Below are 118,325 nucleotides of genomic sequence, written 5' to 3' on the forward strand. Positions count from 1 at the left end.
CTGGATGTTTTGTACCATGCACTACAGACAAGATGAAATCCTCTGTGGGTTGTTCTTTATATTGGTGATTGTTAAAACTTCTCACCATGCTCTCTTGGCATACATGGTGCCTGTGCTGGATGTTTTGTAACATGCACTACAGACAAGGAGAAATCCTCCGTGGGTTGTTCTTCATATTTGTGATGGTTGAAACTTCTCACCATGCTAACCGTGCACTACAGACAAGGAGAAATCTAAAGCGAAAATTTGTTATTATGATTCATATCATGTTGACGTGTTTGAGTCAACGTGATGAGTGCTATATTGATGCCGCCATGATTAATGGAGCAATCTAAGGCACCACTTATTTCGGTACGGATAATACGCACGCGAAGGTCGAAAGATTTTGTAATGTCACCGTAGAGTGGTTCTGGTTTTGACCGGAATCGCCATAGCGGCCAAATGGTAAGTGCAATAAATAGCCATTTTATATAACACATCAGCATTCTGGACTTTTACTACATTTTACTAGCTGACTTTCACCATGGACCAACTTTTGACACTGAGCGTTCATTGGTTTGGGTGCAGGTTGTGCAGACAAGGGCTCTGCCGGGATTACCTAAGCCATCTTCGTAGGTTTAAGTCCAACCGAAGTTTTTAACATGGTAGGCCTAAGCGTTGTTTCTTCTTTGGCCTCTCAGAACTCTTTAGGCCTGGGTTAGACAACCACGTGTCAGTATGTACGCTGCTGTTTTGGGCCCATTGGGGCTATGTGTCTTTTGTCTTTCTGAACCATACCTATATAGCTCGGCATCTCTCTATTTTCTTAAAGCACGCAGGTGTGAATAAAAACAACAAAGCGATATTTTACACGGAGTAAAATGTCCAGCGAGTGTTTTTCTGTGCCGCTGATCTCAGCCTGCCGGTTGCAACGGCTATGCTCTTCCATAGGCCGGTTTCATCCCACCACAATGCTGTCCGCCGTCCTTTAAGTGAAATTTCCTTGAGTATTGAAGTGAAATTTCTTTGAGTATTGAAAGCTATCCTTGCGTTTACGCTTAGTAAAGAGCCGGATCAGCGTGCAAGAAAGGTTCTCTGTGCACATGTCCTGGACTACATATACAACACCATATTCCTTACAGCGCATGCGTCGCTCCCTACGTTGCATGACTTTACATCATTGCCACCACTAGCAGGAACAATGCCAAGGTCATTGGGGTCACGGTGATGACAGAGAGCTCAGCATCTGCGTCAACTTCTATTAACACGTGCATTCTCTTTATCTAAAGTATGTTCAGCATGATTCTGACAATCAGCTAACACAGTTTTATTGTCGAATGTTGATTAATAATCCGCACAAGGACACCAGTGGTCATTGAGGCTAATCCTAAACCAGCCCACGCGTCGCACAGCCTGTCAAGGTCTATAGCGATGGCAGTGAGCTCAGAGAGTGGCACATGCGCTATACAACACAACAGATTATAAGTACACACGTGGTTGCGACAAATTACCTTATCAGTAAAGCCATTTGCCAGGAGGGTTTTCGTGTTTACAAGATGTATGTTGTTGTCTGGAAAAGTGTGAGTTGATACGATATATCCATGCAGACTTCTAAGTCCGTCTGATGTTAACTGTTAACGAGGTTAACTGATAATATATTTACCTTAGTGCTAAGAGTAAGGCTTCCTCGTCTGTTTACACATGGGTAAACATGTGTGCAAGTATATACGTGTGATACCGTTAATCATAAGTAATGCGTTCACGCTGGGGTATGTTAGAACTGTTTGTTTATCTGATACAAATCCTAGACACTCGGGTAATAAACATGGCCATGGTGCATCCCCGACCTTCATGTTAGCTTCCTACAAGCTTCCCCGTCCCTCATTCTGCTGAATTCCCTGTCCCTCTACTCTGTGAATATTCTTCTTCTTACATTCAGTCAGCTTTTCCTCTTCTTTTTTTATTCTTATTTCCCATCTCCACTTAACTTGCACTATTCCTTGTACTTATTAAGATTTTAGTTTTACGGTACGTAAGCCTTGAAGTTTTTATCTAGGTATAAGATACATTGTCCTTTTTCACTGAGGTATGGTAGCCCATAGCGTTCACTCGCCTTACCCTTATCTCCACCGTATAAAAATATCATAAACAGGTGAGCTTTTTACATGTGTATCCATCCAAACGGACACAACAACCGCACAGGGGCGAACTGCAAACAAAAATGACATGTGCCGAGCAATTGCAAGTGCACGCGAGAAAATAAAAAAATCCAAAGAGAGCGCGCGAACGGCACATACCTGTGCGAGTCTTTTTTTTTTTTTTTTTTGCGTTCAGCGGAAACTTCGGGACTTGTCGGAACAAGTTTTCTCGCGCGTAAGAAACTCGTGCGAGATAGCGAGTGGATGATATCGGCTTCCATAATGACCTATTACTTATTCACCCATCAGCAGAACAATGGCCGCCTGTATGCTCTCGCCACTTATTTTTTTTGCCACAGAAAGCCAGGGTTCTCGTTGAAAGCGTGTGACTAAAGGCTGTTGTCATAAACTAAAAGAAAATAGTTAACAACCTATTCATCGGGTGATCAATTATTAATAAAAGTCATGTACAAAACTATTCTGACTTCTCTAGTATTTGCCCGATTAAGCGTTTCGATTGTTTTATCAGTTTGTTTTCATTCATTATACATTCTGTGTCTGTAGTACGACGTGTGATTTATCATCAGTTCCCAGGGCTGTAAACTTAAGTGCAGACATCTTGTCAGAGACTCACTCTCGCTAATTAAAAACCTATATATATATATATAATTTTGGGTTCTTGTGGCATGGAAAGTATGTACCATCCTATCTAAATAGGCGAAGGGCCAGGGGTCTTCTAAGCCCCGGAAGTTTTGATCTTTCAGATGGCTGAAGACGCATTTTAGACGATTTTTGATAACTAAAATGGTTTAAAAGAAAAACGTTTTAAACGGGTCTTTCAGGTCATATAGTTTTGGAGTTTCGAGACAGCGAAACTATACCATCCCATCCAAATAGGCGAGGGTCATGGAAGCTCTGGCCTTACAGGTATTAGCCGGAGGTCGCCACGATATGGGTGAAATATTGCCGTTGTGGCGTTAAGCCATAATCATTCATCCATTCATTAGCCGGAGGCGCGTTTCAGACGATTTTTGGTAACCGAAACAGGGAATTTGGCTGCTCGCCATACGTGTAGCTGCATAGACGCGCGTTTTTAGGCCTTTTTTTTTTGGTTCCTAATGTATGCGTCTAAGCAGACACTCGTTTATCACTGGTCAGCCATAATTTACGTCCAGGTTTAATAATTTCCAACGAAACGTTCAACACAATCCACCAAAGAACTAACAATCAGATACTAACATATACGGCATGTTGCAAATGAGTCATGCTTCAACTTTGCTTCAACATTGCAACAACGCAGTAACAATATTTACTGAAGTTGTTTCAGGTTTCACAAATGCATGTCGGGATAAAACAGCTTATCTAGTCTTGATTGTTTGCTTTCTGAGCCTCAGTCACATTTTCGGTTTGCTTTGCGGACTTCCAGATGAAGAAAGAAAACGATGTCCGTATTTGAGGGGCCTTCTGCCTTGGACAACGCCCACCCAACGCCCTCCCCCCGCCGGGTACCGCCACCTGTGCATGAAATCATCTTGCTCAGACTGTTATAAACTAGGATTTACAAATTTCTCTCTATTTATCGTACACTGTCAACAATGATGGTGAAATTTTACAGCAAAAGACTACTGGCAATTTTGTGATCAAAACTTTTCTATTCAAATTTACTACTTTGCATATTTTTGTGCCATGCGAATTTTCTGTAATAATACAGGACGGAAGTACGTTAGGATGTGTGTCATTTACATCTATAGAATCAACTGAAACATCTGGTATCGCAGGCCTATCATACAAAGCTTGTTGTGTGCATGTGTGCTTTTTTTATAATGTATAACGTGAACATACGATGTGTCAGAACGATAACATTTTGTTAATCTATATACCGTTAGGATATCAGTAAATCACGAATGTTTTTCCGTTACGTCAGCATTTATAATCACTGACGTCAGTTTCATATCACCCTGTGCTGTGTAGGCCCTTATACGCATATATACAGCACAGAATTATACGTGCATTCATACATTGTTAATGTATATTCTACAACGCATGGCTACTACAAATTTAATGGTAACGAGCAGACCGATATATTTGTACTGTACATTTATATCTCTTCGGTTTTGATTCCTTTTTAATCCCCAGGTTTGGAAGCGATTTTCTAAAATGGTTACACACGCATAACGCATATATATGTTTTTTATTTATTTGTTTGGTTGATGTTTTACGCCAAGGAAACCGGACAGAGTCCTGGGATACCCACAATCATCCGCAGGTTACTGACAGACTTTCCCACGCATGACTGGAGAGGAAACCAGCATGAGGTGGACTTGAACTCATAGGGACCGCATTGGTAAAATACTGTATATACTATATAAAATATATCTATATATAGTAACCATGCCATTGTCCATATGGGCTTGTGGACATCTCCTCTCATTATTTGCCAGTATGGCAATTCACACCTGCCAACTAGTCCCCTCAGACACGACAAATGTGACTAACACTTGCGGCTATCTTCGATCTCTTACAAAAGCATTTCTTGGTCCAGTCCAATGCATTCAGTGACACTAAATGTCAAGTCCGGCATTCGTTTACCAATCGCGGACCACGAAGGTGGATTCCAAGATGATGGTCACAGATTCATCTCCAAAAGTCACATTCCATTAAAAAGCATGAAATTCTTTTGTTGGTGGTTCAATATGGCTGCGATAGCAAGTCACCAATAGCTTTATCAATGAGATTCTTTTGCACCTATGTTAAGTACGTACAACGTTGACGTATACATTGCTGTTGTAACAGTTTAACAACCTGCTTTGTTAGTATGTCACATATCTTATTACTTTATCTATGAACAAAACTATAAGTATGTACTGATCAGGTTTAGTGAGAGCTGGGACGAAGATAACTGTTATATAAGTCTCTGGTGAGAGACAGGATTTTCTGTGTTCACTTGAAAATCATGTGAAAAAAAGTCAAATTATAGCGTTAAGTATTTGGCAATGACGTGATATTTGTCTACTTGTTTGTCTTTCAAATTTAGTGGCGATCTGTATCTGGAGTCAGGAATTTCTTAAACGATTCGTTACCATTTTGCCCCATTGCCTGTAGTGAGGCATTTGTACCTATAGCAGTGGCGGACATTTTCTCCCTCTGAGTGGCAGTGTCATTTAACAGTGCACTTTAAGCACTATATAAATTCAGGTTTATACCAATGGCACAAAGTCTGTTATATACTGTACGGCCTAAAGTTTAAACAAAAAGCAACAAGCAGATATAATTTCCACTATTTGTGCTCTTGTCGAGCTTTACTGTGAGAGCGTGAATATTTACACGTCCGCCAAATGTCCAAATATAGCTGAAAAGAATAATAATAACCCGAAGTGTGCTCACAAGATCAAAATGAGGACGAAGAACTTTATCCCAACTGCGACATTTCAATATTAAAGAAGGGACCACTTTTTCTTTTTTGGTTTGTTGGTGAAATAAAGGCTTAATTATAAATGAGAAGGGTGTGTTGCTTGTCATTACGCTGGGTTTGCATGTTCAGATTCAAATATCTAGAAAACACGTACTCCCTGTTTGCCTTACTCCAATATACTGTGAAATCTTGTTTCATTATTAATGCATGTTATACAAGCCATGATCGCGAACATCATTAAAATTTGAATGATACGCTGAGCATAAGTAGTCATTTCTTCATCACTCCTAACTGAATCGCCACGATATGGCTGCAATCATACCGGCGTGGCATTGAGCCGTAATAATCCATGCTCTCATACTAATTTGCCTTTAGTGGCCCTCCGTGGTCGAGTGGTTTGCGTGCCAGCGCGGCACAATGACCCAGGAGGCTCTCGCCAATCCGGTCACTGTGAGTTCATGTCTAGCTCGTGCTGGCTGCCTCTGCGGCCGTAAGTGGGAAGGTCCATCAGCAACCTGCGAATGGTCGTGGGTTTCCCGCCATAATGCTGGCCGCCGGTAAAATGTTCTTGAGTGCGTCGTAATCAAATAAATAAATAGATCGTCACTACAGGGCTACGGTACACGGCCGGAGTGGCGTTATACACAGTCATCAACTCTCTCTCCTTACCACAGTTTATTCTCCTCAACCATCCATATGGCGGCAGCCAATGAGCGCTTAACCACTGAGGTCACGTGCTCGAGTCCATCTCGGAAAGGTTTGGCTGCGGCTTTCAGTAAGGATGTTTATCAGATATATGGCATTGTCCGGTCTTAAATCTGACTGCCTTTAAGTTACACATATTTGAGTACAGCGTTAAAAGCTATAAAACAAAAGACACAAATGTATACACCTCTCATGTTGACATTTGCAGGCATGCACTAGGTTTGCACGGAGGACGGTTTTCCCATGCAGCCGTACATTTGTCTGTATACATTCAAAGCAGAGCCTTTTTCAACAGGCCCATCAATAAAGGCTGTATACATATTCGTGAGTGCGTTATGCTAGCCTGAGATATATTGAAGTTTGACAGCCTCCCCTCTCTTTAGGGAATGTTTTGAAAACATCGTAGCAAACTTTCTCACGATAATTTTGAAGCATTCTTTGGTGTTTTGACAAATGATTACTTGCTATTTTTAGTGTATGCCATGTAGCGGAGCTAGCTAATATTTCCTAGTTTGCTTCCATGGAAAACTGCCATTCTCTTAACATGTCGATGAAGGTAACGGGCAAAATTTTTCAGAAGTCAATCTCACCAACCCAACAACAATACCAGTAAACATTTACAACAGATGAAATTGTTGTTTTGTTTTGTATCTGGAGAATTCTATTTTGAGTGGCTTTGAACAAATATACGTTACGCATGCGGTCTTGTTAATTGTGAAGTTGAGGGCGCGGATCAATGCATTAAGTCGTAACCAAAAATACCCACGTCCAGATGTAACTTAAGCCTGAACAAAAGAACACACTGATCTATTGTTATACTTACATGCTTTAATTAACATATTTAACATACTTTGGAGTGTACAGATGCAAAAGTTCGTGCTAACGTATTCGGGCATTACGGTTAATTGATTCTCCTACATGAAGATCGAGCACAACATAAATCAATGGCTGGATCTAAGAAAGGATACAATACCAAGTCATGAAAGCAAAGATACAGTGACGTTTTATCGAGTTTTGTCGCCGATCGATGCCCTTTACACTCATACCTGGATTGTCATAGATGTGGACGTAGGACTATTCTCTTTCCTGCTGAGAAAAAAAATCAATTTTGCCACAGGTTTCTGAATTGCGGATATTTATTTGACATGCGACGTCCCCTCTTCTGGAGCCACCTCAGCTTAACCACAAAACGAAAACAGTGCTGTTCAAAGGTGTAGGAGATTTGCGCCCACTGATTTGCCCCGAAGTCGTGCACATCTACTCGACTACCTGTACACCCACTGATGTATATCAAAAGCTCGTTAGGGCGTCTGCAAGATGTTAATGTTGTCTTATAGCGGAGAGAGATACCTGTGCGGCACCAGACCACAGTAGTCGCTATAAATAGCCCTGATTTGCTTTTGATTCGTCCGCCGCGATATATCTCCATTACAAGTCGCACTTCGGAGTTTACCTGAGAGACAGCTGGACCGGGCAATCTTTCTGGGTGTACATCTGTTCTTTAGGAGAGGAGAATCGAGGCGTTTGCACCTGTAAACAGGTAATATATTTTACATTGATGGTCTACATAAAAGCGTGTGAATTCACCTGTGTTATAGGAGATCCCCGGATTTACACGTAACCGGTTTCTTGCCTATACATTATTATCTGATCGAGACCCTCAGTGGCCAGCGAGCGGAACGTTGACGCGAAATCTTCATATATTCAACCAGGTACCCACTATACAATAAAGACGTGCACCTCTGTGCGTAATGGCCCAGTCGAACACCTTGGCTTCTCGAGCGGACAATGCAGTGTTGTTGCCTGTTAGTTCTTTGTCCATGGAATATGAGGGTCTCAGATTTTAACATTGTGAATTATGACTTGAACAACAGTGAAGACTCGAGTATGAGCCTGAAACAAGTCAATCGGTGTGTAGAGTTGAAGATCTAGTTGTAAACACATCAGCGAAAACACCACGTTTTAACTAAGATGAACGAGGCATATTTTACATTCGTGTGCAGAGGACATCTCATGACCACACAACCTGAACATTGCGTTGTATTATCTGCAAAAGTCGTTGCTAGGCGTGTATACTCAGGTATGAACATTTAAACTAAAGAAAGAAAGAGGCCATGGAAACGGAAGACATTTCGGGAGACATTTTAATAGATTAAATGACCCAGAAGAAATAAATCTTCATATATTTATAAACAAGTACAAATACATACTGGTGTGTAATTATATAGGCGCCTACAGGATTGCACTGACACAATGCGGCTAACAGACGGTGTTAAGTAAAACCGTGAGAACATTTATGGTGACCTCACAGCAACATTTTTTTTCGCACTATATATTCTTATGTAGTTGCTTGGAGTTGTCGTCTGAACCACATTGCAAAAACATCCTAAACGATGGCTAAATTTCAGCGATTTTAACGTGCAGAAATAGTAAAGGAAACGTAACAAAAACTGCGCAAACATATTGGGACGCCAAAGTTTTGGAATAAATAAGGCTATAAATAGGTCCCTCTGCACAGTTGTTTATAATTGGTTGAATTTTGTGCGACTTAAGGGCTATCAGGATAAATGTTTACGTGTTATTTGAGGAAAGAGAAATATCGACGTTGAAAGGGTACGAGTTAGTTTAAGACATGGGGAAATTGAGACTGAATGCGTCCGATGCGCCATTTAACGTCTGAAATGAAAAGGTATTGGTACGTACTAGTTACAAATTTTGTGGATATCTCCACACATGGATTGATTTCAACGCTGCATTGCCCAAATACCAATACATCTGTCTATATTAAAAGAGTAGGTTAAGCATGGTTGAGATTCATGTGTGCCCATGGCTCAGGGGTCAGCGGTACTGAAGGATGCAGCCTGAAATAAGTAAGGTTAAAACATGCCAGTGGTGCGTGATTAGGCATAATTATAAAACGTTATGTATATAACTGCATATATAGAACGGTAATAGTGACATACAACAAGACATGCAACAAATGAACGATAAAAAAATGTCGCTTTGTGAAACTCGTCCCTGGCTTCCATACCTGCATATGACATGGGGATATCCGTCACAAGATGACAATATACTTCATAATATTCATAATATGTAAGGCGATGTTCATTGGGTGCTCAATGACAGTAAAGGAGCCTACTAGCTAATGGAAACTCCTGACCCCTACACTGAGTTTAACCATAATGGACAGCTGAGTGATAACAGTTTTATATATCAATTACATGTATGTGTTTTGTGGTCATCACACATTCTGATACTAGAGCCGCTTTCAAAATTAAAATCTGTCGCCATTCACAATTTTTTGATCAGCAATCAGCACAATGCCTATTAGCTATATACTTTTATTCTGTTCTTAATTATGTCATTGGTTCGCATCAACAGCTGTATATATATACATGAAATTACTCAATTATTACCATAAGCAATATCCTGTATATATATATCTCCCATTTCTGCCTATATACTATCAAGCCATCTCGTCGCAATTTGGGCCGATGTTTCGCAGGTAAAATCACTTTCCTCCGTAAAATCGATGCATCACGATTTCTCATTGTTCCGTTTGTAATATGAATATGTATTTATTATTAATAAATGCTTATATTATATACGGCTTTATTCCATGCCATCTGGTATTGATGCTGTTAATTATATGCTCAGTTCACACAATCTCGGAAATATGTGAACAGAATGACGTTCAGTTAGATAATTATAAATGGCCGTGTGACACTCCACACATGTTATTATTAAGAGAGATTAGACAGGTTATAGCCGCGCTATGAATGCTGGGATACACTGGGTGTTAACAGGTTGACGGTCATCACGTGCTGTCGATTCGCGCGCTACCAGACATTCAGATTAAATACATTTTCCAGGTCATTTGTTGCCGAAAGGTTGTCATGGCAACTTGACATTTACGGCTTCTTTATATACTCAAGATTTATTTCACTGTTCAGCTTGACGTCACCATGCACGTCAGGTCTTGATTCAGATAGGTTCTTTTTAGATGCAGACATTCCAACACGTTCGTGGACGGTACTGATGTTTAATACATGTACTAGCATTACTCCATACATACGCTGAAACACTTGGAAAACGCGCACATGACAAATAACCTGTGGAACGGAATGGTGTTTATTATGAAAGAAATATGGGTTTATCAGCCGAAAGCCACAGACGAATATTGCCCAGACAAGAGTACGTCTTTATCAGTCGAACGTTAAGTATGTCTTAATATTTTGACAATGGTCTGAAGTATATAAAAATTTCCACAACTTCCGTATTATGCGTTTTCAAGGTGCGACGGTATACATAATATCAGTAACGAATGGATCTTATGAAAACCATTCAGACGACATGCGCTGTATTATGTAATGCGTGATTGGTACGTGTTTCTTTCAGTCGTAGAATACAAACTTAGCATCATTCAGTCAGAGAAGTTCGTGAAGCAGTTCCTGTGTTTCGTTTTATGGCCAGCACGATGACCGGGGCTAAAGACCTCTGTATGTAGATATAGAAACCAAGGGCTGTTTACATACATATGCACAGCTTTTAAGACTTATCCCCTTGTCCAGGTGCACGTTTTTGGCGGAGCTCAATATTTCATATGTGTTGAAATTAGCATGTTATATCAGAGATGGAATCCTTTTCTAGCGGTATGTTGATAAGTGCTTTTGGTGAATAAAACAAATGGTATATACAAGATTGTTCAGGGAGTAAATGCATGTGGTGTAACACAAACGTGCTTTGGTGGATAAAATTGTGCAATAACTGGACAACATCATGCAGATGTTGGATAGACATATGCACTCCAGTTTCAATATTTAACGTTTGCTCGACTCGGTAGTGTTTATCCACGCTAGTACGAGGCTAGCGCAAACATTTGGTGCGTTTAGGTTTTGTTTCCATCAATTGTACCTATAAAACCCCATGACTGTTCAGAAAAATGTAGCTGAAAAGTGCCGAACGATCCAATGACTTCAGCCTAAAAAATACGTTTGACCTTAAATGTCCCGTGCTCCAGATGGCCCGTCATTGTTGACGCTTATCCGCTAACAAAGCGCCCCGGCCTCATCAACAATAGTGCGGGAAAATGGGCAGTGGGCCATGACAAGTAGCACGTGGCTGAGAATAGAGCTACTGATGACTCAAGGACAACATCAGGTCAACATCAAAAGGCATACAGTCCCACTGTAAATCCTGCTGTTTGCCGTTTTACAGTGCCCGAGCAACCGTGCAGTGTGTCACCATGTACCATGAGGACAACTAATTTAAAAATAAAAACACGACAGCCCGTTAGTTCCTATAACCAATGAGGCCCCAATAACCAGAGCTCCCTGTAACCAGTGATGATGGGCATGTAAACCACGAGGTCCATATAATAAATGAAGTCCCTATAACCAGTGATGATGGGCATATAAACCATGAGGTCCATATAATAAATGAGGTCCCTATAACTAGTGATGATAGGCATATAAACCATGAGGTCCATATAATAAATGAGGTCCCTATAACCAGTGATGATGGGCATATAAACCATGAGGTCCATATAATAAATGAGGTCCCCATAACCAGTGATGATGGGCATATAAACCATGAGGTCCATATAATAAATGAGGTCCCTATAACCAGTGATGATGGGCATATAAACCATGAGGTCCATATAATAAATGAGGTCCCCATAACCAGTGATGATGGGCATATAAACCATGAGGTCCATATAATAAATGAGGTCCCTATAACCAGTGATGATGGGCATATAAACCATGAGGTCCATATAATAAATGAGGTCCCTATAACTAGTGATGATGGGCATATAAACCATGAGGTCCATATAATAAATGAGGTCCCTATAACTAGTGATGATGGGCATATAAACCATGAGGTCCATATAATAAATGAGGTCCCTATAACCAGTGATGGTGGGCATATAAACCATGAGGTCCATATAATAAATGAGGCCCCTATAACTAGTGATGATGGGCATATAAACAGTGAGGTCCATATAATAAATGAGGTCCCCAGTGAGGTCCCCAGTGAGGTCCCTAGATCGAAACCAGATCTCACTGGTTCACTTACGGCTTTGAGTCGTGAGGTTTGTTAACTCCCTGCCAAGGGGCGGTGGTTCACTTCGCCCAGCTATTCGTGTAATTGACGCCAGTGTAGCTTTATGACGTCTGAATGTATACACATACGTTCCCTCTGGTTGATGTATTTGGTATACAAGTCTAGTCTATTTCAAGTCTTATCTTATTGTTTTTTAACATCCATCGGTGCGTGTTTATTTTCTGCTGCATTTGCCCGCTGGACACGCTGTTGTACATCCCCTATACTAGTATCTCACCACATTGCCTTGTTTCACCTCGCAACTTTACATCAAACTGATTTTAGTTAAATGTGCTTACATCATAATACACATAATTTGTGCATGCATCCTGCCCAACGTAGGATTTTGATTTTATGCTTAATGATCTTATGTTTTTGTTAAATATACCACGCACTGGATTATATTTTTCTGTTTCTTGATGCAAGAAAACAAATATTTAAATTTACAAAAAAGCATCAGGACACAAAAAGTAATTCCGTGTCAGCTGAGTTGACGGTTAGGCACTAAGCCGTGTTTTGGAGAAATATATCCTTACATTCAAGTATTGTTTTGGAATTTAGAGTGTTGGGTAAAGACAGGCAGACACTACCGATAGATAAGATAAGATAAAGTTTCTGGATGAGGTTAGGTACATATACTCCCACAGCGCTTTGTGTTCCCCTTTGCATCATGTGTGCATGATGGCAAATGCCATCCACTGTTTTAGATGACCATTGGACTCCATGTCACCTGGAAGTACCACTAACGCCCTTTCTTCCAGTGATTTATGCCTTTCATGTTTGCGTATTCAATAGAATCTGTCAGTGACTGGCCCTTAATGTTATTTGTTCTGCAAGCAGAGTTGATGTTGGAAGTGTGCGGGTTGTGAGAGCATCAAGCCCTCTCAGCAGGAATGGAGTGCCATAATACCCGAGTTTCTCTAGGAATGTCTGCTTGGCGGCTCCCTCCTAGTGTCCATAACGCTGTACAAATACACAAGAATCCAGAATTACCTCTGTGGCAGTTGTCTCTGTTAACGTGTCGATTTTGTGCTTGTATTATTGTACCTTATATGGCCTTCATCGATCTGGGGATTTCGAATAAATGAATGATTAGGGCTTAACCCTCAACCACATTGGCAGTACTTCATTCTTATGGATCTTGACAGAATATCGATGTATACATGCTGAATACCTTTACCTTCACTGAACCGTTTATATCAGACATATGTTTGTAAGGGCTTTTTTTAAGCCGTGTATAAGTGTAGAATCAGAGTTGGCACGTGTATCATGATTGATCTAGGCCCCTTTGCATTAAATATATAGAATTCCACTCCTAGATTGATTGCAGCAGAATTATCATTATTCGAGATGTCACTTTCAGAATTACTTTCTTAAGTGTGTCCGGAAGAGGATTTCTTCATTGTACATTTAAGAATATCTTCATTTTGTTTGGAAGAAGAATTTTTTAACCATGTCTGGCGTGAGTGAGTGCTTGGAGTTTAACGTCGTAAGTAATTTTTCAGTCAAATGACGACGAAGGAATCCTTAGCGTGCATGTAATGTGCCTTCCTGTCGCAGGACGCATTTCCACCTCTCTTGTATCTTGTACTCCTTCACTGAGACGCCTTACCGAAAGCAAGTAAGTTGCCCCACCCGAGCCACTATACTGATACGGGTCAACCAGTCGTTACACTATCCCCTTCAAGCTGAACGCTAAGAGAGGAAGTTACAACTTCCTATACCCTTATAGCTTTCCGTGGAAAAACAAGTTTTTAACTGTCTGAAAGAAGAACCTCTTCACTGTGCTACATGTATACAAACGACGAACCCATTCACTCTATCTGCAAGGGGACGTCTGCTTTTTTCAAAAAGTCCACATCATCACTGTGTCTAGGAGAAGGCATTTCCACTATTTCTACGATCTTTTTTCGAGTTCTACTCGCAAGCCTTCCTGGTCATGTTGAGAACAGGTGTTTGACTCTATACCACTCTATACTAGGAATAGAACACCACCCAGTGCACTAGAAAGGGCACTTCTAAGCTGTCTTTATATCTTCAGTTGGTGTGAAATCGTGCCACTGTTCTTAGAATCAAAAGTCTTTTTTATGGTAGACTTGGAATCTCGTCGTTTTATTCTGCATGCATATCGGCATGGAATAAAATTCTTTTTGCATTTGAAAAACAATTTTTTACATGAGCTGGATTTATTACTGACTAAAATTTTCACATCAGTTTTGTCTTTGGTTGATCAGAGAATTATTGCCATCGAACAGGTTGTATATATATTTACATTTTGGTGCGTTATCTGTAGAATTACCCTTACTGTATAGAGATCGGTCTCAATGCATTGGGTGGCCATAACATTGCGTAAGTCAGAACAACAATTCTATATTTAGGGACATTATATTTGACAATACCATGAATTAACTCCAACTATATGCCATTCTCATATGTCATTTAACCTCGTCAGCTCTTCCACCACCACTTAGCCACACCCAGTCACCCATGTCCCCCGAGGAATCATGCTGATAATTGAACTATTCGTAACACAAACATATACTTATACCATCCCTTGAAAACTGGGCTGAACAAACGTGTAGATACAGAAATGTATATATTTGCTCAATATCCTTTTTGAGGGGATCTCTATTGTTGCAAAGTCCTTACACTGGTGTGTTTACCTATGTTCATACTATCCCCTCACCCACCTATCCTGTCTCTTCCTTTCTCTTTTTCTCTGTCTATATATCCAGCTAGGGGTCCGGGTGACCTGGACTCGCCCAATCCTGGCTATACAGACGTGTACCAATACCAGTGGACGTCGTATTTATTTTTTCTCTAACATGAAACCGCATTTTTTCGCACCATTAGTCCGCCCACGGCGAAGTCTTGCTGAGAGCCTGGATGGCGAACTTTAGGGTCACACTAAACTATATAATCAAACAGACATGGCTGAGGTTGCTTACATTGGGGACGCGGTCTACAACTCATTGTGTAGACACCCGTGGGGCCTTTAGGCGTGAAAAGAATACATAGTATCTCAATTCTCTTGTCAAACTTGGAGTATTAGCTGGAGTAAACTATATGTAATGCGACTTTAGAATTTTAAATGATTGAGTGAAGGTTTTAAAAGCGTCTTTTCTTTGTTTGTTTCTGACGGTTTTTCATTTTCATGTAGAAATCTAGAACGTTTTCCTTGTTTTAGCATGGTGTCTCCATGCATAATATGGCCGAAGTGAAGCCAGTCTGGCGTTAAACCTTAACCATTCTTTCATCCATTATTTATTCATTCTTTTTCATATATAAAAGTGGGTTTAGTGCCTGTAGACTACTAGTTTCTAGTTGATGAAATCAAACTGCCTAGAGTAAACCACCGCTCTTTGCCAGGTACAAAATGCCTAATGACGTCATGCCTCATCTGAACCAGCGAGGACTGAATTCGAGCATGTGGCCTTATTATAGTGAGGCCATCCGAGCTATCGGCAGTGACGAGGCCAACGCTTTAGCGAATGGGCCATCGAGGACAAGACTCTGATGCCATGCTGCATATACAGGTGGTGAAGATGGAGGTTATTATATATATATATATATATATATATATATATATATATATATATATATATATATATATATATATATACAGTCAAGAAGACACATTCGTGCATTTCTATATAATGGTACATAGAATGCTGTCATGCGTTTAAAAATCCATGCACTCAAACTGTTACACTATAGACTTACGGGTTTGTGTGAAGAGTTATTGCATATGGAGAAAATGTCAATTTGTATTTGTTGAAGGGGCTATATAGTTATAAACCATTAGTATTTCCACGTCCTTCTCTAACACTATACGTGCACAGACAAGCCTATAATTAGTGTATATAAAGTATACGCTATACATCCACAAATCCACGTGGTAGATTTTACATTACCACAAAACGATAGACTCACCTCACTCCATTCATATTTCTGATTGCGGTCAACTGGAAACCATTTAATTCACCAGCCTGATTGTTTTATCATTCTACACGGTACTTTTTTATGATTGTTTCCGGGCTAAAATAACTGTATGACACAGCTCCTCGTGCAAGTCACCGGTTAACGTCCGTTCATTCTTACCCACACTATGGTGAACTCCACGCTTAACGCATCTTTACATGTGCTATAACCCAGCGCCTTGTATTATCCAACCTTTGAGGCCTCCATCCCATGGCGTGACAAAGGCATGGCTTTATACGCTACACGGCAGATAATTTGACGATGAAATACCTGGCTCTTGAGATAACAGTTCATATTTATACGGTCATGAGACACTGAGTTTGTGCTATATGCATGTGTACACGTATTTATATACGAGCGTATACAGATTTCGCATTGATTTACCCTAAACTGCTCAGTCATATACTACATTGTGGGTAAGCATATATATATTTATATTGTTGTTATTCCAGCGGGAGGCGTGTTATATAGGCCTATGCCACGTACGAGGAGATTTTGGTGCACGCGAATCTGACTACCCACACCTTTACCTGTCTATATATATATATATATATATATATATATATATATATATATATATATATATATATATATATATATATATATATATCGGGTTGTGTACAACAGAGTGACTGTCGGACCGAGCTACGGATTTAAGTCACGTAATTTTACTGTCGTTTGTCATAGGTTTTGGAGTTGCGTAATTTGACGCGGGTTATTAAGTCAACTGACCTGATTGTCGTTTTTTCACAGGCTGTTGATTTACCTACCCTTATTATCGCTTTTCACACCTGTGTCATGGATATATATCCTATAACTATTGTTTTTCACGGTACCCTGATCCAGGTACCCTGATTGTCGTTTTTCAAGCTAGCTCAGTACTGAGTCACGTAACGGGTCTGTCGTTTTTTACATGCTAAACTGAGTTCTTAATCTCACTGTCGTTTATCATGCGGGCTGCTGAGTCACCTGACCTGACTTGTTTTTCGCAGATTAATGGGTCCCATACACTTCGCAGGCTACATGTACATTTCTGATTATTTTTTTTTTTATTCCGGGCCAAGTTGAATTCCGCACCTCCAAGCTTTATTCCTATTTACACATGCAGCATGATAGATAAAGTTTCTGATTTTTATCAAAACAATACAGACAGAAACTGCGCTAAAACACAATGGATAGTAAATGTAATGAATTACTGCATATGGTCCAGTATAGGTCATTTTAGCAACGGTTGTTGCTTACCCCAGGCTGTTTGTCAGGTTCTCGATGAGGTGTTAGGCCCTGGTTTTCTTCAGACCCATGACCATCCGCAGGTTGTTACCAGGCCTTCGTACATAGTATATGTACATAGTCGGCCTATAGTATCAGGTTTTGAAGTCTACCTGCACAAATTTACAGGTGTAAATATTATACGTTTGTCCCGCAGGTTAATAACACAAAGTGTGCTAGGACGATTTTAAAACAACCGAAACAAGCAGAAAATGTTTGCATGACAGTGCTTTGTGAATGATCGGTCTGTATAATGTAGGTCACAATTCATGGCCACTGTGCTTGAAGTATTAATTCCTATTTTCGCGAGGCTTAACATGCTTGAAATTTGCTCACGCCTCCTTAAGCGGATAAAGGTGAAGAAAGGGGGAGGGGGGGGCAAATCCAAGAATGCAACAGAAATTAGCGTACATGGAAGTTTTTTCATATATTTATTTATTTATTTATTTCATTGGTGTTTTACGCCGTACTCGTCTCTCTTTTGTGTATTAATATACATGTGCCGGTATATACACATGTATTTATGTATGTTCAGTTAAGATTTTATCCTAGATATATGTAGATGGAATGTTTGTGGCAGGTAGTATATATTTGTGGAAGGTAGTCCAATGTTTGGCCCCCAGAAGCTTTGCATGTGTATATTCATGGAAAGTAGGTCTATGTTTGGCCCCAGAAGCTTTGCGTGTGTATATTCATGGAAAGTAGGCCTATGTTTGGCCCCCAGAAGCTTTGCATGTGTATATTCATGGGCTGGGAACTTTTATCCTATAGATACTTGTAGATGGAAAGTAGGCCAATGTTTGGTCCCCAGAAGCTTTGCGTGTGTATATTCATGGAAAGTAGGCCTATGTTTGGCCCCCAGAAGCTTCGCATTTGTATACTCATGGAAAGTAGGCCAATTTTTGGTCCCTGAAGCTTTACGTGTCTATATTCATGGAAAGTAGGCCTATGTTTTTGTCCCAAAAGCTTTGCCTGTGTATATTCATGGACAGGGAACTTTTGACCGTTAATTAGGGTTATATATAGATTTCTCACAAGTTACGCGTCTGACCATGACAAATTACATGAGTACATGTAGGTCGACTTAAAATAACTCTGGGTGGCCCAAAACTGACCCTAATTTGTACTGGCATTCGCCCCAAATGACCACAGTAAGTGGTTATAGTAAGCTATAGGTGACGTACATGAATGACCCCATTGCCCTGATCATTAGTATGATCGTCACATTTAGTGCATAAAAACTATGTTCAGTGGGTTATAGTTTTAGTGATACTATGACGCAAGACACCGATCTCGTGGAAGGTCTGTTGGAAACGAGGACAGCACGTTGTGCGATGGGCCTACTTATGGTTATTCTACTGTGCTCTACCCTGTTTCTTCCGATAACGAGCCTGAACAGGTTCATTTGTATCAGAAAGATTCATGAATACGGCGCTACGCACCCAATAAATAAATAAAAATAAGTAACTAAATCACAATATTAAACACCTCTTAACTAACTGGCTTCTGTACCATGGCTGACCTAAATTTTAAAACTGATAATACAAAACAACCTTCTTACATTTTTTAGCGTTTGTTCAGCATAGGCTACAGTATAATTTTGACTTTTCAATATTGATCTAGTATAGGCCTATACGTTAAGTATAGATCTCTTGTCAACGTGCAGGCTGCACAGATAAACATGTCATTCTATATCGTGCAAAGACTGAAGGCCTCGACAATGGTGTAGGCCTATATACTTAGTACCCTACTAAAGATATTTGTTTTGGCGTTAAGTCCATGGACAAAAAATCATTAGGTCTAAGAGCAGTTGGTTGCGATTGTTAACGTTGGGATAAAGTGTTTGCCGGTTGAATGACTTTAACCTTAAAAAGTTGCTGTGCATGTAACCTTGGTCTGGCGCGACAGGCAACTTACAAGTGGTGGGGCTCTGGCGGGGTGGGTGCCACTAAAACTGATTAGCTTGGCCTAGATGCACATAGGTGTTATCAACAACAAACCGGGACACGTACGGGTTAGGGGGAAGTTTTTGCGTCATAGAAAATTCTAAGGTGTGCTCTCGTACCTCTGCTTTGTCCGGGTAGGGGTAGAGCTTGTTGAGCGCACAAGCGCGGTTTTCTCTAGCGCACCCATCGTCTGGACCAGCTCTAAGCATAGACAACTGCGTGACGTCGCAGGCTGAGTTCGAAACACGACTGCGTGGTTGTTGACAGTGTTGCAGAGGTTAGGCCGACATTCAGGCCGGCTGGGTAGTCTTCTCTTTCTTTATAGCCACAATCACATACTCTTGGCGGGACAGATAAAAGTGACCGGGGCGATTCGCATGCAGGTAAAGTATAAACACACCGTAGTGTAAGTGCAGTGGCTAGCCAGATAAGAGCAGGCAGCGTGCGGCAGAAGATCTGTAGGCCTATATATTTACAGGTAATATCATACTAGGCTTATTTTCACTTTTTCAACCAGGTGAAATGGGTGCAAAGCAATCCTGATCGCTTTGCAATCACACCACTCATGGCAGATTGATGAGAGGGCTACGTACACAGTAAAGGTTTCTTCAATCAATATATACCTGGCCCAGTGATGTGTTTGAGATGATACAGCTAGGCCAGGTGGAGCTTCATGTATTTTAGCCTGTATATGGTTATCTGTCCTGCAATCTAGGCCTTACCTGGGCAGCCTTACAGCTTAATTCATCATTGAGCTATCATGTTTGAAAATGACTCACTGCATGCAGTGGAAGCTAGAGGTGAATTTGCCCTACCTGCCTGTAAGTTCAGTTGCAGTGCTATAGTTTGATCGTAGCATTCGCAGCTTGTGTACACACCTCTTTTGTATCAAGTTTGCTCGTTTTGTTGACTCGTACGTATGGCTACCTGTGTTCACATGTGCAGCGAGTCAAACTCCGTATCCTTTGGGGGTGATTGAGAGTTAATGGCAGAGGCAAAGAAAAGCTGGATTGAAGTTCCTTTAGGTTTGAAATCATTGGCTGTGCACTGAACACAGATGTGTATCCTTTACAAGTGCATGCCCCGCTGGGATTTCACTTAAAGAATTATCGTCTTTTCTTCAGAAACGTACGTGGCTGTGGGCTGTTAATATAGACTTAATCATAGCCTTCATATATATGCGTCAAACTAGACCCCTAGATTAATGGATAGAAGTCATGTGATACAGCTACGATACATATATTGTACAAACGGTATTATGCTATGGTAAATACCCCAGAATTTTACCCCAGAAATTGCACCTTTAGAGGCAAATAAGTAAATGTCCTAAAATATGGTTACTTGCAGTGATGAAATTTACATTTTTCCCCATAGGATATTATCCCACTTTCTAAACAAACCTCAAAACATCTTTCTGAGAGTGATAGAACTCTCAGAATCGTGTGATTTAGTTACGGACAAGATATTAGATTGTTTACTGGATTTGAGTAAGCCAGATCAAAGTCTCCTCTGTTAAAGAAATTATTAATTGTAATCACATTGTCTCTCTTTTAACCATGGTGATTATGGGTTTGTCAATGCCAGGGCTTCACAGAATATATAATAGCATTAGTCTAGCAAGAGAAATGCTCTCAAGATATGCTTTAAACAAAACCTGGTGAACACGCAAAAAGGTTGAAAAATTAGAGTATGTTCATACTTACATGTACCTCCACCACTGTTCTGAGGTGTTTAATTGATCAGTATGTAGAACCACGGGCACAGCTTGAGGCTATAATCTGATATATGCATGCATGCATGTACAGATAATGTGGTGTTTTGCTATAAGAACAACAACATTCACCGGTAGTGTCACAAGATTTTCTTTACTGTACGCCTGCTCTGTAGAGCATAACTCATTCATCCAGTAGGTTCTTTCATCTGCTGGGTTTTTTGCTCTTAACTGATGCATGATGCATTACAGTTTTGCATCATCATGAGATTTTATGCCATTTTAATTCTATAATCTAGCCGGTTGTAGTTTCAGTTAATGTGGGCTAGATGTGTATTCTCATGCATTCTTTGGTTAACTACATGCACATCTACTTTAATGGCGTCACTTATCTACCTGTGGCCTGAGGGCTTCCTCAGTGGGTGTGTTTATTGCATGACGGAATGACACTGTCTGTGTCTAAATTTGCATGAAGCAATGAGAAAAAAAACATATAAGGAGGAAGTTATAGTCTACAGACTGTGTACTAACTTTGAGTATAGTAATTTATCCTCATGGGTTTCCCCCGGGCTCTGCCCGGTTTCCTCCCACCATAATGCTGGCCGTCGTCGTATAGGTGAAATATTCTAGAGTACGCCATAAAACACAAATCAAATAAATAAATAGTAATGTATCATCAGACATCAGAGATACCGTAAGACAGTGTTAAGCAGATCACTTGACTGATCTAGTCTAAAATATATATGTCTTATATATTTATTTAGATAAGGTGCATCAGTTTATCATATAATGCTAAGAATACTGCAGATATTTATGACACCTAATTATATCACACAGGGACCAAGTAGGCCATTAGACATATTGTCATGTTTTGTTTACTTGTGAGTTGCGGTAAACAATTATGTATAGTATATATAAACAATGGAATTATGTTTACTACATGTTGTTGTAAGGAATAATATGGTACTGTGATAGTTTGTTACACATCAGGCTCCAGATCTTGACTCACAGTTTTAGCCTAAGGCTTTGACCCAACCTATTCATGTGCATTTCCTTTTTTAATTCCACCAGTTAAATATTTCTCTATGCATCTCTGTTATTGTATGTATGCAAAGTGTGTTGAGTAGCTTTAATAATGAAACATGAGGGTGTCCTCATGATTTCACTTAAGTAAGTAAGTGTGTAATGGTTATAATTACAATATTTCCCTCTGTATGTATTGTCTCATACCATAGTCTTTAAAGTATTATTAGTGTCAGCCAGTTTCACCAAATTCTGCACTGCCATGCCCTGCCCTGCCCTAATCTCCCGTCAGTCCCCCCTCACCCATGTCTCCCGTCAATCCCCCCTCACCCACACGCCATCCACCAGTTGTTAATACCGATGCCTGCTGTGCTCACCACAGTAGCTACTTAATCTGACAATCCAGTCAGTGTTCCTCACTTTCTGCAGTTTATTGTCTTTTTTTTTCTTTTTTTTTTTAAAGATAAAGTGACAAGACTTCCACGGCAGGATATGTATAATTACAGGAATCTGTTATGTTGTAATTATTACCGGAGTGTAGAACAGGAAAAGCTACATTTCATCTCATCGTCTTCCTAAATCTTTATGCATCAACGTAATTTGGGAAATTATATGTAGCGTGTAAGTGGCAGGTAATACCGAACTGGTGAAAACTTCGATTGTTAGAGTGGTTTAGTACATTGGCCGGTGCATAACTAAACCACTGATGGTATTTAGTGTCCATTTTAATTTTCTCATGATGATGTTTATTGAACATCTGGTAATGTTATTTTCTGTACATACCAGTATTTACATTGATGAAATTACTTTAAGCACTGTTAAATTGTAATTGCAAAGCTTCTTCACAGCCAAATGTACAATTTCCTGCACTACAGACAAAGGCACAATACTTTTTAATACGGATATCGTCCAAAAGTTAAAGGATTGGTCCTTAACTCAAGGCAAGCCATTACTTTTTCCATGAAACTGCTGACAGAAAAACAAACAAACTCTGGCTAAAACCTAACCGCTGCGGGCGTTGGATTTATAAATACATATATCATTGTGCATGTGTGCCTATGTCCTTGTCAGCTATATGTACTGTATTACTTTGTATGTTCAGAGCTTTTGTACATTGCTGTAGCTCAGAGCTTATTTATTTATTTATTTGATTGGTGTTTTACGCCGTACTCAAGAATATTTCACTTATACGACGGCAGCCAGTATTATTTTGGGAGGAAACCGGGCACAGCACGGGGGAAACCCACAACCATCTGCAGGTTGCTGGCAGCCCTTCCCACTTACGACCGGAGAGAAAGCCAGCATGAGCTGGACTTGAACTCCCAGCAACCATGGGCTCAGATCTTATAATGTGGTCGTAACATTTTGGCATTTCACTTTGTACTTCTGTGGTAAAAACATCTGTTGTTATTATTTATGTGCTGGTGGTATCCTATCATTGTCGCCATCTTGACAAATACATCCATGAACATTACAGGTATCAGTAATAAAACCTAATGACATGCACATATACCTCTCTAGGAATGTCTTGCACACATAGTTAACGCAGCTTAGAAACCATTTACATGTAACTGACATTAACAACTCACCAAATAGATCTAGAATTAGCTCAGGATTCAAGATTATTTCAGTCTGGATTATGTAAAAAAATTTTTTATCAAGCATCCATATTATAACACATATAATATTATAACATATGTGATTTATTTTAGTGTCCGTTTTACCGCATACCCTGCTGCTGACCGTACACTCACACAGAGCGTCTATGTACAGGTACAAGGTTCAGGCTGTGAAATCTGGCAAGGCAGTGTCACTTCAAACTTTCAAGTCCATTCTGCATGTCTACATGTAGGTACTAGGCCACCAGGGGGCCAGTAGGTCTGAGGAGAAGGCGGACTTTGTTAGCCAGGCGTTCCCTGCCGTAATAGGCTGACACTGTCCACCCACTTAATTTGTCCCCATAGTTCAGCAGTTTGCAGATGGCTGTCACATTTCCTCTAACCCTAATCTCTTTTTTTTTTCACACTATAAATAAACCGTCTATTACTTGCCCTAAATCCTATAACTACTGTATTAGTGCTCCTGAATGTGTACAGTTTATGCATGTTGAAGGTTATGAAGTGGCAGATAGAAGCACATGTATAGTGGCAGATAAAGTGTAAGAGGGCTTCAGCACAGTGTACCTACTTTAGTTCAGTAGGAGAAGTAGAGATTGCGGTAAAGTACCTTGTTAGTTAAAGTTATTTCACGGAAACCATAGCTTGATATACACATAGACCCAGATTAACATCATGTCTTCTCTTTCATTAGTAGACGGTTTATTTATGGTATGAAAGTGAACCTGAGTGCTGTGGTTAGACTGAAATATTAATATAGATAAATGTGATTGTGTTTTACAAGATGGACTTTAAGAGGATCGTTCAGACACTAATCCTGTTGTATTAAGATTAAGAAAGACCTTCTTGTGTCTAGGACAGTCCCAATTCTGTTTAACTGGCTGGTGCTGCCTCACTAAAACAATATGCTGATAAGGTACATATACATGTATGTCCTTGAAAGACCATGTCTTTGCATCGCCAGGCAAGCAAAGAAACAAGAACCTGATACAATACATTGCCTAAGGCACTTGTATGGTTACATGCACAATACATATTTAATAGTATATGCATGGTCTGAACTATGAAAGTCTTAAATACATATTTTGCAAGTTTTTCAAAAATGATATTGATCTTGCCTGATTTCTTGTGTTTTGTTTACTTGTGAGTTGTGGTAAACAATTATGTGCATGTATATGATATAGAAACAATGGAATTATTATGTTTACTGTTATTGTTATTTTGTGTGCAAAGTAACTTTGTGGAACCTTATGTCCAGTTGTAAAGGCAGTCAGCTTTGTGTATGAGGTTTGCATATTTAACGATTTCAGATCCTTGATTCTGATTGGCCGTTGCTTGAAATGTTATTCGATGTGCAGATTGGCTTTGTGGCCAATGAGTGTTTGTTTTTCATACATAGTGTAGGATTTAAGTTCTCTCAATTATTTGGGTAATGTTCCCTTTCTGTGGATTTCAGATAAACCATGGGTAAGAAGACGCCCTCTGCCTCTTCGGAGTCTGTGGTTACCTCGTCCAGCTCGCCGCCGGAAGCCTCGGACAGTCGGAACAACTCAATTGTCTCTGAGGCAGACACTACAACCAGCACAGGTAGGAGTAATGTGTTAAATTCAGGCCTTCAGATGAACACAATCTATGATGATATGTGTGATCTAACCCAGTGTCTTGTAGCATCACTGATAAGTAGTGTAACTCTGAAAATAGAATTCATTTTCACTCATTTTGCCACCTGTCCTGATTAATAAAAGTAAAATGTCAAAAATGGAGAGTAAATGTAGTCTGTTTGGTTTTTGGAGTTACACTGCATGTGGGATCTTGATGTGGGATCTTTGCATGTGCTGCTCATCATACTTGTACATGTATGTTACATGTGAATAGGTACACGTTTGATAATGTTTATTTATTTGCTTTGTGTTTAATGGCACTCTGAACAGTTTGTGAATGGTGAATGAAGGAAACTGAAGTAAATTTCAACTCCTCTTTGCCAAGCACCTGACAAGTCTCCATTCCGTTTTTTGATCATAATAAGCAATACAGGTTAATGAGGATATAAGTAAAGACTGTGTAGGGAAGTTAAGATTTTGTGGTAAACTTGTGCTTGAAGGGGAAGAGAAGAATTATTGGTAGTACGTATGATATAATACGCTCTACAAATTTAACTGAAGTAAAAGTATTTCGATATGTAGAAAAATCTGTTATCTCCATGAATTTTTTTGTTCACGTATCATGAATGTACATGTTACAAAGGGCATACCATTCTGTGAATTTGATTGTACATTAACATCTGTATGAACCCCACAATTGTTCATTTGGGTACATTTTAAAGATTAGACTTCAAAGGTGTTACATTTAGATGTTAATCAGCTAATACGTCAAAGACCTTTGTGTTAATTATGTTTGTGGCTGAGCAAAATGTGCACATTGTTCCTGGGTCAGAATTGTGCACTCATGTAGATGAATTCAGTAACTGTGCTGGAATAGATCAGGCCAAGCAAGGCCTACAAGAAGGAATGGCTGCCCATGTGTGCAAGGTTTCATGTCCAAGCTGGTTCCACAATGTTGCTTGCTGCAGGCAAAGTTGAGTGTACAATAGCCACCATGGCAACATCTGTCTTCAGTAGGGCCCCTGTCCGCTTTGTCAGACTGGGACCAGGTCGTTGACCTCTTTGTACGTCTGTATAAGAACGCTGCATGGATTCGGGAATTCTTGGTGTTATCTATGAAATTAAAAAATCTTCCAACTGAGCATTCCACCAAGCTGTCATATAGTATAGTACTATTTGTTGGGATGTTGGTGTGTATTCTTTGTTCAGCTTTTGTCAGCCAGTAGACAGGTATGCTGACATATATCTGACATATCTCTGCCATTTCTGCCCATCTGATACTTCAACCTATACACCTGAGGATGTGCCAATGAAAGCTTAGGCTACTTTATGGTTCTCACTGCGTTATTAATTTACCTGCATGATCAACAGCACACCAAATTCCGTTCACTCAAGACTTGGAATACTTGGTTGTGTGGAAGCGGCAAACTTGTTTATTTACAGTGCAAGTCTACCTTTGATATCCAGGTAAATAAATTTGCACTTATTTTGCGAGCCTGTACTCAGAATACCTGCAATGAGAACACCCATGGGTACAGATATGTCCATATGTCTAAGCACTGGTAGAGTGAGTAAGCTAGCCTCTGCTCAGAACGTGTGCAATGAGAACACCCATGGGTACAGATATGTCCATATGTCTAAGCACTGGTAGAGTGAGTAAGCTAGCCTCTGCTCAGAACGAGTGCAATGAGAACACCCATGGGTACAGATATGTCCATATGTCTAAGCACTGGTAAAGTGAGTAAGCTAGCCTCTGCTCAGAACGTGTGCAATGAGAACACCCATGGGTACAGATATGTCCATATGTCTAAGCACTGGTAAAGTGAGTAAGCTAGCCTCTGCTCAGAACGTGTGCAATGAGAACACCTATGGGTACAGATATGTCCATATGTCTAAGCACTGGTAGAGTGAGTAAGCTAGCCTCTGCTCAGAACGTGTGCAATGAGAACACCCATAGGTACAGATATGTCCATATGCCTAAGCACTGGTAAAGTGAGTAAGCTAGCCTCTGCTCAGAACGTGTGCAATGAGAACACCCATGGGTACAGATATGTCCATATGTCTAAGCACTGGTAGAGTGAGTAAGCTAGCCTCTGCTCAGAACGTGTGCAATGAGAACACCTATGGGTACAGATATGTCCATATGTCTAAGCACTGGTAGAGTGAGTAAGCTAGCCTCTGCTCAGAACGTGTGCAATGAGAACACCCATAGGTACAGATATGTCCATATGCCTAAGCACTGGTAAAGTGAGTAAGCTAGCCTCTGCTCAGAACGTGTGCAATGAGAACACCCATGGGTACAGATATGTCCATATGTCTAAGCACTGGTAGAGTGAGTAAGCTAGCCTCTGCTCAGAACGTGTGCAATGAGAACACCCATAGGTACAGATATGTCCATATGCCTAAGCACTGGTAAAGTGAGTAAGCTAGCCTCTGCTCAGAACGTGTGCAATGAGAACACCCATGGGTACAGATATGTCCATATGTCTAAGCACTGGTAAAGTGAGTAAGCTAACCTCTGCACAGAATACCTGCAATGAGAACAGCCATGGGTACAGATATGTCCATATGTCTAAGCACTGGTAAAGTGAATATGCTAGCCTCTGCTCAGAATACCTGTACCAGTATACATGTACACACCTGTACAGACCCCAGTCAAGACGCTGACCTACATATACATATTATTTACGGGCAAACGATTTGTTTTTTTAGGACTCACAAGTGACATGAACATGTTATCTTATACGGGTCATTCTTTACACAGCAACCAGTTTGACAGTATAACTGTTTTTCGGCCCACCACATGTGGGCGTAAGATGTTTTTTTTTTCTCCTGGCATGTTATAATAGGTTGTTTTGCCCTGTGGGTGTAATGTTTCAGGTATGCTGAAGTGAGATCGGTCAGTACACACTGCTGCTCAGTTTCTCTTCAGATATACACATGCATATAGTCTCACTTCTGCATGGACAGACTGGGGTGTGACATACTCATTTTTCTTTTTTCGAAATGATAATGGTCTCAGGGTTCGTGTGTTTCATCGCCACATTTTTGTTTTGTCACAGTAGCTAGGCCAACTCACTTTTATTTGTAATTAATTGATAGATAAAACTAACTTGTATACCGTGCAAGGTTTGATAAGAAGCAGTGGTAAATTTGGAAACAAATAAAAAAGATTTAAATGTAAATAAGGACAGCAGTTATTCTCTGTTCAATAAACTGAGGGATTTTGGCGGGTTACTTGTATACTGTTATCTCAGCATGACTCACTGAAGATGATGGAACAGTAGAGAAAGGAAACACCTCTGCCTGGTTTAACCCTGAGTAGGTCATGCCTATTACAATTCACAAACTTTGTACAACCAGTTGACAATCTTGGTTCCGCCTCACTCACTTGAAGCTCAGCAAACAAGCACTGGTCAGCCCAGTGTCAGTATGCTGTGACAGCTTAATTTAGATTAGACCTTCCATGATGATAAAGGGTGTACTCAAAATGCATAGCGCTCAAATTAGCCATCTGGAAGGCCTGACATTTCTTACTGTATAAAATATAAAAAAACAAAGATACTCATTTCACCTCCTGAATTTGGCTGGTTGATCACAAGAGAATGCCAGTTGGTCCATTTGATGACCTCTTAATGAGCAAAAATGTTAACTTTGGTACGTGCCCAAATTAAGGCTAAAAATCACCTGACACAGTGTGCCCAAAATATTGTAATCTAAAGCGCTATGAGACTGGTTGACGAAGTCATATATGTGTGTATCTCGTCTGTGGTTTTTTCCTGGAAGTGTGTTCTAGTAAAGCAGTGCTGAATGGTTTGGCATTACATGAGTCTGGCCAAAAATTTGGATGGAATTTAGTTTTTTTTGTACCCCAAGCAAACAAACGAAACTGAATATATTCATGCCAAATATTCTAAAAAGACATATTTTGTCTGTACATTTCATTTGTATGGGAATTTCATTGAATATTGGATTGTCATAAAATAAATTTATCAGACCCTTTTTCGAAATAATTACTGGAAAACTTAAGTACTAGTAAATCACTGCATGAAGTACAAGGTCTGAAGCATTCTTAACCCATATGATATCATAATTGCCTTCTTACGAGTAAATAGCAAAATATTATCATGTCAGATTGTCATTTCCTACTAAATTTTCTTGCTCTGCAGTTACCAGCTGTATGTACATTATGGGGAACAACTGATCTCCCTAGCAAAATAATCTGATTTAATTAAAACTCATGCTGGAGATCAAGCATCACCACCTTTTGTTGTTAAGTGATATGCCTTTTATGTGTTTCAGACAAATTTCGATCAGGCCTTTTCATTCCATATCTACATAGGCAGCAAGTAGAATCCACAGTTGAATATAGGGGTGACAGGTATATGTGTGAAGCTGGGTGTACAGTTAACTGACACAATGGTAACTGTGTTTTATCTGTTAATTATGAATATATGCCGACCATGCTATAAAAACCCTCAGGCTGACAGGCTTGAATAAGAACAGTGTAAGCAACCTGCTTTAATTTTAGCGGTTTGCTGGGTAGATATAAATCCAGGCTTTGGAGACTGCATATTGTTGGAATTGAGTTCTTTGTTGCTCTAATGTAAACTTTATCACATGGTGTTCCTGTGAGTTGTAATTCACGTCCCTGTGAAACATAAGGTTTACGCGAGACTTGAGCCATGTGATGCAAAGTTGAGTTGTAATATGAGGTGACGTGTGGCATGAGGAGGCTGTGTGATGTGCCATTTGACATGAGGTCATATGTGTCATGAGGTAAAGTGTGACTTGAGGTCGCCATGTGTCATGAGGATGACGTGTGACATGAGGTCACTGTGTATCATGAGGTCATGTGTATCATGAGGTCATGTGTATCATGAGGTCGTGTGTCATGAGGTCATGTGTGTCTTGAGGTCGTCTGTGTCACGAGGTCACCCTGTGACTTGAGGTCACCATGTGTCATGGGGACGTGATGTGACATTAGTCGCTGTGTGACTTGATCCGTCTTGTCTCATGAGGTCGCGTGTGACATGAGACTTAATGTAAATCTTGGCCATGGAGACATCAGTTAAGTCACTCTGAGTCTCCAGAGAAGTCCCGATGAGGTCATTGTGAGACTAATTAACATAAAGCTGCACAGCTGAACCTGCCTTAGCGGAACTCAAGCCAGCGACCTCATTGGTCAGGGCTGATCATGTACGGGGAGAACTGTACCTACATGTACAGTGTAATAGCTAATACAGCTAGCATGGGCCATTACAAGGATGTATATGATGACTCAATATGTATCAGGCTAAATATTTGTTCGTTTACGGGCATATTTCATGGCATGATGTCCGATCCAGATTTATCTAGATGTAGTCCCTGCTTGCGTGCTTTAATGTAAGTATGTATGCGTTTGAGCTAGGTAAATATTGTGGTTTGTAATCTGTCCTTGTATAGCTAACTCTAAATGTCTGTAAAGACATGATCTTTTCACGCTGATCAGACAGATAAACTTACTGAAATTTGGCTGTCCAAAATCAACATTGGACCAGCTTTTCGATCGGATATGTAGAAGTCCATTTCGGATGTTGTACAATGCAGATTTTAAGAAAGCACGCCACTGAAATCATTCCATATTGTGGATTAGCTTTTACCAGGTTAAGCTTGATTATACCGTGTTTATATGTGCAGTGAATATGTGTAAATCAGCTAAAACTTAGGGTGTATAGGAACACCTTGACAGCCTGGAAGACATCCCATGTACATAAGACACTGTATTTGTTGAAGGTTAGTCTGCCATCCTCTACTTCTGTAACAGCGTCATGCGCTGAATGTGCACCTGAGTATTACCTGTGAATCAAGACACTTAGGGGAGCTTTGTGTTTTGACACTTTGACACATCTGTCGGTAGAGCAGAGGTCACTTTTGAAGTACCCTTGTAAGTGTATTCTGATGGAAATCACATGCTGGGAGACGGAGAACGTGCATAAATGGTGTTGAAAGAAGTATTGTCCCTTGTCAAGTGCATGTATTGTCCCTTGTGAGTTTGTGTGCTTCAGGCAGCTACATGTACATGCGTTGTGAATTTGTGTGCTTCAGGCAGCTACATGTGCATGTATCGTGAATTTGTGTGCTTCAGGCAGCTACATGTGCATGTGTTGTGAATTTGTGTGCTTCAGGCAGCTACATGTATATGTGTTGTGAATTTGTGTGCTTCAGGCAGCTACATGTATATGTGTTGTGAATTTGTGTGCTTCAGGAAGCTACATGTACATGTGTTGTGAATTTGTGCGCTTCAGGCAGCTACATGTGCATGTATTGTGAATGTTTCTTCTTTAAGAAAAGGGAATATTTCCTGTCCAATTTGGTTATTTACATGTAAATTTAAAGATTGAAATTTGGAAATACTTCCAATATTGTAAGCTTTGGGGTTGAAAAAATGTAGGCTACAACAGGTGGTTTCAGGACCTGTAATGTTATTTTTTGGTATAATTTCCTCAGATCAAAACTTAAAACTTGGACACAATTAATATTTAGTGGTATTCTGTTGGCTTTGCACTTTGGTTATGTAACAGATTAGCTTGCAGCTCATTTAAATATTAACGAGGATATTTTACCCATCCCATGGAGTTTGTAACTTACCCTTCAATGCCATCCTTCTTTAACATTTGTAACTTACCCTTCAATGCCATCCTTCTTTAACATACAGTAATGCATATACATGTATGATGTGATTGGGGTGTTTTACGTTGTCCTCAAGAATATTTCACTTATACGATGGCGGCCAGTGTTATGGTGGGAGGAAGGCGGGCTGACCCCAGGGGAAACCCATGACCATCTGCAGGTTGCTGCCAGACCTTCTCACGTACTGCTGCGAAGAGGAAGCCAGCATGTAGTGTGATTATATACATTTATATAGCTTGTTTTCCATGCACAGGACATAGTTGTTTATTCGACCCTACAGTTCTGTGAAAATAAAAGCCACTTTTTGAGATAAAATGTTGAAAATAGTTTCCATAGGTAATCACGCATACCACATGTATATAACCTGGTTTTGCCATGACTAATACTCAGTTTGCATGATTCAAAGAGATCTGTTGATCTTGGACAGGTGTTTGTCTGGTTTGCTTGCCAGGTAATATGATATATTACAAGATAAATGCCAGTTAAACAAAAAGTAAAAAATTAATATTTCATAACCTTTAAGTGTAAAAAGTTACACTTTTTTCGGTGACATATACAATAGTCTACATTTGATTGTATAGTCCATTAAAGATTGAGTATTCAAATTGAAAAGAAATCTGACCCACTCTCAGCTTGTGTAAGGGTAATATATTTGCATGTTTGCCATAGTTTTGGAATGATCATTCTGGATCAAGTTGAGGAATGATGGTCAGCATTGCTCCATGCGGAAATAAAAAGTTAATGGAAATTAGCCCAGCTCAAAAATCTGGCCTTAATTGCTGTAGAAGCAGGACAGGTATAATATGTCATTTGTTGTTGTTGATGTTATTGACGGCTGGCTGATGTTATTGACTGCTTGCTGATGTTATTGAGTGCTGTTGTGTCCCATTGGTGACAGGGAATGGTACATATCAAAGTGCAGAAAAAATGTAGGGAAGTGGTATTTATATAAATGACCTGATCATTACGTGTATAATGAATATATTCAAGGTAAAGTGCGTTGTCCCAGTTTGTGTGCATACCTACACTTGCTAATCTGGTGTTGTGGCTCGGAGTAGCCAGTTGGAGTAATAACACCAGCTTTATTAGACTTGCAAATCACTCAGTAAATAATTGATGTGATTTCTCATTGTGAACAGTTACTGTAAATGGCAAACAGTGTTGTGGTGCATGTTTATAGTATAAGCGGATGTAAATGTAGGCCAATAGGAGATATGTTAATAAGGCAGCTCTGGATGATAATATAAACAATTCTGTAACATTACTGCTGTTCAGAGGTGTTTAGGTGACCCAAAAGAGTAAGTTATTCTTCCACATACTTGGTGATGAATTTCTAAACACCCTGATTTGTTAATCGTTTTTTTTTCATGTACACTGGTATGAGCGTCCTTCTGCTTTTGAGACCATTTTGGGTATAATGCTCAATAGTTCTTCACATGTATATGTATAGCAGGGGAAATACAGCCTAGAATTAAGTACTGGTAACCATATTTTTCATACATCGGCTTACAACCAAAACTATACATTGGGTGTCGCACTTTCTCTTGCTATCTAGCTATCTTCTGGAATATTAGTAACAGCCATTTCACAGAATAACAGTTTGGACTGCTCTAGCTACTTCAGAAGAGTCAAGAACACTCTTGTTACTCATTGTTTTGATATATATTTTTTGTAAGTAAAAAAAAAAACCTTCATGTGTAAATTTGTAGAAAGATAAAATGCATTATGGACAGCCGTGGAGGTCATATGTCACTGGTGAAGAAACATAGTGAAATATATTCTAAGTTATAGCCTGTATAAATATGATACATGGAAAGCATGTTATGTAGGAGGAAGTCTGGCATGTAATCTGTGGGTTGATATTTGCCGTGTGCTCCTCCAGAAAGAATATGAATTAAGCATAAAAATACTTGCATGTTGTCAGTATTGTGCATGTACATGTATACCTACTGTAAATATCCAGGTGACAAATCCTGGAGTGTGGGATTAAACAACAATGAAATAAAGAAACAAATATTACAGAAACATATGTCCTGTAGTCCAAATCTTACATCTGCATGTGTACCAGGTAAGACATAAAAGGCACATTATAATGTTCGTGTATGCGTATAAGAGCATATTTGATATATAATATATATCCCTAAGTGACGCCTAATACTCTGTCTTTTGTCAAAGTGCACTTACCGTTCCCAGTGTTATGTATATGAAGCGTGAAATCCTCTATTCATACTCAGAGCTGCGTGTTCAAACAGCTCCTACTGGTTTTTAGCACTTTTTGACATGTATTACATTGCACAGTATACCATTAAACAGTCTTGTTTTCTGGTTGATTTACATTCATTGGAAATTTTTACTTTACAAAAGTCTGACAGTCATTGAAATTTTGGGGAAAAGTTTTAAGAATGGATAGTTTTAACCCTAGAGGAATTATGCCTTGATAACATACTTGTATTGTAAGTATGCATTGTTATATGTCATAACTACACAATAGAGAACACTTGGGTGGTTGTTCAGAAGGGCTTGTTAATTATCATGATTATAGTACATATATACTCTCAGATTTAAACAAATCTAATTGCTTGTCCCTGCAAATTGTTCATACTCTGTAACGAGTTTTTTATTTGTTTTTCAAAAAGTTTAATTAGACAGTTAAATTAGTATTATTTTTTGTATGTTATTAACTATTTGCTAAGGAAATAACAAAAATGCATTTGGCTGCTTCATCAGATGTGAAGAACATGACTGTATTCGCAAACTGTATATGCTATAATTTCCAAGATATGCTGAAATATACTCCCAAATTTTTTCTGACAATATATGCGTGTAATAAATTAACTTAGTAAGATTAAAGAGAATTCTGTCTTATGTAAACAAATTTCCTGACTTACATAATATTAGGCTATAACCTCCTGTGCCATGCAGGCCAAGTACATGACACCTTAGATCTTCTGGGTCAGGCAAGAACATTCTACTCTAGTTTCTTGGTCAATAAAGAACATGGTGCCTTAGCTCTGTGTTCAGACGAGAATGTTCTACCCTAGCTTAAGCTCCTTGGTCAGGCAAGAACAGTCTATTTCAGCTCATTAGTCAGACAAGAACATACCTTAATTAGCTTTTTGGTGAAGAAAGAACATTTTGCTCTAGATCCTTGATCATGCAGGCAAGATCATTCTACTTAAAGTAGCTCTTGGTCAAGCAAAGAACAGGATACTCTAGCTCTAGTCAGGCAAAAACATCTACCTTTGTGCCTCTTTGGTCAGGCAAGAACATTCTAATTTAGCTCTTCGCCCAGGCAAGAACATTCTGCTTTAGCTCTTTGGTCCGGCAAGAACATTGTAATTTAGCTCTTTGGTCAGACAAGAACATTCTAATTTAACTCTTTGGTCAGGCAAGAACATTTTCATTTAGTTCTTTGGTCAGACAAGAACATTTTAATTTAGCTCTTCGGCCAGGCAAGAACTTTCTACTTTAGCTCTTTGGTCTGGCAAGAACATGATATAGCTCCTTGATCAGATCAGACAAGAACATTTTAATTTAGCTGTTTGGTCAGGCAAGAACATTCTAATTTAGCTCTTTGGTCGGGCAAAAACACGATGCCTTAACTCTTCAGTCAGGGAAGAACATTGTACTCTAGCTCCTTGGTCAGACATTCAGTATACTTTAATTTGCACTTTTGTATGGCAAAGACATTTTACATTTAATAGCCCTTAGACAAGCTAGTCTAAGTCTGTTACTCCTTGGTCGGATAAGAAAATGGCAGAGTAGCAGAGTGAGTGATGGGTTTTTGTTCTGTTTGCAGACCATGTCTTTATTGATCAGCTGACACATGGTCTGGCCAGCTGATAGTCATGTCCACATCTATAGTTGTATTATTGGGTAACATGATGTGGATACATAAAAAATGCTTTGCAACATTATAAAAGTGGTGAACAAATATTTAGCCCAGGCTAGAGCAGGGAACATGTTTAGATGTATGTATAAAGATGTCTACATACAGCCTGTTGGGACAAGGTGGGTCTATTTGTGACATGTTTGTATGATCGAGCTGTATTTTCTTTCGGTGACGTCAACAGAACAGCAGACATGTTTTTCACATGTTTTAGCTGTTGTTGCAGACTATAATGCTAACACATGTGCAATATGTTACCCTTCCACTCATTGATAGACTGTTTATTTGATATATCAGTGTAAACATAGTATACTTGGTCAGAAGGAACCATAGCATCATCATCGCATCGCAGTGCTGGGTGGATGCTGCAAACTTCAGACTGAGATTCCTTGTATGAAGTCTTGGTTTTAGTCTTGGTTGTTTATTCTGCGTTATACTTTAGCTTTGGTAGGATGACTGGTAAGAATTTATCTGTCGAAACAGACATTCTTTCATATTTCTCGCATCGCAACAGTATCAGTTTCGTCGATGCTTTGCTCAGTTATGAATAAATAGAATTGAAACTTTGATGCATATATGGCTTTGATATATTACGGTGTACCAGAGGTCCTAGTTGATCGAGTGTATGATAGATCTGTGCAGGCTCAGAGGAATGCGTTAAATGATCAAATATGAGGTCCATGACAAAGATGCTCATTAGTCCTGATTCAGAGAATTCTGTTGGACTTAGACAGGTGTTATGATGAGGTTTGTTTGGAAAGCAATGTCCTGTTGACATTTACATTGTATTTGGATCTAAGAAATCTAATTTAGGTCCTTTTACATCATAATGAAAAAGTTTTATATGTGGATAGTGAGTGGATAGTAGATGGAAGTATGCAGGTATATGATCAGGAAGTGCAATGTGCAGTACACGATTCACCTTTATTTTACACCAGTGAGATACTTTTGCTGGTACAGTATTGTCAGTGTACATTAAAAGAGATTAGTTACTTAAATGAGTTTAAGAGGAGGGGTTTTATTTGTGTTTGTTGCTCAAGATTATTGTTATTGTTGGCTGGTTTTGCTTTTTATTCACTGTCTCAATTAATTACATATTGCCGTACGTGGGAGGGTCTATCAGCAACCTGCGGATGGTTGTGGGATTCTCTCAGGCTCTGCCCGGTTTCCACCCACCATAATGCTGGCCGCCGTTGTATAAGTGAAATATTCTTGAGTACGGTGTAAAACACCGATCAAATAAAGAAATAAATTAATTACATATTTAATATTTGTTTGTTGAATTTTAAACATTCAAAGCTCATTAGAGGTGGTAAACAAGTACTAAGGGGACTTGATTAAAAGTACAGGATATACTTAATTGTAAATTTTGCATTATTTGGACACCTGTTGGATTATTTTCAGCTGTGGGCCACTATGCACATGTTTGCAGTTGGTTACCATTGGTTACCGTTTAGATGGTGGTGGTTATCAACTAATGCCTGGTTGCGACTTTTGCAAGTCTTATATGTGACATTGATAAATAACGGATTTGAATGTTATATTATATTATACTGCTAATTATAACCCACAGTTGACACAGTCGAGGTGTAAATTACTTATTTCTTATTGTTATGATGTATTTTTACAGATACCGTTGATGGCGGGAAAGGTGCGAAGAAGCTGGGACTGATCAAGAGGATGTCGCTGAGACGATCAGAGAAAAAGAAAGACAAGGAGAAAGAGAAGGAGAAAAAAGAGGAGATGGAGAAAGAGAAAGCGAGGGAGAAAGAAGAGAAGGCTAAGGGGAAAGAGAAAGTGAAGGAGAAGGACAAAAAGAAGGACAAGAAGAAGGACAAAGACAAAGCCAACGAGAAGGACAAACACAGAGAAGATGGACAAAAGAAGACAGTGGAGGACATATACAGTATGTAGTACTTTTAATCAATGCTTGTATTATATTCTGTCACAATTAGATAAGAAAATTTTCACAGTTTGTACCATGTGTATCTGTATTGTTCCTGTCAGTAGGAAGTATGTTGCCTCATATTTCAACAATTTCAGAACATAGGTCAGCCCATTTCACGGGTCAAGGATACTAGTGACTTATGGCTCTTTGATCACCAAGCACTCTGTTTTGGCTAGCCATATACATATACATGCAAGTCAGGCATCATTACATGTATTTTTATTCCAAGACCTGTACACTCTTGAGACACTTTGCCTTTTACACCCAGTATTTAAAGGTTGTGTGTTCAACTCTGGCTTCTTCCGTTTTGCCTGTGATCTATTAGCATCTAAAGGTTTTGTCACAGGCTATGGACATTAATTTGCATGAGAGTATGTCTGGTTTCCTTTGATTCTAAACTTGATTGCATGCTATCATAGGACTCACAAATTGTAAAATCAAATCAAAGAATGGAAGTAAAATGAAAAAAAAAAATATGAAAAATAAAAAAAGTAAAATAAAATTTAAAAAAAAAACCGGAAAAATGAACAAATTTTAAGTTAACTAAAAGTAAATGGGTTTATTTCCTAGTAAGCACTGGAGTTTTATTATTTACCTCTATAATCATGTCCAAAAATTTTGGGTCCAGAAGTTAATTTTCTCAAAACCTATATATATAAATCAGGACATATAATTTTTGAACCAGCAGAAAGAACATGTTAATGGCAGTGTGTCAAAGACTGAAAACACTTTAACAATGTGGCTGTACATGTCATTAAATACAACACGCAATATGTTCCGGCTGGGTCCGAGTTGAGTACATGAACAACATGTGCAGTATATTCTAAGAAGCATACCCTAGGCAGTATTGTTACAGTGTGCTGTCATGTATGACACTCCCGTATATGCATGTACCATACCGTAGCTGCATGTTTATGGGAGTTACTTTACATAAAACTGTAGGCGATATATTAAACATGTGTTGTGGCTTTCTCTAAACACAGTATACATGTGTAAGTATTTACATGTACCTGGATGCTGATTAAGATAGCTGTTCTTATATACCTTAAAGGAATGCTGTGCATGTAGTCACAAATGTGCTGGAATGGACAAAAGAATGAATACCCTATTTCCTCAACCTTTTTTGCATATCAAAGATCAAGTTTCAGGGCAATTTTTATACACATTTTTAAATTGTTTTTGGACATAAGATTACATTGGTTGGATTGGTCAATTTCAGGACTTCACAAAAAGTGTAATTTTACCAGTCTGTTTATATGCTAAATTGTGCACGTTTCAATATGTTACTATAGTGAGCAGCCACTAGGTTATGTACATGCAAGTACACGTCAAATAAAGTAAGATTTTAACGTGGAATCAAGGCACATGTATTTTGATTGGTGTTTTTTGCCGTACTCAAGAATATTTCACTTATACAACAGCAGCCAGCATTATGGTCAAGGCACATGTATACATGGATATGGCCGCAATAAATATCAGTTGAGTATAGATTTATGTCGTATATGTGGAGGGTTGAATTAATTTACAGTGCAGGAATTACAGGAATTAATAATTAAACCATGATTTTAATGTTACAGTTCTACATTAAACTACATTGTCAGTATTCTTCTTATGTGTTCTCACTTAGTACAGGAATACATTAGTTGCAGTTTTATATTGTATGCCTTAAGATAACTTGATACACAATTTCTGAAAATAAACAACAACAGAAGCTGTCTTCATATGTATGGACATGTATGTACATGGAGACCGCCTGAATGTGTGATGGATATTTGAATTTCAGCCCCATTGATACTAGTATGTAAAGAGTTGCATACAATATTTCAGCGTGGAAGTATCACCAAGGCCTCATTTGCAATTGCCATGCTACACAATTACATACAGTGTATATCTGTGTGTAGCTGAGAATGGTTTACACGGAGTGATATCAGGATATACTTTTGTGAAACTGGGAGTGCTACACGGAATGATATTAGCATGTAGCTGTGTGTGTCTGAGAATACTTGGCACAAAGTGGTATCAGAATATGCCTGGTGAGACAGGCAGTGCTATTCACAGAATGATATTAGCATGCAGCTGTGTGTGGCTGAGAATACTTGGCATAAAGTGATATCAGAATATGCCCTGTGAGACAGGCAGTGCTATACACAGAGTGACATAAGCACATAGCTGTGTGTGATATCAGAGCATATACCTGTCAGGAGTTGGGAGTGATATATATATATATAGTGATATCAGATTAATACCTGTTTTAGGCTGGTTGTGATATGCAAGGTAATACCTGTTTTAGGCTTGATGTGATATACACTGCGATATCAGAGTATACTAGCCTGACACTGCATGGGTTGATGTTTTGTTGTGGGAGGCTTGGAGTACAAGACAGTGATGTCACAATATGGGCATTTGGCATGCTACACACAGAATAAGATCAGATTATGCCTGTGTGAGATTTAATTACCAGACAGAGTGATATGATAGTATACTTGAATGAGGCTGGGAATGCTACATAGAGTGATATCAGATTATACCTGTGTGAGATTGAAGAACTGGACAGAGTGATATGATAGTATACTTAAGTGAGGATTGGAGTGCTACACAGAGTGATACCAGATTATACCTGTGTGGGATTGAAGTACCAGACAGAGTGATATGATAATATACTTAAGTGAGGCATGGAAGAGTGATATCAGATTATACCTATGTCAGGCTGGAATACAGACACAGTAATATCATAGTATACCATGTGAGGCTTAGAGTGCTACACATAGTGATATCAGATTATGCTTGTGTGAGGCGTTGAGCGCTACACATAGTTATATCATAGTATGCATTGTGAGGTTTGGGGTGCTACACATTGATATCAGAGCATACAATGTGAGGTTTGGAGTGCTAGAGAGAGTGTTATCAGAGAATGCCTGCGTGAGGCTTGGGGTGCTACACAGAGGTATCAGTGCATACATTGTAGGGTTTGGAGTGCTAGACAGAGTGATACCAGAGGATGCCTGTGTGAGGTTTTGGGGTCCTACACTGATCTCAGAGCATACATTGTGGAGTGCTAGACAGAGTGATATCAGAGAATGCCTGCGTGAGGCTTGGGGTGCTACACAGAGGTATCAGTGCATACATTGTAGGGTTTGGAGTGTTAGACAGAGTGATATCAGAGGATGCCTGCGTGAGGTTTTGGGGCCCTACACTGATATCAGAGCATACATTGTGGAGTGCTAGACAGAGTGATATCAGAGGATGCCTGTGTGAGGCTTGGGGTGCTGCACCAAGTAATATCAGATTATACCTATGTTAGACTGGAGTACTAGTCAGAGTGATATCAGAGTATACCTTGTGAGGCTTGGAGTGCTGCACATGGTGATATCAGAGTATTCGTAGTAAGGTTTAGAATGCTACACAGAGTGATATCAGTAGCTGATGAATGTCAGTGTACTACTGTGCATGAGCAGAGAGCATGAGTAGGAGTAGGTTGACAGTCCAGCCCCTTTACACATGACAATATGTATAAGAGAGACAGTTTACATGATCTATGCCTGTTAACATGGAAATGCGTGTGTGTGTGTTTTTTTTTTTTATTAATCTAGTTGGTGGCACACAAGTATACAAGTGTGTCTATATGAACAGTAATTTGGCTGCGCTCGTTAAAGCAAACATTTTCTGCTGGGCTCGTCAGACACAATTAGACAGATTTGATGTTTATTACAATGCAAGTGCTGACTTACGAATTGATCTGCCTGACCTACATAGCGGGTTGACTGACTAATTGTACCGTCATCTGTCATACTGTGCAATACAATGTTCGCTCTGCACATAGGATGGCTATTTCGGGGAGGCATTTTTACTCCAACATGTAGCCCGCTGGGACAGGGTTACAGGGCCAGTGGTTTAATTCTACTGTATATGCACTTGTCACAAAGGTGTTGATATATACTAGTATTGTGCTCAAGAGAGCCAAGGATTTTACCTGGCAAGCTCCACGGTTATGTTAATATAAACGGCAGAGAAGTGTGCCAGCATGATAAAGATGGACACAGGTAAGCTGGAACTGAAGTAGGTTGATTTATCGGCACAATCAGTGCAGTCTCTACAAACATTCCTAGCTGTCTTGTACTGGTCATACAATTTGTCTTAATTATTTAGTTTTTAGGACTCAATTAAACGCTGAGTGTTACGTTACCGAGCATATCTCATATATTGTACATTGTATGTGTGTCATAAACTCCATTCCCTTCGTACAACAAAGAGACATGCATTGAGACTATGTGGTAAATGAAGAGAATGGATATGTGGCTTAAGTTTATAATTGTTGTTTATGTAAATGAATGCATTAAACAAAATTCTGATGAGGTGGCCCAAGTTCATTTTAACTTGAGTATGTGCTTCAGATGTATATCTTATTATAATTAATATACGCACATGTAATTCATACATGTTAAATATACGTTGCATGTGTGTGGTTAGGAAATTCAGATTCTTGCCCTGCATGCTTTTAAAGTATGGGTAATCAGACACTGGACCTCAGGTAACTGGGGGATGGGGGGGGGGGGGGGGGTGGAGGAGGGGGGGGGGTGGATATTGGAAGCAAGTAGAAATATGAACATAATTACTATGGGAAAATCAAATTTAAGATATATAGCCATGTTAAAGTCAGTTCTTCTAACAGTAAGGGATTAGTCCCCCACAGAGTGGCTTGTCGAAGGTGCTGAAAGGAGGATGTGTGTCATTCTAATTAGTTGTCCACGTTAAAGCTTTCTAAACACGAATGCGCTGATTGTTTATTGACACGGTGTTTATGTCTCTCTATACGTCAGCATTGATTTGAAGTCTCCTCTGAGATGCCCCACAGCATGCTCACCTTCAGTGATCTGACACTGCAGAGAGCTCTTCTGTGGCATTATAAATGACTTGCACTGCTGTAGGCGTAACAGACAGCCTGTTCTTTCCATACAGGCTGAATACTGTAGGCTCGTGGGTGGGGTATACACATACATAGCAACACAGCTTAATAGCATTGCCATCTTTTTGGGAGTTAATAAACACAGTTCAGTTTCATATTTCGTGAAATGCAATACTGTGATTACAAGCAATAACCATTAACTCAAATTGCTGTATGTTGAGTTATGCTCTTACCAACATGTAGATTTTCCATTTATATCATTTGTGTGGAATGGTGTAATGATTTATTGTGCATAAATAATACTTATATGACAATTAGTTCAATGTTTTCTGTTGGTTTGTCTGTTACAGCTAAAATTTCTATGGATGACTTTGAAGCCAAGCAGGTGGAGTTCAAGCTGTGGATGCTGGAACAGGTGAGTTCTGGTTTTAATACAGATCATTTCAATTATTTATTTGATCGTTGTTTTAAGCTGTACTCCAGCACATTCCACTTAATACTAAGGGTCATGTTTGGCCAGATTTTGTGGCTTAAGTTCAGCTCCAGCCAGCTCATGGCCTTGTGTCATGAGGTTTGTGACTAAGGATCATGTTTGGCCAGATTTTGTGGCTTAAGTTCAGCTCCAGCCAGCTCATGGCCTTGTGTCATGAGGTTTGTGACTAAGAATCATGTTTGGCCAGATTTTGTGGCTTAAGTTCAGCTCCAGCCAGCTCATGGCCTTGTGCCATTAGGTTTGTGACTAAGGATCATGTTTGGCCAGATTTTGTGGCTTAAGTTTAGCTCCAGCCAGCCAATGGCCTTGTGTCATGAGGTTGTGACTAAGAATCATGTTTGGCCAGATTTTGTGGCTTAGGTTCAGCTCCAGGCAGCTAATGGCCTTGTGTCATGAGGTTTGTGACTAAGGATCATGTTTGGCCAGATTTTGTGGCTTAAGTTCAGCTCCAGCCAGCTAATGGCCTTGTGTCATGAGGTTTGTGACTAAGGATCATGTTTGGCCAGATTTGGCCTTGTGTCATGAGGTCTGTGACTAAGGATCATGTTTGGCCAGATTTTGTGGCTTTAGTTCAGCTCCAGCCAGCTCATGGCCTTGTGCCATTAGGTTTCTGACTGAGGGTCATGTTTGGCCAGATTTTGTGGCTTAAGTTCAGCTCCTGCCAGCTCATGACCTTGTGTCATGAGTTTTATGACCAAGGATCATATTTGTTCAGGTATAGTGGTTTAAATCCAGCTCCAGCCAGCTCATGACCATTTGCCATGTTTGCGACTAAGGATCATGTTAGGCCAGATTTTGTGGCGTAAGTCCAGCTCCAGCCAGCTCATGATCTTGTGTCATGAGTTTTGTGACCAAGGATCATGTTTGGCCAGATTTTGTGGCTAAAGTCCAGCTCCTGTCAGCTCAAGGCCTTGTGGTGTGAGATTTAATTCTGATTAAATGAATAAATTAACAAAGTTACTTAGTATTATTTTAATGTGATGGCTTCTCCATTTTATTCACAAGCTGTCAATCTGGTTGAGACTTTTTGAGGATAATACAGGAGGATAAGTATTTTTACAGTTGGTACATTTACACGTTCTGTCTGTCCACAGCAAAATGGATCAATTGACACTTTGAAACCAAGCAAAGTGAAGTCCTTCTTCAAGAAGTTTGTCAAAGAGTGGAACAAGAAGAGACTCCCACAGGTGAGTGCAGCTCTGAAGAAAGGGTGTGGATTCAAATGAGTTCATTTCAGTTGCATGTATACACTTACTAGGTGTGGGGTTGAAACAACTAGGTCTTGGACAGGGAATTTGTTTGTTCATCCGCACTCAGCGCTTGTGACATTAGAGACAATTGTTACTCCGTGACAATACACAGCCGAGTTCCTACATTCTTTGAAGACGGCTTGTTTCCAACAATATGGTCACATGTGGGAAAGTTTGTCAGTAACTTGCCAAAGGTTGGTAGTTTACTACAGGCGATCTGGTTTCCTCCACATAGATTTAATATATAGTGTATTACCTGTCACAGTTGATGTTCAGGTATGTACATGCAGCCTGCACAGATATGAATGAAGTACTGCACATTCAATTTATATGAGCAAGATATAATGTTGCCCCAGTATTTTGACCTTTAAGAATGCACCCAAGTTTCCATCATCTCATCATCTTACCATTTTCAAATCTGGTGAAAATGAATACTTTTGGGATGAGCTATCATCTCCATTGATCCACCAATCCACCTAGCAATTGATTTACTTTTGTCCTTGTGTGTGTTTCACACAGAGATACTATTGGTCCTCGGAGGAGACTCCACCCCCTTCCCGAGCCGGGTCCAGGTTCAGTTTTGCAGAGGACGTACAAACTCCCGACTTCCTCAACTTCCCAGCAGCCCCGGTTGATCTGAGCAATGATGACGTTGACAGCAGTGATGACATTGAAAGGTCTGGATCTTTTTCAACTTTCGGCAAAACGCAGAAACCCGAGGGCCTGAATGATGAGATCACCCCTACACTGCCCAAGAGACCGCTGCTTTCAGTAAGAGGATCCATAAATGGCCTTTTCTGTTATTGTTATGTCATTTACAGCATCTTTCCTTGGTTTATATCTGTATATAATTCAAATTTGCATTTGCTCTGTAATGGTTTGCATCAGATCTTTGCTGATTTTTAATCCTTTTTTCATCAGTTCTGGTTTGAGACCAATGCATGGTTAAATTTAATTTTCTTAAGGAGCATGGGTTTAGAAGCAGAGAAATGTTTCCAGACTTGATGGTCTTGTACTTATGCTATATACATGAAGGGAGAACTATTTGGATAAACTCTGTGGCCTTTTCAACTTGAATAATACATATTGTAAGGTAATTACTATTTGTTGTACTCAGGTTGACAACACAGTTCTTAATGAAATAATAGTAATGAAATATTGCGAATACTTAGTACTCTACACTTTTCATAGACGTCTGAAGAACTAGATCAGCGCGTACACATATATGCATATACTTGTATGATTTATACATGTGTTTTCAAAAAATTGTTCCAAAAATTACAAACCTTCTAAAGGCAGACAGTGAAAAGGAGGTAAAATATGAGAGAACATAGGTGTCTAGATGACACACTTAGAGTAATCAAACTGCGACATTGATTGCGTTATGGTTGGCCTAAATGATGACATATTGAGTAGACACACACAATCAAATCTGCATGAGTAGACATACACCTTCACATCTGAAATGGCTATGTATGAGTAGACACACACCATCACATTTGAAATGGCTATTTATGAGTAGACACACACCATCACATCTGAAATGGCTTTGTATGAGTAGACACACACCATCACATCTGAAATGGCTATTTATGAGTAGACACACACCATCACATCTGAAATGGCTATACATGAGTAGACACACACCATCACATCTGAAATGGCTATTTATGAGTAGACACACACCATCACATCTGAAATGGCTATGTATGAGTAGACACACACCATCACATCTGAAATGGCTATTTATGAGGAGACACACACCATCACATCTGAAATGGCTATTTATGAGTAGACACACACCATCACATCTGAAATGGCTATTTATGAGTAGACACACACCATCACATCTGAAATGGCTATTTATGAGTAGACACACATCATCACATCTGAAATGGCTATTTATGAGTAGACACACACCATCACATCTAAAATGGCTTTGTATGAGTAGACACACACCATCACATCTGAAATGGCTATTTATGAGTAGACACACACCATCACATCTGAAATGTAGACACACACCATCACATCTGAAATGGCTATACATGAGTAGACACACACCATCACATCTGAAATGGCTATATATAAGTAGACACACACCATGACATCTGAAATGGCTATACATGAGTAGACACACACCATCACATCTGAAATGGCTATACATGAGAAGACACACACCATCACATTTGAAATGGCTATACATGAGTAGACACACACCATCACATCTGAAATGGCTATACATGAGTAGACGCACACCATGACATCTGAAATGGCTATACATGAGTAGACACACACCATCACATCTGAAATGGCTATACATGAGTAGACACACACCATCACATCTGAAATGGCTATACATGAGTAGACACACACCATCACATCTGAAATGGCTATACATGAGTAGACACACACCATCACATCTGAAATGGCTATACATGAGTAGACACACACCATCACATCTGAAATGGCTATACATGAGTAGACACACACCATCACATCTGAAATGGCTATACATGAGTAGACACACACCATCACATCTGAAATGGCTATACATGAGTAGACACACACCATCACATCTGAAATGGCTATTTATGAGTAGACACACACCATCACATCTGAAATGGCTATTTACCTTCAGCAAATCAGTTGATTATGGTGTCCAAGGTTATCCAAATGGTCTTCTTTTTCTTAACAATTCATATCTTTTGTTGGAATCTTACTTTGGGGTGAAGGTAATCTTGATTATCCTATTTTATGATATTTAATATTTGCATGATTTAACCTGTATACACTGTAAATGACCTAAAGTCCTGCCCATGGTTATGTCGCTCATTTTGACTAATTCTGAGTTTTTAGAAATTAAGATTAGATTAAGTTTTGAGGTTTTAAGTTATCTTGTTCCAACTGAAAAATGTAACATATCAGCACCAAAAAGAAATTGTTTGGCAATTTATTTTCGTCCTAAAAATGCTCTTATGTTTTAGGTCATTTACAATTAGGTTTCATTTTCCTATATTTCCATATACATGGTTGAAATGCATGAGGTGTCTGCTTCTTTTTCGCCCATTTACATGCACAATATTAATTTTGTGACTGACAGTGACTGCAACAAAAATGTTCTGCTCTTAATGTGAAGGTGAAAATTGTACGAAGATTTTGTACATATTATATTTCATGTGTTGGTTTTGTCTGTGTGGGATCTGTGAAAAGTACATTTTAAAATTTAAACCTATTGAGTGAACAAATCAAAGATAAGATTGGAAGTAGTGTTACGCAGCCTATTGCCATTTGACCAATTGTGGTGGTTGTAAGGATTAAGTACAAGGATTAATATGGGCTGAAAAGCCTGTTAATTTATTAAAATATTTTTCCTGAAGTCACTTTAGCTCACTGTCAGTCACATCTAATTTGCATGTGAGACTGTTATGTTGAAGGGTCAAGAAATGTTTAGTACAAAATACATATCAACTGAGACAGCATTTCTGTTTTATTATGATATCTTTTTTTTATTATGGTATTTATTTTTTATTAGATAATACTATCTGAAGAGATAATGTTTTTAAAACCTATAACTCCAGAGGTAGTAAAGGAGTTGTGCCCCTTGCCATTCTGAATTACGCCTTCCCTGTTTATCGTGCAGGTGTAGACTGTGTACATTGTTCATTGATCTTTGGTGTCAGCAATCATTGAATGCCATTGACGAAATCAAGGTCATTTTGTATGGGGAAAAAAGATCCATGACAAAGTGTCACATTTTTACCATGGGAATATATTTTAGTGGAGAGATTAAGTATCAGCTCAGGCTTTATTTGGAGGCTGCATGTTTACAAATGCTCACTCAGATGATATGTATTCGTGTAAAAATGAACATTTTCTGCCCCTTTAGAGTATGAAGCATGTATTCTCTGCTTGGTTTGTGACTGTTTGCCTTTCTTGATCACGACCTTGACCCCACTCTTTCTGGACAGGCAGTCTTCCCTGTGATTGATCCCTCACGCGAAAACTCTGCCAGGGTGAGCCCTACTGTCAGTAAGATGATGGCTCAAGCTGTGGTCATCTGCGAAGATCATGTAACCCACAGTGACCCTCCAACACCAACCCCAGAGGTAGTGACCACCGTCCAGTCTGTGTCTGTGTGGAGATGCCTCAGTTGACAGATAAAGCAGTCATTATATTTCATTATATTATATTTAAATTATTACACGTTTAAATCTCTTGGTCTTTGTGAGGAACATCATACCAGTGAAAAACATGGCTTGTTTGGGATATTCTTGGTTTTATAAGAGGGCTTTGCAAGTCATTCATTATTCAGTTTTCATATTTCATATGAAATATATATATATATATACATAGTGATAAAGTGAGGTGAATTTAGGAAAGATCAACTTAACAATTAGTGCACTGCAGCAACAAGCTGTTGACAAGTTGTCAGAAACTAATGTTTGCCTTTTGCAATGCCTTAAATGATTATAAATTACATATCTAGACAAGATTCTTCCAGTTACTTCCTTGCAAGGTTCTCTCAAAAGGTTAAATTGTTAAGTCACTTTACATTCAAATACACTAAATCTATGCTTCGAAACAGACATTCATATACCATCAACCAAAAAGGACGTTGCCAGTCAAAAATTGTAAGGCCAATTCTCGAAACAAAGTTTAACACAAAATACCAAAGAACTAAGAAAGTATATAAATTACGAAAATAAGACAGAATCATACGAAGAGAAGTGGTCAACAGTTTTCAGTGATGTAGGAAAGACGCAAGGCATGTTCTAGGCGACTGAGTGAAATCAGTATTCGAATTGTGCAACATGCTAGAATATCAAATGTGTATCAAAATAAATGTCTCAGTTGCGCTTTGATTGCCAGTGTTCATATATCGAATTCAAAATGATGAATGTACGGCCCCTAGCCCGTGTTAAGCACAATTCAACATGATGAATGTACGGTCCCTAGCCCGGGTGAAACACAATTCAGCACAATGAATGTACGGCCCCTAGCCCGGGTTAAGCACAATTCAACACGATGAATGTATGGCCCCTAGCCTGGGTTAAGCACAATTCAACACGATGAATGTATGGCCCCTAGCCCGGGTTAAGCACAATTCAACACGAATGTATGGCCCCTAGCCCGGGTTAAGCACAATTCAGCACGATGAGTGTACGGCCCCAAGCCCGGGTTAAGCACAATTCAACACGATGAATGTACGGCCCCTAGCCCGGGTTAAGCACAATTCAACACGATGAATGTATGGCCCCTAGCCCGGGTGAAGCACAATTCAGCACAATGAATGTACGGCCCCTAGCCCGGGTGGAGCAGAATTAGGCACAATCATGGAGCAGAGCCACAGAGATTCTGAATGCTCCGTCCATATTTACTTACAAGAGAATTGTACTCATTGTAAATTAAGAATGAAGGCGTTTGATGGAATAACTTTGATGCACAAGTTTCTGCATTAATAACTTGTCACGTTGATTGAAATCATCAAGGATCATGCAGGATCTAACAATTGCTACAAGGTGAGATATTTACATGCCATATGCAGGACCCTTTGGTATATTGCTGTCCAAGTATGAAGGATAATTTACTATGTCAAAATTGAAACTATCTCTCTTGTCAATACAGTTTACATTCATCTAAGTCGCACTCTAATATTATCACTTGTTTTCACATGATCATATCACATACAGTAGGGACCAGTCTGCTAGCCAATCTCCTATGCCTGCCTTCAGTCAAGCCGTTGACCAATGAGGTCACATATAAAGTGACGGCATACAAAAATTTATGCATGCAACTAGTGTAGAAAAGATATAACATGGTATTAAGGACACATTTTTTTCATGTTTCAACTTGGTTGTGTTCAATTGAACTGAGTTTTTGAAGATGTGCAATAAACCAGCTGTTAAGCATATACTGTGAATAAACACTACTATACTGTGACATTTGTTTTTCTAATAATGCCTTGAATGGTAAAATCAAAACCTTTAATAATCAGCTGAAAGTGAAGCTTTGCTTGGTAATGTTGCAGTGGTTTTAAAACATTGCTATGTATGGCTTGTTTGGCTTTAGTGGTAATGACAAAATATGTGCAGTTTTTAGATTGCCTACATCAGAGCAAGTAAATATATGTGATCATTTTAAATTATATCATCAAGGTTTTTGTGTTAAAAGGCATGAAAAGATATAATCTTAACGTAATTGCTTGCTTGAAGTCTGCTACTGAAGTACTCTTAATACATATACTTTAACATTTTCATTAACATAAATTAACATTCTAATTGCCAATTTTGGTAATATGTATATGTTGGTGCTTCTTGTATATCTTTGACAGAAAATACACAGGACTTATTTTTTAATGTACATGATTCAAGTTCTCGCTACTTTTTGTTGCTTTTTCAGACCTCCCCCCTAACCTGCCCTAGCCTGTCCCCCCAAAGCCCCGTCCTGCTAACGTATGAGCACTCCCCTGGGATCATCAACGGCACACTGAAGGAAAGATACGCAATAACACCAGACAACAACAACATGTGAGTCAGCGGTTTTGGAATGCATTAACAGATAGTTTTGTATATTTGCCTTTTGTGGAATCTGAGATGAAATTAAACTGTGGGATACATGATCTCATTTGTCAACCTGCATTGTGTAATTGTCATCAAAAGTTTCAGTGTGTTGATTGCCATATTAGGAGGAAGTATAGTCCACATATATATCCTGAATCAATTTGATTGGTGGATCCTGCCTGAAAATTTGTCATCTGTACAGTCGTGGGATCATGATGTGATATTTTGGGGGCAAATGCCTGTAGTAGTCATTCAGGATGTACTTTTGGGATGAAGGCATTCCGTAAGAGAGTTGGAGAATATCTACAATGGAATATCTGTATGTAACTATGTTTCTGTATAATTTCAATTTCCACAATGCTTTTATTGTTTGGATCACTAAAAATTTGGCTGCACAAGTATAGTGTGTGTAGCGGGGAAGTGGGTGTGAGAGTGGGGCAACTAACATATGAGGTCGCAGGCACAAATACAGCTGTCACTGGTTAGCTATGTTAAACACCAAGTAAATAAATAATATAATTAAATATAGTTACATGTTAACGTGGCTCTACAATATTTTGCAGGTCAGTACTTAGTTCATAGATTTCTGATGAAGTATTGATGACTAGTATTGTTTTGTTTTTTATTTTCCAGAAAATTGAATGAAAGCAGTGAAGTCTGTAATGCAGAGGAATCGAATTACACATGTATGGAGAATGACGTCCTGCCAGGGGAAGAACTCAAAGTCACAGAAATTCTGGAAAGAGCCATTCAAGACGATCTTCTGCCATCTGGGGAGCTGACTCCAATAGCAGAGGAGGAATCTAGTGCACATGACACCAAGCATGTTGTACAAATGCAGACTGTTGTGGAGGCCCTGCAACCAGTGATGGAAGACAGAGATGTAACAGTTGAAGGTCAACCCAAGGTGAGCCAAAGTGAAACCTCGGTGGACACGACATGGAAAGTCGTAGATTCTAAAACTGAGACTGGACAGATTACCTTCAGTGGCTTACCCCCACCTCCCAAAGAATGGAAAATGGACCCAATGGGCTTGACCCACACAATACTACCAACGGCCAGGCCAGTCAGTCAGGAGAGGACAGTAACCACAGCAGAGGTGGTCACACATCCAGATAAAATGTCTGAAGAAACAACCAAAGTTATCAAAACAACAACCATAACCACTGTGGAGCAGATCACTTCAGGAGGGAAGACTGTTGAGGCAGAACAAGTTTCAAGAGTGGCCACTAGCCCAACAGTAAAGAGTCCAGTCATTGCTGTACATGACAATCAGGTCCTACCTAGCCCTGTACAACAAGGTGGAAGGACTGAGAAGATAGAAGCACAGGAAGTTAGAGGCCCTGTTTTGCAGGAGCCACCAGTAATACATGTAACTCGGGAAAGAGAAACTGGTCGTAACCCGACTGTGACCAGTTCAACCACAGTGACACGGGAACAGATTGTGCCCAGCCCCAGTAATCAAGGAATTACTGTGATTGGTTTGGAGAAACTTGAACTCAAGCCATCTGTCATCACAGAACAGTCGTCCCCTACTACTTCACCTCAGCCGAGTTCTGTTAAGTTTGTGGCACAGGAGTTGAAATCTCCAACTATGAAGGTAGAACAGCCAGTTGTTGTTGTTCAGCAGACTTCTGTGGTGTCAAATGCTCCGACATCAAGTTCTGTTGAAATGGGAAAGGTTTCTGAACGAGATATTCCTGTTGCTGTTTGTCCGCCTAAATCTGAAGCCAAGACTGTGACTATCCAGCCAAGGAGTGTGTCAATTCCTGAGACCTCACATGTCACCTTAGCTCATCAGGAAATGCACTCACCAGTGTCTAAGCCTGAAGTACTGCTGCCTGAGCAGCCTTGTATTATGGGTACAGAACTGAACTACACTCGAGTTTCACCAGACAAAGAAGTTCATGTCATGAGTACAAGCGTTGATAAGCAGCAAGACAGGAGGGATGTGATAGAGGTCAGTTCTTCAAGACAGAATGTTGAGACAAGCTCCCTGTCATACACAGTGACTTCGCCACAAGTGGAAACCACAACTGTAGACCATATTGTGGTCACCCGATCTACACCTCAAGTGCTTCAGACACAAGAAACGAAGAACACAAACCCGATCTACAGAGAGCATGCTGCCGTAACAAGCCACATTCCAAGACCTACATCAAAAGGAGCACATCTTCCATTGGTTCTGCAAGAAAGCACCACTGTCACAAAGGCATCGGTGTCTCCCACAAATAACGTGACTAGAGAAAGCATTCGGGCAGTCAGACCAGCGCCACCTCCACCAGAAACCAAACACAAAGTGACCACTGTGGAGAGAAGAACAGTGAGCACTTCGTCTGCATCACCAAGAAATTCAACAGAGATCAAGCATGACGTGACAGAATCATCTGCAGAGAGAAAGAGAGGACCAGCTTTGTCGCCAATCATTGTCAGTGCTTCAACTGTTCCAATGCTTTTCCAGGATGCCATGAAGCCTGTTGAGCTAGACTCCACACACTCTTCAAAGGTTTCTACATCACCGCCCAAAAGTGCTCCGATGAGGTCACCGCGTTCTCCAGATAAGCCAAAACCAGCTCCAAGACCCAGTAGCTTGCGTTCTCCAACCTCTCCAGGGTCACACATCCCTGTGGCAGTGAAAGCAGAACCCGTCAGCCCTGCAAAGTCTCCTAGACAAGAAGCGGTGCCTCCACCCAAAGCGCCTAGACCGCAAAGTTTCCGATCTTCTACGCAACTGATAATGCCACGAGCCCTCCTCCCACACAAACTTCTCCACAAGGCAGAATTGTATCTCCAACTACTCCTAATAGTACAAGTGCTTCAAAAATACCACCTCCTAAAGCTCCACGACCGCCAAGTCACCTGTCTCTTCTAAGGTGGTGACATTTCCGAATGCAGCCATGCATACTCACCAACCACAAGTGGTACAACATAACGTTATCCCCAGATCAGTGGGGCAAACATCCCCTTCTGCCACACATGCTGTCAGGTCCTCCACAGTTCCTTCCCCAGCCCATGCCAGCCCGGCTCCCACAGTGGTTCCAGAGACGCGAACCTATAGCAAATTCATGTATGAACAACCAAGCTTCTTGGCTGCAAGGGCCGACAACTCCCGCAGGAGTATGAGCAGAATCAACTTCACTCCTCCAAAACCAAGTCCAAAAACAAGAATGACAACATCCTATATTGAAACTAGCCCAGCCATGCCGAAAGAGAATGTCATGAGTGTTTCCTATTCGGAACCTTCATCGCTGAGACAAAACCAGTCGGATCCCTCATTACCGGATAACAGAGCAGACAAGAACAATAACATTCTCACAGCCTTCTCAAGTAATTGCAGAAGATGTCAGGGACTGTCCAGCCTAGAGAGGAATGTGATGACAGATTATAACACCAACTACTCAGGCGGTCCTGAGGAAACCAAGGAAGTGAATATGATGAAAGTTTGGTAAGGCCAGAGCAGACGAGAACAACATTTGGACCAACCTTCATGAGGCTGTCAGGGATCGGCGAAGCATGAGTCGTGTCGAAGGTGTGAGGTATCAGCAAATGCAGAGCGTTCAACAGCCTTCAGAGCCTATCTCGTACAGGCGAGAAGTTCATGCGGAACAAGAAAGCCCAATCCGTTCCACGGTCAGACTCACGTTCGGATATCGTCGAGTTCGGACCGTGAACGAGATGCTAACGCAGCCAACGTGGTAAACAAATATTTAACGGAGATAAAAGAGAGTACACATGTAATTTCGTCTTTAGGTGATGCCACGCAACCTGAGAAAGCTCGTCCTCTATCTCAAGGTGAAAGGGAGGCTATTCAAATGAGGCAAACCGTCCGGTCAAATGTTGATCATCAGAATGTAACAAGGGAGACGACCCGCACGACGTACGAAGTCTCACATTCCCGCGCACCTCTTTACGGGGACGTCCGCCTATAGGGAGAACGAAGCAGCCTTTCAAGAGCGACAACCTCCTCCACTTGCTCCTCGGCAGTACTCATCACTTCCAAGGAACAACCGCGGTGTTGCGATGGGGGCTGTTGTGGTAGAAATGGGAGCAAATCACCCTGCCAGAAGCCAGCTGGAGATGTCCCGCAGCAGGAGCAGCTATGCAGGCTACCCTGTGGGTCAGGAATTGCACACTCCAGGAGACGGGCGAACGTATACAGGTCATCCCGTGGGTAACGAGTTCCAGACCCCACGGGACCGTAGAAGTTATGCAGGTTATTCCCCTGGTTACTCTCCCAGCCAGCCAGGGGTTTCTCCTGGACAACAAGGTGTCTCCCCCAGCTATGTTTTCTCAGGGCATCACGGTCAGAAACACCTGAGTCTTCCTCGGAGCCGCAGCAGCTACGCCGGGACATCCGCGCCTTCGTCACTTACTCCGGAGGAAATGGCACGGCTCCAACAGGTGTTGAGAAGTCCAAGGTAAATTACACATTACATTATCTATGCCTCTTTGGTGCCTTGTATCGTGATTATTTAGGGTATGGCCAAAGTGAACTAAAGTATATTTCTTGACAATCTCTTCCAATAGCAAAAATATAATTTTTGAAATTCAGCTTTAGAGGGGTTGCATTACTTACATTTTTCAGCCATATTGGAGTATTATGACTATGACATTCCATATTAACAGGACTCCAACATGGCTGACTAGCTGTTCTTCCACTGTGGTGATGTCACGAGCAACCCCTCTATTTTACATGGCAGTTTTAATTTTATGTAGCGTAAGATAGCCTTCAAAGAATTGTTAACTTCTCATGACTTTTGTGAACTTATTGGGCTGACTTTTTGTTTCAGGTCGTGAGTCTGGAATTCTCAATGCAAAAGAAGTAAGAAGTACTGCCTTGCAGACTGCTTTACTTGGGATAAAGACTGTGTGGAATGAGATAAATACATTATCCGCTTGTCGCGTTATCCACAAAACAAATCAAGGTTTAGTCATGGTGCATATGGTAGCATTTCGTTTTGGTGTGTCTTGTGAAATAAGTTGGTTTATTGTTATTTGAATTACTTGCGTGGTCTGAGAACATGAACTGAAAACGAAAAGAAAAAAGGGATCTTCTCGAAAGCGGCCAAGGACTAAATAACGAACGAGAGGCCGGGAAATATTTCGCTTTGTGTTGCCAGTGCAGTTTTCTGTGCACACAATTCTTGTTCATGGATCGCTCTTATATTAGTCTTTTAAAATCATTTTTTTTCAGCCATTGCTTTTATGTCTTAAGTTTAATTGTTAGTAGGCCTATGCCAAAAGACAAAACATAGACCTCGTCTGTCGCTTCAATCGTAACCCCCAAAAATCTAACAACATTGTTTAACAATTTGTATTTGAACAACATCACTGGGTTTGAAAAATATGAATAATGGAGAAAGTGAAATGTTTCAACAACGTTTCAGCACGAAGAGGTGTTCTGTGGTGGGATACAGGCTTATATGCATGAACTGTAGAATAACCTGGTTGTGTTGTTACAGTGATAAAGGATCTTGCCGTTTCGATGGTTTGTGTTATGCAGATGCTTATACTTGCCACACGGATTGCACATACATACACGTGAGGTGGTAGGATGGGGTAGCCTATATAGTAGATTTCGGTAGCTTGAAATCAGGTGTGGTACAATTTCATCATACGTTTAGTTGCTGGCAGACAAATTTAATCATGTCTCGGTGTAAAATGCCCAAAAGAATTAGATTTAATAGTTGATATACGAAAGAAGGTGCTTTGTTTTTTTTTTGTTTTGTTTTTGTGTTGGGCGAATCCAGAAATAAAACCCACATGGAAGGGAGACAACTCCCTAGTTTCCCGAGTAATTCAGTCTTTTTGCTCCATCGATGCGTGATATCTGTATATATATATATATATATATATATATATATATATATATATATATATATATAGTCCTGAGTTTGATTCATATGAAGCTTCATTTTGCATTTGCTTTCATCTGACACATCTAAGAATTTCGCAGTGCTATTCCTTTCGTATATGTTTCACTGACTCAAGACTGGTACCATTACCTTATAGCCACTTTTAGATGCCAGACTGAATACTTCTGGTAAAACCTCAGTAAGAATCATTTGTCTTAATAAATTAGTGCCATATGTGGAAATGTGAGGTTACTAACTGTATATTACATATACTGTTACATCATTGGGTACGGTATTTTATAGACTTGTAGTGTGGTTTCTTGAAGGTGCCGTGTGATTTGGCCAGATATATAGGCCGAAAAGTGTAAGCGTTTTTAAGTGAAGTACGGTTGTGATTGCACTAAGAAATGTACATATTTCCTCTAGAGTAAATGTAACAAGTAGATGAATAGCACATATTTGCTGTAAATACTTCCACTGTGAATCGGGAAGGGGACAAAACTAATAATACTCGAGAAGATAAACGGTTCATTGCGTTGTAATCTTACGGTAATGTTAATTGCTATGATTTTGTCTGCTAGTGTGTTGTTTTTGTTCTTCGTTTTTTTTAAAATCAAAATATCGCTTCTGTTTAATGGGCAACCTGACGTGATGGAAATGATCTAAGCATAATTTTCTTGCCACATATAAATTAGTGTCATTGTAATTAGGTTTTATCATTTGTTTATTTGCGGTTTAAGTTTTCTTTTCCATTTTTTAAAACTTTTTTAAACGTAAAGCTGGCCTTTTAACACTCATAGTAGTAATTATGCTATTGCATTGCTATTCTGCATCTCCTTGTATAAAATAACTTTCAAAAGAAAGGTATTTTACCTCACCTTTTACAATTCTTGTGTAAGGAAGCACTGTGATACAAATCCTCGAACAAAATGCCTTTTTGTTAAACTCTTCATCGGTGGACTTGCTATTGCTTGTTGTTGTTTTTTCATATTGTTAGAGCTACGTGTTGGCACCCTTTGTTATTTGTCATCGGTCTTGAATTGTTTTAATGTTTTGTGTTACAACATCTTATTTTAGCTATCGGCTTTCCTGACATATGAAAAAACTTTCAAATAAAAGCATCTTGGATATGCCAGCTTTTTAGTCACAACGTCTTCGGTCTTTCTTTGTAGGCACATCAAATGTTTGGCGAATTAAGGATAATCTAGACAACATGATCAGTTAGTTTTGAACAAATTATGACTGTTCGAGTTTTATATGATGACGATCGTTTTCTGTTTATTTTATTTATTTATTCGATTGGTATTTAGAACCCGCACAGAAGACGGTACACGACGATCATCAGGTTTACGAATTATGCACGTAGGAATGCGCGGACAAAGCCGCAGCCGCTACGGCAGGAACAACACTAGGGTAAGAGCTCATGGAATCAGCAATCTTTTTATGTAAGGCCTGTATACAGCTTTAGAAAATTTACAGCTTGTGAAATATTCATTTGTCACATCTGGTATGCAGAACTTTAATAGGGACCATGAGCCACAATTTATCTGTATGGTTAATGCGGGTTACAAGTGCGAGTTCTAACTTGGTGTCATGGGACAGGCCTTGTTTCCGCGCTTGTACTGCTTGTGGGGCCTTGGCGACGATAATCTGTCGTGTAGCCGTTTTCCAAGTCTAACGTTCATGGAAAACCATACGCTTGTCCCCCAGCTATATAATATGCACATTACGTGTACGTCACAAATAGGACAGTTCGTCAGTAACTTGCCAAAGCGTCCGTGGTTTACACCAAGCACTCTAGTTTTCGCCACCCGTAAAACTGACGGCCATGGTATAAGTGAAACATTCTTCAACATGGCCTTCAGCATGCAGTAATCAAATAAATAACTGATTATGGCTTAACGCCACGTCGATCAATAAATGACCAAATTAGGTTTGGGTCTGGGCTAAGTGAACTTCTGACGGTAGTCTAAGTCAACTGTTAATATTTAACTTAAATTCCTCAAGGTAAATCACAATTTTGGGAAGTGAAATGATTTGAAGTTATGACTTAAGACAGCTTCATCGCGTCCTGGTCTCTAGGGGGTGGTTCCACCCTTAGCCGAAGAAATAGGCAGAAAATACACAGTAAATATTAAATGAATGAAAAATATGACTACATACTGACTCAGACTACATACTGGCTCAGTCAACATACCGGCTCAGACTACATACCGGCTCAGACTACATACCGACTCGGACTACATACTGGCTCAGACTACATACCAGCATAGTCAACATACCAGCTTAGTCAACATACCAGCTTAGACTACATACTGGCTTAGACTACATACCGGCTCAGTCAACATACCAGCTCATACTGACTCATACCAGCTCATACTGACTACATACTGGCTCAGTCAACATACTGGCTCATTCAACATACCGGATAAGACTACATAATGGCTCAGTCAACATACCAGCTCATACTGACTCATACCAGCTCATACTGACTACATACTGGCTCAGTCAACATACTGGCTCATTCAACATACGGATAAGACTACATAATGGCTCAGTCAACAAAATGGCTTAGACTACATACCGGCTCAGACTACATACCGGCTCAGTAGACATACTGGCTCAGACTACATACCGGCTCAGTCTACATACCGGCTCAGTCAACATATCGGCTCAGTCAACATACCGGCTCAGTCAACATACCGGCTCAGTCAACATACCAGCTCAGTCAACATACCAGCTCAGTCAACATACCTGCTTAGACTACATACCGACTCAGACTACATACCGGCTCAGTCAACATACTGGTTCAGTCAACATACCGGCTCAGACTACATACTGGCTCAGTCAACATACCGGCTCAGTCAATTTACCGGCTCAGAGTACACACCGGCTCAGTCAAGGGAGAATAAATAAATATGTCCTGATGCATCCAGCTGGGTAACATTTCATCCACGGCCATGTGATTACACCTGGGAAAGATGTAGATTGGATACTGAGGGCGTTGATGATATGATTTCTTGCGGTTTGGTAGTGGCAAAATAATAAATATCCACTTTCTCACGTTCTTGTTGTACATATATAGCCGCATCACTGCGCGGCAGTTTGTACAGGTTTCCCAACATGAAAATAACACCGCGCGATTTTCAGGCAGTAACATGTTATGTATCAAACAAGGTATTTGACACTGCATGACTTGACCACCAATTGCAAATGTTATTATCGGTGCATGTAATCACCTGTAATGGAATTATGATGCTTTCAATGTATTTGTGCTGAGTGTTATGTGCATTTAGATGTAGTTTTGTGAGAAAAAAAAGGAACAATTTTTAGGCCGAAGAACCTAATTTAAACTGAATTCTCAACATCTTCACATTATAATTCACGTCGAAAACATCGAGAGAATTTTGATTTCAGGGAGCAACTAAAATATCGAGCAATCGTATTGGCCGTCAAACACTGTGGGATACTGTGCCAATTTTATGTCGGGAAAGCAAAGAATAGACCAGGACACACACACACACACACATACAAACCAACAAAAAACATACAGCATACCGAGTAGTTCTGTAAAGAACGTTATAATGGTGATTCGGTGTTCTTTGCATTGCATTCCATTCTATTAGGGTGGCACTTTGCCAAAACCCTACACAAATGAGGCGCTGTGTAGGACTAAAATAAACGACGACTATTGCTTATAGCCACGCATGGTTGCTTGTTCACCAGTCTACCGCCCTCGTCCTTAATTGACCAGCCACATAAACACAGAAACAGCGTACAGGCAGTACACTTTCCCCTCACAACCATGTAAAAGACTATACAGGCAAGACATCCGGGATAGCCGGGGATTCCCCACATTTCATGGACTAGAAGACTTTCCGATGAGTACTGTGTACCGTGTACCATACACATAAATAAGAGAAGTAACTATATGTATATAATAAGAGAAGTAACTATACATATATACTAAGAGAAGTAACCATACATATATAAGAGAAGTGACTATACGTATATAATAAGAGAAGTAACCATACATATATAAGGAGTATACGAGGAGTGACCCTACAGCTATAACTTTTACAAGAGAAGTGACCATATAGGCTAAAACAAGAGAAGTCACTCTACATATATAATTGTTACAAGAGAAGTCACTCTACACATATAACTGTTACAAGAGAAGTGACCTACAGATCTACATGTATCAAGAGAAGTGACCCTACAGATATAACAAGAGAAGTAACACTACAGATATAGCAAGAGAAGTGACCCTACAGATATAACAAGAGAAGTGACCCTACAGATATAACAAGAGAAGTGACCCTACAGATATAACAAGAGAAGTGGCCCTACAGATATAGCAAGAGAAGTGACCCTACAGATATAACAAGAGAAGTGGCCCTACAGGTATAACAAGAGAAGTGGCCCTACAGATCTATCAAGAGAAGTGACCCTACAAATATAACAAGAGAAGTGACCCTACAGATATAGCAAGAGAAGTGGCCCTACAGATATAACAAGAGAAGTGACCCTACAGATATAACATGATAAGTGACCCTACAGATATAGCAAGAGAAGTAACCCTACAGATATAGCAAGAGAAGTGGCTGTACAGATATAACAAGAGAAGTGACCCCACAGATATAGCAAGAGAGGTGGCCCTACAGATATAACAAGAGAAGTGACCCTACAGATATAACAAGAGAAGTGACCCTACAGATATAACAAGTGAAGTGGCCCTACAGATATAACAAGAGAAGTGACCCTACATTTATTTATATAACAAGAGAATTCATATAACGACTCGGGATCGAAACTGGATTTCCTGCATTCTGAGGAAGTTGGGGCGGAAACTAATCATTACGTTGCGCAGTCTACGTGTTTCGGGTTACGAAGACTAAGACCAAGCTTACATAATTACCCACATGGCGTAGGGGACAATTTACTTTTGTACTGCCTCATTGGCCTCTATAACAAAATTATAACACTGGAGTCATGCAGTGACATTGGATGAGGGAGTTTATAACATTTACTACGTAAAATGATTAGGTTTCCGAAAACTGAATAGGGTCGAGAACAAGACGGAAACATATCGGCTCTGTGTTCTTTCCGCTTTATTTCTCGAACGAAAATATTAGTTTCCGGTAAAAGAAACCTGAAAAGCCTTTGTCACAGAAATCTGTGCTGCCATGCTAACTCCTTCGGCCACTGAGGCCTCCAGGCTGATTTCATTTTGACTGATTTCTATATTTGTCTCAATTACTGTCACATTTCTTACCAAGAGCAATATTTTCATATGATTCTAGTAATTGAGAGCCAGGAAGTGTAAAACTTCTAAGATATACCTGAAGGTATACGCAACAGTGAACACAGACATTTATCCTGGTAACATATATTTGTAGACATACGCAATACTGATCACAGAAATAAACCCTGGCAACATATACTTCTGGGGACACACAGTAGTGAAAACAAAAATTTACCCTGGTAACATATACTTGTAGGCACACACAACAGTGAACACAGAAATTTACCCTGGTAACATATACTCGTGGGCATACGCAATAGTGAACGCAGAAATATACCCTGGTAACATATACTTGTGGGCACACACAATAGTGAACAGAGAAATTCACCCTGGTAACATATACTTGTGAGCACTCACAATAGTGAACACAGGAATTTACCCTGGTAGCATAACTAGTGTGCACACACAATAGTGAACACAGAAATTTACCCTTGAATTAATAAATTTACTCTTGACAAAAAGCATGTATACACGTATACACGAACAGTAAAAAACAATAATGAAAGTGTTGTAGAGATAAATTTACATGTGTATATGGAGGATTTAACAAAGTGTTCCTAAACTGACGAGTTAAGTGTATAGTGGCAGGGATATAGCTGTCACAAATGACGACTAGATTATGTATATGAGATCATATATAGCGATGTCATTGGTACAGAGAGGGACGTTAACCGTTGACAAATGTGATGCCTGCCTGCAGACATCCCTAGACTTGCCTTATCACCGGTGTTGAAGCCTGACTTCCGCGTACACATGCGTATAAGTAGCTGCTATCACCAATATATGGCGAGCACCGGAAATCGTCTTAAGTGTTTCTTTGCTCAGGTTTAACTACACTTGGCATGTTGCTGATAGCCACGGACTTCTTGCACAAAGCGATATAGGTTAAGTTGATAGTAATTACCATGCCAACATATGTTTTTAACATGTGCCACCGGAGTACACTATAAAAAAAATTACTTACGGTTAATTTTAACGGAAAGTCTGTTGTCTTGGCGTTGCAAGAATGTATTCTGTTAGTGTAACAGATTATTCTTTTACATGTAACACAAACATATATTCTATTCATTCAACATAAATATTCTATTACACTATAACAAGATATTTTTGTTGAATCTGACACTGTATTATACTATAATAACAGAATACATTCTAGCATCACTTAGACAACAGACTTTCCGTTAAAAATAACAGATTAATTTTTTGAGTGTGGTTACCATCAACATAAGCTACGATCGCTGTGTTGTATAAGACTGGGGGTGGTGTATATGACAATCGTACATGCTTTGCAGCGGTGTCGAAAGGCGTTGAACTATTATGTCGAAGAAATCACCTTGCCAAATTTTAATGTAACCCCGTTCGATGTAGGCGTGAAATAGGTAAATCATAATTAATGAATACAGAATGAATTCATTTCAGGAGACCGGCCTACAAAAAATCTCTACACACCCCTATACAGTACATTTTAGGTACACGGCAGATCAAGGCTTTAGATCTTACCTCTGTATATGAAGCTGAAAAAACCAAAAATAATGGCATTTAACGCGATAAATCGGTTGTGTGTAAAAAGAAAACGGATGCAGACGTCCTGCAGTTTATAGTGATTTTGCACATTTTGTTTTTAAGATTTGAACTTCGCATTTAATTACAGCACGTTATTTTGTACGGTGAAAATGTGTATTGCTTACAAACTTAACTGCCGAGACATCTAACTTAAATGTTGTGAGTATACTGTTGTACAAGTCTTAATTTTACCCCTTTTACTATTTATACCGTCTTGTACGTGGAAGGTGTGTAATATATACATCGCACATATTTCGTATTTTCTCGAAGATCATTTCTTACTCACAGAGGTGTTTCCTTTTTGTTTAAGATTTCGTTAAAGATTATGATCTCAGTCTAATGTAAAATGCCAGAAAGCAGGAAGTATGTAATTCTTGTAAACTGAGTGAAAAGTTATAGGGTTGACCGCGTATAATTTACATAAATTAGAATGAATCCCACTCTCAGTAACAGTACAGCGTATTACACGTAATACTGTGATAGAGATTAAACATCGAGAAAGGATGTGAAAATTATCCTTTATAGGACGATTGCACAATTAAATTTATTCCGTAGAAATGAGTTTTGTGGACTAATTATCAAGCTTGCCTGCGTTCAGATCGGGTTTACAGGAACTTGTATGTGTTTCAACTTGAAAATATGCACGAGTATATAGATATATAACCTACCTATGAAATATAGTCAACTAATCGGTCAACATTCTCGTCCACAACATGCGTTTTATAGTCGCAGTTTAACATACTCTCAGTATATGGACATGATGTTCCACGTGGAACATAGCAATCCCCATGTGCACCGTGTGCATGTCAGTCATTCCTGCACTCGTCGTCTGATTGGTTCGGCTGGAGGGGCGGAGACTTTCAGTACTTTTTACAAGTACTACACAGGTCTGACACTTATGGCACTTCAAGGAAGCCAAAGTCCAGCCAACATAGCCAACTACAGACTTATTCAGAGGAAATTTGGCCAGTGACGTGCGCGACGTTTTTTTTGAGGAAGTCAGAGCGCGCGTCTGGACAGTACTGATGTATAACTGGAGCTGTGAATAGTGGACGATATAGAAAACAGTAAATGCGATAGAGACTCACAGTCCGACTAAAAGCACGGCCATACTGGACAGGCATGGCTCGGATCTCTGTGTGGAGAAGAACAGTCGCTTGTTTTGTGATGTTACTTCGACTCACTCAACTAAGTAAGTATTTAAGCAGGTTTATGTATATGCATATATATCATATATGTGAAGATGGAAAAAGGTGATTTCCTGCGCTACACCGTTTCGGTATTATTTCGCACTCTCGTGTCATTGCTATTACATTGCTCTTTGTAGGTTTCGTTATTTCTGTTATGTATTTTCCTATAGCGTAAACTGGATATTGTTGACTTTTGACCCATATTATTTAACCATATTATTCTCAAATATGCCTTATCATCTTCTTTTAACCCAAATCGTCTTAATATCCACACACTGCCAGTGGTTTATCCTCTAAACTGATGCCTTACTTCGCGCTCTTCAAACTCTCACCTTATTTCATTTTATTCGGATCCACACCATCAAACCCGTACCTTATTTAATCTTCCTCAAGCCCACGTTTATTTCATCTTTTTGAACCTATGTCATCTTTCACGTTCTTATAACCAGCCCTTTATTTCATCTTCTTCAAACCCACGCCTTAAATATTTCACTTGTTCTAGAGAGTAACAGACCCGCTATAGTTAATGTACCGTATATAACAAGACACAGTGACGCTATTAGCCAGACAACTGCATTCTTCTAAACTGGGTCACGAACACGTTTGGTGTGGAAATATGCCTTCCAGAGCAGATATGTATGTATAAAGCACAGGTAGACTTGTTTATCATTTATGAACTACTACTGAACTATTAAGTGTTGTCTGCTAACAAGAAATGAGTCCTCTCACTTTTTTCTTAGGAATATCTACTGTGATGACATCTTGTTCTTCGGGCGATATTTGAAATATTCAAATACTGAAGCGGTTATAGATTAAAGCGCTCTGGTAGGCATTGAATGAATGCAGCGATAGACATGAGTAATAGACTTATTGATGTCACGAGGATATATGTGCCACAAGTGATATAACGTCACGAGTGAAATTGCCGGGAGCGACATAATCGCCACGAGTGATATAAACGTCATGAGTGATGTATCGCCGGGAGCGACATAAGCGTCACGAGTGATATAAACGTCATGAATGATGTATCGCCAGGAGCGATATTTCGTCGGGAGCAAGTGACGTTTCGCCACGAGTGATGTAACGTCACAAGTGACGTACCACTGGGAGCGACGTAAGCGTCACAAGCGATAAAACGTCACGAGTGATGTTTCGCCGAGAGCGACATAACCTCCACGAGTGATGTAACGTCACGAGTGATGTATCGCCGGCAGCGGTATTAGCGTCACGATGTATTAATGTCATGCATGATAAATTTGGAAATATGGTCCATTTTTTAGAGTAACTAGTAAAGACGAACGTACATGATTGTCTACAAAAAGTACTGGAAAGCATATTATTCGACCTATATTATTAAATGATTTCATTCTACAATTATTCATTATCATCAAGTAATTAATCGACGGAGTTTCAAGGAAAGGGTTCTTTGTCCGCAATCCACGTTTATGAACTTCCTTTAGAGGGGCTGCACTTAATCATTCATGAAGTATATAGGGAAACAACGCAAACTATGTTAAGGTAAACACTGACGTATACAATCTCAATCTTTTTCTCGAAAGATCTATTATCATAAGAAACACACACCATCACAATATTAACTATCTTTTTATATTGAATGTATTAACTTGTTTTCTCTTTAGAAAATTTCTTATGTATTGCTATGTAGAACATGCGTCACATTGTATTAAGTAGAACTTATCATCAATACAAAGTATATCGAATTAAAGTAATACATTCTCCTCGGGGACCATACATTGCCTGTACATATATGAATAAGCAAGCACTTTGAAACTCCTCTTTAGTTTTTCTTATTTTACTGTTGAATAACGACATACCCACTTATTACTTTCGCAAGTTATCGGCGAACATTCCTCGTACTTCCATATATGGAAGTCATACTGGTGGAAAACAGGTGGTCTTCAACGAACGTTTAAAGGTGACAAATAATACAATCTTGGTTTATTTCGGAAGACGTGTGAATACAGACCTAAGCTACCATAGCCGTTTTGTTTGAACCCGTAAATAAACCGTTACACATAGGCCATGTTAGTCTGCTGGTTTCTTTGTATGACATGTAAGGGTCAAGAAAGTTGAGACAGGAGGAGGGCGAAGGGATCGGGAAAACCTGTAACCGGGCCTGTACTCCAACACAACCCGACCTCAGGGCTCTGTATAGGGTTCTTGTAAGGACCGTAGCGTGAAGTCAAGCTTTTGAATGAAGTCGATCGACAGATGAAATATTTACAGTCCAGACTGGAGTGTCAGTGTTTTGCTGATGCGCTATCTTTTCGAATGTACAATACGTAAATTATGCTAACGTGCTAGATACTGAGTAGTCAAATGCAGGTCAGTGTGTTAACCATACCCCTTTGGTTTCCTTAAGCCGTATATGTTTTACTTTAGGCTTGTACAATAACAACTGTACATGGATCGGCACAGATTACCTGCGTAGGTACCTACACACTATACCTGTGTAGAAACACACTTTACCTGCTTATATATATCTGCACAATAGACATGCATACGATACTTGCTTATAGATACCTACACACTATACCTGGGTAGATGCACACACTAGACCGCCATAGATACACGCACTAGATCTCCATAGATACACACACGATACCTGCGTATAGATACCTACACACTATACCTGTTTAGAAATACACATGCTACCTGCTTATAGATAAAAACATGCTTCCTGCTTTCGGATACACACACTATACCTGCTTATAGATACCTATAGACTTTACCTGCGGACACACACACACGATACTTGCTTTTAGATACCTACACACTATAACTGCATATTGACACACACGATACCTGCTTACATATACCTATGCACACTATATCTGCATACATAAACACAAGATACTTATAGATACTTATTCACATTATACCTGTGTAAATACATACAGATACCTGTTTATAGATACCTATGCACACTATACACACATGCTTATAAATACACATGCACATTATACCTACATAGATAAACACAAGATACCTACTTACAGCTAGGTATACACGCTATACTTGCATAGATACACACGATACCTGCTTATAGATAAACACACCATACCTGCTTATAGATACCTACGAATTATAACTTGCGTAGATGCACACACGCTGCTTATAGATATTTATGTAAACTATACCTGCACAGGCACACACACGATAACATACATATCGGCACACGTACACACGACAATAACACGTTTATTTCCTACAAATTCTAATTCTTTGTTCCCAATTTCGTATAAATTTTCCATGTCAGCTGGCTGGAGGATAAACTCCCGGGCCGATCAGTTAAGCCATAGAAACTTGCTTATGTCTCAATAGACTGTGACAGCCGTTTGTATAACTATGTAATTACCTGTGGTTTTTCGGCTTTCATTGGGATAGTTTATGCGAGGCGTGTTTGCGTGGAAATGCCTGTACCGAACATGAATTTGTTTGTACGACAGTTATAGCACAGGTCGTTATGACACGAACCTATTAGATGGCACTCACGAATTGAGGGCAAAGTTTTACAGACCCGGATACTGTTACAGATAATGTGAGTCAACACACAAACTATCTATCTCTACAGGTACAAATAACAAAAGAAATAACAAATACTGAATTCAAGGTTTCACAACAGGGTTATAGCAGAACCTATACACAAATCTATTTACTTATATTTAAGGCTTCACTGAACAATACAAAAATACCCAGTTTATGCTAGGTTTCGCTCTGCAAAACAGGATGTCCAGACAAAAAGACATATTTAAGGTATACATGTTCGATACTTATGGAAGCCTGATAAGGCCATCATCGTACCATCGTACCATCGTACAATTGTTCCAACGCCCGTTCCAACGATGGCCCGAAGCGAGTTTATCAGGCAATAGTGAGTTTTACAAAGCACCCGAAGTTGCGTTGATATTAGATACCTTTATTTCTATATACCAGTGGCCAATGGTTTCTCTCGGGCACTCCGGTTTCCTCCACTCACAAAACTGACCGTCATCGTATTCATAGTTTTGCAGTGGTGTCATAGTTACTCAGAGCCAATCATCAGCACACTCTTTGGTCACGTGATTAAAATAGTGGAGGTGAATTTAACCTAGATAAGATAAGCAGTGGGGAAGATTTTAGCATAAAAAATGAAAAATATAGCTTTGGGTAAGAAATTTTTTTCTGGAGAAATAATCAGAATGTGTCTAGACTTCAAATGTGATAGTTCCATTGAACTGTAGCACTTTGAACTTTAGGAGTCAGCAGGATTTTGTCCATTTAGCTCCATGTCTTTATCACCTCCTGCTATTTGCCAGGAACTTGGATATTTAAAACTTTTAGTGAGATTAATGAGTGGATAATTCTTGTGTAGGCCTACCGAGTTAAAGACCGATCAGATGTCTAAACAATTAAATGAACAAAGCATCGTAATTTTTCATAGAAATCATAATTGTGTTTTATAAAAAGAATCGTTGAGTTCATACTTAACACATGCTTGGAATTGTCAAATCTATCGTTACGAGTTAGGTGTATTATACGCTTATGTGGCAGTATTTAACATTTTAAAAAAAGTCGATGCACCGTAATATCCAAGAACCACCAGTGCTGATATATACCGAATTTGTTTTCATATCGATGAATATTTTGTCTCCTGACGTTAATTATATTGTCAGAGAGCCCCTTATGTCAGCCTTTATCTGAATATATGCTCTGTGGATCATGAGTTTGTGTAGAGAACTCGTGAATGTGGCAGTCGCTTCACATCCTGGCTCCTCAAGCTATAGGCCTGTATCCGGCGGTGGACAGATCACTCTTCCTATCATATACATATACTGTTCTCCTTCAGTAGGGTAAGATTTATTGTGTGAATCATAGGCTAACTAAACCAAGACCTAAGTCATGCTTACACAGGCTACATGCAGAAAGTTAAGCCTAAAATAGTTCTGAAAAAAAATCTGAAGATGGTGTCACTGAGGGACACCATGTATTTGATAGTTATTGCTCAGAAACTTAATACACCCGGTGGCATCTTTTGTGTTGTCTGTTTACTAAGGCAATGGAACGTGCTGAGTTTCTGTTCAATTGTTCACACGCTATCAAACCTCGGTTTGTACACGAATCTGCAGGCGGGCCCATTCTCCAAAATCCTCATGCCTTTTGTCTCCGTTGTCTTTTAATTGAAAGGATGTTATGTGGATGTCGAATGACAGCTTCTGCGTCATACTTTCTCAACAAACCTAAACCTGCCCGTCAGGCCAAAATTATTCAACAAGCCTTGATGTTTGCCCAAAACAGGACATGACTTATACAATGGGGGTTGATAATAGTTAGATGCATATGGAACAATAATCTACTGTTACGACTTTTAAAAAAATGGTACTTGTTGACCCACTGCCAGTGTAATGTGACTGGGTGGGGTGTCATGTCTGACGACATAAATGTCAATAGAGGTAAAACCTTGTTAGCCAAAGGATGAATAACCATCTTCTCCCACAGGCAGACCACCAAGCTAAGGTTCACAGCAAAATATGACTTTATAAGTGGATAGGAAATTGCACAAGCGAAATAGGACCAGCCTTGGTGTAAGTCAAGAATATTTTGCATATTGAATAGGGATCAGTTTACAGGGTATTTCCCTTTGGTCAAGTACCAGATTCCGTCTCAAAGGCTGAGTTTTCACCTGTCAAAGTTAAAGATAGATATATTATCATCGCATTATTCTGAAGGATGATATTTTCACTCAAGTTAACCACTTTAACCGTACTGAATGAGAGAAGAAACGCTTGGTTTTAGCTACAGTTTTAACTAAGTACAGAATAGCTTCTCGGCTTTCTTCTTGGGAGTTTTCCTTAAATCTCAGCGTTCAGTCCGGAAAGTAAGTAGCCTTCCGGGACGATGTCAACGATGAAAAAATGTGGCTGTCAAAATATCTTCGAGGGAGAGCCAGAGCAGGTCCCGCGACCCCATTATATTCAGTCATGACGTCATTTCCGAATATTTCCGAATTTCTTTCTAAATTTTTCCGCATATCTTTCTTCATTTTCTTTAAAACCATACTTTTCGTTTTATATTAGGTTTTGATGTATCCTTGAAACCTACTGGTCGTGTTAAGTTAGAAGTGAAGAATATAAAACAAGAGTTTTGAATCCATACAATGGACATGTAGACCTATCCTTTGGTTTAAGATCGTAGCAGCCCTGCATTTTCCCTCTTTGTTGAAGACCATATACTTAAATGTATACTTGTTAAACAATTTATCGGACTAGAACAGGGAAGTAATATAATTTTGATCTGATGGTACTTGTACTCTGTATGTATGAGAAAGAGACGAAGGCTAAGGATAAGTACACACAAACAAGAAAAGAACCTGATGCAAAATATACATATAATTATGAGATATTGTCTGATATATCTATATTGATATTTGAGCGATAAATCTGAAGCAAGGGTGGAAGCATTTATCCTGACCAAAATGCGGCTGTATGCAACTATTAACAGAAGTCGCCATCCACATGGTTTTTGTTCATGTTTTCGTGTTATGTACCACCTACCAAGCGTCTCTCAAAGATGATTCTGCATTCTCTGAAATAAAGCATTTCCAGAAAATATTATTCTTATATAATGGTAATTAGTCATCTCATTATGCACATACAGAAAAATAGTGGACAATATATAACACTTCATTAAACGCTGTGCCTCGGCCGGATCATTCAAAGTCATGAAACAAAGAAGTAAAAATATTTTCGCTCTATAAATATGTTGCTCGTCATCAAAATTATGGCAGGCGTCTGAATTACATGCAGTAATTATAAGTAAATACGTGTACAGATGTGAAGATAATTATAGCTAAATACGAATAATTGTGAGTAATTTTATTCACACTGACAATTTATCCTCTTATGACACTAACGGACACAGCAAAACTCTAACCTGGTCTATAGACCTACCCTTGCGTCAATGACAGTAGCCAAAATCCCTCAAGTATTTAACACCCGAGTTAGAAAATGGCGGCTATTGTGAGAAAGTGATGCAGGTAGGCTGGCAGAATCATCCAAAACGGGGGCCACAGCGGATCTGCATGCATGTAATAATTGCAACTCTTTGTCGCGCATAGCCATGGTACATGTAATAAAGGAAATGGATTTGGCGGTCTGGTGACCATGGTGACCTACACCCAACACGTAGTTGAGGAATGTGGTAACTCTAAAAAAAATAGTCTCAATCAAACAACACTGCTACCTGAAAACTGAATTACTGAGAGAAAGCGAAGTTTGTCCTCTTTTGCAGAAATGTTTTTTTCGATATAATCATTATGTGATTGTCTGGATTTGTCTTTGAAATAACCAAAGTATTATGTGCCTGAGGTCTTTTGGTATGCTAATGAAGGGAGAGCTACTGGGTGAAAGCTAAAAAAAACTAGGGTAACCTAATATTCAGAGTACGTATATCACCTAGAATTTGGATCACGTAGCCTACACCTTCGGTATGCTTAGTACACATATGTTAGATGTGAACATTGCATTCTTGACTGTGTTCGTTTTGATTTAAGTCAAGTAACAACTATTGTTTTCATAATTAGCAAAGTAGAGAGCTGTCGATTGAACAGTTCGCAGATGAGCTACACACTTTCACACATGCCTTAGACCACAATTCTGGAAAATTTTGTGCAGGAAACGAAAGTGTTTCTGAAATCATGTAGATAAAAATGTTACTTAATTTTAAGCCTACAGGTTATTATATCCTAAACAGAACTACACGTATATAGCTATATCTACTTATTTCATTTTTCTAAAACCCTAATAATTTGAATTTGAATTGTTTGATACTCTTATAAAATTTTACATTTTTAAACTAATTTAAATGTCAGTCTCTCCTTAATGCTACACATGGAAGTGTAGGTTGATTTTTGTAACATGAATGTCAAGTTTACGTATTGTTTGTTGTAGAAGCTGAGGGTGGCAATGAGACTGATGTGGAGTATGAAGGTTACGATGGATGGTATAACAATCTTATCAACCCAGACTGGGGAGCCATTGGTAAGGGTCACATCGGCATATATATATACCCAACACTTTTAACAATTGTTTGTCAGATTTTGGTTATGACATTCGAGCAATTACATGTATAATTGATAAGACCTACGGTGTAAACAACAAATCAAAATAAATACTTTAACATTGTTTTATACATTTATCATAATGATATGTACACTGGCATTTTTTCTTTGGCAAAGCATTGCATGGCATTTAACTGTATGTGTATGGGAGTAAGGAAGAGTTTGTAATGGCTTATGTTCTCGTTGATCGAAATATATGGTTCCAGTTTTTAATACTGTATGCTCAAATACCTCAAACGAACTAAAATTTCTCGTGAAAAGTTGCTTTCTTAGAGATAAGTGCACTGTACGTACAAGTCGCACAGATCAATTTTGGTGCGGTATTATACACGTTTCATGTAGGATACCATCACACCTTCCAAACAAATCTCAAAACACCTTTCTAAGTTAGAGCAATCAGCTTCAGCTAAAATTGATTACTTAATCACTGGCGAAAGTTTAGGTTATTGACGTACAGTATATTTTTGTAAGGTGTTCAGAATGGTTTGTACAAAACATTCAGGAATACCTGTACCTTAGAATAAACGAGGTGTTGTCTCCTCGCTGCCTCTTTAAGGTAAACCCATCTGAGTTTTAAATATGTAACATTGTTTGTGAAACAGATCGGATGGAAGTTAATTACAAAATACTTGATGAGAATGTTCTTCAAGTTAAGTCATGTGTCAGTTAAGTCGAGGATAAAATGTGACTGTATATGTTTACAGTTAAGTCATGTCAGTGAAGTCGAAGATAATATGTGACTGTAGATGTTTACTGTTAAGTAATGTCAGTGAAGTCGAGGATAAAATGTGACTGTATATGTTTACAATTAAGTCATGTCAGTTAAGTCACGAATACAATGTGACTGTATATGCTTACAATTAAGTCATGTGTCAGTTAAGTCACGAATAAAATGTGACTGTATATGTTTACAATTAAGTCATGTGTCAGTTAAGTCAAGGATAAAATGTGACTTTATATGCTTACAGTTAAGTCATGTCAGTGAAGTCGAGGATAAAATGTGAATGTATATGTTTACAGTTAAGTCATGTCAGTTAAGTCGAGGATAAAATGTGACTGTATATGTTTACAGTTAAGTCATGTCAGTGAAGTCGAGGATAAAATGTGATTGTATATGTTTACAGTTAAGTCATGTCAGTGAAGTCGAGGATAAAATGTGACTGTATGTGCTTACAATTAAGTCATGTGTCAGTTAAGTCAAGGATAAAATGTGACTGTATATGTTTACAACTGCATTATTCTGCATATGGTATGAACAACTCAAGACAGTCTTGCAGCTGTTGGTTCAAGTTGATGTGTCTTTATGGTTGCTTCAATAGATGGTCATTTATTACGTCGTCTTCCTGTGGCTTATGAAGACAGTGTGTATGAACCCAGTGGACATGACCGACCTAACCCTATTGAAATCAGTGACACCTTTATGAGGGGCAGAATTGGCCTTAGCTCCTACAGAAATAGGACCTCATTGCTTGTGTTCTTCGGTAGGGTTGAAATTTGTGCGTTTTCTTCTAAAGTTTCAAATGCAATTCTAAAGTCTTTCTCCTTTATTGTAATGTTCATGTTAAAATGGCATCTTACATGTAGGTCTATAAGCAGATACAATTTGATGTGTATGTAAATGTCATTAACAATAACATTGATGTCAAAGACGGAATGACACTTCTTCAAGAAGGGATTTAACTTGGTATACCTTTGAACATGATGATCCAAATTGTAAATATTATCTGGACGTTTTTTATTTTAAACTTTTGATGGCTGTGCAATCACGCAGTTAGCCATACTTTGTAAAATGTATGCATTAAGGAGTCCTTTCTACATCTGGTACTCCTGGAGACTTGATCCATTTGCAGGTCAGCAGGTAGTGGAGGAGATTCTGGACGCCCAAAGGCCTGGGTGTCCGCCCGAGTATTTCAACATCAAGATCCCAAAAGGTCACCAACAGTACGACAAGGAGGCACGGGGAGGGTATGAGATCCCTCTGCTCAGGTCACGCTATGACCAGAATACAGGCTACTCCCCAAATAACCCAAGACAACAGGTAGATTCAGTAACACTGGGGAAAATCTAGCTCATCCTCTGCTCCCTCTGAGCAGCTTCCACGATTGCTATGTTGATTCATTTAAATATACAAATGAACATTGTGTTAATTGGCTAAATATAATTCACTCGTTCTGTAGCTTTGAGTATGATGATTAATTTCTTAGGCTGCAAACTTAAATTTCTTTCCCTCAGCTGAATGAGATTACACCGTTCATCGATGGAGGACTTGTGTACGGAGTAGCCAAGGCCTGGACAGACACCCTGCGTGCATTTGAAGATGGGTTGCTTGCTGCAGACCAGAACAAGCACAGAGAACCCACTGTCAGTAACACTTTCCCTATTGTGAACACTATTCGCCTGCCCATGGCAAACCCCCCAACCCCGTACTTTCATGAGCTGAGGAAGGTCAGCAGACATTTCAGTAAGTCTTCCTGACAACCTCATTACACAACTAAATCTGAATAATACAATATTATTACACAACTAAGTCTGAATAATACATTATTATTACACAACTAAGTCTGAATAATACATTATTATTACACAACTAAACCTGAATAATACATTATTATTACAAAACTAAATCTGAATAATACATTATTATTACACAACTAAATCTGAATAATATGATAAAATAATATTTTGGAGCACTGTGAAAGTTATTGGCCGCATTTATAATGTTACATACTCATTTGGCTACAATTTCTGTAGTTTGCAGTGTTGTTTCGAGTAAGCGTTGTCTCCATTGTAAAACAAGTACTTGGAAAACATTTCCAGCATCCTACGAATGGTCGCGGGTTTCCTCCAGGCCCTGGCACGGTTCCTCCCACTATAATGATGGTTGCCATCGCCTAAGTGAAATATTCTTGCGTATTTCGAAATAAATAAATAAATAAATAAATATGCAAACTGCAGTATAAGTCACATTGTCATGAGAGTGTGGTATGTAAGGCTATGTATTTAATTATATATGCGCATTGTAGGATTGGGTAACCCCCGAGGCAATGAGAACCCGTTCCTGTTGACCTGGGGAATTGTCTGGTTCCGATATCACAACTGGTGGGCAAAGAAACTAAAGTCTGAGCACAAGGACTGGGGAGATGAAAAGTTGTTTAATGAGGCCAGGAAATGGGTGATTGGGGTCTATCAGGTAGCCGAGAAAAGGAATCCTAAATTGCTCAAGTTATTTTGCTCAAATGCATTTCACTGAACATGCATATTGTTTTTTGTTTTGTTGTTGGCATCTTTGAATGTAATCCCAATGTGTTTTAACTGATATGAATAAATATAAAACAAATTTAGTGTTGGCATATATACAAATATCAAAGACTACAGCAGCAATCTTGCAATTTCCTTAATGGCTTGACATATCGCATGAGAAATAGGTCAAGTACTGTTCACTTAGGGGTCAGTACAAATGTCATGTGTGGCGTCATGTCAGAGTGGCGTGACTACTTGATACAGGATCTGGATAAACAGAGGAATTATTATTAATAATAATAATAATAATAATAAAAACAATAATAATAATAATAATAAATAACACACTGAACACATATAACTTTTGATAAATTAGGGTAATAGCATTTTTGGTTTACGATTTACATGTAAAAATGTACATTGGAACAGTTATGTGCCTTATACTGATTCAGAGTATTTGTGAAAATTATATTTATTCTGTGTACATGTTACTTTTCCCACAGAAACTGGTTGCTTATGACTGGTTGCCAGCCTGGATTCAGCGAAACGAGGAAGATCCCGATCTTTGTGAAGACACGACAGACTTTGTTCCCCCTTCAGCTAACTCGTCTACCAAAAATGGCACAAGGAACTATGGACCACTAGGAGAGTACCCTGGTTAGCTCCAAAATCTTTATTCTGTTCTGCACTCTGGTTAGCTCCAAGCTCTTTATTCTGTTCTGTACCCTGGTTAGCTCCAAGCTCTTTATTCTGTTCTGCACCCTGGTTAGCTCCAAGCTCTTTATTCTGTTCTGCACCCTGGTTAGCTCCAAGCTCTTTATTCTGTTCTGCAACCTGACCAAGACAGAAGCAGTGCGAAAGGAAAGTGTTACGGTATAAAAACAGCAGCAGAAAACAGACTCAGTGCCTCAATATTACAATGTAAACAATGCTTTATATATAAAATGAGACATACAGTTTCACAGACAGTTCAACAACAACAACATAAGAAAACATACACATCAGTATTACCGGTCTTTAAAAGTTTCCAGTTCACCTTTGCATCCCAAGGAACGTATTCCAGGAGATCCAACGTAAAGACCATGGGATAAACACACTATTCACACAAGTCACAAATTGTCCCAGTCAGGTACTTCGCTAGGTTAGCGAACGCGAACACAGTACACAGGTTACACAGAACTGGAACAGTCAAGCCTTTGAATGACGTCACACCCGCAGAGCACAACACAGGGTAAATCCAGGCATGGAGGTATAATCCACTTTAGAACAGTCACAGCTCCCGCAGAAACTCACAAACGAGCCGTTCAGAGACGTAGAGTAATGTCACCTTGTGGCAGAACGAACGTCCTTTGCAAAACTGAAAACTTCAGTTTAGAGTCCGTGACGACCTTGTCGGTCAGGTGAGGTCAGCGTGTTAAACAAATTACACAGTCAACACTGTATAATCATAATAAAGATCCGAACACCAATAAACGTGACTTCCGCAGAAATTCACTTAAACCAGACATCAATACAACTGTGTAATAACAAACGGTGCCGGCATAGAAATCTGTCCTCCCAAACGAAACTGGCATCAGCAGCTCATATCAATATAATGGACTCGATACGAGAGCGTCGCACACTCTCCTGGCTCTCAGTGGATGCAGCAAAAATACCTCCTCTCTGCACAGAAAACACGGCTTATATACGTTCCAGGTGGATTCAACTATTCTTAAACACAGAATTAACAGCCAATGAAATAAACGAAGCATTGAACAAGGTGCTTTCGATCCGGTCCGCGCTGTACACATATAACAGGGCCTGTTATGCTTTCACAAAGGTCCGCAGACTAACAGTACATGAAAACGTTAAATAGTCATACATAACAAAAGCTTCTACACTTTTACTGTTAACTGACAAATTTGACGAAATTATATACTTAAGGTATTATCGGCATTTCAGTTCCAAGAAAAAGTAGGTGGAAATATTAAAATCGTATCAAGGAAACCATATGGAACAGAGTTAACAACATGTTAACATCATAACATACGAGTTATGATGGATGACATCATTTCACCTTTATAACTGAGAAGACCTCAAAAACGAAATCCTTCCGTAAAATTTGCTTTTTGTGGAATGATAATATACCTAAGAGACATTAATGCAGACATTTAATAATACAGCGCTATTTGTGGCTATACTTCGTGACAGACAACTGTCAGTTTGTTTCTGTTATAATATACCTAAGCTTATAATAACGGCTTTAATAAACCGCATTTTTTTTTTTTACAATTCAGGAATTTAAGCAATTCATACACTGTCGATCCCTATCAAATAACCTTGTTTTTTTTAAATGTTTAATATATTTATCTTCTCATTTAAATGTTATTCTTGTGAACATAAAACATTTTTATTCAAGACAGATCAACTGAGTAACAGATTAAGTTCTGGGTAAACAGATAAAGATTTGTAGGCCTGAAACTGTATATTACAATATCCTCGGGTACTATGCCAGCTGCATGCGTGAACACCTGTGTTTCAGGTTATGATCCTTATATCCACCCTGGGATATCACAAGAGTTTCAGTCAGCAGCGATGAGGTTCGGCCATACCCTTGTGCCTCCAGGGGTTTTGAGAAGGTTGGTCTTTTTTGTCACATTTAAAGGAGAGTTGCAGGCAACAAGGTTGAAATGCGTTATTCTCATGTATAAAATTCAGAAATAATTTTTCTTTGGGCGGGGGGAGTGGGGGGTAGTGGGGTGGGGTTGTGATTTTTTTAAAAGCAAGTTAGATGTGATTAAAACTATAGAATTATGTTAAAATTAGAAAAGTTGACATTATGACGCCATTCCTTCACAATTGATAGCCATGAATGCTTTACAAATCCCTGGAGTGCCAGGTATTCAGTGTTAACTTTATTTTTAGCTTGCGGTACATTTAGTTAAGAAAAGATTCTATTCTGGAGTTTTCTTTTAACATTGTTCTTTATATTATTCCTGATATATTATTTATTTATTTATTTTATTTATTTGATTGGTGTACACAAGAATATTTCACTTATAAGACAGCGGCCAGCATTATGGTGAGAGAAAACCCGACAGAGCCCAGGGGAAATCCACGACCATCCGCAGGTTGCTGATATACCTTCCCACGTACGGCCGGAGAGGAAGCCAGCATGAGCTGGACTTGAACTCACAGTGACCGCATTGGTGAGAGACTCCTGGGTCATTACTCTTCTCTAGCGCGCTAACTAATTGGGCCACGGAGACCCCTTGATATATCATTTACAGTCACGGTAACTTGTTCGCACTTGGAACATGTAAGCTCCAGTAGCATCGTGCCACAGACGTTATTATGCCATAGACCTTATTGTGTCACAGACCTAATTGCGCAAAAGACGTTATTATGCCATAGACCTTATTGTGTCACACACCTTATTGTGCCACAGACGTTATTATGCCACAGACCTCATTGTGCCACAGACCTTATTGTGTCACAGACCTTATTGTGCCACAAAAACTTTTAGTAGACATGAACATTTAATGTCATTCCTTAGGTTAGTTGTACCATTCTACCTCCTTGCTTCTACCAAACCAAACTCTTCACAAGTTACATATATCATATGAAAATGTCACGTTTTCAATGTTGCCTGGTGTGACAGGACAACAAAAATGTCACGTTTTCAATGTCGCCTGTTGTGACCGGACAACCAAACCGTCACGTTTTCAATGCAACCTGTTATGACAGGACAGCCAAAATGTCACGTTTTCAGTGCAGCCCGTTGTGACAGTTCTGTCACAGCAGACAGCACTGAAAACGTGATATTTTGATAAAACTGCCACAATGGACATTGCAGAAAACTGACATTTCAATATGACATATGTCACTTATGAAAGAGTTTGCTAGTAACTTGTCATTGGTTTTAATAAAAAGTCGCCTCGTTTCCTCTACACATAAAACTGGTTGCTGTCCTTTAAGTGAATAACAAATAAACAAATAGAAACATACAACAAACAAATTGTTGATACATGTTTAATTTTCAGAGACAAAAAGTGTGATTTTCGGATGACTGGTATACAGTCTAAATTGGGACCTGGAAACGATCAGCCTCACAAAGGCTTGAGAACCTGCAACACGTACTGGTTAGCAAGGGTAAGTGCCGTTTGTATTTGTAATTTGTAAGTTATCTGTCTTACCCCCTCCCCCCCCCCCATAAAACTAAAGCAGTGGAACTTAAATCCAGGCTTATTTAATCACATTTATTTGTCTTAAATCTTAATGGAGAGCAGGATGTGCTTCAGTGGTTGGAGGTGTCTGCCTTTCAAATATTCGTATTCACAAGGTGCTGGTTCAAACCTCAGTCTGGCCGTGGATTATTCTAATGTTGTGTGTATTTTGATATCAGGAGACTTACATGGAGCTGAATACCGACATAGACGAGATGCTGATGGGAATGGCTTCCCAGGTGACTGAGAGGGAAGACAATATCATTACACCAGACTTAAGAGGTACGCATTTTCCCTCGGAGCAGGTTCTATGGTGAAAATATTGTCTAATCAATAAGGAAGTTAATAAAAACTTTCAGGACATATACATGTAAGTGTAAAACTGCGCTTAGTTGATGCTGACAGTTTACATATGCCATGCAAATTGCTCTGATTCTATTTCTGGTTATTATCGGGTATATTTCTCAGAATGTAGTTCAGTGTTGACCACTATGACCATTCGTATCTTTGACCTCATCGTTTGCTTGCCACTGTCACGCTTGATTGAAATGGGTACATGTAAGCGATCTCAAATAGTGCTTTGTCACGGGAATGCTTTGTCAAAAGACATAGGCATGACGTCCAATACATTTACTGCAAACTGTAACCAAACTAATCTGAACTTGGCCTGTCACATTATCCTGACTAGGCACAAAAATTCCACCAAGGCAGACAGTTTTAGTTATTTATTTATTGGATTGGTGTTTTAGGCCGTACTCAAGAATATTTCACTTACACGACGGCGGCCAGCATTATGGTGGGAGGGAACCGAGCAGAGTCCGAGGGAAAACCATGACCATCCGCAGGTTGCTGGAAGACCTCCCCACGTACAGCCAGGCAGTTTGAATTGACATTGAATTGGAATCATTATATTCATTAAGATAATAACTTTTCGTCCATTTTCATCAAATTTGTGGACTATTTTGTTTTGCTGTGGATACTGACGTAGCTATTATTCGGACGACTCAAACCAGTGGGAGACTTGATTGATTGTTTTCGTAATGCTTTCACAAAGCTTGTTATATTTTGTGCGCAGATGTATTTCGTCTATTCTAACATCATACATACGTGTGTCGCTATTTCTTTGCGACACTTCCTGCGTGTAACTCCGAAATATGGTGTACATTCAGATTGTATTTGCTGCAATACGCGTGCGTATACGCCAAATGGAGGAAGGGAAGAGTTTTAGCCTGAACAGTATGATTATGTAATTAACAGAGAAGAGAGGACTGGAGATTTATAACATTTTCCCCCTATTACTCATTGTACAAACTTTTCTAAGATCTTACCTAATTTCCAGACGTTTTACAGTTTATGCACTATCAAGGGGTAAGAATGCAATCTCCAAGGCCGAGCGGGGTCGCTGTGAGTTCAAGTCCAGCTCACGCTGGTTTCCTCCGACCATAATGCTGGCCGCCGTCGTTAGTGAAATATTCTTGAGTACTGTATAAAACAGCAATCAAATAAAAATATTCTTGGCAGAGTAATTATGATAAGCATGCGTTGTTGTTGTTTTGGGTAGGGTTTGTGTTTGGAGGGCTGGAGTTTTCTCGACGCGATCTAATGGCTGTGAACATACAGAGAGGCCGAGATCATGGACTGCCAGATTACAACACGGCTAGAGAATATTACGGTCTGAAGAGAATATCCAAATGGGAAGATATCAACCCATATTACAAAGATAATACCACTGACGTGAGTCATCTCAAGTGTCAGTCCCGATTAAGATGGTTTGACAACTCAGTTCCAAGCCGTTGTGATCAGCTGAAGTCTGTCTAATGTAACAGCTTAGTCTCAACGTGATATGTATTTAACAACGTGTCTCCAAGCTAAAGTGCTCCCGCTTAGCCTCCAAAGAGGTGTTACGTGTGCAGTTTTAAATTGTATCAAGTGAAAATCAGTACAGTTGAAAACTTGACCACACATGACTCACCTTGAATCCCAGTTAATACATATTTAAATCCTGTGGTTGGAATTTCTGATCAACAGTTACATTCAGTTATTTCCCTTTTTCTATGTTAGATTGTTACATCTTTTTGCTGAGCACAAAAACGGTTGTTTGGATGACAGTTTTACTGCAGCAATAACTATGAAGACACTAGTCACCTAGGGAGCCATTATGGTTTATTATATTTCTCATAGGACAGATGGTTTAAACGGTTGTCAGTGATTAACCACAGCCTACGACTAATTTTGTCAGTTCAGTCTTCTCATTCAAAATTTGTGTATTTGTGAACCTGAAGAGAGCAATGCTAATAGTGTTCATATATACTGCTGCTATGATGAAAATAATACCAGTGTATATAATTTTTTATAGGAGGCAGCAGAATTCCTTGAGAGCCTTGAGAGACTGAAGGATGTGTATAAAGGTGACCTGAGCAAACTTGACATTTGGCCTGGGGGACTTGCAGAGACAACCCCTTGTGGACCAGGTGGGCTCTTCTCCAGTATCATTCTTGACCAGTTCCGAAGGGTTCGAAATGGCGACCGCTTCTGGTTTGAAAACTATAGGCTCAATGGGTAAGAATTTGCCACTGGATTCGTGTTACTTTAGTTATTTATTTGATTTTTTAAAATTTCATTAGTGTTTTACACCCTACTCAAGGATGTTTCACTTATACGACGGCGGCCAGTATTATGGTGGGACGAAACCTAGCAGAGCCCGGGGGGGAACCCACGGCCATCCGCAGGTTGATGACAGACCTTCCCACTTACGGCTGGAGAGGAAGCCAGCTTCAGCCGAACTGAAAGCAACCGCACTGTTGAGAGGCTTCTTGATCATTGATCATTCTTGACCACGGAGGCCCTTGTGTTTCTATAGCGAGTGGATTACATAATTACACAGGTTTTTGTTAGTAAAATTCTGTATGGGAGCAGTTAAAGCCATTAGCATTGTGTTGGCCGAAATGTATGAGGATCGGCCTCGCAAAGCGAAACGCCTCGGAAATCGCTTGATCCACGTTCATTGGATCTACAGTTTAAGTGGGTTCATGAATCCACTTGACTTAGAGATCCATTGTGTTCAATGGATCTACTGGTTTCACTGGATCCGCTGGGCACAATAGAGCTAAGTATCCGCTTAGTATGCTGATCCAATGCTGTTATTGTCGTGAAAGAATGATAAACTTTTCGACAGTATACTAACACTGTATTGAGAATTTATTTCACCTATATCATTAGAAACAATTACTTAAGTTGCATAAAAATTGATGGCTGCAGACTTACATTATGTTATGATAATAAAGGTCACCTTTTCTCTTTGCCAGACTGTTTACAAAGGAAGATGTCGACACTATCTGGAATATCACACTGAAAGAAATACTTGTGCAGGTCACTGGAATCGAGCCGGAAGATATTCAAGATAATCCATTCTTTACAGATGGTGAGTTCGACTTCCAGGGCCAGTATCACGTGTGTAGGCTTGACTGTGAAATAGGGCTCGGTCATGGATACTTACGCTATCCCACTACCTCATACTGTGGAAGACACTAACGAAAAACACCTCAGATGGTGAAAATACATCTGCAATAACCATACAGAGCACAATAATTGTCTATCTTGACCATTTTGTATTTCCAGCAGTTTGTATGGATTTTTCATGACTTCACTGATTCTGATTTTGCTTTATGGACATGCATATTAGCATGTTTTGTTAAAGATGGATCGTAGTTACATTGACGTTTAAAAATTTATCTTTAGACTTACTTTAGGCCACACCAATTTAGATTGCCACCTTTGCGGACCTGTAGGTTACATCTTTTTTCAATGTTGGAGGAGGGTAAACAAATAAAAATAAAAGTTGAAAACCATTTAATCTGTGGAAAATGAGAATATCCTAAAGTCTTGAAAAACAGGGAAATCATAAAAACACCAAGATCGGACAAAATAAAAAAGTGAATTTTCAGTTTTTTTTTTAGTCCCTATTTGTTGATTTTTTGGTGTCGGCTCGCCCGTAAATCACAAAGTAGACTTGGTGTCGTCTTTTAGTACACTGAAAACTTGAATGACTTATGGGGGTGATTGTGTTTCATCAGGTGCGCCTTGTCTTCCTGATTTCCACCTCAATGCCAGCAATTTGGAGGAGTGCAAACCACTGAAGAAATTTGACTACTTTGAGGGCAGTGAAGTGTCGTACGCCCTCTCCTTCCTGTTTCTCGGGCTTGTAGCTGTTGGTAGGTGAAGCGGGACACAATCTTAACATTGTTGTAAAACGTCATTTCAGATATCTCTTTGTTAGATGAACAATTTTTGTAAGATACCTCATTAAATGTCGCAGTTGAATGGAGTTGTTTTATTTGCTAAGCAATCAAGAACCTCTGTATCGTTCGCAGCAGTTGGTTGGTGCAGGCATAAATCCCTTTTCTGGATGTGACTATAGCTCAGAAGGGAGCATTAGTAAGTGCAAACGTAAAACGTATAGCATTGGTACTATAGCGATATATCGGTAATACAATAAAGTTTTATTGAGCATCGTTGGTAGCGTCTTTTAAAATCAATTTTGCAAAAGTTTTCTGTTTGACCTTTTTGGATTATCGGGTCAAGTGTTAAGGAACAGAGTTGAGTGTATTATGAACTGTGAGTGTATTGTTGATATATCACGTCCAGGGTGGAATGTTGTGTCAATTTGCAGGTGTCATAGTTTTGATGCTAATCCTTGCAAAACGGCGCCAGGCTAAACTAAGAGATAAAAACAAATTACAACGAGAAAAGCGCCAGCAGTCAGGTTCAAATATGGAAAACGTCTTACAGGGTAAGTCCAACATTTTTGTTGTTTATTTTTCATTTCGTGCCTTTTTGTATGTCTAGGAGAACTTAATAATTGAGTCTGGATTGATGGTGTTGTGTGATTTGTAACATAAACACAAAGTTAATTTGTTAATTAATCATGTTTGATGTTTTGAGGATAATTATTATATGTGCCCTATTTTTACTAACTTTAATACAGTTCCGTGTATCTGTTTACATCTTCTTACAGCGGAATGTTGGTCGGTTTTGCTATATATCAGCTGAGAAAAGTTTAGCGTATATGTGATGCGAATAGACGGACAATTCATTCTTTGTTCTTGTTCACTTAACTACTTTAGCTGTGGAATGGGTGGGTCCAAAAGATGGCAGGCGTCCAATAAAAGTGAAGTTACATGAACGCAGGAAGGTGATTGAGATTGTAAGCGCTGGCAGTGACGAAAAGAAGTTACGAATGATTGACTTGAACACTACGAAAAAACTCTACTTTCATTTGGCCGTCAAAGACATGCGCTTTCTGGTGATAAAGGTTCCCAAAGAGTATGACCTGGTGGGTATGGCTGTCTTTACATATATAAACATGTACGATAGAATGTTTGGTTGACTTTCTGGAAAGGTTTCAAACTTTCAGAATACTTAAGGTACCAAGTAACACAAAACTGACTTACTGGTACATATACTCTCAGAACAGGATTTTTCTAAGCCGCAGCAAGACACCCTGTATCCTTTAACACAGGTCATTCACTTAATTCTTAGCCGAAGCAGGACACCCCGTATCCTTTAACACAGGTCATTCACTTAACTTCAAGCAGCTGTTGCAAATTTTAGGTAAGAGCTAAAGTTCATTGTGCTCTGCAGTGTAATTGAGTTTTTAACTGATTGCACATCCACATGTACATTTCAAGTACATATTATAGTTCTTTGACCACTTACCGGCCCGGATAGCATAGTTGGTAGAGCGTCCGCTTCGGGACCGGTAGATCCAGGATCAATCCTTGATCGAGTCACACCGAAGACTTTAAGAGAGGAAGTTGTAACTTCCTCGCTTGGCGTTCAGCATGAAGGGGATAGTGCGATCAGTATAATGGCTCGAGAGGGGCGGCTTACTTGCCTTCGGTAAGTCGTCTCAGTGAAGCAGCACTAAATAAAAGAGCGGTGGAAATCCGTCCTGCTACAGGGAGGCAAATTGTTGAGTACGATGTTAAACCCCAAGCACTCACTCACTCTTTGACCACTTTGTTAGTTTAACCTGTTAACGACTTCTATAGATGTCTCGTCTTAATCATACATATAGTTCGTTCTACTCGGTTTAAACATAACCATGCAAAACCACATGTTATACTGAATTCATGTACCGTTAGCTGAGATTTTTTTGTGCATGACATATGTCCTGCAGGGAATCCATGTAAAGTAGTACGCAGCCCATGCACTTTAAGTGAGCTTACATGTGCTTCTTATAATCTATTTATTACTTTTAGGCGCTGAAATTTGATGCGCCCTCTGAACGTAATTACTTCATCGACAAACTGGAAGCCTTCTTGCGCACTTGTGAGGTTTCCAGGGAGCGTGTGGAACTGCCGGAGAAGACAATTAAGAACAGCACTGTGACTAAACGAGACCGCCAGCAACGACTGGAGAAGTTCTTCAAGGTCATCTTCGCACAGGTATGACAAGGTGCCGCATAGTTTTTGGCATAGAACTTTTGCCTGAATTTCAAGAATAAAGACTGCCAAGAAAATGTAGGTTAATCTTTTTTAGCTGAGGGTTGCAGCTTGAAACATGATTTGGCTATTTAACAGGGTATACAAGACCTATGACTTTTTCATTGGAGAATTAAGGTAGTTTTGGTAGAAATAATGTGGGAATCAAACTGACTGCGTGTAGGTTGTACTCCAGGTAATGTTCAATGCAATCAGATAGGCTGCATGCCTAATACTGGTTCATTTATTTGCTGTTCGGATTGTGTTGAATACGTTTATTTACATAAGTAATTACGCAAGTATAAGTATTTATACCTGTATTTCAGGCATTCAGTTTAGAGCAGGATGTGGATGAAGTGAGAAGATTGAACACCGAGGAAGCCAAAGACGTCGTGTCCACGGAATTGAGTCGTGTAGAGTTTGCCGAGGCTCTCAGTATGAAACCCAACTCTCTGTTTGTCAACAACCTGTTCCCGTTGCTGGACAAGGACAGGGATGGTTACGTCAGCTTCAGAGAGTTTCTAGATCTCATGGTTGTATTCTCTAAAGGTAACATAACACAGGGGGATAAAAAAAACACGTTCAAGAATATTCATTGTTTTAACCTAACAATATGATAAATGACCTGAAAATACGCCTCCAAAAGTTCATTTTTGAGGCAAATATACAGTATGTCATAGTGTATTACTTTCGGTGTTGAAACTTACATTTTTTCCAGAAGGGTATCAAATTTTCTTCCAAACAAACCTCATATCACCCTACCAGAGCTCTCAGAATCTGGCTAAAGAAGTACCGTAATAGTAATGGTCCAAATTTTAGGCCATTTACCGTAATAGTGCCAAAAACACCCACTAAACAACAGATACACGGGTTCATCCTTTATGCATTTGATGCAGAATTATGTGCAAATGTTTTTATTAAAATATGTTCCCCACTGGTGTGTGTGTGTTTTGAATATAATTATTTCATATTATAAAAAACAGATTTTGGAAACCCTAACTGATAAAGCTTGCATTTTGTGATCGACTATTTCATAGTTGAGTGAGTTTTGTGAACGTCTGTTCCAAGAAGCTCCAATGATAAAGCTCGCATTTTGTCATTAACTTTCTCACAGTTGTGTGAGTTTTGTGAACGTCTGTTTCAGGGAGCCCCAATGATAAAGCTTGCATTTTGTCATTAACTTTCTCACATTTGTGCGAGTTTTGTGAACATCTGTTTCAGGAAGCCCCAATGATAAAGCTCGCATTTTGTTTGAGATGTACGACATAAACCAGAGTGGACGGCTTTCTCAGGCGGAATTTTCAGACATGTTGAGGTCAGCTGAAACCACCTTCATTTGTGACAAAACAAGCTCAATGCTTGAGTAATATAATGTGAAACAAAGACTGAAAAACTGGCCCAACATACAGATGTAGCGACTTGAACTTCTCACAAGCAAAACTTTATTTATTTATTTATTTATTTGATTAGAGATTTACGCCGTACTTAAGAATATGCAAAAAAAAAAAAATATGGAGAAACAACACTGAAATAAATAATTAAAAGAATCAAGAATTGGTGAATTATGCCAATATATCCAGGTGGAAATTTTGGAAAATTCTTTTAACTAGTGTCAGTTTGAACATTGTATTATTTTAGTCGTATTGTGGATGTTTAGACATTGTCATTAAATACAATATTATATGAATATAATGTGGCTACGTGAGAAACTGGGAAAAAAAGACTAAGTCTAAAATCTTCTCTCATATCAAAGATCTACATTCAGTTCAAGTTATGCACATTTGAATTTGATTTTGGAGACAAAACTACATTGGCTGAATATAATTGTATCGTGAAAATGTTGAGAAGTCACAGTAACTATGACAGTGAAACAATATACGTATATAGTGTAGACGCAGTGTACATATGTTCAAAGTTATAAAAAAAAAAGTATTTGTCGTTTGTTGTACTCAGGTCTTTACTGGAACTAGCTAACAGTGATGTAGATCCTGGACAGTTGAACCAGCTCATGAGCAGCATGACCGCTCAGGCAGGACTGGGTGCCAAAGATAAGCTACAGTTTGAAGACTTTGCCAAGATCCTTAACGATGAACACGATCTGCTGAACTACGCTCGACTAGGCTGGAAAGGTCAGTTACATTGTATGCTGTTTTCCAGCTACTGGTAGGCCTACATGTATGACCGTGTCAAATTATTATATGTACATGCAGTGGTACCTCCCAAATGTCTTCATTATGTAAGCATGACTCTTTATTCTATATTGGGATGACACAAAGAGAATCCCGCCGGTTACATGGCAGAGAAAACGTCATAAACAGGTCTAACTGTTATCTGTCTTGGAAAGTGAACCCTTCAACAAAACAGTACATGTAATTCATTTTTGTTGGGCGGATCATTAAATAATTGTGTAAATGTTCTGTTGACAGTGGGTGGACAAGAGCGAGTGCCTGACAACATTCCTAATCGTGCCAGACAAACCTTCCATAAGGCTTACAGGTAACAGTTAAATAGCTGCCAATATCATGAATGAGGCTTACAGGTAGCAGTTAAACAGCTACCAATATCATATATAAGGCTTACAGGTAACAGTTAAACAGTTACCAGTATCATATATAAGGCTTATATAACAATTAAACAGCTACCAATGTCAAAGGCCTACATCAGGCTTACAGGTAACAATTAAACAGCTACCAATATCAAAGGCCTACATCAGGCTTACAGGTAACAGTTAAACAGCTACCAATATAGTACATAAGATATGCAGGTAACAGATGTAAATGTCATATATAAGTTTGTAGATATTTTCTCCAATCTGTGCCTTTAGTTACAAATATACAAAGTAATGTTTGTATTTATCACAACAAAAGGAACTATGCTGAGAGTCGTCAGTGAATGCGTTTATGGTGTGGAGAATGGCCGAGGAACTACACATGTACTTTCCTGGACAAGAAAGCTACGAGACGCGAAGCTGCGAGGTCTTTCTCCCACTTGAACAGTTGCACTAATGTTACATAATAAGCGATTTGTGCGTTTAGCGGTTGGGGGAAATGGGGATACACAGAACGCAAATAGTTCTGATGCTTTATACTTGGCGACATGGCCAAGATATGCTTGGCGGGATAATTCAGATCTGCTCGACGAATTTAGGAAAGTACAACTGCCGTATTTTCCTGAGGCAGAATCAGTGCTGTTGCTACGGATATATATAAGTCGGGGATTTCTTATGCTGAAAGCTGTTGTATCGCTGAGAATCACTGATTGTTTATGCTGAGAATCACTGATTGCTTATGCTGAAAATCACTGATTGCTTATGCTGAGAATCACTGATGGCTTATGCTGAGAATCACTGATTGCTTATGCTGAGAATCACTGATTGTTTATGCTGAGAATCACTGATTGTTTATGCTGAGAATCACTGATTGCTTATGCTGAGAATCACTGATTGCTTATGCTGAGAATCACTGATTGCTTATGCTGAGAATCACTGATTGTTTATGCTGAGAATCAGTGATTGCTTATGCTGAGAATCACTGATTGTTTATGCTGAGAATCAGTGATAGTGCTTAGGCTGAATGCATTACATTTGTGTTGCAGTGTTCGCGGCCATGGTAATGCAATCAGTAGAACAAGACCTGCTTCAAAGTTGAATGTGAGAACCAAGGAAAGGCAGTTGCCTCAGACCAAAAGTCAGAAGTACTGGTACATCTTGGAACATTATGTGGCCAACTACAAGCGACAGATCTTCTGGCTGTCCCTCTTCACATTCGTCACTTGTGGTATCTTCATTGAAAGAGCATACTGTAAGTATCACACGTTTGGATATTACTGAACCTTTGTATGGTCATGCTGACTGTTTGGAACGCTCCACACTTTTGATCAATCACCGTTTACAGGAATTGTAGCTACTTCAGTGGATTCTGCATGGCAGGATTTTCTCATTTTCACTGGATTGAACCGTTTAAGGTCTAGGCAAAAAGTTGGTGGTCCATTGGGCTGGTCAGAAGTTAGATGGGATGTTTAGATGTTGGGTGGGCTCTCTAAGTGGTGGATGGACATTCTAAGTGCTAAAAAAAGCTCTTTGAGTTGTCGGTGGGCGTGCCAGGAGCTGGGCAGGCCCTCTAAATGGTTGGTGGGCATTTCTAGGTTTTGGAGAAGTTCTTTATGTGATCGTTGGACAGGCCATTTAAGTGGTGAGCAGGCAGTCTGAGTGATGGATAGATAGTCTAAGTGATGGACATGCTCCCTTTGTAGTGGGTGGGCAGTCTAGGTGTTGGGCAGACTCTCTGTAGTGGGTTGGCAGTCTAGACTGGACAGGTCCTTTAAGTAGTGAGCAGGCAGTCTGAGTGATGGACAGGCAGCCTAAGTGATGACCAGGCAGTCTAAGTGATGGGCAGGCTCTCTGTGTAGTGTGTGGATAGTTTAGGTGTTGGAAAGGCTCTCTAAATGGTGGGTGGGCAGTCTAGGTGTTGGTCAAACTCTGTAAATGGTGGGTGTGCAGTCTAGGTGATCAAGCTCTCAAAGTGGTGGGTGGGATGGGCGGACAGTCTATATTTTAGGCAGACTTTCTAGGCTGTGGGTAACCAAGGTGTTTTGCAGTCTCTAAGTGTTGGGCAGGCTCTTTAGGTGTTGAGTAGGTAGTTTAGGTGTTGAGCGGACAACCTGAGTATAAGGTAAGCTCATTATTTAAGTATGGGGCACGCAGTTTAGGTGTTGAGTGAGTGAGAGGCCTAGGTGTCAGGCAGGTACTGAGTGGGCAGTCTAGGTTTTGGGCAAGGTCTTTAGGTGTTAGGCAGGCTCTCTAACTCTCTAATAATATACAGTCAACACCGTAATACAGGTTATCTTTGATGTTTTGATGCAGACTACTCGTTTGAACGCGAGCATGCTGGTCTGCGTCGTATCGCCGGGTATGGGGTTACCGTGACACGAGGCGCGGCGAGCGTGATGATGTGGACATACTCTGTCATGCTGCTCACCATGTGCAGGAACCTCATCACCTTTCTCAGAGAGACATTCTTTCACCGGTTCATCCCCTTTGACAGCGCCATTGCCTTCCACAAATACATTGCATTTGTGGCCCTGCTGTTCACGGGTAAGTGTTATTTATGAAATTCACCTTCTATACAGAAAAATAAAATGAATATAAAACATAAAATCAGATTCAAAGCCAAAGATAAAATAAAAAACGGTGAAATTCCTTGATGTTCATATGACAATGCCACTAATGTTCAGTTCCATTTCTACTAACGAATTTTCTGAACAAGCTTAATTTCATTATAATTGTACTATTTTTACATACTGTAGAGTGCGTCTTAATTTCAACATCACTGAAAAAAAACAAAACAATTCAACTGTCAGTAAATATTAACATAAATTAATACGTACTAAGTACTTCCACTTTGATTTCATCATCTTGACGATGAAACCTTGGAATATTGGATATCAGCAAGTTCAAAATCTTTCAAAGTCATGACATTTTGTGTCAAATGTCTTGTCTGTTCAGCCCGTTCTAGTAAATTTCTTTTGTGTGTATTCAGTCCTTCACTGTGTTGGCCATGCCATCAACTTCTACCACATCTCTACTCAGACTGCCAACGACCTTACATGCCTATTCAGGGATTTCTACCATGCGTAAGTTTCAAATGTATTTTGTTTTTTGTTTCTGTTTTTTTTTTTTTTTCGCTTAAAACTCTTTTGTTATTGTTGCCTTGTCAAGATGTGATTAGCAAAATAGTTGTTAATGAACTTTAATGTACACGTATGCGAATGGTTTCCCATGTTTGTGAATGTTTTTAGCACTTTCTGATGCCATTGATTAAAAAGATTAGTTGCCTTTACGTTACCTGAATATAAATCAAGGTGCATGTTAGGTATTTAAATGTTGAAAAACCTGGAATTTGAATGTAATTTTTCCAGGCCTTGAAAAGCCTGGAAAACAGAAGTTTTTGTTGTTTGGTCTGGATAAGCCTTGAAAATGAGACTACAGAACCAACCTGGGCTACTGTGAAAAGCATGCTTTTTTTCCAACATCTTTCAAATTTATTAGTATTCTGTTTTGTATATGTGAAAGACAGAATTTAACTACATGCAATGAAGGTCATTCCGTTCAACGTGTATGCATGTAGTTATAGGTTTTTTATTCCATGTAGCCTGGAAAATGTGAATTTTGGGCCTGAAAACACCCAGAAAAGGCATGGAATTTTAAAATGTTTCACGTGTATGATCCCTCAGTGAGGCGTGGACAAATGCCTATATCTCAATAATTAATTATGTAATCAAGAATCTTTTCAAACTAATTTGTGGATACAAGTGAGGCCCAAATCACAGAGATCATAATTAGGTGGCGGCTATGATACATATATCAACAAAATGTTTGCTTATTTTTGTTTTAACTTAATCTTCAGAACTCATGAACTCCCCAAGTTCCACTATTGGCTCTATGGGACGATTACTGGTATGTGTAAACCTTTTTACAAAGGTCTATAGGGCCGCTCGTTGTCAGACCAGTCACATGCTTATATCAAATAGAACTTTAGTACAGATTAATTGTGTAAGTGAAAGAAAGTAACAAATTAAAAGTAAATGTGAGAGGAAAGACCAACTGGAAACTATATTTGAAACAACATTTACTCATGATGAAATGATTTAAATTTATTTATTTGATTGGTGTTTTACTCCATACTCAAGAATATTTTACTTATACGACGGCAATCAGCACTATGGTGGGAAGAAACCGAGAAGAGCTCGTTTGAAAACAACTACCATCTGTAGGCTGTTGACAGACCTTCGCACGTACGACCAGAGTGGAAACCAGCTAAAGCTGGATTTGAACTAACAAAATAGCATTGGTGAGAGACTCCTGGGTCATTGTACAGCTCTAGTACATTGTGTGTCCTACCTTCCACACAGACTTTAAAATACTTTTCTAAGATAAAGAGATTTCTCACAATCAAATAAAATGAGAAAACTTGGCCATGGACCAAAATGGCAGATTCAGTATTTGCTGTTTCGTGCTGCACAGGAGTGATGATAGTTCTGCTTTGCACTGTTTGTATCCCTGTAGGTATGACAGGCGTGCTGCTGACAATCCAGATCATTGTGATCTACACTTTTGCCACCCAGTACGCCCGCCGTAACCTCTTTCTGGCGTTCTGGACCACCCACAGCACTTACATCGTCCTTTACATCTTCATGGTCATGCATGGCTCTGGCCGCCTTGTGCAGCCTCCACTATTCCAGAACTTCTTCCTCGGTCCCATCATTCTCTACACGCTGGACAAGATGGTCAGCTTCAGCCGTAAGAAAGTGGAAATCCAGGTCCTTAAGGCAGAACATCTACCCTCAGGTAAACATTTCGTATTTCTCCTGACCATCTCCTGATGATGATGGTTTGTTTCGATGGCGGCTCCATTCTTACGAATGAGTCAGCTTAAGGCCAACAGATTGATCCAGTTGTCTACATGTAAGACCTTCTCAAAACTTTATACGGACATTTTTTCTGTAAGTACCATGTGCTTGTTTTCTGTAAAATGATGATGTCACTTATGGAGGAAAATTCTCATTCAAGGGTTTGTTGAACTGGCCTTGGCTGTGTGGCCCTCAAAATTTATTTCTGTCCACCGTGTGCCTTTGCAATAATTGTGACCGAATGAACAAAATTAGTAAAGGAGAAAATATGATTAATTGTGTGTGTTGAGTTTTATGATGAAGTAAATTATGGGATTGTACATCAGCGGTATTTTTCATGTGGTTTACTGACCGGTTTTTACTGTTTAGGGAAGAAATCCACAGTTCATTAGTAATGGCCTTATGGCAACAAAAAACATGTAAAAGATGGTTTTGTCAGTGGAAGATATGTGTCTCGGTTCTTGTTTCAATTTGTCCGTCCTACATGAACATATGGTCAGGTAATCTACGCTGTGTAGAAGAAAACTGTTGAAGGAATGAAAAGATATGAGTTTTCTTTTTGTTGGATAAATGTGTGTTTGTATAAATATGTCGAAGAGCAGAGGGCAGGGTTTTGCTTAGATAAGGGGTTTTGCTTAGATGAGAGCTTTTGCTTAGCCCACCTTAATATTATATCTGCTTATAGATTATTAAATATACTTCAAAGCGATAGTCGAGACCATAGAAAGTTACATGTACCTTTCCAAACTGACACTGTTTTACCCTGTATGTCTCTTCAGATGTGACCTGTCTGGTATTCCGGCGCCCTCAGAACTTTGAATACAAGTCCGGTCAGTGGGTGAGGATCGCCTCCCTGAAGCTGGGCACTCATGAGTACCACCCCTTCACGCTGACCTCCTCCCCCCACGAGGAACACCTCAGCCTGCACATCCGTGCTGTCGGGCCCTGGACCAACAATCTTCGCAGGGTGTACAACCCAGCCAACAGGACGGCAGAGAACCCGTACCCAAAGGTATGCCTAGCTGGTGATTACTGCTCTTGGAAGTGGTGTAGTAGAACATAATACATGCTAAGCTCATCACACACAGACACCATTTTTTGTCTAAACTTGGTTTCTTGATCTCTGCAACAAGCTTTGTCAACATTTTCTGATATATATGATATATTATATGTGCAAATTAATCCCCAGCAAACTTGTCCTCTCATTCACACACTTACACAACATTCTCAGCTCTACCTGGACGGACCATTTGGTGAGGGTCATCAGGACTGGTACAAGTTCCCCGTGGCGGTCTTGGTGGGTGGAGGAATCGGAGTCACGCCATTTGCATCTATCCTTAAGGACATTGTCTTCAAGTCTAAGATAGGCTTCAAGTTCCCATGCAGGAAGGTATGTGCCATCATAACGCAATACATAGGTTATGTATCAGAAGTTACTCGGAAGGTTTGTGTCATCATGAAAGAATCACGGGTTGTGTATCAGGAGATTCTAGGGGGGTATGTGTCATCATGACAGAATGCAGATTGGTTATGTAGGCTGATGTGTTACGTATTGTAGGTGCACTTCCCATGGGTGACCAGAACACAATCACTTTGACTGTGGCCTGATATATTATGTACTGTAGGTGTACTTCCTATGGGTGACCAGAACACAGAATCAGTTTGACTCTAGTCTGATATATTACGCACTGTAGGTGTACTTCCTGTGTGTGACCAGAACACAGAATCAGTTTGACTCTAGGCTGGTATGTTACGTACTGTAGGTGTACTTCCTGTGGGTGACCAGAACACAGAAGCAGTTTGAGTGGCTGACAGATATCATCCGTGAAGTGGAAGAGACAGATGAACGTAAGCTCGTGGATGTACACATCTTCATCACACAGTTCTTCCAGAAGTTTGACATGAGGACAACACTGCTGGTATGTACAGTTAGCCTTAGAGTATAATCTTCCATGCTACTCTTGTACACTGATACATACACAGTACAGTACAGGTTTGTTTCTTGACATTGTACATGCGTAGTAATTATAATTCCTTTAAGTTACAATGTATGCGCGTAGCCAGGACTGTGCCATGTTTTAGTACGTACCGGTACACAACTTTGGCGTTACGACTGTACATCTCTTTGTTTAACTTTAGTGAACCCAATTACTTTGACCCACTCGCCCTAAAGCGGTTTCTTGCAGTTTTATAATGTGACGGCGACCAATTATCTGCCTGTTCATTTGTCAGCCTATTCATAGCCTCCTAGTGCTCATTAACGTGCACAGATGTCACTGGATTATTGCTTAGTTTGTGAACAGTTACAATGGTAACTAAGTAGCAAATGCCCCTAGGTAATTAACTCTTCTCTTTCGTTTAAGAAGTTGAATTTCTATACTGCAAACCTTGGAAATGGGTCAAGAATGTAAACAGTGTTTTGGTATAACAATGGCATCTTGGGTGTAAACTTGCTGTCATATCAGGAAGCTGGGGTTTGGAACGAGTTTCCTCTGGTTTCCTCTACACTGAAATAACATCAGTTTCAGTACATTTTTTCTTATTTGCAGTATGTGTGTGAGCGGCATTTTCAGAAGATCTCGGGCAAGTCTCTCTTCACAGGCCTGACATCGGTCACCCACTTTGGACGTCCGAACTTCACCAGTTTCCTGGACTCGCTCCAAGATGAACACCCTGGGGTACGTTAATCTCGCCCTCCCGTGGAAATAAGTGCCAGGCATCTTTGAACGTTCCCCTTTGGAAAAAGTGGTACATATATACAACCCAAATGGCCTTGGTCAAATATTATATGATACTTACAGTGGTCTTACGACTCTCCTAAAGTTTGATTCCAGAAATGCCAAGCACTTAATTTCCGACTTGATTTCGTGATCTATGTGTTGAAAAGTTGCTTGCTTTTCCATCATTGGGACACGCGAGGTATGGGTTCAATTGAAGACTTCAACAAGAAAATTTTAGACGCCCAACCATCACTGTTTTGGGGCATTAATGACATTACACGGTCAACACTGATTGCGCGGTTATTTGCGTGGTCTAATGTTCGTTGAAGACCACTTGCCTTCCACCAATACCGTACACATATCTGGTACATCACAAGCGGGAAAGTGTCAGTAATTTGCCAAAGGCCCGTGATTTACCCCAGGCACTCATGTTTCCTTCACCGAAAGAACTGACCGCCATTGCAAAAGTGAAAAATTCTTGAGTATGGCATGTACAATAAACAAGGGTCAAAGGTCGGTGAAAGGATGATATGCTGAAATAAGCCCGGGAATGAGGGCTATAATGCATAATATTTATAGAGTGTGAAAAATCACCTTTGCTTGATATATATTATTACTTTTTATTTTCATGATAATGACACAAGCTTTGTATATTTTTCTTCCTCGGTGTGATTTACAGGTGAGTCAGATCGGTGTATTTAGCTGTGGACCGCCCCCCATGACCAATGACGTCGAGAAGGCATGCAGTAACCTGAACAAGATAGAGGGGCCAACGTTCTCTCATCACTTGAGAACTTCTAAGTTCCAGGTTTCATCATGCAGCTGCAAAACATCTAAATTCCATGTCTGTACGTGGAAAAATTGCCAGATTCTATGTTTATTCCATTTTGAATGTCATTTTAAAACATGTAAATGTAAGTACTGCACTTGTATTTCGCCTGAAGTAAAAATGCCCTTACAGAGGAGTTTTAAAGCCTAAAAATGATAATTTTGATGTCAACATATATGTTTTTTACTGAAAAGAAATGAATCTTTACAAAGCTTTTGAGTGGCCATATAAGGTGGGTGTAAGACAATCGCGTCACTTGAAAAAAAAGATAAACTTTAGATGAAATACAAGGCAGAATTTTCACTTTTTTCATACTATACCATGCAGGATTTCATATTATACCAGTCGCTTGCTCTCTTGGTGGGCGGGCGGGCCAGATCATAAAATCATAAAACTCGGGTTACGTATGTTTTCTTTGTGGTGTTTGCACCTGGTTGTACTCTGTTAGTTTTGTTTTGTCTCATTTTTCCTGGATTTGACAACTCGTATATATGTACATAGAGGAGTATCTTTTTTCTCAATTTAATGCTATTTATCACAAACCTTTTCATTTTTAACCATGGTTTCATTGTGGGAACAAGATGTAACCGGAGCTTTGGGATAGTTTGGGGGTAGGCTTAACGCTGTACTTTATTATTTGAAAAAATGTTTTGTTATGATGCACTGGTCATGAGCACATGGCAGAGAAAAAAAAAAAAGAGGCTATGAACGTAATGGAATTGAAAGGGATAAGCAATTCGTGTCGGTTTGTACCCAGCCTTGGACAGGGTATTTGTAGGTCTGCATTACTGGCGAAGTGACAAACAGTTCACAACGCTTCTGTGACCATTTGCTTAGTCCATGTTTCCCCAATAAGGCCTGCATGCTACCAAATCTAGTTTAACAGTGCAAGTACCGTTTTGAAGACAATGAGCAACTTCTTTGTTAGCCCTATGTTTTGTAAAACTAATTAGTTTTCATTGACAATCATGCATATATAATTTGGTGCTGAAGAGATGTTGTTCTTAAATGAATTGGCATCAACTATTGGTTTTTCTGGATCTTATTAATAAACTGTCATGTTGTGCATATTTTTTTACCCATAAACATTTGTACAAAGTACAAAGCAACTCCAAAAACACGTCTGTCCATGCAGAATTGTTTTCATTCCGAAGATTGTACTTTAATTGTTGCTTATATTGTGATGAAATTAAATGTAGAGAGAGAAGAATGCTCACACTTTGATGAAAACATTTGATATTTTAATACTACATACAACTTCGTATTCAAATAATGAGACATCATTCATGTCGGAGATTTGGCTGTTTTGTCCGACTCTAAAATTGCTACCAAAAACTCTGAAAGGTACCACATCTCAGTTAATGCTTTTGCATGGTTTGGGGCATGGTGCTGTAGAGTCAGGACATTGGAGAATGAAGCCAGGTGGCAGAACAAGTTAGTACAGTCACATGGGTTTTCAAGATTTTCTATGACATTACAATAGAGGTGAAACCATTTGCATCTTAATTCATTATTCCTCACAGTGTAATTTGTCTGAGCTCCTGTAGTGAGGTATTTGCATAAAAGAAACTTGAACGAGATTTTTATTGTATTCTGTGCATATTTGTATTTTCTACCATGAACATAGTAAAAATAAACAATTATCCAGATTCCCAAAGTTTGCTCTTTGTTTTCTTCCGTCAGTGACTAAAGGTTACCCATCTATATTAAAGATTAACTGTGAGTGAAGCCTCATATCAAATTTATACCCATTTCTTTCCAACAGGACCACAAATTTTACAGGAATTGCTGATGACTATTTATCCAATACTTCACTTTGAATGCCATTGGGGCAATTAAAAATAAAAATATAAAATAACTCTGTCGCCCTGTTACAATATACATGTATGTCTTGTGATTCCTCACTGTAATGCTATGTAGACAGGAGGCCCCACCCAGTCAGTCAGTATGCAGACTCTGGGCACGCTTGGCATATTCCTCATTTTCCCAGTACAAAACTAGAGATTGTGGAGTGCACTGATGCAAGGAAATCAAATAGGAACAGACTTTTGTTCTGATGACTTATTTATCTGATTGGTGTTTTACGCTGCGCTCAAGAGTATTTCACTCGTATAACGGCCATCATTATAGTTGAAAGAAACAAGGCAGAGCTTGGAGGAACACATAGCCATCTGTAAGTTGCTGACAGACCTCTCCACATACGACTGTAGTTGAAGGCTTGACTCAAAGTTGAGCTCAAAGTGACAACACTGGTGAGAGGCTCCTAGGGTATTTGTTCTGATGTTTCTAGGAGTTCAAACACCTTTCTATGCATTTTAAAGACGGAATTTATTAGTTCTAGAAATATGAGGTATGTTTCGACACAATATATCTAATGGACGAAGAATCTACCCTGTTGGTCAAACCAGGATTTGAACTCGATCTGCAAAGCACTCCACCAACTCAGTTATTCGGGCAATTTTCACTGGTTGCTACTAGCATAAGCACTGTAAAGCTGTCCCGTCACTTTCCTCCCATTTAAACCCTTTCCTCTCCCATGACACACCCACAATCTCGGGTGGTCATGGCACCAGTATAACGGGTGAAGGAGTTACTGTTTGGTCGCACCAGGATCTGAACTCGGATCTCCACAGGAGAAGTCCAGCGCTCAAAAAAGAGAGTTCAAGAGAATTTCCTATTAGCTATCGGTAGCGTAAGCAATGGAAAGCTGCTCTCATTACACATGCAATGACTAGGACACTAACCACCATAAATGACCTAAAACTTCCCCACAAAAGTGCATTTTTAGACATAAATACATGTAACAAAATATTATTTTTGGTGCTGAAACATACAATTTTCCAGTAGAATATCATACCCTTATCAAGCAAACCTCAAAACGCCTTTCTAAAATCAATACAATTTTTAGAATCAGGAAAATTGGGCAAGATAGTCATGGACGAAATTTTTGGTCATTCAGGGTACTTCATCAATAAAATATAAAGCGCTATTGGTTGTCAATATGCATTCTGCTTTAATGGCAGAGGAAGTTTAATGTACACGTATATATAGTTAAAACTGAAACCTTGTATTAACCATATCGCATGCTTATGCTTATGCTTACTGGTACCCACTTTGAGGCATACCGGTACCCACTTTGAGGCATACCGGTACCCACTTTGAGGCATACCGGTAACACACTGGGATCTGAATACACACATGTATCACAGTGGATCTTCAATATATCATGATCAGTTATGACAGAGCATTCATCCCAATCTCTATTACATCAGGACTTACAAAGTCTTCCATAGGGGTGAATGACAACCAACTGATGGGCAGATAGTGTTCAGACTAGTATAATATTCAAAATTCACACAAAATTCAGGATTCTGTATCACTAGTGGATAATGGGCAGGACACAGCTAGGCAATGCAAAAGCTTGACATTTCTGAAACTGCCCCTTTGGATAACAAGGGTTACACCCATATTTTCCATGTTGTGTAACACTAAACCAACCATAATACATGACCCAATATCATAGAACCTGGGCAATATGGCTGTCACAATTACTTTCTTCAAAGAGGTGTTTTAGAAAATGTTGGCTACTTTCAGGTTTCTGATTTGATAATGCAAACTCTGCTACGTTAGCGCGGGGATTTCCGGACACATTTTTGTCTTCAGACATCTGTATCTTCTGTAGACACTGGGAACTCTGACTTCCACACTCGTAGAATCACTATCAATTTATCTGTTTTTGTCTTCTCTTTCATAATCTTCACTATTTGCACTCTCTTCACCATTGTTTCATTGTCTTTTGTCCCAGTCACCACATCTACGAATTCTCCAACATCCATCTGCTCAGACAGAGAAGAAAAATGTGACAGGGACTCACTTTTTGGCCAGTAAATAAATCTATTTTACATTGTTTGATTGATGCAGCTTCACACCGAAGCAAAAGTGGAATAAGGACAAATTGAAAATCTATCTTTTTATTTTGTCAAGGTTTTCATGTATTTCAAAGTTTGAAATTATGTAAATATGTTTTCAATGGGACAGTTCCTACAATTTTGATGAACTTTATGTTTTGCTTTTGTATTCCCCCATCAGACACTGAAAACAAGATTTATTCTGCCTGTAAAACAACAATACAAAGTAATGTGGCCTTACCTCTGGTTAAGTAGTTACCGACCACCCAGTGAGGCACTCACTGCATGATAGCTTATATAGTAGACAATGAGACTGCTCCCTTCTTATTTTTGGCACAAAGTCTTCACTTATTTTACCTAAGCACTGATCTGATCAAGGCAGCTAACCAGTTTTCAGCTACACACAAGCCAGCCATATTTCCTGTTTTCACTACCTATTTAATAGTCAGCAGCATCAATCAACCATTGAATTTTACAGGTTTCCACCTGTACAAGGGAGTAATTACAAAAGGCAGTTTTAGCGTTATGTCATTACTACAACAAGGTGACGTCCCAGGGCAATGACGTATCTGCATTACAGGGCTACATGTACTTGCCCATCTTTTAACATTAGTATTTGTGTACATACAAAAACTACAGTGGGGCCTCCGTGGCTCTGTTGGTAAGCATGCTAGTGTAATGACCTACAAGCCTCTCACCAATGCGGTCGCTGTGAGTTCAAGTCCAGCTCATGCTGGCTTCCTCCCCAGCCGTACGTGGGTAGGTCTGTCAACAACCTGCAGATGGTCATGGGTTTCCCCCTGGCTCTGCCCGGTTTTCACCGACCATAATGCTGGCCGCCGTTGAAATATTCTTGACTACGCCGTAAAACACAAATCAAATAAATAAATTAAAAATCAAAAACTACAGGAAGGTTATCACCAAAGAAGAGAATTCAGAGAATTAACCTGATGTTGTCTTATTAGTTTGTTATATTCTATATACTAACCCACACTAAAATTGGTGTGACCCCAGGTCTCAAAAGTGTTGTATTAAGTGAGAACCCCACATCTCAAAAGTGTTGTATTAAGTGACAACCCCATGTCTCAAGGATGTTGTATTAAGTGATGACCCCAGGTCTCAAAGGCGTTGTATTAAGTGACGACCCCACGTTTCAAAGGTGTTGTTTTTAAGTGACGACCCCACGTCTCAAAGGTGTTGTATTAAGTGACGACCCCATGTCTCAAAGGTGTTGTATAAAGAGACGACCCCACATCTCAAAGGTGTTGTATAAAGTGACGACCCTACGTCTCAAAGGTGTTGTATTAAGTGACTACCCCACGTCTCAAAGGTGATGTATTAAGTGACGACTCCAAAATATGTGACTTTTCATGGACGAAATTCTAGCTAAAAACAGTCTATTTGTCAGTACACTTGAATTTCTTACAATGATGTCAGATGCCAATTGCTTGCAGCTGAATTTGCAGGAGCAATGGTTTAGTCTTGTGTTCACAACCTACACCACTGGACTAGCTCATTAACTGACGGATAGTGAAGGCTGAGAAGTGAGTGCTTGGGGTTTAACATTGTACTCAACAATTTTTCAGTCATATAATGATGAAGGAATCCTTAGGGTGCATGTAATGTGCCTCCTTGCTGCAGGACGGATTTCCATCGCTCTTGTATCTAGTGCTGCTTCACTGAGACGCCTTACCAAAGGCAAGTAAGATGCCCCGCCCGAGCCATTACACTGATACGGGTCAACCAGTCAATGCACTATCCCCTTCATGCTGAACGCCAAGCGAGGAAGTTACAACTTCCTCTTTTAATGTCTTAGGTGTGACTCAGGTCCAGAACTTCTACAAGCTCCTCTTAGGTGTGACTCGACCCAGGATTGACCCTGGATCTACCGCTCCCGAAGCGGATGCTCTACCAACTGTGCTACACCAAAAGCTACATGTACTTCTATGCCAACAGAACCTGCAGTCTTCTGCTAAAGATTACAAGTACAACCTCATTAACATACCTTAAAACTCTTCTTTAACAGCTTTTCCCCATTCAAAAGAAGTTTGCTTTTGTAGAACAGATCATCTACTTTGCTAAAATGAATTAAAAACAGAATTACTGTAAATGTGGTTAGAATAAGCGATTTTCATTGCAAGAACTTTCACGCACAGAGAAAATTTTCCCCAAATCCCTCTAAGCCACTGACTTGTATACTTTATAATTAATTCACTTCAGTCCTTTATTCACAAGGCCTGCATTATCTTCAATACTTCTCCAGTGACATTTTGTGACATTTTAATCAAAGGTAGATATTCGCCATAGATAAAGTTGAGTGTATCACTAGCACATTAAAGTCTGGTATAACACTGTATTCCAGAGAATGCATGTAGGCCTACATCAGACTCACTTGCGTGCCATGTTTAGTCCAGCACTGGCAACTGCATCGGCTCGTAAAGCTTTCATATGAACTTTGACCTGAGTGAAATTATTGGGGGCACCTGCAGTGTCCTCTGACTCCTCTTCCTCCAAAGACTCCATCCATTCACTAAGCTCCTCATCAGAGGATTCATCCTCTGTCTCCTGCAAGACAATAAACATAGGTGTTGAACTGTGTTGAATAGCTCAAACTTCTGGGATCGGTTGTTTATAAGAGTATTACAATTTAAGTTTGCTACTTAAGTCTGGACAGGAAATCCAGTGATATTGTTTAGAATAAGATAAAGTTTACCAGACATTTACATTTAAGAACATTGATTTAACATTTATTGACCTTTTGACCAACAAGCCTTAGGCAAGTGTTTTGAAAAGATACAGAGATTTGTATTGACATGCAACAGGAAGTATCAGATAACTGACAGATAACTGAAGTTTGAAGCCCGGCTGTTAGACAAGGCAATGCCATAACAACCAAACTTAGACTATAGTTTTTTCCTTTCAGTTTTCAAAATAGGTACATAAATGTATAATATCTAAAAGAAATATATTTTATTCATTAAATCATTGTTTTTCAAAAGTGTACTCCAGGATACAAAACAATGGTGGTTAGTTTGAAGGGTGGAGGAAACCAGATTTCTCCTGCAAAGCCAGCTAAATATGCATTAGTTTGTTAGAGTTAAGGTACCGTACATGTATAGTTTTGTTTATGTATTTATCTGGTTGGGGTTTTACGCCATACTCCTGCGACGGCGGCCAGCATTATGGTGGGAGGAAACCAGGCAGAGCCGAGGGGAAACCCTCAAGAGGCCTGAGAGGAAGACAGTATGAGCTGGACTTTATCTCACAGCGACTGCTTTCGTGAGAGGTTCCTGGGTCACTGCGCCACGACGGCAGGTTAACCACCTCGTCCACGGTACATGTATTGGTATATGTACATATAAAGCAGAGAAATATGCCATGATTTTTAAACGAGAACGGTTCACCATATACATTCAAACCTTCCATTACCTGCTGACTCTTTGCCTTCTTTCTACCTTTGGACATCTGTCGAATGTGAGTTGTTTGATATAAAGGACTACCAATTAGCATACAGCTGTTGTGGTTCACTTTGTCAGGATGCCACATTAGTAAATCGTTCCCAGTGTGCATTCCTCTACATAGACATGACAGGCCAGCCACCTGGGCCTGGAGTATAGGCCTAGGTTGACCAGGCATTCCTGTTCCACTGAATATGGTGATACCGGTAGGGCTACATAAATTTCGCAATGTTAACAATGCACTAGAAACCGCTGCCTGATTCCAACAACTTGTTTTAAAAACGTTGACATAAATTTTGAGCAGATTATGTAACCTATTATGTGTATTCAGTGTCTGTCTTGCTCTGTCCCTCTCGCTTTTGTTATGCCCTACTGACGTGCAACAACAACACTGTGACCTCCGCCCGCAGATTCGGTGAACCTCGAGAAGACCATATCTAAATAATCTAATGACTCCCGCCCGGTGCATGTTGTGCTACGTCATGCACAAAGACGACAAATTAAATAAGTTTCACTTTACGAGAAAACCACTGTCATTTTCAGACCCACACGTGTGAAATCAATCGGAGCTAGCCTAATCCGATAGTTTCGTATTATGCTGAATATATTTGTTCACGTCATCCTCACAGTTTTGCTAGTTCAGTGTAGCAACATTGCACCAAAAAGTTATAAGACCAATTAAATTGGTCGAAATACATTTGTTTTTGGTCCAAAAAAAAGAAAAAAGACACAATCCAGGTTCGAAACGACCGAGACAAAAAAGCGGGTGATTCAAATGTCAAACTTCCACACGAGAACAAATGCATGCAGGAAGAGCCTATATACTGTATGACTAAGGCCGTTTAGGTCTATTAGCGGCCAGCCCTAAGCGAAAGTTAAATTATCTGTTCTATTTTCTTTTAACATACCAACTGGTTCAAAACGGGCACATGTACGCCTGTATCTTTAAACAATCTGATTCGTCGTTTCTACAACCTTTCAAGCTCTAGGCCTAGTTTGTCTTGTGAGGCCTTGTGATGTAAGGCTTTGGGTTAGAGACTCTTAAGCCCCGAGTATATAGGCCTATCAGGAAGAAGGTTTTTATTTGGCCTACACTAGTATGAATCATGTTAAAGCTGCTCAGTTTACCTGTAAAAGGTGTAATATTTTAACAGCACTGTTTACTACCGTTTTGTTCGTGGTCTTAATAAAGGTGCTATATTATATACGGCGAGTACCGTATAGCATACAGTTTTATTATATATATAATATATATATAATACATATAATATATATACAAGTGTCCACTATGTAGCGGAGTCGGGAGGAAATTAAAAGTGGAGTGGGGCGAGGGGCAGCTATCAGAGTGCACATATAAGGCTTGAGTTTCAGGTTAAGAGTTTATCCGAGCACATTAGGCGAACTAGGGTTCATGGCCGGGTCGCCCGGGCACCGAAAGCTCCGTGACCCTAGATTGTCGTAGAGTTTTCAGCCATTTAAAGTTAATTAGTGCCCCCAAGACATACATATATAGGGTCTAAAAGAGTACGGAAGCGAAAACTGACAAAAAATTTAAAGGATTAGATGTCAGTGCGCCGAATTCAGGATTCGTGGTTCCAAGTGTAACATTGGGGCCCCAATTATTTTAAAGGGCAGCCACAGATGAGCGTCTCCAGCGAAATGTTTGCGCTATGTAAAAGGACTTCGTGCAAGAGCCCTATTTGATCAACAGAAAATAAAGACTTTCAAAATCGTTAATTTATAATACTCTTACTTTACCGGTAGGTTATTTGTGAAAACGAAAGAGTGAGTGAGTGCTTAATGTTTATTTATTAATTTATTTGATTGGAGTTTTAAGCCGTACTCAAGAATATTTCTTATACGACGGCGGCCAGCATTAAGGTGGGAGGAAACCGGGCAGAGCCCGGGGGAAACCCACGACCATCCGCAGGTTGCTTAAGGTTTAACGTCGTGCTTAACAATTTTCCAGTTATATGACGACGAAGGAGTCCTTAGAGTGCATGTACTTGTAATGTGCCTCCATGTTGTTTATCTAGTGCTGGTTCACTGAAACGACTTACAGAAGGCAAGTTTACAAGCGGCCCCACACCAGCCATTAGACTAGCTGATACGGGTCAACCAGTCGTTAAATTGCATAATAACAAAAGTTGTGTATTTTACGGAGAGTAAAAGTGACATGGTAAAGATAAAATTTTTAAAAGCCAAAAAATAATAATAATAATAATAATAATAATAAAATACATAAATAAATTGCATGGTGACAAAAATTTTTTTAAATGTTGGGGCCTCACACAATCACAGGTCACTTTTCATGAAACAGCCAATATGGCAGCCACAGACAAGCATCTCTCAATGATAAGTACATATTTTGACTTGGGTCTAACCATGAGATAAATAACTTTTATTTTAAATGAGGAACAAAGATTACAATGACCATGATCGCTTACACACGTCAGTTTCAATTTGTTCAAAAACACGTATTCTCAGCTGCCACGCTGCAGTGCTTGTGAAAGGTGCTGAAAAAAAAAGAGTGCACCTTGTTTTAGGTGGACATTGCAACCTCTATACATCAACGAGGCAACTTATTAATGAACAGATTTCGAAGTGACATATATGGACTAAATAAAAATAAAATACAAAATACAGCGTGCAGACCCGCCCATATATAGCCTAGTTGTGTTCTTACAATCTCAACTGCAACAGCTGGGCCTATATGAGAGACACTGTTCGAATACATGTACTTGATCCAGCCAGAGTGGAATTTATTAATGCCGTACATGCGTTAGGATCGAAAGCCTTAACTGTATGTCACATACATGTCTGATGACGGCTGTGTTAAGTTTTAATCCTATCGTATTTGGTTGAGTGTTTAACAATAATAATCCCAGATTGTTGGAGGGAAACTTTCTTCCAAACATTATTTTTTCACCATGTAGTTTTTTTTTTCTACCAACATTTCTTCTCCACCAGTTTTTTTTTTTCACCATGTCACTTGTAGAGCTCCGTACGATCGCCATATGTCTAATGTTAAATGCTCACCCCTCGTGAATCTCGTGACAATTGGACTCGCGTGGGCAGATGACCGTGTGGCTTGATCTGTGAATACTTTCATTTGGCATTTATGGAAAGGATTTATGTTACCTTTGTAGTTTAATCAGGTAAAATTCAAGTAATGCTTGTTGAATTGTACAGGTATGTGTTGTCATGATTGTGTACAGAATAGCTCACCAGGTTGGATTACGCATGCACTCAGTGTTGTTGTTGTTGCATTGGCAGACAGCAGCAATGGCGATGTCAGTGAGCACTCGCTGTTCAAATTATGTATTGAAGTGGATAGAAGCGACATTAAGCTTATCTGGCTGAGAAGACCCGAGGAACTGACACTCTGTCAGGTGGAATCTAGATTATGCCAGGTCATGAGATGGGCCATATGGATAGGGAGGGGGGCGGTGGTTGATTTGATGATCGTGGAGACATCTGACACTTTGGTACCTAGAATACGAAATTTCAGAGGTTTTCGCTTTCAGAGAGTGATGATGGCATAATAGAAATGCAGAAATATTGAGTCAAAATGTAGCCTAACACTACTTGTGTATTAAATGCAGCTTCCCCCCCTGCTGTCGTGTTAGGTCAATATATACAACTTTTGATGTCATAAGTTTCATTTTTTACTTCTTTACTTTTTTTACCATCAGATTTTTTGCCCTTTAGGCCCATGTTTGCCCCAACCGACCTTGATGTGAAATGTGTTTCATCATTGATACCACAGTATGTGTTCTGTACAGTACTTCATTTACAATTCATAGCTTTCTTTGTTGCAGATTTCCTTATTTGACAAAACGTAGGCTACAGTTACAAAGATGACAGCAATAATAAATCAGCTGTTGTGGTATGTAACAACAGTTTTGGGGTGGATTCTAAAGCCTGTGGTACAGTGGGTTTTCAGTAAGGTATATGATGGTACATCTCAAACGGTGCCGCCCATTCAGGAGCCTCTTCTGTTGACGAGTGCATCTAAACTGGCAAAGAAAATCAGGGAGAAAAAGGTAAGACATTTAATTACACTTTCAGTTCAGTTCACACTTTTATCATGCCGAAGCGATTGTTTTCACACCAAACATTTGTTAAATTATTTACCGGTATTTATTTATTTGATTGTCGTTTAACACCACACTCAAGAAGTTTTCTCTTTCAGTTTTTCGGAATGGAGGAAATGATTGACATTAGGTCACTTTCCCTCATTACAGATTTACAGATATGCAGGTATGATGTAAGATATATTACAGATATGCTATAGATATGCTGGACTTTAAGAAGGGTCACACAAGTGTTGTAAACCGTTTATTGTCATCAAGGCTCTATAGGCATTGTGAGCGAATGAATTGAATAACTATGTTCATGTGGAGCTCCCAGTTGTTACACCTGAGGTGGTTTAAAGTTAGAGACGTATTAGCTATATGGTGGTGTGTGATGAATTTTTCCTATAAAAACACCATTTAAATAAATTATTAAACATTTACATGCAAGTTTTGCCTCAAGAGAGGCTCAATGATACATTACTTTCCATATACACCTCTACTGTCAACTGCACGTGTAGCTATTAAAATCATTACCTGATTTTCATATTTCCAAAATACTTCTGCTGTCCATCATCAGGTTTCCGCTGTTAAAGTCATGGAAGTGTTCATCGACCGTGTGACAGAGGTGAACCCAATAATCAACGCTGTGGTTGCTGAGCGATATGAAGCGGCCTTAACTGAAGCCATGGAGGTTGATAAGAAGTTAGCAGCCACGGGTGACCTCGACCCTTCATTGTCAGTAGAAAATGCGCCTTTCTTGGGGGTTCCTGTCTCTATAAAAGAAGCTTTCAGTGTAAAAGGTAGACACAGTGTTTGCTGATGAATAATCTATACAGAAATCTCTCACTTTACAGAAAAAAATACATGTGTTGAGAAGAGGCTTTAGAGGGTGGGTGAGATATTGGAAAATTTGAATGCGTGAACCAGCATCTATGAAACTCTTTTATATAATGGAACTTTAATGGAAGTATGGAGCTTCTGAGGTGCACTGCAACCTTGATGTAGGGGGCCCATCATATTTGGTACATGTATGTGTGATTATCTGATCAGTGATTCCATGGTTGTTTCTTCTGATTGACAAATATATTAGCATACACTGAGAGTAATGGTACAGTGGCTGTGTTGGAAAGACTTCGTTGACTCTTTACAGTATGAAGAACAATTTGAGACAAAGAGCATTCTACCACACCCTTTAATTAAGCAGTTTTTAAAACTGGATACAGTATGTCTTAAAAATTACTTTGACATAAAAATTTTTGTAACATGGACATTAACTAAAACTAATAACAAACGTTTCTGTTGTGAAGCAGTTGACTGCTGGTGAAATAAATCTTAGACAGGCATAGGATGTAATCGAAATTACTTTGTCTGACAAAGTTTCATGGCTCACTGTGTTGTTCTTAATGTTGTCCACTCTTGACCTCTTTTATATCGGTTTGTCAAGTAGTAACAAGGTGTGGTCGTTTGTAAGGTACTAGCAGGGTGAAATGGTTTTCCCTAGGCTCTGAGAGATCTCCTCCACCAACATGGTTAAACCTGACAGGTGTTACGTAAGTGAAGCGTATATGTGTGTACCTGTAAATTACAGGTATGCCGAACACGTCTGGGTTGGTCAGCAGGAGAGGCGTGACAGCTGAGAGTGATGGTCCCGTAGTGGCCAACCTGAGGCGAGCAGGTGCCATTCCTTTCATCATGACTAACATCAGTGAGCTCTGTATGTGGTATGAATCAAGCAACAATCTGTATGGCTGTTCCAAGAACCCATACAATACAGGCAGGATTGTAGGAGGCAGCTCGGGTAAGAGATGCAATTACTCTGGAACCAATTCAACAACGCCACTTCTGACTTATGAATGAAAATATCAGCATGTAAAGTCTCATCACAATATTTAGATTTTGGTATTAAAAGTTGAAATTTTGACACTTTTGTCATAAGATAACATTGATGAGGTTGTCAGAATTATAATTTTTAAAATCATGTTAAGATTTTTGATTTAATTTCGAAGACAAAGTAGAAATGCGGTGTATGGTAGGCTCAAAACAGTATAAGCCTGGTAAAAACTTTCTATATAGTAAACAGGTTATTTTTCATACAGTAAGCATTTTGAGGCAGGTAACCCACATGTAGCTACCAGAGTTTAGCTGAAGTACGTTTGTCAGGATGACTGTGAAACACTGAGTCAGAGACAAAGATTTTTGTTGATATTTAAAGTAAAAGAAAGCTAAAATATGAAGTAAGGTTCATTTCATAGACAACTGAAAGCTATGCCTGAAAATACTTTTATTTATTTTTTGAGATGTTTTTAAGAGTGTTGAAAGGCATTCAAATATTTGAAAACTACAGTGGGCTTTATGAGACATACTGACATTATCTAGGAACTCTGACGTCACATCACATTTTTTTCTGATGTTCATCGGAAGGAAGGAATTTTTGAAAACATTATTTCAGTAATCTTTCACTCATGGGTAAAAAGAGTTGTCTCACCATGCAGTGTCATGATTAGAGTTGAAAAGAACTTCCTGTGATGTCGGAGTTCATAACCTCTGATAGTATGGTCCATTAAACCCACCTTAGAATTCAAATGTTTGAGGGCTTTCAACTCTTTTCATAAAAAAATTAAAGAAAATAAATGAAAGCATATTTATGTATAGTTTTAAGTGATCTATTTAGTGATGCTTACTTAGATTTGTGGAGGTCTTTCCATTTAAGATATCCACAGACCCAGCTCTGGTAACAACAGCCTGAAACCTGGGTGAATGGTAGTGGAATGCTAGGTGCCCATTACAAGTGAACTGAAAACAGTAGCAATGTTAGTTCGGTAATTATCTAATTAAAGGTTGATGATATCTATAGTGGTATGTTAAAACAGACCATTTGTGAGCTTGTGACTTATGAAACAACAGCAAACTTATATGTTTTAAAAATTTGGAAAGTTTAGTGAAGATGGTCACAGAACTTCAGATGTTGAGTTCTTACTGAATTAATCACTTAGGGCCTGGGTTAAGATTTACCCACACCAGTTTAAATTGTTATTATAAAATCAGAATATCAAGTCCAGCTCATGCTGGCTTCCTCTCCGGCAGCACGTGGGAAGGTCTTCCAGCAACCTGCGGATGGTCGTGGGTTTCCCCTGGGCTGTGCCCGGTTTCCACCCACCATAATGCTGGCCTTCGTCGTATAAGTGAAATATTCTTGAAATATTCACAGGTGGGGAGGGAAGTATCATTGCTGCAGGAGGCTCAGTATTTGGAATTGGCTCAGACATTGGGGGAAGTATCAGGATGCCTGCCTTCTTCAATGGCATCTTTGGCCATAAACCGTCAAAGGGTATGTGGTGATATACATCCTTCATATAAACAGTCATGCTTACCATGGCAGTCAGATTTAATTTCAGATAATGGTGTATAGCATTCTCTTTGAATGTCTTTCTACCAGAAATGTGTACTGCCATTATTTATTTGGATTTATAGGAAATAAAGTTAAGGGAATCTTGGACCGTAACTGTCATAGAACGTTAGACATTTTATCAACTATCCGATTAGGATTTTTAAGAATACATGTATTCAAATTACTTATAAATAATATAAATGCAATCCGAATTTGAGGGCAGCTATATTTAATCTATCTTCCAACAAAAGTTATAAACATTGGTGGTAGTACCTTACAGACTACATTGTATATTCTTCAACATTTTCGCATGTTCACAAGGTGTTGATTCAAGAATATTCTGAAGGCATTAATCTGTGTTGACTGACAAAATTATACTTTTTGTGGAGCCCAGAAATGGGCCTATCCAGTCAATGTAATTTTGTCTTCGAAATCTCCAATCAAATTAAAGATGTGCATAAATTGCACTGCCATTTCATATGCGAAGACGTTGAGGAATTAGGGTAGTACTTGTAGTTCTGTACTGGATGTAGCATGGCACCAGGTGGTTGTGTATATCAGCTCAGTTAGGGCCTGGCGTGTTTGAGAACGGGTGACAACATATATGTGAACAGAGGAGTAGAATGTAGCTAAGAACTGACAATCTATATATGTATACACATACTACAAATAAACTCTCATTATTTTCAGACATTGTTAAAAATGAGGGTCAGTTCCCCCTGGGTGATGGGCGTCAGTTAAATCTGCTCTCCACAGGCCCCATGTGTAGATATGCTGTTGATCTCAAGCCAGTGTTAAAGGTTCTTGGGGGACAAAGTACAGATATTCTACAGCTAGACTTGCCAGTGAGTTTTACCAAAGGAGTCGGTAGATCTTTGTCATGACTGTGTTGAGTACTACATCCGTGGGTAACAGTCACTTTTATGCCTGGGCATACTGTAATGTTTCAATTTTTTTAACTTCAAAAGTTGTTTCTCCATAAATTACCTGTGTATTCAAGCTGGCTACATAAGTGCATTGAGGATCAGGAAAGTCAGCCATGTTTTTGGAGTTGAAAAATATCACAAGTTTTATTGGCAATTAACAGCTATTTGTTCTTGTGGCCCCTGTTCTACCTGGTTTTCTCCCACCTAATGCTGGACGTCGCATTAGTGAAATATTTTTCAGCATGGCATAAAAATCCAATTGAAATTAATGAATATTCTTGCAGACTAGTTTCTTATTTTCTCATTATAATATCCAAATCGTGTTGTTCTCAAATCAAGCTTTTGTTCTAGTGTTTTTTTGGAACCTCTTTTGTTATACTACCAATATTAACTAACCATAGCATTTTGCCTTCAAATTGTGACTTTTTGTGTTGAATTTTTGTTTTGCTATGTGACAGTTTCTGATTGCAGGTTGATCTAAAGACTGTAAAAGTGTTTACTATGGAGGATGACGGTGGTAGCCCTCTGGTTTCCAAAGTTGATCCTCAGCTGCGAGATGCTCAAAGAAAGGTAATTTATCATGCATTAGTTGTGATTCTCTCAAATCTACAAAGTAACAACCATTGGGAAGAGGGGCCTCCGTGGCTCAGTCGGTTAGCATACTAGCGCAGCGTAATGACCCAAGAGTCTCTCACCAATACGGTCGCTGTGAGTTCAAGTTCAGCTCATGCTGGCTTCCTCTCCGGCCGTACGTGGGAAGGTCTGTGAGCAACCTGCGGATGTTCGTGGGTTTCCCCTGGGCTGTGCCCGGTTACCACCCACCATAATGCTGGTCACCGTTGTATAAGTGAAATATTCTTGAGTACGGCGTAAAACACCAATCAAATAATTAAATAAATAAGCAGGTTGAAGATACTGATGTTTCAACTATTAGACTTATCTCCCTTTGTATAGGGCTAGATAAGCCCATTGGGTGAAAACAAATCACATGTGGCATATACTAGAGTTGGTAGTGTGGACGAGAGTAAATTGATGATCAGTTCAGTGAATTATTCATGTCACACAAAACACAACTTTAGCACATATCTGCAACTGGATTTGTAACCCATAAGACAAATATTTTGTAAATGACCTAGTTTTGCCAAACAAAGTGGAGTTGCAGAGGCAAAGACTGTAAATCTTTAACCTTTTCAACCACTAAAGCACTTTTTCCAGTGGAATTTATGCACACATTTATTATGAAAACGACGCTAAGTGCGATATTTGTGTCATTATTATTATATGTCATATATTTTATGTCATTAATGATCAAAGCTTTATTAAACTGTGCAAAATATTTCTCTACCAAATCCCCTTATGCCCACACCTGAAACCAACAGCCACTGGTTGAATGTTGAATGGTGAAAATCCTGGAAAAATGCTGCTGTGGCATTAAACAGTTTAAGGGTTTTATTTGTTTTTTGTTGTTTTTTCTTTTGTGATAACAGGTAGCTGAGCACTTCAAGAATATAACTCAGTGTGCTGTCGTCAGTGTCAAGTTGAGCAAGATGAAGCATAGCCTCATTATGTGGACAGCCAAGATGGCTGATCCCACTTCTACCAAATTCTACGAGCTGATGGGAGGAGAAGCTGGACCAGTAAATGCATTCTGGGAATTTCTGAAGTGGTGTTTTGGTCAGTCGAACCACACTCTACCAGCTATTGGGTTAGGAATGTCAGAAAGTTGCACATTCCTATTCGACAGGTCCACGGATAAACTGTTGTCTATGCTCAATGCCTTGTGTGATGAGATCAAAGAGCTGTTGGGAGACAATGGTGTGTTGTTGTACCCATCACACCCACGTGTTGCCCCCTACCACAACCAACCCATCATAACGCCATTGGACTTCGCTTACACGGCTATTTTCAATGCCCTGGAGCTCCCTGTGACCCAGTGCCCTTTAGGACTGAGTAAGGAGGGCCTGCCACTTGGTGTTCAGGTAGTGACCACTCCAAACAATGACCGACTCTCACTTGCTGTTGCTGAAGAGATTGAGAGAGCATTTGGAGGCTGGGTACCACCTGGTAAATGAAGAAAAAATAACTGAGGTATTAAATATAAATTATGGAACAAATAATTACATGTTACATGACGATGTATTGATGAATATATTTGTCTAATAATTTCATTCTAGTATCAGTTTTTGGATTCCTTCTTTTACTTTACATGCATCTTTTGATTAGAGTGTTTTTCTTTATTTTTTACCTTTTGTATATTTATAATGATTGATACTGTTGCTGATCTTATTGATTTAATTGATTGTTGAGTATAAATATGTGAGCAAGAGTTTATCTCAAAGTTTTCTGTCCATTTGGAACAGACTGGACCAAAGTAACAAGTATGTTACTTGTGTAAAAATGTAATAAAAACTTTATGTAAAAAAAAAAACATTTCTTTTCTCAGTGTGTTGATGACAAATATACATAATTGTTATTACCTGTTTTCACAGCCTTTGATATACAATCAAAGTGGGGTGAAATTTCAAACGGATTTGGAGAATTTATTTTTCCAAGCTAATTGTGCAAAACGAATCTGCACGCAAAATGTTCAAAAATTCAAACAGTGAAAGCTATTGCAAGGAAACCAAAGCATGATAGACGGCGAGGGCGTTATTTTTAACATCCTAACATCCTACAGTTCTTGAAGAAACACTTTTGAATGTAAGATGTCTTTTAGTCCAATACATGTATTTAAAACAGTTTTCAAAGCTATATGGAATTTGTCTGTGTATTGTGTCATTAAATCAAATACATGTTTGACCTACAGTATCTCTGCTTATTAACACCATTCCATAAAAACAGGAGTTTCTTACGGCTTTCTTTATTCTGACCTGAGGATTTGAGAATATACCTTTGTTGTGTTTTGTGGTGTGCAATGTACAGAGGCTTGGGTGGGCTATGGCTGGAGGGTTGTGATGTGTGTGTGTTGTGGACAGATCTGGGTGGGCTATGACTGGAGGGTTGTGATCTGTGTATTGTACAGCAACTTGGGTGAGCTATGACAGTTGAGCTGTGTTGTGTGTATTGTGCACAGACATGGGTGGGCTATGACGGTTGGGTTGTAATGTGTGTAGGGGCCTCCGTGGCTCAGTTGGTTAGCGCACTAGCGCAGCGTAATGACCCAGAGGTGTGATCTGATGTGTGTATTGTGCACAGACCTGGGTGAACTATGAAAGTTGAGTTGTGATGTGTGTATTGCACACAGACCATGGTGAGATCAAACGGTTAAGTTGTAATGTGTGTGTTGTACGCATACCTGGGTGAGTTATGACAGTTGAGTTGTGATGTGTGCCTTGTACTCAGAACTGGATGGGCTATGACAGTCGAGTTGTGATATCGTTTATTGTACACAAACTTGGATGGGCTGAGGCAGTTGTGATGTGATGTGTGTATTGTACACAAACTTGGGTGGGCTATGACAGATGTGATGTGATGTGTGTATTGTACACAAACTTGGGTGGGCTGAGGCAGTTGTGATGTGATGTGTGTATTGTACACAAACTTGGGTGGGCTATGACAGTTGTGATGTGATGTGTGTATTGTACACAAACTTAGGTGGGCTATGACAGTTGGGATGTGATGTGTGTATTGTACACAAACTTGGGTGGGCTATGACAGTTGGGATGTGATGTGTGCATTGTACACAAACTTGGGTGGGCTATGGCGGATGGGATGTGATGTGTGCATTGTACACAAAGTGGGCTATGGCGGTTGGGATGTAATGCGCATATTGCTCAGAGGCTTGAATCAACCACAAGTATGATAGTCAAGTTGTGATGTGTTTATTATACACACCTTGATGGGGTACATGCTAGTTGGGTTGTATGCATTGTACAGAGACTTGTGCATTTGTGGAGCATTTGTGCAGGGATGGCTATTTGTGGCTATTTGATTGGCTGGTGCTGTCTAACATTTGTTAGACCTCTCTTCCCCCAGTTTTATGCACATATGTGTACGTCACGTGGGAAAGTTTGCCAGTAATATGCCAAAGGTCGTGGTTAACTCTAGGGTAATTTCCTCCACCCATTGTACTGACCACCATTGTATAAGTGAAATATTTCTGAGTATGGCATTAAACATCAATTAAATAAGTAAATGAAAACAGAGACTTTGATAAACTATAACAGTTTTTTTTTGTTATTTTCTCAACAACATAAATGAAAAAGAAAATCATAAATATATTCTGGCCCTACGAATTCGGGGAACCTTTCCTATCCACATGTAACATTGCCTTATACAGATGCTTCCTTGCTTTTGCTCTTCTTCAATAAATTGATGCCCAGTAGGGCTAAATTCTTTTATAGAACAGGAAAGGAACCATGATCATCTGCTAGTCTTGTACTCTTGACAGAATGGAAAATGTTGGCAACCAATGCATGGCCTACAGGGCAAGATTAAATTTTAGAGAAGG

The 118,325-nt window shown here is 39.4% G+C and overlaps 4 protein-coding genes across 8 annotated transcripts; 3 read left to right on the forward strand and 1 right to left on the reverse strand.

Moving 5' to 3' along the window:
• Positions 1–7,491: 7,491 nt before the first annotated feature.
• On the forward strand, positions 7,492–56,940 carry LOC135473593 (mucin-2-like). Of its 4 annotated transcripts, none has more exons than XM_064753463.1 (10): positions 7,492–7,774; positions 25,339–25,469; positions 37,675–37,950; positions 43,246–43,310; positions 44,483–44,575; positions 45,158–45,409; positions 48,610–48,747; positions 51,041–51,168; positions 51,835–55,619; positions 55,992–56,940. In XM_064753463.1, the coding sequence occupies exons 2-9, from the start codon at positions 25,346–25,348 to the stop codon at positions 54,071–54,073; spliced, it is 3,315 nt and encodes a 1,104-aa protein (XP_064609533.1). In that variant the 5' UTR covers positions 7,492–7,774; positions 25,339–25,345; the 3' UTR covers positions 54,074–55,619; positions 55,992–56,940. The 4 variants fall into 4 exon arrangements, with proteins under 4 accessions (XP_064609533.1, XP_064609525.1, XP_064609541.1 ...); XM_064753455.1 differs by lacking the exon at positions 7,492–7,774 and adding an exon at positions 19,725–19,915; XM_064753471.1 differs by lacking the exons at positions 7,492–7,774; positions 48,610–48,747 and adding an exon at positions 19,725–19,915.
• A 7,897-nt stretch (positions 56,941–64,837) lies between these two features.
• LOC135462115 (dual oxidase 2-like) lies at positions 64,838–99,793 on the forward strand. Its single transcript, XM_064739475.1, has 31 exons — positions 64,838–65,116; positions 73,064–73,153; positions 74,553–74,714; positions 75,084–75,271; positions 75,466–75,694; positions 76,257–76,423; positions 76,977–77,130; positions 78,995–79,091; positions 80,496–80,604; positions 80,858–80,960; positions 82,240–82,412; positions 83,035–83,237; positions 83,984–84,099; positions 84,752–84,889; positions 85,348–85,467; positions 85,802–86,010; positions 86,939–87,124; positions 87,487–87,709; positions 88,382–88,475; positions 89,114–89,289; positions 89,587–89,656; positions 90,755–90,960; positions 92,022–92,252; positions 92,698–92,791; positions 93,565–93,614; positions 94,224–94,505; positions 95,347–95,579; positions 95,799–95,957; positions 96,331–96,486; positions 97,117–97,245; positions 97,967–99,793. The coding sequence occupies exons 1-31, from the start codon at positions 65,047–65,049 to the stop codon at positions 98,264–98,266; spliced, it is 4,917 nt and encodes a 1,638-aa protein (XP_064595545.1). The 5' UTR covers positions 64,838–65,046; the 3' UTR covers positions 98,267–99,793.
• Positions 99,794–101,113: 1,320 nt separating this feature from the next.
• On the reverse strand, positions 101,114–106,030 carry LOC135461472 (uncharacterized). Its single transcript, XM_064738592.1, has 4 exons — positions 105,454–106,030; positions 104,417–104,589; positions 104,030–104,102; positions 101,114–101,952 (listed from the first exon to the last, which is right to left on the reverse strand). The coding sequence occupies exons 1-4, from the start codon at positions 105,949–105,951 to the stop codon at positions 101,776–101,778; spliced, it is 921 nt and encodes a 306-aa protein (XP_064594662.1). The 5' UTR covers positions 105,952–106,030; the 3' UTR covers positions 101,114–101,775.
• A 2,473-nt stretch (positions 106,031–108,503) lies between these two features.
• Positions 108,504–116,073, forward strand: LOC135482081 (fatty-acid amide hydrolase 2-like). Of its 2 annotated transcripts, none has more exons than XM_064761915.1 (8): positions 108,504–108,640; positions 109,304–109,528; positions 110,139–110,361; positions 111,150–111,359; positions 112,770–112,889; positions 113,640–113,794; positions 114,347–114,445; positions 115,363–116,073. In XM_064761915.1, the coding sequence occupies exons 2-8, from the start codon at positions 109,343–109,345 to the stop codon at positions 115,945–115,947; spliced, it is 1,578 nt and encodes a 525-aa protein (XP_064617985.1). In that variant the 5' UTR covers positions 108,504–108,640; positions 109,304–109,342; the 3' UTR covers positions 115,948–116,073. The 2 variants fall into 2 exon arrangements, with proteins under 2 accessions (XP_064617985.1, XP_064617986.1); XM_064761916.1 differs by lacking the exon at positions 108,504–108,640 and adding an exon at positions 108,764–108,970.
• Positions 116,074–118,325: the final 2,252 nt, after the last annotated feature.

This window comes from Liolophura sinensis, chromosome 1, assembly GCF_032854445.1.
Source record: "Liolophura sinensis isolate JHLJ2023 chromosome 1, CUHK_Ljap_v2, whole genome shotgun sequence".
Lineage (NCBI taxonomy): Eukaryota > Metazoa > Mollusca > Polyplacophora > Chitonida > Chitonidae > Liolophura > Liolophura sinensis.

Excerpts from the sequence above, each read along its gene's own strand:
- LOC135461472 (XM_064738592.1), bottom strand. The coding sequence starts at position 105,951 with ATGCACCGGGCGGGAGTCATTAGATTATTTAGATATGGTCTTCTCGAG. Across the intron at positions 104,103-104,416 it reads GGACTAAACATGGCACGCAA|CAAAGTAGATGATCTGTTCT; the intron begins GTGAGTCTGATG and ends AATTCATTTTAG. Across the intron at positions 101,953-104,029 it reads TGTTAAAGAAGAGTTTTAAG|ATGGATGTTGGAGAATTCGT; the intron begins GTATGTTAATGA and ends CTGTCTGAGCAG.
- LOC135473593 (XM_064753463.1), top strand. The coding sequence starts at position 25,346 with ATGGGTAAGAAGACGCCCTCTGCCTCTTCGGAGTCTGTGGTTACCTCG. Across the intron at positions 37,951-43,245 it reads GACAGTGGAGGACATATACA|CTAAAATTTCTATGGATGAC; the intron begins GTATGTAGTACT and ends TGTCTGTTACAG. Across the intron at positions 48,748-51,040 it reads CTCCAACACCAACCCCAGAG|ACCTCCCCCCTAACCTGCCC; the intron begins GTAGTGACCACC and ends TTGCTTTTTCAG.
- LOC135462115 (XM_064739475.1), top strand. The coding sequence starts at position 65,047 with ATGGCTCGGATCTCTGTGTGGAGAAGAACAGTCGCTTGTTTTGTGATG. Across the intron at positions 75,272-75,465 it reads CAAATAACCCAAGACAACAG|CTGAATGAGATTACACCGTT; the intron begins GTAGATTCAGTA and ends TCTTTCCCTCAG. Across the intron at positions 96,487-97,116 it reads ACATGAGGACAACACTGCTG|TATGTGTGTGAGCGGCATTT; the intron begins GTATGTACAGTT and ends TCTTATTTGCAG.
- LOC135482081 (XM_064761915.1), top strand. The coding sequence starts at position 109,343 with ATGACAGCAATAATAAATCAGCTGTTGTGGTATGTAACAACAGTTTTG. Across the intron at positions 110,362-111,149 it reads AGAAGCTTTCAGTGTAAAAG|GTATGCCGAACACGTCTGGG; the intron begins GTAGACACAGTG and ends TGTAAATTACAG. Across the intron at positions 111,360-112,769 it reads GATTGTAGGAGGCAGCTCGG|GTGGGGAGGGAAGTATCATT; the intron begins GTAAGAGATGCA and ends AAATATTCACAG.